This window comes from Vidua chalybeata, chromosome 15 (genome assembly GCF_026979565.1).
Source record: "Vidua chalybeata isolate OUT-0048 chromosome 15, bVidCha1 merged haplotype, whole genome shotgun sequence".
Classification (NCBI taxonomy): domain Eukaryota; kingdom Metazoa; phylum Chordata; class Aves; order Passeriformes; family Viduidae; genus Vidua; species Vidua chalybeata.
Genome location: NC_071544.1, coordinates 18,210,167 through 18,329,388, shown reverse-complemented (window position 1 = coordinate 18,329,388; position 119,222 = coordinate 18,210,167). Strand labels below are relative to the sequence as shown.

Here is a 119,222-nt window from a genome sequence, read left to right as displayed (position 1 = left end):
CTGGCCTGATTCTCTTATTCATTAAGGAGATTGAAGAACCCACCTTAACAGAGCAAAAAAGAAGTTGCTAAGTTACAGGAGCTGTCTGTGGCCGAGGCAGTGTCAGGCTTCCATAGGAACAGGTCTGGCACTGAGACTTCTCTGGGTGTACAGAGTGTCCTCCAGAGCACTCACTTTTGTGGAGCCTGTTCCTCTGCACGTCTGGAAGCAATGGCTCAGGGAGAGCAGCTCGAGGTTGGACTGAGCCTTGCGTGGTACCATGGGGGCCTGAAAGGGAGTTTTGCAGAAGAACTTGCAGGGTCAAAGGGAGGGACCAGGATGGGAACCCCATCGCTCTGGGGAGTTTTTAGCTCAGGTGGGGATGGGATGGAAAGTGTTTCAAAGAGCACAGCTGCCAGTGGCATCCCAGCAAGGACGGGCTTCCTCTGCAGACAGGGAGCACTTGCAGGTCTGCACAGTGAGGGTCACCCCGCACAAACCCACCAGAGAGAGCTCCAGAGGGACTGAGCTTTGGGCCAGTTGCTGAACTTCCTTCCAAGGAGAGGGAAGGGGAAGCATCTGGGGTCTGTGCATTGCTTCAGATTAGGTTAGGAGTGCTTTCTCTCTTCCTCTATAATTAAATCCAAGCAGAGCTTTGCTGGCTGCAGAGGGGTTCTTGGGCACGTCCTTGGCCTCAGGCGGTGGCACAGGTGGCTCCAGGGGCTGAGTAAGTGTTTGTGGGTGTTAGTCCCAGACCAAACCCCAAAGCCTTTGGCATTAGCAGAGCATTGTGGCCACATTAGAACACAAGAAGTGCTGAAGCTGTGCTGCAGCTCTGCTGTGCTGGATGACGGGGGCAGGACAAACAGCCTTGTCCAGCAGCAGCAGGTGGAAAGCTTATCAACTTAGTTTTGAATTTTTCAGGAAGCAGGGTTTTGATTTGAGATCCCAGGAAAACAGGTGGCCACTCTCTTGAGAGGGGCTTCCTTTACTCGCTTGTAGTGTACATGAATTATAGAATTTTTTAATTGTATCATTCACTGAAATGAAAATTGCAGTTCCTTGATCAGAACAAACTCTCCCCTTCCTGCCAGAGAGGATGGGAGCAATGGGGCAGTGCTTTCCACAGGTGGAACAGAACACTCAGCTGCCAGGCTTCTGGCTGTATTTGCTCCTAATTCTGGAAATACATCTAAATGCATCTAACGGGACTCTGCCACAAGAAGTTAATGAGGAACAAACATTAATTATTCATGCCCTGAAACAGTAGGTCTCCTAATGTTCTTGCTAATCAACAAGTGAAACAGCTGTATCTTCTCAGGGCAATCTTGGGGGGACAGAAGAACAACGCTGACACGTTGGACTGCCCCCAAAGTCTCACCCTCTAACTCAGTGAAGGGTGTTTTTTCCCAGCTCAGCAAAGGTGCCAGAAGTGTGGGAGCACGACCAGGAGCAGCACTTCTGCATCCTCACACCCTGCTGCTACAGCCAGGGGCACGGACAGGCTTGGCCAGGGGTGTCCCGGGAAGCACGGACAGAGGGAATGCGCAGTCTGCTCCCAAAGCCAGGGAGAGCTCGGGCTCTTTAAAGCCAGAGTTAGCTCCCTCTGGGCGCCGGCACCAGCAGCGGGGAGTGAGACTGCTCCAGGAGCCCCCCTCACTCCTCTGCGGCCCGCAGGTAACCCAAAGTCACGTGAAGCAGCTAAAGGGAAGAGTGGATGGAAGTGTTGTCTGCCAGAGCTTTCACCACGAGAGAGCACGCAGAGAGAGGTATGTGATGTTGAGTTGACTTCAAATAATTTTCGCATGAATTACTAAAGAAATGTATAATTTATCAGTGCTTAAATAAATCACTGGCAGGAGTGCTTTAAGGTTGCCGGCGCAGGACGGGCTATAATTAACTCCCACGTCACGGAGCGCAGGGCTGCTCCGGCAGCGCCCCGCGACACCGCCGAGGCACAAAAGGAATTCGGCTCCTAAAAATAAGATGAAGGACAGCAGAGCAGCCAAAGCCCCGAGCTGGGGGCGATGCTGGTGTCCTGTGGCCCCGGGCTCCTCCCCAGCCCCGCCGGTCCGGGCTGTCCCCGGGGTCCGGGGCAGGTTTGGGGCATCCCCGGAGCGGCCCCGGCAGCGCCCGGCCCGGGCTCCCGGCAGCGAGAGCCGACACGGCCTCGCCGAGCCCGGCTCCTGGAAAAGTGACCCCGAGGGACGCCCCCGTCCCCGAGCAGCCACAGCTGGCACCGCTGGGGGACCTGCTGCACGCACAGGGGTCACTGCTCCTGCCCGGGTCCCCTCCGGCCTTGGGCACTCGCCTGCACCCAGGCTGGAAGCACCGAGTGGCGACAGCCCCTGTCGTGGGCTCTGTATGGGCTGAAGTGTCTTGGCCAGGTAAAACGTATTTTTGAACTTCAAATCCAAGAGATGTTTCTGGTAAAAAACAAGTTTTCCATATGCCATGAAAAAGTAGTGAAAAAACCTTGATGTTTTTGTGGGAAAAAGGGGGAAGCTCCAGGTGAAGGAGGCACCTGGCAACACGGCACATGAGGCCTCACCTCACCCATCAGCCCTGCCTGGCTCCCTGCACCCAGCAGGGACCACCCTACCTGAGATTAGCACACAGCCATTGGAAACTGTCTGTGGAATGATCCTGGAGAGAAAGAAAGTGCTCTAGTTTATGAATTTAGGTTTTGATCATCACAGTTGTAAGTCTGTTGTGGAATAAAGTGGTGGAAGCACATGAAAACCTCCAGAGAAACACCAGACAAACTTATTTTTCCCTTCTGAAAGCCCCTTGTATCAGTGATCTCATCAGTAACCTGCTCCAGAGGACAGAACTGGGTCCCCTGTTTCCAGAGATGAGTTAAAATTAGATTGCCACCTTTGGGAACCCTCTCCAGAAGTTAGTGCTGTATTCCAGACAGCCTCGACTGGAGACAACAAAGAGATTCTTGGCCTGACAGTTACACCAACAATTTACCTTCATGTGACTGCTCCCTTCAAATAGTTCCTGTAGACATTTGCTTCCTTCCAAGGGGCTCCTGGCAGGATTGTGGCCCAGGGCTGTGGCAAGAGCTGTCCCACCCTGCTGAAGGCTGCTGCTGTGCTCAGGGAACGCTCAGATCACATTTGGAATGGCTGGGGGGAAAAAAATACATCCAAAGCCACACACACACACACACACAAATGCTACTCCCCTTCCAATTTTTTGTACACTCTTTTTCCAGGGAAAGGGTCTGGGACAGATTCCAAAGTTTAACTCTTGGCCCTTCAGCAAACTGAAGAGAAACAGGTTTTATATCACCCTGCAGCACCTGGACACAGCAGGTACAGGGAGGGGCTGCAGGAGGGAGTAACAGGAACTGGTGAAAGGGCCAAAGACCAAAAATAAAGGTAATAATAGAATACATTAGTTTTCACCCCAACCTACAAAGGAGCCAGAACTGGCAGGTGTGTCCTGCCAGGATTTGTATCCAACAGTCCAGACACTGCAAACCTGTAAGAGACTGGGAACCCACCCTGGACTGTACAACTTCCTCCAGCTCCTGTTGATCTCTGAGCCCCCCACAGCTGTCAAACAGCCCTTACTGGACCCCTCCCCAACCATTTACCTGTCTTTACGCATTCTCTTCCAGAGCACTGAGGCACTTGGAAGGTTTCTCTCTCAGCTCTGACCTAAACCAGACCTGCACACTTTACACACACATAAATCCCCCTTCACACACCCGCTTTCCCCCAAAGAAGTGATAATGCTCTTTTTCTGAGAGTTGTAATTTTTTGAATGGTTCTCCTTCCAATTTTTTCAGTTAGAATTTTGTCTTTTCTAAATCTTGAACCATTCCATACTACAACTTTATTGCAAAAAAGTCAACATGCATCTTAGAAATTTGGCTTGTAATCAATAAAACAAACATTACATATATGAATTTTAATGTGTAAACAATTAGAAATTCAACAATATCTGCTATTATCCTATTACACAAGTTCACAATCTGTAAAAACTATAGTACAAGGTTACTATACACCAAGAGGAGCTTTGTTCCTTTTCACATGATTTTGCTAAAGTGGTGCTTTCCTAAGCAGGTGCCTGGTTTCAGGTTTGAGGTGGTTTTGTTATTTTTGCTTAGGTTAATTCAGCACAGAAAGGGAGGGAATTCTCTGCAGTGACTTTCTTTCCCCATGCCCTCATCCTTCAGTGCCTGTCCCCCAGCTCAGGCTGGTACACTTGGCAGGGGCACACAGGTACCCCCGAGGGCTGTTTTGCCCACAGTACAGGTGAATTTCCCAGTAAAGCATCACCATGAAATGAACTCAGCTGTACTGGCCTGCTGCCTCTGCAAACACAGAAATCCAAGCCAAACCACCCCAAGACAGGCCCAGCATGCCCTAAAGTACAGGGGGCTCCATCAGCTTTGGCAAAAGGCAGGCCAGTTTCACACAGCTCCTCTCCTCCTCCCCCAGCCCCTGGCACAGCTGTGGCCCCTCTGCCCCCGGGTAGAGCCAGGCTGGGGGGCCCTGCCAGCCCTGCGGGCAGCAGCTGCCTTTGGGGTGGCACTTGGCACTCAGGCCAGCCTGCCAGGGGGACTGGGAGAGCAAACTGCAGTTGTGTGCAGCTCTCAGAGATGGCCCTCGCTCCCTTGGCCCTGGCCCTGCCACAAGTGCCACCCCAGTGTCACTTTAGAGCTAAAACCATATGAAAAGGAATCCATTCTGTGTGTGTCGAAGGCTACCGCAGTTTTTCTTACAGCTTAATTAATCCACTGTAATTTTCATTTTCCAAATACAAAAATACAACAATTCTTATTGAAATCTATACGCCGGTAATTTTAGTACACAAAAAAGCAAAATATTTACAAAATTATACAGTTTAAGAAAAAACTCTGTACAAAAAAATATATAAATCCTTTTGATCCCTCTCTCCTTTTTTAAGTTGTCAGGACTTGGACATGTTTGCTGCAATGGACTTCTCAAGAAACACACTGTGCCACAGACATTAAAACCCCTAGAGGTGATGGGAGAAGAGCAAGACATTCTTGTAAGTTCATGGGGTGGATTTCTCCTCCATTTCTTCATGCCTGGAATTTAGTCTCAGCATTAGCAGGACAGTCCTAATTCTAGGAAGAGGAGAGGTTTGGAAAGAGACAGAATACTGGAGACATTCCCTTCAGCTGACAAGAAACAGGACATTACACAAGTTGGATACCTCACCACAGCACAAGGGTAGAGTCAGCAGGGCTGTGACCCCAAAGGGTGCTCAGCACCTGCCCTGGCCACACCCAGAGCCACAGGCAAGTAAAGGGTTTGGTAGATGCTGTCCTTCAGTCAGGAATTACTGGGGCCTACACTGGCAATCGTTCAAGAAGAGTGCTGTGCATGGCCATGGTGCTGATTTTGTGTAGAAACGCACAAAAAACGTGTTGAGGAGTGGCCAGGGCAAGTGGGCAGTCAGGGAAGGTGCTGCTGGGTGCCCCACCACAAGCCAGAGAGCCCAGAGCCAGCCCAGCCCCTGGCTCAGCACACGCCCTGCTGGGTTACAGGGACAGCAGAGAGGCACTGAGAAGGGGACACGTCTGCAGAACTGCCCTGGCACACGAGGGAGAGCCACTGCACAGCCAGCCCTGAACAGCCTGGGGCACTGGAGCCTGGTTTGGGGCCAGGATAAGCAGGACACCCCAGTCCTGTGGGCTGAACCCAGCCTGCTCTGAACGCCACGGGGCTCTGCCTGGAACACAGCTGGGAACAGGGAGAGCAGAGTTGCTCCTGGCTGGTAGACAGGGGCCACGTCAGCTGCTTCTGAGGAAGACTGGAACTCCTTCCTTTCTTGCTCACAAATACTGAAATGCAATGAACAGCCTGACCTACACTGAGCCTTACACTGAAATGACAGAAGGAAATCAAGAAGGAGTGAAAATCCACTCCAGCGTGTGCTCCTGCTGATATTTTCTGTGAAGCAGAATTTGGAGAAACAGAGGGAACTGGACAATGTTATAACAATATCCTGTTAAATTGTTTCTTCCACCTCCTCTCACAAAAAGCAGCACAACATAGAGATAGTGTGGCTGTCACACATACAGAAGTAAATGATTTAGGAATCTAGCCACAAATAATTCCTACAACATGAGACTCCACAGGAAATAAAATGCTCCCTTTTTTCAACGAGCAAATGAGGCCAGTTTTTCTTTCATAATATTTAATGAAAGTTTGTCTTTTCCCCTAACCCCATAATATTGCTAAATAAAACCTGTAATATCTTTTCAATTATAAACTAACAAACCAATCACATTATAAAAAACCCAAAACAAGATAATACAGGTGACACAAAAAGAGGACAAGAAAATACTGATTTCCAACCCCCTCCCCCCTTTTTATCCTTCTTAAATAGAAAAAAATCACCACCCTGGTGAGCTTGATAATCCTGTAAGAAGTTCCTGGGCCTTTGGCTAGCTCAGTCTCACAGCTCTGTGTCCCAAATGTTTTCATACCAAACTGCTCATGGTAAATTTTGTGGTTTGAAAAGAAAGTAAAGCTCTTTTTGGCTCATCAACTTCCTTAAATAAACGCTTAAAAGATGTAGTTTGAACTATATTCCTAAAATTATACATTTCGAACATCAAGTTTCATCTTCTCCAAGAACGGGATTCATCCTCATCTTCATCATCATCATCATCATCTTCGTGCAAAAATAAATCTGAGGTTTCAGTCTCCTGGAGGAATTAAAAAAATGAACTTTCAGACACAAGTTCCAAGCTATGCCCAGGGACACATCCCAGCTCACAGCACCAGCTGTACTGGTATCTGGTGCAGGTGTTAGTGTCTCTCTCAAACTCACACAGTTACATCCAAACAGTTTTAGCAGAAGAACAGCAGCCTCATGTCAGGAAAGAGAGCACAGCTTCAGAGGAAGCAGGAATAACCACCACTCACCCTCTCCCAAACAAGGCTTCTGTTAAATGCCACAACAAAATAACCTTTAAAAGCTTAAGGTGTTAAGCAGAATTACAGGGAAGAACACACAACTTCTCCTAGAGTAGAGCACGAAGAGTGAGGAGTAAAAGGCTTTGCAGCCTGCACATACAGAACCTGAGGCTTGCTTACACCATTGACAAATTAACAGCCCATCCACAAAGTGTCTTTTCTTCCCCCATTTTCTCTGTTTTAAAATGTGGGAAATGTACCTGACTATTCAAAACCAGTTCAGTTCCTGGTTTGTAAAAACATCTTTTATGAAGTTTCTTCAGCACACAGGAAACTGCATCCTAAGAGCTCTCAGCTATTAGATTCCAGTAAGAATGATCAGGTTGTTAAGAGATTTCCATACCTCTTCCTTGGACTCCTCTTCCTCGACTTCTGTGGACACAGAAGGTACCTTGGGTTTGTGCCACGAGATCTGGAGCCGGCGGTCCTTGAACCGGGATCCCTGGTTAGCAGCCTGGGTCGTGTTGAGATGCACACATTTTCAGAGACAGGACCAAGCAAAGAACTTCTAACATCAGCAATAAGCCAGCCCACAGCATGTGGTGCAGAGTCATGTTTGAAGAGCTCAAATATATAAACCACAATCACGCACTTCAGTGCTGCAAGAGCAACTTCAGGCACACCCAAATCTGCCAAATCCTGCTCCTGCCCCGGCACTGTGAGAGGATGAGCAGAGCTCTGAACTGCCAGGGACGTGCAGCTTTATCAGGGAAAGCCCTGTGTCACTGCTCAGACCACCAGCAGGTACTTGCCCTTCAGCAGCACCAAGCACTATCAAGCTCAAACTGGGGGATCAAAGCCTCTGAAATTTTAAAATACAAAGGTAGACACAAGTACTTAAAAACTCTTATTTTAGATATGTGAAAAAATATATCCATGATTCTACTTACATTCTCAGCTTCTGAGCGGGACTTAAAAGTTACAACAACACTTAATGGGGAATCCTCTTCCTGAAGATCTTCGATATCTCCAAATTTCTGTGAGGAAAACTTCGTTAGGACTGGCAGTAATGCTCTCTTCCACTTCCATAATCGTGACATTGAAATCTGATTTTTTGGGCAGAAAAGTGAGAGCCAGAGGACTCCCAGCTGCATCAGCCATCACTATTGTAGCACTTGTATTTTTGGGCAAAAGCTCCGATTTATTGCTATGCTAAGATGAGCTTGATTTTATAGCAGTAAAGGAAACGTGTATTAATTTACAGGCCACACTTACAGAGAAGTGCTGTAACAATTCATCTTTTTCCTCTTCAACGAAGCCTCCCACGGTGAGGGCCTTGGGCCGATGATCCACCACCATGTGGTTCAGCATGCCCCGTCCTCTGCCCCCGCGGCCCCGGCCACGGCCCCTTCCTGGGGCTGCCACTGCCTTTCCTCGACCAACAGGCAAGATGCCTAAGCGGGCAGCCTGGGGAAAGAACACAGCCATGCCCCGGTGAGAGGACCTGGAACACCCAGCACTCACAAGCTCATTAACAGCAGCAGTGCAGACCAGCTCACCTCCACCTGTAACTGATTGAGCTTCTTCCGCAGCTCGGTTGTGTCCTCTCCAGAGGACAGTCTCTTATGGAAGTCCAGCTCTGCATCCAACAGTTCCTTCTGTGCCTGGCAGAACAAGAGGTGGGAAGAGAAAACAGAAGGAAAGGGCAGAACTGTAAGGCACAGTTGTAATGTTTTATTCCACTTCAGCAGTACATTCATGCAAATGATACAGAAAGATCAGGACACAATAGCCATACTTTTCTCTAAATTCAGTTTTGTTTTAATTGCCTCTGCATTTGTGTGGTCCCCTCCATTTTTTGAAGGACCCAGAATTCTCTGCTTTAGAACTGGAACAAACATGAATGAGCTACAAGCAAAACTAGGTCATGGAGCTCCTTCAACCATGGTTTGTTTGTCCATGGTTATCACTCACATTAAAATGCCACTTGCAAGTGTTTTGCTCTAATGCTGTTGCATTTTTAAGACATATAACTAGAAATAGTTACAAAAACCAAGCAGGCAAGTGTGTTGCACAATAAATACCTCTGTCTTGGACTTCAATTTGGATGGTGTGGAGGTTGTAGATGACGTTTTTAATTCATCCTTTAACTGAGATATTTTTCCTGTTAGTTCTTTTAAAGTCTTCATAATTTCTGCTCTCTCTTCTGGTTTCATGGCCTTGTTCTTCTCCAGCTTGGATATCAGCATCTATACAATAATAAAAGAACAGGAAGATGAAATTCCAGGAAAAACAGCCCTCAACAGACAGGTATGTACAAAATAAGACTGTATTTACTAGCCACATCCCAGACTTACCTTCTGGCATTCTATTTGTTTTTCTAACATCTCCTGCTTCTTTTTCCTCATATCTTGCTGGAGTTTCATTGCCTCCTATAAGAGGAGAAAATTCTTTCCATCAGTAAAAAGCAGTCTAGCATTGTATGTACTCAGAGATCATATATGTACTCATACAGATCATATTGTCCTCTTCAAGCTATGGAAGTGAAATCCACAACCAAAAGTACCGTCTGCAAAAAGCACAAGTATGAAGTGCAGCTGATTCAATAAATAAAAAATAAATAAAATCCTAATTTCCTGCTGTAAGGTACTTTACTAACGTTTTGCCCCTTTCAGACACCTCTTAAGAAACATACTGTGTGCACTGTCATGCAAGTGTCTCATACCTGCAGAGATTAAATCCAGAAAACCCCAAGCAAGTCCAGAAAACCCAACATGGCCAAGTGCATCAAGTAAGACAGCCCTAAAGGACACTCCACACATGATTACCCCAAGGTGTGTTTGCAAGACTGCCCCATAACAAGGACCAGCTCCACACCCACATATAAAGCTGCACAGGAGTGGTTGAGGTTTCAGGTGCCCATCAAACCTTGCATTTAAAGCACTTTGCTCCTTACACTGTCAGCCATCAAGCATTAAGTACCTGTTTTTTTTTAAGGGCTTCTTGCACATCATGAGGTTTAGATCCTGCACCAGACTTCAGAGTTGTCTTCAAGTTTGGAGAACTGTAAACCATTTTTGAGTGGCTTGTAGAAGTAGGAAATATCTGAAATAGTAAAAAACACACAGTAAAATATGGAATATTTCAAAGTGACTGTGATATACCAGCAGGGAACTTCAATAGATCATGTTCCCTGAAACCCCAACTCAGATGTCCAGATTTGTGCAAGGAGGCAGAAAGACCAAGGCAATTAAAACACATGGATAAAGACATCAGTCCGGTTAAAAGGATTTTTGAAAAAGATGCTCTTTCCTTCTCCACGACAGACTCCCTTTGCATCCCACATCCCACCAGGACACTGCTGAAGGTGATGATCTGCCCTTGCCTTAGTTTCAGCTCCACATTTGCAGCCCAACATCCCACTTTCTGATCAAGTAAGGCAGCAAAAGCCACTCCATGCTTCCTTTCTTAAAAGGACTTCCCCTTGGCCCAGAACACATGCTGCACCACGGTATCAGTGTGAATTGAACACTTATTGGCTTGAACTCCGGGTACAAATACTCTCTAAGCTTCTAGCACTGCTGTTAAAGCACAGCAAAAGCTCAAAAATTACTGGGAGAGCCATTACATTTGTCATCAAAAGGATGGTCTCACATACAGGTTGTCAGACTTGTTTGATATCAAACACTGCAAAAAATATTTTATGCTATTTACAACACTGATAGGGTTGTAGTTGATAGTTCCTGAAATCGTTGTCCCTATTCTATATAAACAGTTGATGAAACAAGGAAGAAGTGACTGACCATGGCTGCACGAAACATTACTGAAAAGGAACAGAACCAAGTGGAACAATTCACAAGTTCTCTCTGCTTGTTCCTTCCTGGCTGACAAGCTAAAGCTGTACCTGAGAGCACGACCATGGTCCACTCCCAACATACCTGAGACTCCTCCACCCCAGCCCCGGGCTGGCTGAGCTCAGGCTGGCTCCCACCCGCTGCTCCAAGGCGCCTTTTCACTGGGACTTTGTTAAGGACGTAGGCACCAGATGCAAGGGGTTTGTTCATCACCTGTGTATCCACAGATTTGAAAACATCAAGGTTAGACACTCTACTTCCCTGCAGCAGCAGCCACTTGGGCTCGCTGCTGAGCCCCTGGACAGCACGCACCTTGGCCAGGCTGCTGTGCACGGTGACGGCGGGCGGCGTGGCCAGGCCCTGCTGCTGCAGGTGCTGCAGGGCCTGCGGGGCGGGCGGCTGCTGCTGCTGCTGCAGCAACGGGGGCTGCTGCTCGCTCTCCCTGTGCCACAGCACCCGGATGAACCGATTGCTCAGCACTGCCTCCGTGCTGGAAATGGCCTTCCTCGCCTCCTCGTTGCTCAAGTACTGAATGAGAGCAGCTTCAGGATCGTTCTGAAAAGCCACCTAAAGCAAAAGTTCACAAATGCTTTATTTCTCAAGGAAGAAAACTTTTCAATCATTAGCAAACCCATCTACAAATGACGTGCAATGATGAGTTGAGCACCCAGAGTATTAACAGCTCAAAACACTGGTAAGACATTCTGTGTAATTAAATAAAAGTAGCTTTTGGCAAACTTTACATGTACTTGCAGCAAAGTCTATACACATTCAAATAAATAGATGAATGAATGAATAAGACTCCTCCACCATTAGCATCATGTATCCAGAGCACTGTGCAGTGCCCCTGGGTGTGTCTGGTACCACTGGTGCTGACCCAAAGGCTCTTTATCCCAGCCCCCCGAAGGACAAGTGCTGCCCGAGGGCGCACAGTGCAAAGCCTCACCACACCTTCAATGCAGCAGCATCTCAAAGTCTTGAATAAGCATCTTTTTCTCTGAAAATTACTATCACAGCAATAAAAATGTACCTTGCACTTTCTAGTGTAGTGATTGAGATAGTAAGTTTGAAATACATTATTTCATTAGAGAGATACAGAAAGCACCACAATATTTTTTGGGCTATGACAAAGTTATCAAGAAATACAGAGGTTTCCCAGGTATCTGTCTCTTATTTAGACCTCTAACTGAGGACTTGAAAGGCAACTGTTTTGTCTAGAAAAATAAATGGCTAGTAAATGTTATTTTAACTACTATTTTTAAAGTGTTTTTTCTGTTTTTTACAAGGCGAGCACACCTCTGAGTTGGAGCCAGTTCTATGATGCCAAGTGGTAACAAACTGAAGCAGATAAAGACTCTTCCGTAGCATCCTTGCCAAAATCCTGACCATCAAATACCATAAGACTGTCATATAAGACAAAGTGTCAGATCATATCTTTCAAAACTTATACACAAGTTGCTCAAAAACCTGAGTTGGTTTAGACACTGTTAAACCTGCCAGCCTTTCAAATGTAATTAGGCATCATGAAGGCAGAATATTTTACAGAATTAAGATAATAACACACAGTAGACCAAGAAAAGGTTTCTCTGAACTTGATTACCTTCTCTCCCAATTTGTCTTCACTAAGATTTCTCAAAGAAACTATGCAGTATTCAAGCAGGCTTCAGGGAAAATAAAATACCCACACACAGACATAAAACTGGACTGTTTTTTTACCTGAATGTTTACAATAGTTCCAAATTTGCTGAAGTGTTCGTTGAGCTGTGTAATATTGTTCAATTCTGGTGGAATTTTTCGAACTTCTAATTTTGTATTAGTATACTGATTCTTTTTCAAAAACCCTGGCTTATTCTGGTTGTTATTTACTTGCCTAGAGAAAAGGAGAACAGGAAGAGTTCAGATAAGTATATGTGTGCCTAAGTAAGGCAGCAAATGGTAACATACATCTAAATTGCATTTTTCCTCTAAAAAGTACACCCTCTAGCCACTAACAAAAGACAGCTTCCCCTGGCCCCATGTTTAGTCTCCAGATTATGACCCAACCACCCCAAATTACAGAGACTGGTGAATAGCAATGCTCACAGCATTGACAGCAATCGAGTACATTTAAATTAACATCTGTAGCTAACTCTTACTTTCCCAACCAGGGTTTCTTCAGTGGTGGACATTCCATGCTGCTTGGAGATCTCTTCCTGCTGTCTGGTTCCAGGACAACTCTAGTGACATTGCTGCTGTTATTTGTAATGGGAATGGGAGGTTCAGTTTGGATGATAATGTTAGCAGCTGGAGGGAAGGCAAAAAGGCCTGTTATTCCACCACACATGGAAAAGCTTTCACACAGCAAAACAGAACTGAGATTAAAAACATAAACATCAGGATGACTTTATCAAATTGGTCAGTTTTGTTTCCGAACAAAATCATTCAGATCACTCCCTAGCCTAGCTAAACATCCTGAGAGAAATACACATGGTCCAGCTGGGAGGGATGGGTTTTGACCTTTAAGGCTAGTACTAACTTGAAGAAACAAAGCTAAAACTTCATTTTTCAGGTACTAAAAATTCAGATTCTGCAGGAAAGGGAGAGAAAGAAAAAAGAAAAAAGAAAACCCCAAATCCCAACAAAACAGAAAAGGAAGAAAAGAGCCCATGGGTGGATCCCCAGGCTTTAGGTCAGAGCTCTGCAATGGGCAGGGGCTGAATTAAAAACCAGCTTGCCCTGTGTGAACCCTTGACAGCAAAAGCAACCAAGAACCCGTTCTTTCTGCTGCTATCCCACTGCCAGCCCTCCAGCCAGGTTTCAGCAACGAACTGTTAACTAAGCACTCTTTTAAGACACTACATTTAAAATTTGAAGCAAAGTCTACCAACACAAAGTTTGCTAGAAATTTATTTGCAACCTTTTCAAGATTATGCCCTTTGTGTTAGTCCCCTGTGAATGCCAAATATTCAACCCCTAAAAAGAAGTCTGAGTTATACAGTAATTTCTATGGCTTTTATATAAGCCAGGGCTCTGCTGGTTACACTGGTGAGAACAGAGACTGGGCATTTCTGGGCACGGCATCCTCACTTTGGAGGATGATCTGAGAGCAAACTTTTCATACCTGTGACAAAGACAGTAAAACATGTTGTGTGAGGCCCTACCACTGAGCACTCACCCCTGCCTTACCCCTGGGATGGGCTCTCAATTAGGCCCCAACCCTGCCTCTGTGACAGTCATTAAGATGCAAACAGCAACAGCAATTTCTACAAAAATATTTAACCATATTCCTTATGAGATGGGTATTGGAAGGAAGTATTAAAATTAAAAAAAAATCCTTATGATCTACTGAGAAATACTGAAGTAGAACAATAAAATCCAAAACTTAACATCTTTGGTTTTTTAGAATCAGGGCAGGAAAACACAAGGGAGAAAGAAAGTTTTGCTACTCCAACTAAATTTTGAAGAGCCTTGACCTGTGCCCTTCCCTAAAAGATGCTTTGTACACATCACCACTAAGAGACAGCAGCCACATCCATTCAGGCAGGGGCTAGGAATTATGTAAGTGCAGACTGGGATTCCCATTAGAATTGGAAATGATACCTGCGATGTTCATTTCAGAGAGAACACCTGGCTGACAGAGCATGAAGCACCAAAACATGCCATGGCAGCTCCCTTCTTCACTACCATCACAACAGCCAAGGCAAGGAGCTTCGATCATCACCTCTGTGCCCTCAGCTGACCAAAAGCAGTCTGCAGACTGTGCTGCTAAATCCATCTTTAGGCACCATTTTTCTTTCTAGGAGCTACCAGTACCTGGAAAATACCTTCACAGGCTTAAGAGGAATAAAACCCCAACCAACCAACAAAACCCCTGTAGCATTCCCAAGCAAGTGGTTATTTTTAATCAAAAAGGCTGCTTTGACTTTAATATGGGCACGTTAGCACTTTAAAAAGGTAAAAATGTCAAAAAAAAAGCTCTGAAACACTAGATCAGTGAGAAAAACGAGTGCTTTCAGCCTGAAAAGAGGGAAAAGTGTTGACGGTCTTGGACAAAAATAGCAACAGCAATGACCAGAACCCTTCCTACCTCGAGGGTTTGTATCCATCTCCCCAGATGTTAGGCCAATTAGATTTGGACGCTGCATTTGTGCTCTTGTAAAGAACTGCCGATACTGAGATCTACCAGCACTGGTAATACTAGGAGCTTCAGGGTTATAGCCATCTGGCTCATATGTATCTACAAAAAAAGGAGAGAAACGACAGAATTTTTCAAGTGAGTTTAAGACTCGGGGTTAATTTTCCTTTAAGGAAGTGCATGGATGTCCAAGAGTCAGAAGCTGTCTTGGATGAAGAGAAGAGAGGTCGTACAGCCAACCTGTGCAGCCATTGCAAACCCTCACCTGAATTCCAGGCCTAGCCTATCTGGACACATTCTCTTTTGGTTTTTATTCTGGTACTGCTTGTCCAAAGCACACAGGTCACAACACAGAGTACTGCTGATCCACTGCATGGAAAGTCCTGAGGTGTCTGTGTGACAGCGTGCACAGCATCTGGCCGTGTTTTAAGGGCAACAACACAGCCTTTGGTTTCAGCATTTATACTGTAGAGTCTAAGATGCAAAGAGATTTTCAGCCTTTGCTGCCCAACAGTCTGGCCCTCTTCAGAAAAGAATTTTAGGTGAAGAACATACTTAAATGATTTCAATCAAAGAAAGGTGAGAAATGAGGTAATGGAATCAATACTTACCTACTGAACTCTGTATGTAAGAGTGAGATCAGCTGCCTAGCTTAGGTAAGGTACTAATGATTATTTCCATTAGAAGTGGTCACTGCAAGAATACAAGATGATAATTGACTCCTATTGCTCCTCCAGCCCAAGGTCCAAATTGAGAATAACACATTTTCTAACTTTTTAAAGGAAAAGCTGTACAAGAACTAGAATGAATGAAGTCTGTGAAGAGCCTCCACAGGAACAAAACAAATGCCTGTACAAGGGAATCTGACAGACATGAATGCCTCCAAAATCTCAGTTCCTTATTCTGCAGCAAAAAAGACAACTCTACAGTTGAAAACAGATGCCCCACAATATCCACACTGATAGCAGAGCCTGACACTGTATAACAAGAACTTTCTCTAACCTCAAAGGAGCAGAACCACATGCTCCTCTTCCCTGATTTAGAACATGATTGACTGCAAGAGGGCAACTAGCAGCTGTTACCACAACAGTCCAAGAACAGGACATGAGAATCTCCACAGAGGTTCTGGAGAACAGAATTACTGTGAAGCCCTGTGAGCTCCGACAGGCAGAATCACCCATTAGAAGTTCTGGAGCTGAAAGGATCAGATGGTGACACCTGAACACACGACAGGACTTGGGGATAACTGAACAGATTACCTAATAAGAAATTTGAGTGTCTCAAGTTCTGAAAAGCACAGAAGTTACAAATAAAATGACATGGATCATGAACTGAACTAGATCCTCTCTTTGAATAAAATTCAGAATATTTATGTTAAAAAAACCCAGATGGGAATATTATGAAACACTGGCATTTAATTATCTTATTTTGGTAATATAGAACATGGGAATGCCATTAATCCTTTAATTATAAAAGAAATAAATTTTGTTGTATTTAAATTGAGCAATCTAGGACTTTCCAGATATTTTGCTATTTTCCCTCGTAAAAACATACTTTTAAAAATTTTGAGCTCTGTTAAGGAAGAGGGACGTGTCCAGTGAAAGGTAACAACTTTTAGAAAGCTAGAATCAGGGTGATTGTGGAAAAAGAAAAGAAAAAGCACTGATGTCTATGAAGACTGTACAGACTATTGTGACATATAGCTGGAAAAAAAAAAAGCTCTCATCTGTATTAGTCCAAACTGGAGAGTAATAAAGTCTAAGTTAAACAGCAATTACAGGTTTGCAGATCTATCTTTCACCTACTAAAGTCCTACTGAAAGGCTTGAAGATGAAAGGAACACTTCTCATGCAACAATCGGATTGCTGCGAGCACATGAAACCCAGAGCTCCCGACAGTGCTCCTCCTCAGACCAGGGCAGAGCACTGCTGCCATTCCATCCTGAATGGATGAGGGGCTGACCCAGGGAGAGGCATCAGACTTCTTTTTAGATTTGCATATATTGGAGGAAGACAGATCATCATTTCTAGTCACACATCAACAGAGAAAATTTAAAATGTTTCCATCAAAGAGATTTAAACCAAAAGGCATTTGCTTACGTTCTGACACTGTATAGAGCAGGTTCTGAGGCAGAGGAGGAGGCAGCCTTGTTCCCACGGGTGCAAGACTGGGCACGGCGCTCGTCCCCGGCTGGTCACGACTGTTTATCAAGCTGGACTGTGTTAAAGGTGGTCCTGCAACAACACCACAGAACCCATCACACACTGACAGCTCAAAGGCAAAACGTGCAAACAATTCAGTGCTCTGTTTATGCCTTGCTTTGAGCAAGGTCAGGGTTGTAAATATGTCCAATCCCACCTCAGTAACAGTAAATTGAGAAGCCTGTTCAGATAAGCTACTCTGATTCCAACCCCTTTTCTCTTTCCCAGGAGAGACAAAGCTTTAAGGGAAAAGGAAGAAGTGTCTTTTCTTCCCCAGTGGTTTGTTAGTGCTAGAGATGCCTTAACCACAGCAGCTCCTCCCTCAGCTCTACCATGGAGCCAAGGCTTGCTCAGAGCAAGAGATCGCTTCAGCAGCATCCAGATTGCAGTTCTGAAACAAGAACTGTGGGGCAAGAGGCATTCCCAGACAAGGAATTTCTCTAGCTGGTTGTGCTCTGGTTTCCCCATGTACCGTACAGACATTCCTACTAACTGTATGATCAAAAAGGACCCCAAGTGACACTACACAGCCCATCCTGAGCACTGTCTGCTCTCTCACAGCAAGTCAGTTCCACCTGCTAAAGGGCTCACACAAAGTTTAGGGTTAATCCTGTATCAAATTATTCCTCATCCCAAAATTGCTGATATTGGACACGTTTATCACAGCATTTATTTTGTCCCTGGAATAGACAGCACTGAAGCAGAGTAAGCATGCCCCTAATATGCTATTTCTTCAGAGAGTTTAGAAGATGCGGTAGGATAACACAAAAGGCTCAACATCTCAGATCACTGCTGAGCTAAGAAAGCTCTTACATGGCTCAATAATGTATTGCTTTCTAGCAGTAGATAATGTAGCACCAACACAAATCTTTATTAGAACCTCTAGGAGACTGAATCATAACATTTCTTGCATTACAGCAGGAAAAAACCTGGCTAGTAAGTGTCAGTGACCAATCCAATCACCACCAACTACCAGTGAGGTGAGCTGAAAGATCCCCAACTCCACTCCCCCACCCAATTTAATTCAGTTTGCAGTGCTAGGAACACCACGGTTTACCAGCTGAATATTCAGAATTCTTTGGGCACTGCTCTGAACAGTGCACTGTAGCAGAGGGGCTGCAGCTCTGGGCACTGCTCTGAACAGTGCACTGTAGCAGAGGGGCTGCAGCTCTGGGCACTGTAGCAGAGGGGCTGCAGCTCTGGGCACTGCTCTGAACAGTGCACTGTAGCAGAGGGGCTGCAGCTCTGGGCACTGCTCTGAACAGTGCACTGTAGCAGAGGGGCTGCAGCTCTGGGCACTGCTCTGAACAGTGCACTGTAGCAGAGGGGCTGCAGCTCTGGGCACTGCTCTGAACAGTGCACTGTAGCAGAGGGGCTGCAGCTCTGGGCACTGTAGCAGAGGGGCTGCAGCTCTGGGCACTGTAGCAGAGGGGCTGCAGCTGACCCCTGTGGCTGGGCTGCCGTGACTCACGTGGGACGGGCAGCACGACGGGCGGCGGGGGCTGCGGGTGGGGCTGCGGCACCGGCAGCCGCAGGCCGCGCACCGGCCCCGGCAGCGGCGGCAGCAGCAGCCCCGGCGGCGGCGGCAGCCCCGGCGGCGGCGGCGGGAACGGGATCATGCTGGGCAAGGAAACTTCATCTACCACTAAAGGATCGTTTCCGTGATCAAACTGGCAGAGATCACCAAGGACACAATAGCCTCGCTCTGCAAAACAGAAAACACATGCAGCAGCTCTCAGCGATTTATAACATTTCATGTTTTCACAGAATTTCTTACTAAAGAAAACATGCGTCCACTGATACGTTACTATATTGTAAGGTAAGGTTTCACAGAATACTTAAAATTAGAACAATCTTTCATAAAAGCATACAAATTTACATGCGTTCATCATAAAAGCTGTGGGAAAAAAAAGTCAGAAGTACTGCGGTTTATTTTAAACACACACACACTGCAATCTGCACCAGGACTGCCAGTGGTTGAGGTATTTGTCTAGCACACAGAGAACTGTGAAAAAAGTCCGTATGTTCTTATCCAGCAATTGCCACAGCATATGCAAACTGCTTGCAGTAAGACTAGTTATTTCTCCAGTACAATAAAGGGCATCTCTGCATCTGTTACATACAAGGTACACATCACAAGCCACTGCAGTGTGACTTGCTGCTCACATTTAGTGAATACCTAAAAAAAAAAAAAAAAAAAAAAAAAAAAAAAAAAAAAGGCACAAAAACATTGAAATAAGGCACGAAACTGAAAACTACGGAACAATTACCATCATAATCTTGACATCTTCTTTTAGGAGGGGGGTTTCTGCCAAATGAGCTGGGATTGCTGTGATTGTTGAAGAAATTTGACCAGCTCTCTGTGGTGCCTTCAAGGTGGTGCGCAGGTGCAACTACAGTTACAGCACTGGGAATAGCTTGTGCAGAGGAATACTGTTCAGAGGATTTACTGGGAGATGCAGACACTGGATTATATGAGCCTTCAACATCATTTTTTTCACTCTTGTATTTTGATCTCTCTCTCTCTCGGTGCTCTGTTTAAAAAAAAATAAAGCTGAGTACAGCCTTCATGTTTCGCTCTGTACATCAGAGCCATGAGCAAGAGATAATAACACATTCTCTGAAATACTCAGCATTCTGCACATTGAACTGTTCTTGAAGGAGCTTGGTCTTACCAATGGAGTAATAACTAAATATAATGTCAATAAGGGTTTAACTTCAGAAATACCCAAGTTTTCTCTGCAAAATGCATGTTCATTCCTCTACTACTGATTTCACTCTGGCTTACAGCTCTCTTTTAAAGGAGAAAGGGCAAAAGCCTGAAACAACAAACCTACCTCTGCCCTTAACTAACGAGGTCTCAAGGTGCGTGGAATGCTGTAATCTGTGCCACTTACTTTTCCGACAGACCTGAACTAGCCCTAAAAGAACAATCATATGGTAACCACCTGCAACTGCAAAGAAGCCTTCTCTAAAAAATACACAGCAACAAAACGAAAGAGGGAAACACTGCTTTGCAAAAAGTTCAGTCCTTAAGAGGAAAAAAAGAATAAAATCAACAGCTTTGTCAGAACACACAGCACAAAAATATGAGCTAGGGCTATCCACAGGAATACGCCTGTGGATAAATTAAGAGGTTAGCAAAGAAGAAAATAACCCCCTTAATTGTTCTACTCTGAAGAACAGCATCTTAATTAATAATTTCAAGAACACAAAGCTATCAGAATCTCCTCCACCTTCTCGAGGGCATCTCCTGCCTGCTAGATCATTCAGAATGTAGAAGTCACACGTGTCACTGCAATAGGATGTTCTCCTGAAGCAGCACCCTGGGTACTCACCACTCCTACTGCCATCCCGGTCTTTGCTGCGGCCCCTGCTGCGGCTGCGGCTCCGACTCAACCCTCTGCTCTTGCTCCGGCTTTTACTCCTGCCCCGGCGCCAGCCAGACTTCTCCCTGTACAAGTCACTCCTATCATAGTACCTGTCATAGTCCCTCCATTTCCCATCATCCCGCTTTTTCTCTCTGGTTCTAGGAAAGACAGATGTAGACCATGTCAGTGAAAAGAGAAACAAAATTGAAAAAGAAGCTTGCAACGTGGAAAGATACTGTTCACCCTTCCCATCCATTTGGGCAGTGAAACACTCCAGTCAGAATTTCACAAATTACACAGAGAAGTACAGAATCTTAAAGCCGATTCACTGGTCTGCAGAAAGCTGAGGCAGGAATTGGCAAGGTGACACAGTTATGATGCTCAAACCATAACAGGCTTTAGAAGTGATGCTGACACAGTGTGAACAACTGCCCCCAGAAACTACAGACCCAAAAAATGTTCTTCATTTATGTAACAAGGGAAACACCGGAACTGATGACATTCCTAAGAATTGTTATTTGAAGAATATTTGGCCTCTTTTGCAAGAGGCCAACTTCTTGTGGAGACTTCTCATGCACGTGATCAGCATATGCATGCACAACGTATCACAGTCAAAGGAAGGAGAAAATCCCTATTTTTCACAAAAATCACTACCTACAAGGTAAAAAAAACACAGCCAAAAATTGACAGCAAATACAGAAAAATTTCTTAACATTGTGGCTCAAAGCTAACCTTTGCTCACTGGAATCTGCACGGCTCCTCTGGGGACTGGAATACTTCTTCTTCCTGCTCTCCCGCTCTTCTTCAACAGACTCTTGAAAATTCTGTTTAACACACAACTACCAAACAAGGACGAGTATCACTTTTTAAAATTAAGAAAATGACACCAAAATGTCGTTCAAGTTAGAGACGGCAACCCAAAGAAAACAATACTCAAGTATTACTTGCCCAGAGTACTGCAGTACTACAAGTAAACAAGCACTAGAGTCCGTTGAAGAGTTTTGGTCTCAAAACCTCCTTTTTCTTCTGCAGAAGAGATGCTCCTAAATAAAACCACTTTGATGTTTTGTTTCTAAACAGGATTCATTAAGGACAAGCTCTCTCTCCACTCTACTTCCTTATTTAGCATAAGCAATTCCACAAGTGAGGTATTTCCTGAACCTTTAAACACAAAGCCTGCAGTCACCTCTCCAGGTAGGGAAGTCACTAGCTGACATTTTAAATAACTGCTTCAAGGCAAAAACCTGCTCCCATGGTGGAACTGGTCACGTTTCTTGCTGGCCTCCACCACAGCAGGTTCAGAAATCTGCCAGCTGTACCACTACTGCAAACCACTGACCCATTCTGCACTTCTGCTGCCATTTCATACTGATTATAAGTTACTGTAAATTTTGGTGGAAAAAGCTTACATGCACTTATTTTTAAAACACTTCTTTTTCCAATTGAAACCAAAAGGAATGCTTCCTGCATCCTTCTAGAACAGGATTATCTGGGGAGAACTGGCAGAAATACTCAAGACTTGGCTTGACAGGGCTCTGGAGAGCTCCACCTGCAGTCCTGCTCCCAGCACAAGGTGCATCACATGGATCCTGGGGTCCCCTCCATGTGATTCCACATGTGGTTTATTTTGTGGCCTCTGTGTGTAGGAATCACACTGAGCTTCATGACACATTGTGAAGGCCTTGCTGATGTCAAAATAACTAATTAATGTCCTGAATTCCATAATGTTGTCCCATAAAGCTGTCCTAGATATCTTCTTTTGCTTATTACCACTCCTCTCCAGCCCCTCAAATCTCCTCCTCTGCCCTCACCAGAGCACTGGTTAAGTCAACTGAAGGTAGTTCTGTGAGACTTTCTATAAACTGTGACAGTGCTTTGAGAACAGAGGGGAAAGCTCTTACAGTCAAAGTCTTGTTCAAATTATGAACTGCCATAAGCAAAGCTACTTCCATAAACTGTCATAACTCTGCATCACATCTGCAGGTAAAAAAGGACATCAGAGAAAAGGAAAAAAGTAAAAAGCAACTTTAAATTTAAACTGTTGATGAACCAGTCAGGTAAATAAGGACCTGCATTTGTTTGGGCTGACCTGGGTTTGGCTGACTGACAATTTCTGCAATTATTTGTCACCTTCTCTCAAAAATTTGATTGCTTTCAATTTTGCCAACAGAACTTAGAATCAAGGTAAAACTGGTGGCAAACAAACCCTGCCTGACTTTCCAAAGTAATTATTCCAGTACAGAGGCTGACATATTGCAATGATTTTAAGCACCACATAAAACATTTTAAGTAATTTTCATTCCTCACAGAGTATACAAAATTGGAAATGTTTTGGAATGTTTTTGCTGCCTCCTTCTCTCAAACCTTTCCAAATAATCATCCACTGGTATTACCAGAGCTGTGAATAGGATTTCTGAGTGCTTAATTGAAGGTAGACTCTACAAAGGGATGTAAAATGGTCTTGTCTGAATAGCCATCTTCCATGGTTCTTTGGACACAGAGATCTTTAGTCACAATAGAGTACATTTTTTGTCACATTTTGCCTCACAAATGTAGGACAGCTAATTTGAAAATAAAAGGCAGGCAGAATAAATAACATTACCTCCTCCTTGACTTCTTCTTTTTCTTGCCCTGCAGGCTTTGCCTCTGCCTTTGTGGGCTCAGCAGAAGGAAGGTAACTCTTGGTGTACAAACTTTCAAAAAGTTTATCTACAAACCCTGAAGTTTCTGAGGATACAGAACACAAGAAAATACTGTTACATATGCAATTAAGTGCATGCTTAATTTACCAGAGAAGACCCTGAAAACAGTCAGCCAGGTGGGCTGCTTGCAGCAGCAGCACCTCAGACTAATGAGCATTAGCTCCACTGAAGGAGCTGGAATTACATTTGTGGCACCTGAGGCTGTTCATTTAGAGAAAGAAATTCCTCAGGTATATCACAGACAGCAACAGAGACTTCTGCTGTTCTAAGGGGCAAACATGATTGGCACCTGTGATCAAGGAACAAGTCCACAGCTATCCACAAGTTCCATCAGCTACACTCAGCAGCCTCTTAAGGGCAATTTTTTATGAGAGTAAATAATTTTCAACACCCTCATCAGCAGTTCAACATCACAAGAAATGCACAGTAACCTTCCCAGTGAGTGTCAGACTTTCAGGTGTTTAAACCCTTGACTGTGAAGCAAACTGCCACATGTGAAGCTCCCAGCAATCTGAAGGATTAACATGGACCAGGTTTTCAAAAGTTACCAAACACCTGTCAGAGAAGCTTCTGGCAACACAACTGACACTTTAAATTAAATTGCTTTTCTGTAAGAACATTCCCTCCCACCCACTGTGAAAAGTCCAAGTTACATGACTTCATCTTATGATTATTATTTTTTTAATCACAAGATTCCTTCAAACTCTGTATGAAATATTGATGGCTACCAAGAAGGATTTTGAAGGCAGTAATGGTGCACCACCCTCCCTCCTCCCACCAAGAGCTGAAGCCCCCAGCCACCACACCTTTCTGCAGGAACACATCCAGCTGGTCAGCACAGAAAGCTTTCAGCTCCTTCTCAGGCTTGTCTTTCTTGACTAACGCCACGACATAGTTGGCCAAGGCTGAGGGGTCTGCGTCACATCTAGTGAGAGAGAGAGCTGTGCTTGGCTGCTGCACCATGGGGGCACAGTCACTGGGGAGCCCCAAGAGCTCCTGCAACCCCCCTGGGCTGCCGGGCTCACACCCAGCACCAGCACAGCTGCCCTGGGCCACGGAGCCAGCAAGGGGCTTCTTGCAACCACAGCCCAGTGCTTCAGTTGCCTTGTGAACCCCCAAGTACACCTGACAAAGGCGCCCATTCTCTGCTCCTCCTGAGCTCTGCTGAGGGAAAAGCACCTTTCTTTTGCCCACACAGACCCACTGCTGCTGAACCTCCCCCTGGCCCAGCAAGCACACCTCAAATGGCTCTACAGGCACAGCAGAGCACTGCACAAGGACTGAGAAGGATTAAACTGCGTTTAAAAATTAAAACATTGTTATAAAAGAGTTCAGAAGATGTCACAGCGGTCCATTTTCAATACACACACAGACACGTTCTGCACAGCTTCAGTGACTGTCCTGGTGTGCTGGGGTTTCCTCCTCGAGGATACTTCCATGCCATATTTTACAGTAACCTTTTAAGGCTGGTAGAATACCTAAAGGGCAGCAATTACTGACCCAGGTTCTCTCCTCACCCGTGTCTGGCCCACAAAGACCAGACTCACCAACTCTGTGCAGTGATACTTCACCACTAATCTTCAAACCGGATATTGCTTTAGATCTCATTATTCAGCTATTAGGAGCACCCTAGGTATGAAATAGAGTAACAGTGTGACTAAATTACAGCTCCTTGTTTGGCCTCTCAGAGTGTGCAGGTGCCAGATATCAGGTGGGGGCAGAAACCTAAAATACTCAAAAGACTTTTTTTTTTTTTTAATTAACATTTAAAGAGGAGATTTTGTATTTTCTGAGAACAGTAACTCTGGAAATAGAAAGAAAAATTCTGAAGTATATATACCTCAAAATAATCTCAAGTAAGAAAAAGATCCAGAAAACAAGCAAAAGGCAAAAAGCCAAGCAGAGGGCAACAGGTGACAGAAATAAAAATCCTCAATGAGCAGCAACCAAGTTGCTCTGCTCTCATATAGCCTCCAACAACATCTAACCTCCACTGAAAGCCAGGGTAAATGGAGCAATTAAGAACAAAGAAACCACAAATTGACAGATTTTACAATTCTTACACACACAGAGAAATAACCTATATGCGATGCACTCGCTGTGTGTGATGTACTGGGGCCCTCACCTACTGACTATAAATCTTCAATTTCAAATAGAGGAAACTATCCCTCACTTCACAACCATTTCCTTTCCTTCCTCCATATGTCAGTCCCTCCCAGGCACTCCCTCCCATCCCTTATGCAGTACAGGAGCACACAAGGTGAGTGCCCTCCTCCAGGCAAGCCAGCCTGTATTGTCACTCTAGTGCCACTACAGAGCCTGCGACTGTCAGGGCCCCCTGGCCAATTCCTTGATTTTCTGCCTCCTGTGCCACAGTGCAGCTCAAATGCCCAAGGAACGCTGGACACGGACTGGAGCTGGCAGGGAAAGTGAAGGAGCAGGAGTTGTGCTCCAGCCTAGAGACTTTCAGCATGGTTTGACCAAACACCAGAGAAACCCGTGATTGTAACAAGGGAAAAAGGAAGTTGTGAAGAACTTCCCAAAGCCTAACACTTAACGATGGCACCTGAACAGACCTAATTAAAACTCTTCCTATAGGCCTCGGTTGTACTTCATGGGAGACCTAAGCCTGGCCAGGCACTGCCAAGCAGCTTCCCCTGTGAGACCCACGGGCCCCTTGCTGTGCTGCACCACCAGCACCAGCTGTGGTCAGGCACTGCACAGCTTGGGAGCAGCACAAACCCAGCAGCCCTTTGCAGCCAGTTATCAGAACCCACAAAATGCACGACACCACCTGGATCCATGCTGACTGCATCCCAGTCCCACTCCCACTGCAAGCAGCAGCAGGATGCAAATGCAGAGTTCCCACAGTTTCCAGGTTATTCCTGGTTTTGTCAGCTCCTCCAGCAGCCTCTGGCTCTGCTCCGAGATGACAGAGCTGGGATTGAAGTCAACAGCACAGCTGGTGCACCAGTTGGGAGTACATAGAATCACAGAGATTGGAAAAGTGCTCCCAAACCACCAAATTCAACGTATCCCATCCTTGTCCCCAGCCCAGAGCAGCGAGTGCCACCTCCAGCCCTTCCTGGGACACTCCAGGGATGGGGATCCAAACCTCCCTGGGCAGTTCCAGGGCCTGAGCACCCTTTCCATGGGGAAATTCCTGCTGTTGTCCACCCTGAGCCTGCCCTGGCCCAGCCTGAGGCCGTTCCCTCTCCTCCTGTCCCTGTTCCCTGGAGCAGAGCCCGACCCCCCCGGCTGTCCCCTCCTGTCAGGAGCTGTGCAGAGCCGGAAGGGCCCCCCTGAGCCTCCTTTTCTCCAGGCTGAGCCCCCCCAGCTGCTGCTCATCAGACTTGTGCTCCAAACCCTTCTCCATCTCCGCTGCACGCTGTAGGACAGGAGGCCTCCGGCACGTCCCCGGGCCCGGGCTGTCCCGCACTCCGGGCGCGCCGGGCCCGGGCCGGGGGCAGGGCCGGAACGCCTCGGCCGGGCCCGGCCCGCGGGAAGCGCTGTCCGCCCGGCCCGCCAGGCCCGCCCGGCCCGCACGCCCGCACTCACATGGGCTCCAGCAGCTTGGCCAGCCAGGACTTGAGCGCGTCTACGCTCTCGATGATCATGGTGGCCCCGCGCCGCCCGCTCCCAGCTACACCGCCGCCATGGCCGCGACCTGCCCGGCACCGCCCGCAGCGCAGCCTGCTGGGCATGGCCGGGGCGGGGCCGCGCGCCACCACCAATCAGAAGGTGCCGCTCCGCGCTGCCAACCAATGGCAGCCGCCCAGAGCCCGAGCCGAGGGTCAGGGAGAACCAGCAAGTTCGGTAGAGCGAGCACATGAACCCGCGGCGACATCTTGGGGGGGGCGCTCTTAAAGGGACAGCGTGCCCACGGGCGCACCCCTCGGCCCGGCGCACCGGGCTCGCTGCCCCCTCCGCAGCCGGGACGAGCGGCCGTAGCGATCGCTCCTCTCGCTCTCCCTGCCGCCCTCCTTCTCTCCCCTCTCTTCACGCTGAAAAGGGCCCGGTGTCCCCGCGCCCGCTGCCTTGGTACGTTCTGGGCTCCCCCGCCCGCTGGCGCTGTTGGCACGGCCCGTGCGGATCCCGTCAGGCGCGGCAATATGGCGGTGAGTGCAGAGCGGGGCCGCGGCTCCGGCTCTGGGGCTCCTCGGCGCTCGTGCTGCTCCCTGGGGCTCCTCGCCGGCTCCTCGGGGTCACTCTTCGGCGCCGCGGTCTCCGGGAAGAGAGTCCCATAGCGGCGTGCACGGGGCCTTTGGCCGGCGGCTGCGGCCCCTTGGTGTAAAGGTCTTAGGAGTGTCTTGGTTTTGATGGGGAAAAACTAAATTCTCAACCTTTGTGAGTGCAGAATGCGTGTGTCCGTAATCCGTGTGTCCTTTAACAATTCCTGTGTGTTATATGGTGGAAGAATAAGATCCTTTAATACTTGCCATATGTTATGTAATAAAATAATGAGGGGAAGGGCTGCTGAACACTGATTTAATTAAAATCGCTTGGAATGCTTTACCTGGCGAACTCCGTGAACTACAGTTACACTTGTTACCTGCCCTCTTCGTGGCATAGGGAGTGCTGTGCCCGCTTTATGTACATCAAGAGGGGGATGCATCGCGTGGGTTTATGGAGAGTCTGGAATAAAACCAGAATTCTATGGGAGCTTTCACTTACGATTTGTATCCTCTTCTACCCCCCCAGTTCAGACATCTCTGAGTTTGTTCTTTATTGGCAAGATGGCCAGCGCGTGTGCGTAGCCTGGCTGCTGTAGTCCTTTGCTGTGGAAAGCGGTCGTTGGGCTTTCCTTGCAGACCCTGGGCCCGGTTTCGGAATGGATCTCGGGACACAGCCCCGCGGAGCCGCCTGTGCTGCCCTGCTGAGAGCTGGGGCAGTGCTGCCCTTACCCAGGGAGACCAGGGCTGTGATAGGCTACAGCTCTGGCCTTTCTTACCCTGTTCAGCCAGACTTCCCTTCCTTTCTCTGCTGAACAGGAGCGTAAAGGAACAGCCAAAGTGGATTTCCTGAAGAAGATTGAAAGAGAGGTCCAGCAGAAGTGGGAGCATGATCGAGTGTTTGAGATCAATGCTGCAGACAGGAAGGACCAGAGGAGGTATTGTTGTACTTGGTTTTTCACTGCTTGAAATGTTTTTTCATTGAAAATCTGGTGGAGGGAGAAAGTGGTCCCTTTCCAGTGAGCAGAATTCATGGCTCAGCTGCAGAGACTTGCTCGCCCGTTGCTGACGTTTCTGTAGCTGATGACATAAAGCAGCTGAGTACGTGTGTGGCTGAGTTCCAGCAGGATGAGAGAAGCTTTTTCATTCCCTGGCAGTGTCAGTACCCTCTGTGGGCTAAAACCAGGTTCTCTTTGTGCCTTGTGCTCTTTGAGGTGGACGAGGTTCCGCAGTGGGGTGCCTGAGCCCTCGCCCCTGGGCAGGTTTCCCTCGGAGGGAAGGTGTGTCCTGCTCTGCCTCACAGAGCACAGCAGTGCTGGGCTCCTGCTCTGGACCAGCCCCTTGTGCCTGTGTAGAAAGGGAGGAAGGCCCGGTCCTGGGGAGGCTGCGGGGACAGCGTGACCACCCTGTCACCACGGGCTGCAGCCCCAGCGGGGATGGGGCAGAGCTGCGGGGAGGAAGAGCCTTTCACAGGTGCACAGAGTGCTCTGCACCACTGGGGAAGGCCATATGACTCTCTTGCTTTTATTTCTGCCCCAGAGTAAACACTGAGAGACTTGTTTATCTTCTGGGAATGCAGGGTGTGCTTGGAAGCACGGTTCCTTTGGAATTGCTGGGATCCATGCTCCTCACAGGTGTGGAGAGCTGTCTGGGGGAGCAGCATTAGTCCTGTGGAAGGTCTTTGACTGGAAAAGCAGTGACCTTGGCAGTGTGAGGTTAATACTTGGTGTGTGGGAACGTCAGACTAAACCAAGATAATAGCTGAAGTGGTGTAACAGGTGTCAGATTCTTAAATCATAGCTTTTGCAGGCAAACAAATGACTTGGCCTTTATTCCTTCGTGTTAATGGATCGAGGGAGTGTGTTCAGGGAGGCATGAAGTAGAGTACAAGGCATGGAGTACAAAGGTAAAGGTAGAAATTCAGTGTCCTAAATGTAAATATTTTCTTAGCTGCTTTGAGAGCTCAGGTTCCAACAACATAATACATCTTTGAAAAACCCTGCAACAATATATCCCTGTGAAAGGTGTGATTGCTTGCAGTGTGCCCTTAAAATCTGAACTCACACAGTGGGAGATTAAATAAATTACTTTAAGCCTTTGCTGTAATTAATTTACAGGAGCAGGATTAGAATTTGTTACCTTTGGGAACATGCTGTATCTATTTCAATGTTTCTGTGTGATGTCAGTCCTTTGTGGGTTTTTTCTTTTGTGTTTATTTTTTAGGATGATAAAGCCTGTTAGTGTATCTTTAAGATCAAATACTTATGTTACTGGCAAGGAAAATATTTTAACATCACTGTGGGCTGATAATAGCTGAACATCCCAGTTACCTGTTTTGCTCGTGTGTTGTCTGATGGTCATTTACAAAGCTAATTATGTTTTAATTCTTTGACTTTCTCCTCAGCAAAGGGAAGTACTTTGTTACCTTTCCTTACCCCTACATGAATGGCCGCCTGCACCTGGGACACACGTTTTCCTTATCTAAATGTGAGGTAAAAATTCTCCTTTGCTGATACCTTTAAATACTATTCTAGAACAAATGCTGATTTTGTTGTTTAGTTTTGAGCTAATAGGATGCCATGTCAATTCCTTCATAGCTTTAGTGATGACTTATTAAACTTTCCTTTTTTCCCACATTTTCAGTAGAAATATTGCTAGCTGAAGGGAAATTCCATTAATGTAATTTTTAATCTGATGAAATGGGGCTGCAGTTGCTTCCCGTGTTTGTTCTTTGAAATAAGATTTTTAGGATATGCTGCTAAATGGCTCAAACTTCACGAGGGACCTGTCCCTTTTGTTTGTGGTTGCTGTGCTCTGTGACCTGTGTTGGGAGCAGGTTTTGGGGGCTGGGGGTAGGATTCCAGAGCAGCCCCTCTGCACCCGCAGGTCTCTGGTGGAACCAGCCTGGAAGCCCTGTGCAGCCGCAGGGGCAGGCCTGGAAACAAACTGGGTGTCACCTTCCTGCAGGGCTGCCCCCAGCTCTGTCAGCTGCCCGTGGCTGCGTTAGAGGAGTCAGAGCTGTGTTGGAGCAGGGCTCAGCCTGGGGCTGTTCCCAGGCTGGCTCAGCTGTTCCATTTTCCCTGTCTGTAGTTCGCAGTGGGGTACCAGAGGCTGAAGGGGAGGAGCTGCCTGTTTCCCTTTGGGCTGCACTGCACGGGGATGCCCATCAAGGTGAGAGTTCTGCTGTTGCTGGGGGGTTGTTTCTCATGGGGTTTTTATCCCTAAGGCTACTTGGAGCCTTGCTTACTGTCTATCCCCAACATCACATTAGTTTATTTAAAAACTCACCAAGACAATGTGATTTGGAACCTGAATTTGTAATAAACATGTGTTGTGCTTGAGCTGTAACATCACTTTAAAAGACAAAGAGCTGGAAAACTGAATTTTACCTCTTGGATGCTTTCCTTTGCAAGAAAATCCTTACAGTAAACTGCTTCCTGCCCTGGAAGGTGTTCTGGAAGTGGCAGGATCTCCTAGATCTTAATGCAAAGTCCAAAAAAAGTTTAAAGTGTGGAATGCAAAATGTTATCAGTAAAACCCACTCCTTGGCTGTGATTGTAGCCGGTGCCCTGGCTGACACACTCCCAATATCTCTGTTCAGGCTTGTGCAGATAAGCTGAAAAGAGAAGTGGAGTTGTATGGTTGCCCACCGGAATTTCCTGATGAGGAGGAGGAAGAGGAAGAAAATTCTGGTAAAAAAGAGGAAGAAATTATCATCAAAGACAAAGCAAAAGGCAAAAAGGTAAAGTTTAAACCAAACCTTCCTGGATGAGAGCTGTACTGTCAAAACTTTGGTGTGCCCATTGTAGCTTTTCCTCCTTTGGGCTCACAGAAACCTTGATACAAAGATTTTATTGTTTTTTCCAAGGCAGCTGAGTTACCTTTAGGGTGGACTTGAAAAAATGCATTAATGCATGGTTCCAGAGATACCATGTTAATGCATGAACCCTTATTGGTAAGCTAATACCCTGCCTAATAGTTTTCTGAGAAAAAAACAGATCAGATCCAGAGTAATACTCTCATTTTTAAAACTCTTTATTTATTTATTTTTTTAATCCATTTGTGGAACATTCATAAGCAGGTTTTAGGAAATAACCCTGCTTTCTCAGAGGTAAAGCAAGTGTATTCCTGCTGTTCTGGTTATTGTTTTTTAAATTGCTATCTAGCCAGTTCTCTCTAGATGGGCTCAGTAAAATCATCCAAACTATTTTCATTTACCATGTATTTAAATGAGATTTAGGATCTTGGGAGTATCCCAAGGCAAGGCAAAGAATCAAGTCTGGGAAAAGTTTAGAGATGCTCTGTATGTTGTTTATGCATGCTCAAGAGACTGTCCCACTGGAACTGCTGGGTTTGGGTTCTGGCTGTTCTACAGGACAGAAGGTGTGACCTTGCCTGGGTCACTGCTGGGCAGAGACAGGAAATTCTCAAGGGACAACAGCTGGGGAAAGTGCCATGAGCAAAGTTACAGCAGCAAAGGTTTTTGGTACAGGGGTGCAGGGCTATCCACCTTTCCGTGGTGCAAAAACCCATGGGTTTGAGCAGGGCCTCGACACCAGGCAGTTCCTTGCCAGGTTGTTCTGGCAGAGCCTCTGCAGGTGTTTTGGACGTTGGCGTGGAACAGTTGGGAGGAGGAGGGTTAGGGAATGAGCAGTGAATACAAGGTATGGTAGAATACACCCTGTATTGTACACCTCTGCAAATACAGGGTGTAGAATGGAAACGCTAACCAATTACCCTCACTGTTAGAGGGAGGATGTGAGAATATTTAGGAGTATTAACTTGTGTATCTGGAATCAGAAACCATAACATTAACAGAGGCAAATGCTCTTGTGACAAGACTGTGGGCTTCTTCCTAATCCCAATTGTTCTTTCAGAGCAAGGCTGCTGCCAAGACTGGCTCTTCCAAATACCAGTGGGGAATCATGAAGTCTTTGGGTCTGTCTGATGAAGAAGTGGTCAGTTTTTCTGAAGCTGAGCACTGGCTGGATTATTTCCCTCCCCTTGCTGTCCAGGATCTGAAGAGCATGGGATTGAAGGTGACTCTGGGTGACCCCAACCTCAGTTATGCAGACAGCTGTACCTGTATTGTTACTGTGTTGGTGAATGTGCTGCTTCTCCTTGAGATTTTCTGTGTAATACCAGCATAATTCCAGGAATGTTTTTGATATTTATGGAATTAGTAATGTAACATTTGAATGGTCTTGGGTGATAATTAAGTACTTTATTATATAGAGCTTGTACCCTGTACAGTGGACACAGCTGGAAATTAGTCCAATAAAGACATTATGGCCTGTGGGTCCCATGTGAGATAACTTGTTGGTAGTCAGTATTGACAGTACTTCTATTTGACATCACATCATTTTTCTTCCTAAAAGTACTTTTCCTGCTGACAACAGATTTTTGAAAATGAAGCGGAATAAAGATGATGAAACAAGGCAGTACTGAATTTCAGCTTGAATGGCTGGTTAAAACTACTACAAAACCTCTAAATTTCTCAGTCAGTGGAGGGACCTCGAGTCTTTGACATATCTGCTCTGAGAGAGCAGGCACAGATGTGTATTTAAGCTTACACCCTTTATGGTATATGTACTTGCATTGTCTTTTTGGAGAGAAAGCTCTTTTTATTTTTAAAATAATAGTTATGGTATAATGAGATTCCTTTCATTTCTTGATTGTGCTTGCTTACTGGAGCCTCTTGCCCATTTTTCAGGTGGACTGGAGGCGTTCCTTCATTACAACAAATGTCAATCCCTATTACGATTCCTTTGTGCGATGGCAGTTCCTTACACTAAAGGAAAGAAATAAGATTAAGTTTGGCAAACGGTAAGCTGCCACTCAGCTCTGAGTTTTTGGGAGTGTGGGAGCTCAGCTGTACCAGAGACAGAACCCTGTGACACATCTCTAGAGCGTGCTTTTAACTCACATGAAACCAGAATCTTTCCTTGCTGGTGCTCTGCCTGACACAGTGAAGTGTAGTTGTTGTGCCAGCAAAACATGTGAGATCTGTCTTCCAGGTTTAGTTTTCCCATGGGTACCAACTCCAGGCAAAAAAGGGTCAATTCTGAAAGCTCTTGTGAAAACTGAACAGTGGCACTGATGGAAAAGATCCACACAAAATTTGAAAATGCCATTAAGAGTTTTTTTTTTTTTTTTTTCCCAGAGAGCTATATTTTTTTTCCTTCTTGCTGTATACACTATTTTACTCACTGCTAAATGAAAATCTTTTTCTAGATATACAATTTATTCTCCTAAAGATGGACAGCCTTGCATGGATCATGACAGGCAAACAGGAGAGGTAATATTTTAACTTGACATTTTCATGCATTGCTTATGATCTTAAGTACTAAATGGCTCTCAGCTGTCAGTGCATGTGAAAATTGAATGAACTCTTCTCTTGAGCAGATTTGTCTGGAACTATGGATAGTATTTTCCGTTGTAGCTGGTTTCTGTGATTTTTTGGCAATCCCTGCCAGCAGCATCATTCCATTGTATTGTTATCTATTGAAACTAAACAAACGAGCTGTTGTTAACTTAGATGTTGCTGAGACAGTGTCTGTGACTGGTCAGTTTTTGGCTGTGGTATAACCTCTCTGCAGACTGCATTTTAGTGAACAGCCTTTCATATTAATGGAAATAGGATTTACTCTGAGGAAAGCATCAGTACCTTAAATAGTGTTTGGATTAGGTTCCTACAGAATAGGATTTATTTTCTTTCCTGCTCAAATGAGTTTCATTTATTGATTGTTGCATTGTTTGTGGGAATTGTAGGGTGTTGGGCCTCAAGAATACACGCTGATAAAAATGAAGGTGTTGGATCCTTACCCTGCAAAATTGAGGTAGGTCTTGAATTTTTAGTGGCAGATGGACTCTGTCTCCTGGCCAGAACTGACCATTGAATTAAACAGTCTGGTTTGCCTAATGCAGAATTTAATTTCACCTGGTTATTTCCATCACTTCAAAGACCTGGTCAGAATTTTGACCTGCTCTATTTGCTGCATCTGCGTGGACCTCAGGATGGAATTAAAAAAAAAAAAAAAAAAGGAAGGAAAATGGAAAACCCACAACGAATTAATGACCAACTTCTGTCTCAGGAATTGTTGCTTGGAAGTTGGTGTTAGTTTAAAAGCCTGTTCTGTATGAGCTGTAATGATTTTATTTTGGTAACTTATCCAATTCTTTTTTCCCCCCCAGTGGCTTGAGAGGAAAAAACATCTTCCTGGTGGCTGCCACGCTCAGGCCAGAGACCATGTTTGGCCAGACCAACTGCTGGCTGCGCCCGGACATGAAGTACATCGGCTTCGAGACGGGCAGCGGGGACATCTTCATCTGCACGCAGCGCGCTGCCCGGAACATGGCCTACCAGGGCTTCACCAAGGACAACGGCGTCGTGCCCGTGGTCAAGGAGCTGATGGGAGAGGTGAGCATCCTGCAGCGTGCTGGGCAGGCTCAGCTGCTCCTCCGGGGCTTAGAAAGGTGATGGTGCAATTCTAATTGTAAAGAAAATACAGGAGGTATTACAGAAATTTTGGAGTGCCGGAAATCTTTAGTGACAAACAGTGCAAACAACAGGCAGCTTCCTTGGCAGCCAAGCCAGAGCTGCTGTTGGGAGAATAACCTGGTGCACTTAGCTGGGGACAGATGCATTCCTATTCACTCACATCCAAACTATGTGATGTAAAGGATAGTGTTAAGTAACGTTTTTCTGCTTGCTGGGAAGAGTAAATGGAAAGGGAAGGGGAAAACTAACAGCTAGAAAGGGTTATGTGGAAAAGGCTTTTGTTGGTACTGACATTTCCAGTACATCTGTGTGAATGAAGCTTTCTTAGCTGGGTAGTGAATGTCAGTGGTTTTGGGGTTTGCTGTCCTTGCGTGCTTTGTGCAAGTGTCATCAGTGGTTTATTCATCCTGATACAAAGCACCTTCAGCTGTTTGCATCCCTTGATCTCCATTCACTACAACTTGTCGCCATCTTTCTTGATCTTGCTTTGAAGAATGAAGTAGAAAATATGTGTTTTTTTCCTTTGTTAGTAGACATGATGTGAATGCAAGCAAATTAGTGAGGTAGAAGACAGCTGCTACATCTTGACTGCCTCCTGTCAGTGTGTGAATATCTTGACAATATGCTTTCTTTGTTTAATGTCACTTTTGACACTTAGTGGTTTCCTAAGCCACTTCTGCCTCAATGCTGTTGTGCTTCAGATACTTGTAAGCAAACTGTCCTTCTGCTTCCTATGATTTCCCAATTCTACATACTTGTAGTTTAAGTTTCTTGGTATTTGGTATTTGACTTTTCTACCAATATATAACCTATATCCTGCCTCAAATAGTACCACACGTTTTCATATGTACTTCCTCCTTGTCTATCTGTATATAAAATGTATTTAATTTGTTTGTAATGTGTCAGGAAATTTTACAGAAAATTTTGAAGAATATCAGCCAGGAGAGCTTACTCTGCTAGGCTGAAAGCCCCTGATTTACTGTAATGCTGTTCCTTTGTCCTGCTCAGGAGATTCTTGGTGCTGCGCTTTCAGCACCCCTCACCACCTACAAGGTCATATACGCCCTGCCCATGCTCACCATCAAGGAGGACAAAGGTAATTCTGCAGCAGAGCCTGTTGGATGGGCACTGGCATTCACTATGTGGGGTCTAATCCTTTCATCTGTTTATCTTTTCCTTTGCCAAGGAACTGGAGTGGTGACAAGTGTTCCCTCTGACTCTCCAGATGACTTTGCAGCCCTGAGAGACTTGAAAAAGAAGCAGGTCAGTCTGTCAACTGAATTGTTTCTGTTTCCTTCCCCTAGAGAAGAGGGTCAAAAGTGAATATCCAGTGGGTAAAATGAAACTTGCTTGAATTGGCATTTTGCCATCTCTACCTTGAAATCAAGGCAGTTAAAAATTAATAAAGTTTAAACCAACTGGTCTAGGACAAATGGGGTTTTTTTCAGACTTCAGGTTTGAGTTTTGGATGAGAATCATGTAACTTGTGCTGCATGTTAAGGTAGAGAAGAGCACCAGTGAAACAGAAATGAATTCCTATTGTGGAAATGACTTTCAAAAATGAGATTGAGATTCTCTGTGAATTTCAAATGAGACTGAAAGTGATTGTTACTAACTGCAGGAGTACATCAGTGTCTGAACAGCTATCCCTGGCTACTGAATTTTTGCCCACTCATTTTAGGGTAGAGCAATATCAATTTTTCCCCTTTTAAAAAATGTAGACAATTATGGCAAAGAATCACCTGGAAATGAGATGAGGATTGAGCTCAGGTGTCAGAAATGGTGAGAAAGCAAGGAAGTGGCATTGTCTGATTTTAATAAAATGTTATGTACAAAAAAACACTATGAATGGATAAAAGCATCTAGAAGACTTCTTTATATTGCTTTTTTTTCTTCCAACTTTCAAGGCTTTGAGGGTGAAATATGGCATCAGAGATGAGATGGTCCTGCCATTTGAGCCGGTGAGTGCACCCACGTGTCCATCTACAGCACATAGGATGTTATGCTCACTGATGACAAACGAACCAGGAGCTGTGCCACCTCTTCCAGACTTTCTATTTAAAGTCCTTCTCAGCTAAAAGAGCTGAAAAACGTAAAGTTTTCATATTTTCCTGTAGTTACAGCATTTGGTCTGTCTAGGGTCGCAACCAAGATTTGTTCAATTCTGTACTTCAGAGAGAAAGGAAAGTATCAGTTTTTTATGGGAGTCATTGTTTTGGGAAATGGAATGCATCATTATCCTGATAACCTGTTGGTTGATTAAAACTTAGTGCCCTCATGGCCTGATTAGGAGGGTATCTGTTCAGTGCAAAAAGCTGAATCCCTCACTGTTAGCACAGCCTCGAGGCTGAGGCAGCTTTCCTGAGGAAATGCAGGTTACAGGTAAAGCCACCCCAGTGTTCTGCAGAACCCTTGGTTGCACACACCAGCTCCAGTCCTGGCACAGCTCCGTGGGGTGTCATGGCAGGGCACACACCTGGGCAGCTCAGGAGTCCCCCTGGGGGCTGCCAGAACTTCTGGGCAATGAGCGGAATTGCAGCAATCTGTTGTAAGCCCTGTGTAACTTGTGTTGGATGCTGTGAGTGTATGGAGTGAGCAGTGGGGTGCAGGAGGGGTTTGACAGCCCTCTGTTAATTCTCAGGTGCCCATCATTGAAATCCCAGGCTATGGCAGCCTTTGTGCCCCATTTGTCTGTGACGAGCTCAAAATCCAGAGCCAGAATGACAGAGAGAAGCTTGCAGAGGCCAAGGAGAGAGTGTACCTGAAAGGATTCTATGAGGGAGTAAGTAATACAAGATTTTGGTAAGTGGTTTCTTGGTGATTTTAACAAGGAGAAAAAAAAGGTAGGTAAAGAATTAAAAAAAAAAATCTCAAGAGGGACAGTGTCCTTTTTTCCCAAAAAAGTCCCAAAGGACTTTTCATTTAGACTCTTCCTGTAGTAAGGTTCTGCAGTTGAAGGAGTAATGTAGAATTGGAGAAAGTTTCCACTCACACAGTCCTGTGTGAGTGATCAAGTGATCACCTTCTGGGGAGCTGATTCATTTTGTTGCAAGTATGGATAGGGAAAATGATATGAAATGACAAGATGTTATTATTTGCAGGGTTTTTTTTTGTTTTGTTTTGTTTTGGGGGTTTTTGTTGTTGTTGTTTTGGTTTTTTTGTGTTTGTTTTGGTTTGTTTTGTTTTTTTTCTTTTTTTCTCCTGTCTTTACCTCAGTAGCTCACCATGTGCATTTCTCAGCTGTTCTTTTTAAGCAAACGATAGTTTTTATTTCTGACTCTTTGCAATCTGTCATCTGTGTGGATGCTGACATGTGTACAAAGTGTTTTTGGATAAAGATGACTGCACATAATGAAAAAAAAACAACTCTTATTATTTGCATGTCAAAGATGGCAGCACCTGCTACTTCCTTATATTGATTTGAACACCTCTGGCACCTATTTCTTGCTAAATTTTGAAAAAAATTGTCTCCTGTCACCCATCTTTACAGGTGATGTTGGTGGATGAATTCAAAGGACAAAAAGTTCAAGATGTCAAGAAACGCATTCAGAAGCTGATGTTGGATAAGGTATGTGCACATATGTGTGCACACAGCTACTTCTGAATTGTCTGCTTTGCCCTTTTCACAGGGCTGAGTCGCCAGAAAAGCCCCTGGTGTGGTTCTGCAGCCCTCACGGTGCTTTGGGTCGCTGCAGAGAGAGGGACCTGCTGTTCTTGGGCTGAGCAGCTTTATTAGAGTTCTCTTGTTCCCTGCCTTGTTCTGTCACCTTCCCTAGGACATGTTCTGGTGGTCCAGTTTATTCTTTAATATAGCTGGGAGGATACTGGAAGTGTAGGACCTGGACTGTCAAGTCTCTTTCAAGCCAGTGAAGGAGATGTGTGATGTGCAAATGCCCCCTTGCTGGGCTCCTGTTTCAGAGAGCAGTAAACAAGCAGTGATTGTGGTTTCCCTCTAATGAGACTCCCTGTTGAGGACTGGGGGTGAGAGAGGCTTCAGGCCATCATTCCCTTGTTGCTGTGGCATTGTTATGTCCAGATTATAATGCATCGGTACGGATGATGTGTGCAAGTAGATTTGAAGCTCAGCATCCTGTTTTTCTTTGCCTTTCCCCCTCCCTCTATCCCCCAGAGTTTTCTAGGAGCTGTTTCAATCAGGGGGTATAGTCAGTGGGGAATGTTTTGTGCTTATGTCCTTTTTTTCCTGTACAAAGTGCTGTGAGCTGGTACCTTAGAGAAGTACAGAGTTAAGCCTTGCCTCATTTTACCCAAGGGAATACTGAGGCAGAGAGCTTGGCAGTGGTGAGAGCTATGCAGTAAGTGCTATAAACCAAATTAGAATAGAGGGGATGCTTTTTAGTAAGTTGTCAGGATTTTAGTACTTTGCTAAGTACTTAAATCTCAGCTTTCATTGCCCTTTCAACTCTTAGGGTGAAGCCATGATTTATATGGAACCTGAGAAACAAGTTATATCGAGATCTGCTGATGAGTGTGTCGTGGCCCTTTGTGACCAGTGGTGAGTGAAACAAAGCTGCAGTTAAAAAGTTGCTCCAATTGTACACTACCTCTCGATTGCTTCATTACAATAAACCTCTCCTGACTGCAGGTATTTAGATTATGGTGAAGTGAGCTGGAAGAAACAGACATCAGAGTGCTTGCAACATCTGGAGACGTGAGTTATGAATGTGGCTGTAAAGGAGACTTTGCTTCTCTTGGTGGGGTCTGAGAGGGCTGAAGGCAGTAAGAGCTTCTTTCTTACAGGTTCTGTGAAGAGACTAGGAGAAATTTTGAAGCTACCTTAGGCTGGCTGCAAGAGCATGCGTGCTCCAGGACGTATGGCTTAGGTAGGCAAAACATTCCTTTCTCAGTTGATTCTTTTTAAGGATGGTACTCCTCGTTTCATTTGGAAGGCTTAAGTGCTATACAACATCCCCAGTGGTATAGAGAAGTGTGGGAACAACATTGTCCAACTTGTATCTTGGCCCAGCATCCCAGAGAAGGTGTGCTTTGTTGGGAGTGCATGGGGCTGGTAATACTTGCACTATTACAGGTAGTCTGTGCAGCATCTTAGTAGCTTTCTGCCTGGACTATTGATTTGAAAGGGACCTCAGAAGAGGGAGCTTATACCATTTCTTGAGTTTTCTCCTCAAATTCTGATTAGCCTTCATCTTGTGTGACATGGGACAGCTGCTAGATGTGCACTGTAACCCACAGCAGATGTTCTTGAGCTGAGCTGTGTCAGGAAATAGGTTGAAAATCAGCAAGTGTTTGCTCTTGAGTAAAATTTTCAAATGCATAGTTCAATTTTTCAACCAAATATTTTTTAAAAGCATAAGCATGAGTTCTAATGCATATATGTATGTTCATGAAAATCATCAGCTGCTCCTGTGTGCGTGTGGGTCGGGGTGGTGCTGGGGTGCCTGACACAGCCTTCCCTGCAGGGACCCGCTTGCCTTGGGATGAGCAGTGGCTGATCGAGTCTCTCTCTGACTCCACCATCTACATGGCCTACTACACTGTGGCTCACCTGCTGCAGGGGGGCAACCTGAGGGGCCAAGGAGAATCTCCCCTGGGCATCAGGTAAGGAGAGTGAACCATGAAGTTCTCTTGTTTAATTAGGTGTGCTTATCTCCTGAATTGCTCTGCAGAAAGATTTGCCAAGGAGGCCGAGTCTTTGCTTTTGTGTGTAAAAAGCGTCTTTATTAAACTTAACCTGCCATGAGCTGAGTTAGAACAGGTTTGCAGAGGGGCAGTAAGGAAAGAGAGGAGTGTGACAGGCAGTGAGAGAGAGTGGGAAAATGCTTCTCTGAAAGAACTGTGTGGAGAGCAAATCACCTTTTTCAATACTTGTTTGACTTGCCTTGAAATGGGCCTTGGCACATTGTTGGGTGATTGGTTTCAGTGGCTGCTTAGGTGTCTGCTTGCTGAGACTGCTGTGCACCACAATAAATTTTAGGCTCCAGTGTACAGAGGGAGTTGGATTTAGCTCTTGGTTTTTGTCACTGTCACTCTCCTGGAAGCTCAGAACCATCTTTTATCCACAACTTGTCTGTGGAAGTCTTCAGAGCAAGGGGGGGGAGGCATGTCACCTCTTGGTTGGAGTGGCTTTTGAAGTGTGGTAATAGGGGTCAGAGAGATGAGATAGTACAGCTCAGTCTGTACTATCTTACTGAAAAAACACTTCAGACTGTGCCTTGAATCATCTGCTCTAATTCTGTGTGGTTTATGGACTAATTTCTGGAGTAGCTTACATATTGGAATTGAAACTTTTCTTGCTATATGTTATAACTAATCTGAAAACCATTTCCAAAATATTCTGATTCTTACAGACAGAAATACCTCTTGAGACTGGGCAAGGCTGTCATTTGGGCTCAAACCTCTCTAATTACAGAGAAGCTATGCACGAGCTAGTCGTGTCAAAAAACAAGCTTTGAAGTGAGCATCCTGGGCCCTGAATTACAGATTTGATGTAATTAAGCATGTACAATTAGAGTGCTCTCCCATGCAAGTAGATAACATCTAGCAGCCTTGGAAAATGCTTTTTACTGACGCTTGCTCTGTGGCGTGAAGGAAAAGGGGGTTTATGGCCCATCCTTTCAGTCACCTTCAGTTAAAATGAATATGGCACCAAACACAAGCCCAGTCACAGCACAGGAATTTAAAAGCATAGAACAAGAACTGCCAGAACCAAACCAGCAAACCTGTGCCAGTAGGATTTATTCTGAACTGGTAGTATAGACCACTATCTGAGGTGTTCTTTTAATGTGTACTGGAAGTATTTGGGGTCCAGAATGCTTTTCCTCTCTGCATAGCAAAGGTCCAAGCCCCTTAGCAGGTGCTGACATGTGGCAAACTTTGGTTTGAAAGGATTTAATTTGGAATGCATGCAGTATGTGGTGCACTCTACTGAAGCTCTGAGAGCCAGGATTTAGAATCTCTGTAGAAACAAGAAGGATATGTGTCAATGCAGCCCAGTGGCCACAGAGCTGTGGGTATCAGTTGTATCTCATCAGTATTTTCCTTCAAAATTGTGGATCTTACCTCTGGTAATTGGTAAGATGTGTCTTGCAGTAAAAGTTAATTTTAAATTTTCATTCCATTTGAAGTTGGAAAATATTTGTGGTCTTTTCCATGAAGGAGGCAACCTTGAACTGTACAACAGTTCTCTCCTGTCCTGCTCTTTGACTTCTGGGAAGCCAGAAGGAATGGCTCCATGGGGCATACCAGTGGGGGGCTCTCAGTGTTCACTTAAGGTCACAGGTGGTGCTGAGTCCTGGGTGCTGACATTTGGAAAAGAAATCAGGTTTCCAGGATATTCAAGATTATGCTTTAATTATTAATCACTTTTTCTTTATGGGAGTCTTTATGTTTAATTGGGAAATCTCCAAGGGCAGTTTAAGCAGGGCATGGCTTGAGCAGTTCTGAATTTTGTTTCTGACGTTGGATTCACTCACCTGAACTCGGGCAAAGGCCCTGGGCACTCTGTCTGTGTTTGCTGATCATGTGGACTGTGCTGTGAGAATGGAGCCATGGGTTTAAGCTGCCTTACAGAAAGTGCTGTAGAATGTGAGGAGCTTTTACTGACTGTGCAATGTGGGACTGATTCTGTGCAGGGCGTATCAAATGAGCAAAGAGGTTTGGGATTACATCTTCTTCAAGACAGCTCCATTCCCTAAAACTGAGATTCCAAAAGAAAAGTTGGATAAGCTGAAGGAGGAGTTTGAGTTTTGGTATCCTGTGGATCTCAGAGTTTCTGGCAAAGATCTTGTTCCAAATCACCTGTCGTACTACCTCTACAATCATGTGGCCATGTGGTCAGAAAGGTGAGTTGGGATGTGATGCAGGTAAAGCTGGAGAGTTTGCAATTCTGTTACATGCTAATGGCCTTTGGACTGTACAACATTTAGAATTGTGTTGAAAATGTATTCCTTTATATTGCAGCTTTGATACAGTTGTCTATAATAGAAGTTGTTGAAATGGAAAATGCCATTATTCCCCCTGATTTATCTGCATTATCTCCTCCTATGGATTTCCCAGTGTTGAGTTGTATTCCTGCACTGGAATTTATTTGACTTTATTATTAAGTCACCTTAATTCCTTCTCAAGGATGGTTAAAAGAGCCATATATACTCCCATGGGCTGTGCAGGACTGGTTGAGAATCTTTGCCCGTTGCATGCTTTTATGGTGAAAATACTGTTTGCATTCCCTTGAATTTTGGTTTAGGGCTTGTATAAAACTGTATATAGGAAAAGTCTGTTTCTGATGTATAGTAAAGATGATTGTGGATAATTTAATATCTCCTTCCTTCATGGGTAGAAATGTAGACCCAGCACTGTTGTGTGCTCTTGGGCAGTGCCAATCACTGGCCTTTAAATTAAAAATACCTGAAGAGAGGAAGGGGACGTAAGTGAACTGTAATTGCAGGTGCACTGCTCCCTGCCTTGCGTTCCAGCAGTGATAATCCTTAGCCTTTATACTGTAGTTCTTTTCATCTTCAGAGATACTCCTTAATATATTTAAGACAACCCTTAGGTTTTTTTTTAAGATTCCACTCAAGGTGTTCATCTCAAACTGGAACATAAAATGTTTCTTCCTCTTTTGAAAATGAGAAAATGTATTTACTTGGCCAAAAGATTTCTATCTTGCCTTTGGACAGGGAAAAATGGCCAGTAGCTGTGAGAGCCAATGGACATCTGCTCCTCAATTCTGAAAAGGTACGGTGAGGTTTTGTGTGACATGGCTTTCGTGTTGTCAAAATAGGCATTTGCTAGGCAGACTGGAAACTTCTTCTTGGGATGTAAGCAGTGGAAATAGTGACATTTCTTCATTAGTGCCCTCCAGTTTTTCATTCATTAGAGGTAAAGACCTGCCTTGCCTGTGATTCTGTGTAGCACTTTGTCTTAAGTCAGCTCTTGTGTAGCACTTTCTCTTAAGTTTCACCAATTTAGTGAGGAGTTCAGTGTATTTCTGTTAAGTTCTAGGGTAATATAGCATATTTATTTATTTAAATAAAGTTTACCTTTTTAGAGCATTGGAGTAGGTGCAGCGAGCGGAAAGAGTTTGTGCCAATAGCTTGCTAATATGTGCAAGTTCTGACACTGAATTGAATTTAAAGTGCCTGAACCCAGGAATTAGGCATGGGAAACTGTCTGATATGAATAAAAAAACCCCAAAACAAGCCCTTCCACTCCCAAGTGGAGTTCTTCTTGAAAAATCAATACATGGTGATCTGAAGCTGCCAGTTTTAAGTACTATTTAAGTTTAATTTAGGGAATTTCTGGGATTATATTTTGTTGCTGAGTGCGTGCAGAGTTCAGTCTGCTTTTGCTGTGAGACCTCATTCAGATTTACCAAAGTGCTTTTTGCTGTGATTCATGAGAAAATTGTTTGCCCAAACCCTTGCTGGGTCTGTCTTGCTTATCCACCAACACAGGGGATGTGTGAGAAAACAAACACTCTTATCTTTCTTTCAGATGTCTAAATCGACAGGCAACTTCCTCACCCTCACTCAAGCTGTTGACAAGTTTTCTGCAGATGGTGAGTGCATTCTGACCTGCATCTGATTGACAATTATGCCAAAACTGTGAGTGTTTTGCTCTCAAAGGAGTTTATTGGAGTATCGAATGGCAATAATTCTGCACTTACCACCTGTTCTTGTTGAAAGCTGAACTCCACTTGGAAGATTAGGATGTGTGTTAGCACACCTGGTTCAGCCTGGAGCTGCTCCTGGGGCTGAGCTCTCCAGGAGCAGCTTGCTGGATCTCTCTGCATTCACTGTAGGGATCAGAACACAGGACATGCTGTTGGTGTGCATGGGGCGTGTACATATTTGTGCCCTGCGTATCCATGTGTGCCATGCTCCTCCCAATGCTCCTGTGTTTTGGGCAGGGGCCGTGCTGCTCTCCTGGTTCTGGTGTCTGTCTGGTCCCCTCCCAAGGAGGGCAGTGTTCCTCTCCCAGGGAAGTGCCTCCTTCGAGGCACCTCTGGCTGGCCAGGCAGTTTGTGACCTGGCTTTGCATTTGTTAACTCCAGCTGAGGTGAGCTGTCACAGGTGCAGGAGGCACAGCACCCCATGGGTATCGGCCAGCTCGTGGCCCCCAGCCCTGGCAGCTGATCCCCTTTTCTTCAGGCATGCGTTTGGCCTTGGCTGATGCTGGAGACACTGTTGAAGATGCCAACTTTGTGGAAGCCATGGCAGATGCTGGTATTCTTCGTCTCTACACGTGGGTGGAGTGGGTGAAGGAGATGATTGCAAACAGAGACAGCCTGAGGAGTGGCCCAGCCAGCACCTTCAATGACAGAGTCTTTGCCAGGTGTGGTATGAAGGTTAATAATACAGTTTGGACCAGGTTTTTCCTTGCAAGGAGGAATCCTGTAGTTATTTTTTTCTAAAGATTAATGAATTCCATAAAACAGAGCTCATTCCAGAACAGGTTATGGGGTTTGGCTGCATTGGTGATAGTTTGCCGTGTTGCCATTACATGGGACAGACTATGTGGTATTGATGTTGTCACTTTGCTTCCCTCCCCAGTGAGATGAATGCAGGCATAATGAAGACAGACCAAAATTATGAGAAGATGATGTTTAAGGAAGCTCTGAAAACTGGCTTCTTTGAGTTTCAGGTAGGAGGTGTAACAAAGTGACACCTGATATTTGTTACTTTGTGGATTTCTTTTGATCCTTCTGTCTCTGATCCTTAATCATACAGCTGAATTGGAATCAGAATTGTGTCAAGAAACAAGCATACTTCAAGGGAATAAATGTGGAATTGTAGAGCTTTACAAAGGTCCAGAGGAAAGCAAATGCAATTCTGCAAATAGTCCTGATATCTAATATAAGTAAGAAGGTGCTTTAAAAAAGACACTATTAAAAAGTATTGCCTTTCTTTATATCTTTTGTGATAAAGGACTCTTCATAAGAAATGCAGATAATGCATCAACAAAATTGTTTGGAAGCATAGTGCTTTTTGATATCCTCCATAAACCATGTCTCCAGAGTGTCTGCAGAGCCATGCTGCTCCATTTAATGAATTACACACTCTCCTTCATGTGGCTGCTTTGAGATACTCAGGAGTAGGGTTAAATAGGCTGAATTATGTGTAATGATAGATCATATTCATTGCCTTTTTCTTAGTTCTTATTAGTATCTGTATGTAAGTTATTTGGGGTGACGGCACCTGATACACAGCTGTGGATGTTTTTGTCTTTTATGCTTGTGCCAATAAACAGTTTTTTAAAGTACCACATAAATGCAAAAAATCCAGTGGCCAAGTGGCAGATTCATATGTGGGTGCTTCAGGAAAATACAGTTCTTAGAACTCAGTAGTGGATTATGAGAAGCTGCTCACGTTCTGAAGGCGTGTTGGAGCCCGCAGGTGTGTGTGTGACTCTGGTGTTTCTCCCTGGCAGCAGAGGGCTGATGGCTGTGTTGTTGTTCCAGGCAGCGAAAGACAAGTACCGGGAGCTGGCCATCGAGGGGATGCACAGGGAGCTGGTGTTCCAGTTCATCGAGGTGCAGACTCTGCTGCTGGCTCCCATCTGCCCCCACCTGTGTGAGCACATCTGGTCCCTGCTGGGGAAGGTACTGACATTTCAGTTCTGCCATTGATTCAGATCTGAGCTTTTATGGATTTCGGTAACACCCATGTCAGGCTTACAGATATTCGTGTACAACTAGAAAAGATGTGTCAGAATCCAAGGAGTCATACTGGCTCATTGTCCCTGGGACAGTGACTGCAGGGAGCTGGCCTGTTGCCATGATGATATGTGCAGCATTAATCCCAGTCACTATCATTGTCTGCTCACAGAGAGGTGATCTAACATTTAGTGCAACAATGCAATAGTCTTACACTTCTGAATAAAGCTTAGTTTTGATGTTTTTTAAGCCCTCTGCTTGTAGATGGCATTCCATAGGCATATGGTAGTTGTAATTGTATGTATAGTCCTGAACACACTTGCAGTGCTTCTTGTCTGTGTGCCCTCTCCTTTAGGGTGTTATGGGTAGGTGCTCACTGAGGTCCAAACTGCTTAAACTCTCATTTCCAATCAAGCTGTAATGGTTGGAAACCCACCAGCTACTGTGTGTTCACTCAGTGCATTCCTGTCTTGCTCTGCCCAAAGGCTGACTCCATCATGAGGGCCTCGTGGCCAGCAGCAGGGCCCGTGGATGAGGTGTTGATCCGCTCCTCTCAGTACCTGATGGAAGCAGCTCACGACCTCCGCCTCCGCCTCAAGAGCTACATGGCGCCTGTGAAGGGCAAGGTGAGGCTGCTCTGTTTGTGTGCACGTGTGATAATTCTCTATTGCCTAGGGACTCCTTCCTGATTTTTCTTTTATTTCCTCAGAAAAGTACAAAAGAGCCTTCCCAGAAGCCTTCTCACTGTACCATCTACGTGGCAAAGAGCTACCCACCCTGGCAGCACACCACCCTGTCCGTCCTGCGCAAGCACTTCCAGGTGCTCGTCCCCTCCTCTGCCCTCCAGCTGCTTGCCAGCTGTTTGGGGGCTCATCTGTAGAAAGTTTATAAGCTCTACCTTGTTACCAAATTATTTCAGTAGATTTTACAACTGTCCGGTAAATTTTGATGCTTAATGAAAATGTCCCAAGGACTGTCATTGATTTGACAGTTGCATGTCATTGGTTTTGACAATCTGAGTAAAAAACGTGCCTCTGCTCTGTTGTTTCTTCCAATTGTAAGTGGTTAGCTTTTAAATATTCTTTACAAGTATGTTTTTGAGGAAACATGGTTGACTGACAGACTACTGCTGCCTTACTCTGCAGGTGGGCTTAGAAGCTTTGTTCTAGTCTTTGAGTAAGTGTTTACCACTCAGCAGTGTCACAAGAAATTGCTGAAATGGAATAAGTCTGTCCTAAGAAGAAATATATTAAGAGAGCAGAAGGATCTATGCTTCTGACATGAGGAAACTGCTGAGAGTGGCCTTTGGGATCCTGATGAGGCATCCTCAGCTTGAACACACCAGGGTTGTAGCTGATAGATTTGGGAGTCCTGACTACTCTAGCTTGTGGCAATGAGATAAACCAACATTCCTCATGTGGAATTTGTTCTTGGGGCTATTCACCTTTGGGCATTGTACAGGCCTTTTTTCTGTATTAGTGTTAAATGCTGTTTGGGTTTCAGAAGGATGAGAAAACTTATCTGTGGAATCCATGATGCTGACAAACCTTGCTGGTATTTATGGGAAAGCAGGAAAGGTATATCATATTGAAAGGCAAGTTTTTCATGATAGCTGTTCTCTTTTATGCTTGTTCATCCCTGTTTTAGGTCAGTGGAGGTCAGCTGCCAGATAATAAAGTAATTGCCAGTGAGCTGAACACCTTGCCAGAGCTGAAGAAGTATATGAAGAAGGTGATGCCTTTTGTTGCCATGGTTAAGGTAAGTGTCAGAGGGACAGCTCTGGTACAGGAAAGGCTTTTGTGAATGCAGTGTCTCCCCTTTGCCCTTTGCTTGTGTGGCATCTTCAAGGGTTTGTTTATAAACATCTTTTACATCTCTAGAAGAACTACATAATAAAAACGTCTCTATGTGAATTAGCCCAGGTGAGCTCTGGATCTGGTTGAGGCTTGGTGCTTTCTGTGTTTTGTGGATGATACAATCTGTACTTCAAACATACCTGGACCCCTCTGTATTTGAAATGTATCCTATGTGACTTCTCCAGTTTTTCATGCTGAAATGAGTCAAGTGTTGCTTTGGAGACATAAAAACTGGAAGCTAAGAATAAGGGCAAGAGTTGAATGATTGCAGTATGTGTAAGGGAGGAAACAAGAGACTGTTCTGAGCCTTGAATGGAATTACAAATTTTGTGTATAATTCTTCTGTTTATCACTTAATATGCTGATAGTCCATTCTTTTCCCTGAGTCATGCTAGCCTATGAAAATCTTGGCTTCCATTTCTTTAAAGAAACTTTCTTGTGCTTGCTGTTGCAGATGAAAATTCAATACAACAACTAGGGAGAGCCAAGAAGCAAAGAATTAACATTTTTTTTTAAATAGGGGGTAGGGGTTGCAGTGTATGATTTAAAACCTTTTTAATAACTTTCCATGATCTGTAGAAATTGAGAGGGATTAGTAATGTAAAAAATCTTGAGTGTAAAAAAAGAAAAATTACTTTTTCTCCTTAAGCTTTAGCTTGATTTTTGAAATGCACATAATAATTACTTCTGTTTGTAAGCTTTTCATGTTTTCTGAGTGGAGCTGTTCTTTGCTGTCTCTGTGGGGTTGTTCTGATTGTTCATTTTCATGGGAACTTGGAAGCCTTCAGAGGAGCAGAGAGCACAGAGCAGTTCTGGAGCTTCCTGTGTAAGTTTGTAAGAACAGTAGGGATGTGTTAGATCCACTGATCCAGCTGGGAAAGGTCAGAAAAGCTCTCAGTCCTAAGAGTTAGGGCTGAAACATTGCTGTGTTTTGGTGTCTTTAGTCTGGCAGCAGTGAGTGATCCTGGGGCATGTGGGGAAGGAGCTGAGGCTTACCTCAAATCCATCTTTTTGTTTCCAAAGAGCAGCAGCCTATTTCCCACAGAGACACGGAAACACCTGAGCAGTGTCTTTCTCTGAAACCAATTATTCATCAGTTCTAGGGTACAAGAGGCATCTCTGTGCTTCCTACTCATCAGAGGAGGACTGAAATGTAGGAGCACCTCTTTGATTTACAAAGGGAAGCAGTTCCATGTTAAAAGGGAATCTTTTACATTAAACTGATGAGGAAACCAGGAAACCACAACCATGCTGAGGCTGACAAAGCAGAGCTTCAAAGGAGGCAGCTGGCTCAGCATGTGAGAGCCAGGCAGGGACAGATTAAACTCCAAAGAGGAAGTTCTGTTTTAGTTAAAAAAAAAAAATAATGTGGTTTTTATCCTGCCTTTAATACTGTGTCTCTTGTGACTGTTGCTGCTGGCTTTCTGGACTAATTAAGTTACTTTTATGTTAACTTACAAAGTGGTTGTTATTTCCCTGCAGAGCATGTGCAGGTGTTGTGGGCTTGTCCTTTATTTTAAACTGGGTCATAAGCCTGAGTTTCCTGCTGTGAAATACCACCGAAATGCTGACTGATTTTGTGAATTCTCAACCTGCACATTAAGTAGGGATTTAAATAACTGTGAATGTCAAACACCTTTTCAATTCTATATTAAAAATGTGTTCTAATTGTTCTTACTCTTCCCATCAGTGTCATCAGCTCCCTGTAGAAGAAGAAGCCCTGTTACAAGAAAATTATTGCTCCAGTGTTAATGTTGTGCCAGCAGAGAGCTCTTGGATTTACAAGCCTATTCTTTTCATGACTAATGTGGATAGTTTGCCATTTTGAAGCATCATTTTACTTGCAGCCTTTAGAGGGTTTTTTTAATACTTTTTCCCTCCCCCCCCCCACAGGAAAACTTGGAGAAAAATGGTTCTCGTGTTCTTGATCTCGAGCTGGAGTTTGATGAGCGTGCAGTGCTCATGGAGAACATTGTCTATTTGACAAATTCCCTGGAGGTTGGTACAGACTTGGCACCTGCTACTTGGCATTTATTGGGATAGCTGGAGCAGCAGCCTTCCCTAAGGCTCGAAGCCTCTTTACATTAACTTCTGGGTGTGCAATGCTCGAGCAACAGTTTTTTATCAGCTTTGTCTCCAAATAGATGCATATGGATCTGTTCAGTGTTGGCATGAGGTACAGGGGGAGGTGAGCACTACAAACACGGTCCCAGAAAGCAGGACTGGTTTTCTCTGCAGTACTGGGTGCAGCTGTGACAGTGGTGTCCACTGGCAATTTGAGGATACCTTTTTCTCTGAACCAGTCTGTATCTCACGTTTCCAGCTGAAGAAATGAGAAGGAGCTGCTTCAAGGCATTAGCAAGGCCAGTCAGTCCTTGGGCACCCGCACTGGCATGTTGGCTACAGCAGGCTGTCTTCCCTCTGCAAGGAGCAGGCTCTGGGCAGGGCTTTTCACACTGTGCTGTGTAAAAGGCATCCAGTCTGGTAGCAGTTGTGCTGCTTCATATGATGAGCAGAATTTAGTTTAAAAGGAACATGGTAATGAGGGGACAGCTCAGGCACATGGTGTTAAAAAACCCAAACCAAACAAAACCAAACAACCCCAACGCCAAAAGTCAAAATCAAAAGCAGCTGTTTTTTAAGAATTAGAAACTGTATCTATTACAGAGCTGGATGTAACCTGTGCCATATGAAACAAATGTGACTTTATTGGGCTTGTCCCATGTCAGAGCACAGCCGAGAGCAAGCAGCAACTTAAACTATCTGTAAATCTTCAAACCCCCTGACATGGGCGAGGGAGCAGTGTGTCCTCAGAACAGGGATACACTGCTGGGGACAGCCAGAGGGGCTGGGGAGTCTCTGGGGGTCCCTGTCCTTGGAGACGGACAGTGAGGTCTTGGGCAGTGAGGAGTGGCACCTTGGGCACCTCACACAGGGAGTAGATGACCCTCAGAGGTACCTTCCAAACAAGATTTTGTGGGTTCAGTTGTACTTTTGTTGCTTTATGGCACTGCAGGTTTGCCTTCCCCTTTCCTACATGAACAGCTGTTTGATGGGGCTGTAACCTCTGCTGTTCCCTCTAAAGCCATTAAAATCCTGCTTATTCCCTTCTTCCCCATTTTTTTCTTTTACAGCTGGATCACATTGAGGTAAAGTTTGCTTCTGAAGCAGAAGATAAAATCAAAGAAGACTGCTGTCCTGGAAAACCATTTTCTATATTCAGAACTGAGGTAATATCAGAAATTCAGATATTGAAAGTCTGAAAACTGAATTAAAAAACTTGAAACTTTACTTTTGTCTGGGTTTTTTTAAATATGCCATTTAAAAACTTTGATCAGACATGAAAGTTTACCATGTATGAATATTTCTAACTCTGAAAGTAAAAATGTCATTGATTTCCCTAAATATGTCTTAAACCCTTATTACACTTTGGGCTGCATTTTAGAGTTGGGCCAGTGCTGGTATCCAGCATGGCCAGGCAAGTTCTAAAGGGATTTTATCCCTCTGGAGGCTTCATTAGCAGCAGATGTTTGTTTGGTTCAGTTTCATGTTTCTCCTGTAGGTTCTCCTTTAAGGTCTGTATTGTTTCTCACAGCCTGGCGTGTCCGTGTTTCTGGTGAACCCTCAGCCCTCCAACGGCCACTTCTCCACAAAAATGGACATCAGGCAAGGGGACAACAGAGAGACCATCATCAGGCGCCTGATGAAGATGGACAGAGGGATCAAAGGTAGCCACCAGCACAGGTGTACAGCTGTGCCAGTGCTGAGGGGGTGCACACAGGGGTGTGACAGGGAAATGCCCTGTGTGTGCGGGATGTGTGCCAGCTCCTGGGGTGGAGCTTTGGGAATGTGAGATGAAACAGGACTCCCTCCCTGTCTTCCCAGGAGGTGCCAGTGTGCTGTTGGGCACAGGGCTGGAAGGCTGCACTTGCAGGAAGGTTTAGCTGAAGGTCCCAGGCTTCTTGGTCTGCTTAGCAGTCTTATTAGTCTGCCTTTTGATAGGGAATTGTATTGCAATCAACTCTCACCTTCCTCCCAGTCTCTGCAGTTCATTCCTCAGAAAATGAGGAATAACTGTTAAGTTACTCAGACCTGTCCTGAGCCAGATAAAGCAAATTCCTAATACCACATTCCAAGCAGATGCTTGTAACTGTGTAACCCCTGAAGGACATTGTTGTATTGGTGTAAACCTTAACATGACAGTTATTCCCATGAGAACGCATTTCCTTGGAGCAGGTGTGGAAGTTCCAAGAGTTCAGCATTGCTGTGGTTAACTCTGTGGGTGCTGTGGCCTGGGTACAGCTGCCATGGCCTGACCAGCTGCTCTCTCTGTGCAGATCTCTCTAAAGTGAAGCTGATGAGGTTTGATGATCCCGTGCTTGGGCCCCGCCGTGTTCCAGTCCTCGGCAAAGAGGAAGCAGGGAAAACTCCAATCCTGGAACAAGCCATCTTCCACATTGACCTGGCCCAGCGGCATGTCTGTGTCACTGAGAATGGCCTGACAAGGGACATTGGGGACACAATTGTTTACCTGGTTCATTGAACTGCCGTGTATCTGGTGAGAAGGTTCATGGAGGGACTTGGAAGCATCTCCATTAAACAAAGGGGAGAATTTGTTCTGTAAAAAAAAAAGCCCACCCAAACCAACCCGAGTTCACATGTGAGTTGCCCCTGCTCTTTTAAACAGGGATTTAATAAAATTATTTTCCTCTGGTGCTTTGGCTTCTCTTGAAAGGAAACAGTTACCCTGGAGACCCTTTCTTTCCAGCTGTGGGCAGGATCTTCAGGAACAAATTTGAATCCCATGCTTAGAATTCAGCTCCTTCCTCCAGGGAGCTGTGCTGCTTCTCAGCTGCATTCAGCTCCCTCCAAAGCTGATTCAGCCAAAGGCTTTAACTGAAGAGCCTGCTGCTGCCTGGGTGGGGCAGAGGGGTGGCCCTGGCAGGTGGGAGCTGGTGTGACACAAGGCAAGGAGCACGATGGTGTCACCTGTGCTGCCTCAAAGTCGTTCTGACACATTGCATGTCGAAGGTGTCATGGTTGTTTGTTCTCTCCTGGGTACTGCCTCAGGGTGCTTTTATTCCATTTCATACCCACGGTCAGGTGACCTCTCACCCAGGTCACCCCCCTCCCCTTGCCATCTGTTCCCAACAGGCAAAACCTGAAATAAGAAAGTGAAAATAAACATGCTTTCATGCAAAAAGTTTTAATGGTGCCACAGCAGCTCCCACAGGCTGGTGTCTCACATGGTGGGTGCCAAAGCTTTCCTGAGTCCCATTTTCCCCAGTGCCCCCCCAGTGCATGAGGAGCAGCAATCCACTTGGCCCCAATTAATTTAATTATCTACAGGCTACAGAGCTAAGCATTAGTGCTATAAACTTAGATGAATAAACTTCTGAAAACTTAAAATGTCTTTAAACCATTGCTTTTTTTTACAGAAATACAAAATAAATAGCTTGAGGATTAATATAAAACAGGAAACTAATATCTTCTTGTTTATTGACTTTTCCCCCAAATAGTACCTTAAATTGAAAAAACCTTTTAAAAAAATGAACTTCTCTTCATGGAAAAAATATTCAGCATCCCTGAATTTGTACAAGTGTCTCTGAACAATAAACTAAACATATTTTATTTATTCCTCCTACCCATCACCAACTAAGCAAAGGTTATACATCCTACTGTTTCTAAGATATATATGTAAAAATAGTAATTTATGATTTCTTACTGATGGTGACCTGGCTGTAACATTTCATTGGAGCATTCCCTGGGCCGGATGCAGAAAGCAGACAATGGAACTCCCTGCTTGGTCATGTAAAGGATTAGGGAACTTTTATTGACCCCTTCTGCCTGTGAGATCTATTTTGGCTGTAACTTTGGTGCAGATAGATCTTCTTCCCCCTTTTTTTACCCTTACAGTCCTGCTCAGCCTGACATGGGGGGTCCCTTGGGTGCTGTTCCCCAGGCACTTGGATCCATCAGCGCTTCCCATTGGGAACATGGACTAAGGGATCAGCCTGTGGAGCTCCCAAGGGCTTAGTGGACAGTTTGGGGTTCTAAACGCTGATCTCATGAATATTTGGAAGTTACTTTTTAAATGGGACAGATACTGAACTTCATGACAAAAAACTTGAAAAGTCTTGAGCTGTGATTACTCTTCAAACATGCTGTTTCACAGATTAACTGCACTGACTGTTGGGCAGTGAATAAACTCCTGAGAATGATAAAGGTGTGATTTTACACAGTTCCAGGCTGCTCTGGTGTTTCCAACTAAAACGTTTTGGAGCCAGTGTTTGCATTCTTAGTTCTCAGAGGGAGAGAGGGGCTGATGGACTGAGTGCAATTCTGTTCATTTCTGGGCGTGCTGGGATATGTGGATGTGTCTCGGTGACAGAGCCAGCTGCTTTCTGGTTCAGCTTTAAAAGGATGACAGGAGTCCTCAGCACAGAACCAGCACGTCTCCTCTGAGGCATTTAGCTGTCTCAGAGGTGGCATTGGTTGGACTCACTCTCATTTTTGCAGCTGCTGCCACCTTTTATACCTGGGCACAGAGCACGCTTTCAGCTTGTCGGGGTGTTTCTGCAGGAGCTGGAATACTGACAGGGAGCCCAGAGTGAGAACAGATCTGTGCCCTGGAGGTTGCTGTGCCACTGAAAATCCCCGCAGGCAGACCCAGCTTTCCTGCTCCACAAACAGGAAGTCTGGAAGAGGGAAGGCCCGGGGGTTGTGGTGTAGTGAATTGTTTTATCCATTCCCTTTGTGTGTTTTTAGGAAAAAAATGTCCTTCTCTGAGGAGTCTCCCATTGACCAGTGGAGTTTCTTCCCCGGGTCAGTATGCAGGTAGCCGAGGATGGGATTTCAGGGCAGTTTTGGAGGGAGCACAGCTCCTCCTGTCAGGAGAGGGCGGCTGGTGCCTGCAGCTGGGCTGGGAACTGCCAATGGATAAACCAGCGATGGAAACGAAGTATGAAAACCAAAATCTGCTGTGCAGAGGTTTGATGGAGAGCAGGCACAGCTGTGAGCCAGCAGAGCTCTGCTGCCTTCCCTGGGATTCACAGGAGAATGCTTGGACTGGGGCAAGCTGGAAGCCAGAGCTGGTGGTGCTGGGGCAGAGGGGGTCTGGGGCATGGTGAGCTCTGAGTTCTGCTCTCTGTCACACAGGCAGTGTTTCATGCATCTGAAACCCATGAATCCCACTTAAGGTATTTACAACAGACACATCTGGGTGGGTGGGTGGTGGGAAGGGGCTGGAAGGAGCTCATGGGCAGGAGGTAGCTGACAGGTGACCAGAGGAAAAGCAAGCAAGGAGGACAAGGGAGATTCAGTGCCCTCACTGCAGAGCCTGGGTGACTGCAGTGATGGCAAAGCCCCTCGCATTGGCTCTTTGCCCTCCAAATCACCTTTTAGGCTTCTGTGTTAAAATTCCTAGGCTAAAACCAATGAGAAAAGCAAGCAAGCAACCACCCTAATGAAAGATCGGAGTGACCCCCTCCCCTCAAAGGCAGCATGAACCATCAGCCAGGAGCTGACTGATTCTGATTTACGGTTTCTTTATCCTGAGGCAGGCAGGTAATGAGCCAGTGTTTGATCTCTGTGGGCTTTCCTGCAGCCCTGAGGAGATCAAAGCAAGTGTAACTCCTTCCGATACCTGCGCGCGTTCCTCCCGTGCCGCTGCTCCGGTGGTGCGGCGCGGGCAGCGGCCCGGGGAAGGTCCGGGAGATGTGCGGGCAGAGATGTGCGGCAGAGCCCGGCACATCTCGCCGTGCTCAGCAGCCCCGGGCCGGGGGTCCCTCAGAGGTGCCCGCAGCTCTCTGCGAGCCCCAGGCTCGCCGGCCGAGGGTGCCGGCGGTGCGGGAGCAGCGGCCCCCGCCCGGGGGAGGATGCAGGGCTGGGCGCCCGCCGGGAGCGAGGGAGAGGAGCAGGAGCGGGGAGGAAGGCCGGCGCGGGTTACCCGGTCAGTTTGCTGAGATGCTGCTGTAGCTCTTCTTGATGGGGAAGGTCAGCTGCCCCGAGAGGTCCAGCGACAGCGCCTTGGGGTGCAGCGCCCGGCGCGGGTGCAGGGGGCTGGAGCCCAGGCGCGGCGAGTACAGCACCAGCAGCTCGGGGCCCAGGCGGGGCTCGGCCAGGAGCCCCTCGGGCCCGGGCTCGGTCCTGCTGCGGGGCAGGCTCGGCGAGGGCTGCAGGCTGTGCCGCTTGGGCGGCGGCGGGCTGTGGTTCTGGAACCGCACCGTCTTCACTTGCTGCAGCGAGAAGGGGGCCAGGGTCAGGTGGGAACCGCAGACCCTGCCCGCCCTCCCCTGCCCCCTGCAGAACCGGGGAGATGCGCTGGGGGGGCGGCTGGATGCTGCGGGGTACAGCACGCCTGCAGGGAAGCCCAGGGCGATGTGCGGTTGGTGGCAGGGGGCAGAGAGCCCCAGGGAACAGCGCAGCAGCGCTGGCAGCTCCTGGAGACCGAGGAGAGCTGGTCTGAGAGCGGAGGCAGCACAGCACCTGCCCTCGCAGAGCCGTGGGCTCTCTCAGCTGATGCTGAGCTGCCTGGGAGCTCTGAGGTTGGCTGGGCTTTTGGGGGCGTGTGGAACGATTTGGGCACGTCTTTGGGTACTGTGGGAAAGGGAAGCTGTCACAAGGGCAATTTGCAGAATGATTTTACCTTTATGGAATTTCTCTCTGGCTGCCAGAAGGGAAAGAAATTCCCATTCCAAATGGCTCAGCCCAAGTGACACGAGAGAGATGGGGGAGTTCTGCAAAGCTCTGCCTGACACTAGTTCTGTGGCATTTGCTCCCAAACTCACAGATTCTTGTCCAATTTATGACCTCGGAAAAGTCTCGAGATTTGCTTGTGACTGAGCTTGGTGACAGGGACAGAGCCTCTGCAGCGTCCTGCCTTTCTTCAGGGCTTAATCTGAACGGCTGCCTCAGCAGCACCAATACCAAATTTCCTAAGGCATGTGTCAATCCCAGCGACTTCTATTGGAAGGAATGGGTGAGGATGGAGCAAAGCCCTGGCGGGATTTGGCCCTGGTTAGTTTTGGCTGACACTGCTGGTTCCGCTGGGATGCTCTGGGGCGTGGGCGGGTTCTGGCCGTACCTTCTCGGCGCTGTTGCGGGAGGTTTCTGGTTTCACCAGGATGGACGGCGGGGCTGAGGCAGGCGGCTTTGGAGCTGCCTCGCTCTTCACCGAGGGGTCTTTGGCGTCCAGGATCACCGAGCTGCACACGGAGGGGCTCCGGCTCTCCCCTCCCCTGACCAGCAGCGCCGGTGAAGCCTCATAGGAGGAGTTCGGCCTCGTTGTCTCGTCCACGCCGGCTCCGGGAGGGACGCTGTGTGGTGGGGAGCTGACGTGCGGGTAAAGCTGGAAGTGCTGAGGTCGCCCCGCAGCCGTGGGACGCCTGAGGGAGCCGGTGATCTGCACGGGGGTCCCCGCCTGTCCTGACCTCTGCAGGGATCCGTCTGGGGAGCAGGACCACGGAAAGGCATTTAGTCAAGAATCCAAAATGTGCAGAGCGAGCAGCGGTTACAGCCCTGCTCACAGCATGCCGTGGGGCTGCAGCTCCCGGGGATCACCCGTGCCCAGCCCTGTGCACCGGGACCGATTTCGGGTGTAAAAGCACTGACAGTGGCCCCTGCCAGGGCACTGCTGCCAGAGCTGGGAACACACCACTTGGCTCCCCAAATACTCTTGGAAGTGTATTACAAAACAGCGTGTATGGGATGAAGACAAACCTTGCAGCCTCCTTGTAAAGAACATAACCACCGAGCTCTACACAAAGCTTTGCAAGTTTTCCCATGCTGAGTCAGACCCCCTGGAATTCCCAAAGCAGCCAGGGTCGGGGCCAAGCAGGGCTGCGGGACCATTAAGCGCAGCAGCCGCTGTGCTCTGGGGGAATGCGTCCCCCCGTCCCTCCCAGAGCCCCCCGAGCACTTACTCCTCCTGGTGCTGCCGCGGCCGCGCCGCAGCGGGGCCGGTGCCAGCGCGCCCCGCCCGGGGGAAGGGACGGGCACGGGCAGCAGCAGCGGCCGCAGGGCCCGGCTCTGCCTCGGGCCGCTCTCGGACATGCTCCCCTGGGAGGACAGCGAGGAGGTCGACAGCGTCCATGAGGTGTACAGGGAAGGCATCTTCGAGTCGGAGAGACTAGATTTCCTGTTGGAAAAGAAGGGCGAGGGCTGCCGGGCGCCATCCCACCTGGCGAGGGACCCCTGGCCCCGGTCAGTGCTGGGGGCACCCTTGTCAGTACTGGGGGGAGGCCTTGCCATGGGTTCTCTGTGCAAACAAGAAGACCCCAAGTTCTACGTGTTGCCCCCTTCCCTCCCCACGTTTTTGTTTCACGTAAGAAAGCCCAGACCTGAAGAGGGGAGTGACGTAGTTGCTGGGGAAGAGGCCGACTCTGCCGGTGACGAGGGACATGCCCCGCAGCCACCCGTCCTGGTCCTTGCCGAAGACGCGGACCCCTTCTCCCTTCTGCAGCTCCAGCTCGTCTGGTCCATGAGCCGCGTAGGAGTGGAGAGCCACGCACCTGGGGAGAGAGGGTATGAGGGGAGGCAGAGCTGCCGGGCAGGGCGGCTGGAGCATCCCGGAGCTCCGGGGTCTAACCGTGCTGGGGAGGATGCTGCTGGCTGTGCCCGGAGCCTCTTCAGCCATCGAGCGTTCGGGTGCTGCCGTTTGTGGAGAGAACCCGCGGGGAGGAAACAGCCTGTTACCTCGGGCCAAAGGGGATATGAATAAAAGAAGAGCCAGCAGGAATGGAGAACAAAGCAGCTCAGGAGGGTGGTTTCTGTCCCAGCAGTGCCAGCCCAGGGTGACAAATGTTGGGGAGGAGGAAGCTGCTGCTCTGCACCTGGAGTGCTCCATCAGAAACACAGATCAGGGCCTGACAAGGCTCTGTCCTAAGGCAAAGCTCTTGAAAGAGCACAGTTATGGTGCCCTGTTCAAGATAGCATCAGGCAATTCTGCCTTTGAAACCAGAGGCCTTGGACCTGCTTGCCCAGAGCATGACCAGGAGGTGTTGGAGGCCCAGGGAAGAGCACCACTCTTGCCCTGCCTTCCTGCCTGCCTCCTTCTCCTTGACTGGAGCACAAGGACAGGAGGAGCGGCCTGGAGGCCATGGAGAATGGACAGAGCAGGAGGCAGGAGGAGGTACATGGCTCCACTCCAGGGTAGTGAGGAAATCAGACTAGAAATTAGTCTGAAATCCCTCCCTAGACCTCTCTTTTGTGATTCTGGGATTGGGACCAAGGGCTGAAGCTTTGTTCTTCTCTCTGACCCATGCGTGAGCACACAGCAATACAGCAGCAAAAGAAAATGGTGTATTTTTCAAAACTTTTCCCCATATAGTCTTTAAAGAACTTGAATTTGTCTCCAGTGTAACACATTTAATTGCAGTGTTGTTTTTTTCAAGGGGAAAGTGATCTGCTCCAAGAATCAATGAGTTACAGCCCAACACTCCAAGTATCAGGTGTTATTTACAAAACAAACAACAGGGCTACCCCAGAACTCTTAGAAGGTTCTCTCTCCCTGTTGTTCAGCACAAGCATCTGAAGGATTGACCTGCTGGGCCAGTGTGTGTGGGGGGCTGCTCCCTCGGGGCCTGGCACAGCCCAGCTGGGCTCCAGACTCTGCAGCAGCTCAGGCTGCTCAGGAGTCACCTCGAGGGGAGGCTCTGCAGCTGCTGGTCTGACACTGCATCTGTGCAAACCAGGCAGCTGGTGTGATGCTCTCACACCATCCTTCTGCAAATTCTTTTAAGGTCTTGGGAGTTCTCTTGTCCTTTGGATTATTTGTGTGCTGGAGTCTTGGCTGACTGATGATGGTGTGTGTGGGTCCCAACACAGCGCCGAGCTGTGGGTGCTGCTCCTGGGCACCAGCATTCCACAGCCTGGCCCTGCCCCAGGGGTGCTGAGTGCCGTGTAAACAGCGTGCTGTGATGCTGTTATTTTAGATGCCTTACTAAAGTGCCAGGGTGGTGAATCTTACCTTGATGTAATCACAGAGTGTTATCTGCAAATTTTAACTCTGTGAAAGTTTTCAGGAATTGGATTGTTCAAAACACCAGTGGCTGTGAAGGTTTCAGGATAAATAACTAGAGGCACTTAAGGAGTAATTAGTTTCTTTACACTTAAAAAAAAAATTAAATGTATTTTCGACAAACAGGCAGAACTGTTTCTCCACAGAAACTGCAGTGAGGCAGAAAGATGCACTCAGCTGTGGTGTCAGGTCTCTGCCAGCCCTGGCTTAGCCCAGCCAGGTACATTCCTACATGGATCTGCACTTGGATCCAAGCTGTGCTCTGGTCTGTCTGCACCTCCTGCCTGGCAGGAGCAAGCTCATGGTGAGGCTGCAGCAAATTCCCCCCCGTGCCCAAAGCATTTCAGTTCCCTTACTTACAGGTAGGCTGGCCCGTGGTGCTGCAGGTGGGGAAGGGTGACGATGGCTGCTGGGGGCCCCAGTGGTCCTGGTGTGGGGTAGTAAGAGGTACTGACCTGTGGGAGAAAGGAAGCAAAGAAAACAAAGTATTAATCTGGTTATCAGCTTCTTTCAGCCACTGGAGGAGCAGCTAACACTTGCCTGGCTTCGCCCACCCTTAAAGAACCACCAGAAACATTTCAGGAAATAGAAGAGTCTGGAGCATTTGACTTAGAAAAAGAACAGGCAGCAAGAGGAAGACTCAGAATCACAGAATCATTTAGGCTGGAAAAGACCTCCAGGATCATCGAGACCCTGTCACCAATGCCCACCTGGTCCTTTCCCCACTGGATTTTGCACCTGCAGAGTGGTACCAGCCAGCACAATGTTCCTTCCCTCCGGGCTCTCACAGGGGTTCCAGGGAGGAGCTGCAGCCCCGTTTCTGCTGCGGAGGTAACTGTGCCTTGGGCTGTGCAGGTGTTCTCTGCCAGGGCCACAGGGTGACTCCTTGTCCCTGCTGCGCCCTGAGGCCACGCTGGGCTGTTCCCACTCCCTGTCCTTCCTCATCCCCCAGCTGGGCTGATGATGGTGTCCCCCGAGGGGCTCTCTGAGGCGAGGTGTGCGCTCTTGGTGTCCTGGGCCAGGGTCTGCTGAGCATCCAGCCACGGCGTCCGACCCAGGGCCTGCCTGGGGGAGTTTCTGTTCTCCTTCCCAGTTTGGTTTTGTGTCCCTTGTGCTTGCTGGGCTCTGCGGGGTCCCAGCTACCAAACCTGTGGGTCTGTGCCACCTGGGCACACTCTGACTTGTCACTCTGGCTTCTGCCTTTGCCCTTCTGGCTAGCAGCGCTGCTAGCAGCACAGCAGCCCTGGGGTGGGAGCTGGAGCACACCGTGCTGCGCTGGCTGTGTGGAGGGAGGGTGGCAGCAGGGGAGGGCTGGGTGGTGGCAGCAGGCCACCTCGGGTGTCCTCGGGACACTCTTCTGCCGAGCTGTCCCTCGTGCCGAGCTGTCCCTTTTGCCGAGCTGTCCCTCGTGCCGAGCTGTCCCTTTTGCCGAGCTGTCCCTTTTGCCGAGCTGTCCCTCGTGCCGAGCTGTCCCTTTTGCCGAGCTGTCCCTTCTGCTGAGCTGTCCCTTCTGCCGAGCTGTCCCTTCTGCTGAGCTGTCCCTTCTGCCGAGCTGTCCCTCGTGCCGAGCTGTCCCTCCTGCAGCACAGAGCGTCCCCGGGGCGAGCTGCTGCCAGCAGCGGCTCCTTCCCGTCCGGACCCAGCCCTGCCCACGCTGCGAGGCGACACCGCGGCGGAGCCCCGGCCGTGCCCTGCTGTGCTCTGAGCCGCGGGGGCAGCGGCGCGGCTCTGTCGGGGACAGCGCTCCCAGCGCGGCAGGGCGGCGGCAGCCGCGTCCCGGGAAGCTCAGGGCAGCGGAATGTCGCCGCGCTTGGATGTGGCTGGCAGCTGCGCTCTCCAGCAACGACCACAGGATCTTTAATGATGCAAGCTGGGGCTTTAATCTCGTGTTCATTTCAAATCTAATTTCTAGTGGTCATGTCTGTAATGCGGTGCTGGGGCACTGGCTTGGCAAGGACCTAAGAAAAAAGAGAAGTGACTCACCCGCTCTGGTGCTCTCCAGTAAATTAAATTAATTAACACACCCCAGCAATTCCAGCTTCTGTCTCGGACCTGGAGTAGCAGGTCAGTTTCAAACCTTCTCTGCATTCCTCGTTTTCTAGTCCAGGCAGGATTGGACCAGGTGCTCATAAAGTTGACTGGAAATTATAATTCTGTTTTATTAATTACCATAATCAAAAAGCTTGGAATTTGGATATTTGGAGTTTCATTTTTCTGCATTGGAACAAAATGACAGCCTTTTGCTGGTTTTCCTGATGGAACTGTGTTGAAATGTCTCCTCCTGGGTGGAAAGCTCCATGTTTTTCATCTCTGTGCTCCCCTGTGCCTGGGAGCAGCCATCATTTAGAGCATCCTCAAAGCTGCCTTTGCATTTGCAAGATGCAGAGGGGAAAAAAGATTGGAAGGAATATTTTCGAGTCACGTATCACTGATTTTAGCATTCACTTTTGCTGATCTCCCGCGAGTACCTTGCAAGTCCTTGTAAGTACAAAGGGTTTAATTCCCTGCCTCTCCCAAAATCCCTCTCTCGCTCCATCTCCCTTCCTAGCGTGTCACCAGTGTGACCCGGCACTGCTGACATAGGCAAGTCCCTACTGGAGTGTCCTCGTGGGGAGGGAGGGAAGCCCTGCCCGTCCCACCATGGGGCTCTGGACACTGGGCCCTGCAAGGTCCCATCATTTACGGCACAGGAGAGCCAGGAGTGCTGGGGGCAGCTGTGGGGCAGCAGCTCCCTTCACCGAGCTGCAGGGCACAGCAGCAGCTCTGGGTCAGAGCCGGCCGGCGCTGCCGGCGCAGGGAATCAGCTCGGCTGTGACGGGAGGAGATTCCAGCGGCGGGGAGGGAGGGCGTGGGTGCCCCGCTGCCCTCGCCCCGCAGCCGCTTGCACAAGAGGCACATGCACAGGCACGGCCCCCGCAGCCCTGCAGACTGCTTCTGGCTCCAGCTGAGCCGGGCTTGGCAGCCGAGGGGAAGCGGGAGCCGGAGGAGGAGGCTGGGGCAGCGCTGGGAATTCCCTTTTATGGGCCGAGGTGAGTCCGACCTGCTCCTGGTGCTGGGAATGCCAGGCGGGCGGGTCCTGCGGTGGGAGCCCCAGAGCCCCGGCACAGCCCCTCTGCCCTGGCTTGTTCAGCTGCTGCTGGCTGTCCTGGCTGCAGCCCCCGCTCCCTCGGCCTCCCAGCCACCCTGGCAGCACCTGCCTGGGCTTCTGAAGGGATCTCAGCATTGCAGCTCAGTCACTGCAGCCCAAACCCAGAGATGGAGAAGGGAAGCTGCATCCTGTGCAGCCCCATAAATGGCACAGGCTGCCCTGCAAACCTCTGGGAGCAGCACTGCTGATTGGAAACAGGAGATTTCCAACCCTTCTAAGGCCAAACATGTCCCCTCTCTCCTTTCTGCTCTTGGCAGTAATTCACACGGAGACTTTTGGGTAAGATCCTTTTGGGGGTGTGAGACAGGATACAGCTTCAGTTGAATTATGGAACTCCTGTAGGGTTTCATCTCCCCTCTGTAACCCAGGATATCACATCCCAGCTCTCTGCAGGTCGGTGCCCAGGACAAAGTGCCTGCCAGGTGTTACTGCCTGGACACGCGCTGCCAGGGGCTGGGTGACTGCTCTAAAAAAGCTTGGAGCAACCTTCACTACAAAAGATGTCATATAAATGTAAAAAAAAAAAACTTTTTCTCTCACATCTGTGAAGATTCTGTGCTCAGATCTTTAGTCAGAGTGGGAAGAAGGAACGAGACTCTTCTGCCTCGAGTGGATGAATTCCAGGAGGTCGGTCTAGGTCTCCAGCTCAGCCCCGGGCTGAGTGTGCCTCAGGATGATCCCAGCTTTGGGCTGGGCTGCCTTACCTGCAGCGGGGTCCCGCAGGGGAGCTCGGCTTTCTCGCTGCTCTGGGTGGCCACGGTGGGGTTGCTGGAGCTGATGAGCACGGGGGAGCTGATCTGCAGCGCCGGGCGCTCGGCGGGCGCGTGCACCATGCGGTTCAGGGTGTTGAGGGCCGTGGTGATGGAGAACTGCCGCAGGCTCTTCCGCCTGGAGTCGGGCACCTTGGGGAAAGCCGCCGAGTCCGCGGCCTTGGCCTTGGCCGCCGCCGCGCGCAGGGACGCGCCCCTGGGCGGGGGGGACCAGTGGCCCTTGGTGGCCTGCAGGAGCTGCTGCGCGGGGCTGCTCGGCTGCAAGAGACAGCAGGAGACGCGATGGGGTTTCAGCAGGCACGCCCGGCACAGCCCTCGACTGCCCTGCTCCCCTTTCCCTCTGCCAGCAGAGCTGCAGGCAGGGTTCAGGTGGCCTTACAGGTTATCTGTAAAATCTTGGGGCTCTGTCATGTCTCTCATCTGGTGTCAGTGACAAACTCCGGGTGTAAAACTCCCCATTCAAAGCTGACAGCAAAATTAAACTTGGTTTTTAAAACTTGTGCTAAGACCTGAGGATGAGTGCTCCCCTGATACTCTCCTTGTCCAGAGCTTTGGCTGGCAGAGGTGCCGGGAGAGCTTTACTTAACAACTCTAACTCTGAATTAGAAGGGATGTTTGGACCCGTCGGCCTTTCCCCATCTGTGCTGGCACACGTGGGTGCATCTTGCAGCTGAGGGTATGGCATGGGCTCAGAGAGGCCCTCACTGATGGTGGCATTCCCAGCAGGATTGCATCCACCCAGTTCCATCTCTGTCAGCTTGAACATTCATGGCTTGATGCTGCTTCCATTGAAAAACTCCTGGCTTGTCAAGGACTGGGGCTGATGAGGGAGAGGCAGGCCCTGAGTTTGCTCACGGGCAGTGTTCACACAGTACTTCTCAGAAACTGCTGATCAGGGTGTTAGTAGCAAAGGGCATGTGGTGACAGAGTTTTTCACCACCGTGGGTGCCAGAGGAATTAATCATGATTTACTGCTGACATCAATGAATTGCAAAACTTGAGATTCTCACCCACTCATGGGAGGCAATGTGCTCGATGCCTGGGATGGACAGGGAGACCAGGGCAGGAGAGGTACAGGTGGTTCCCAGATGTTGGCATTTTACAACAGGGGTGTTTTTCTCATTTCCCCTCTCCAAAATAAGGTTTAAAGCCCACAGCATGTATGTAGGTACATACGTGCCATGGCCATCCTGTCATTTCTGTATATGAGCAAACTGGAAATGTTTTTCCGCCTATCTAAATCCCAGGAGACATGATAAAATGGGGCATAAACTGCGTGTCAGAGCCAAGAGAGCCTCGTGTCTCCCACAGTAGCCCTACCTTTGCCTTCTCTAGAATTAATTTCTAATTCCTTGGTGGCTGTATGTGTCCCTTAACTAACTTGTGTCTCTCAATGCTAGGCTTGAATAAGTCATTACTGAAGCTGAAATGATTTCATTAAATGAAAAGATATTTTAAAAAATATATTAGAGCTTCAAATAAGATGTTTTGCTTGTGTCCTCCTATAAAACAGCCACAAAGCAGAGCTTGCTGTAATTATGGGCATTACAAGCATTAATTTTATTTCTAGGAACTGGTGCCGGTGCCATATACACCCTGCATCTCAAGCTAAACTGCACAACACAATTAATGTCTAGACCGGTGCTGACAATACTCTGCCAGGGAGGGGTGGCTGGGAGGTCTCTGGAACCCGGGAGCGCCGGCCGCGACGCGCGGAGCTGGCGCCGGCCGCGGCCACCCGCGTCCCTCTCGGGGTGCTCTGTCACCCTGCGTGCCCCCGGGCCTTCGGAGGGGAGGGTGAACTGCTGGCAGCAGTGCCTGAGGGGGCTGGGGGACCCTCAGGCACCTGAGAGGAGCTCCCGGGGGGCTGGGGAGCGCGCCCGCCGGTGCCGGTGCTGCGGGTGGTACCTTCGGGAAGGTCGGGGCGTCCTTGCCCTCCGCCTTGTCCCGGCCCCGCGGGTCCAGGCTGTAGAGCGGGCGCGGCAGGGGCAGGTGCTTGATGACCTGCACGGAGCTGGCCGGGAAAACGCCGCTGATGCCGTTGAGCTCGCCCAGGTACCAGTTCTCGTCCAGCTGCCGCAGCAGCGCGATGGTGTCCCCCTTGTTGAAGCGCAGCTCCCCGGGGCTGTGCCCGCGGTAGGTGTACAGGGCCCTGGCTCGTGGCACCTGCGGGGATGAGAAACAGCCCCTGCAGTTTGTGCGACACAGACAGAGTTCCCCAAAAGCATTCGTAATTAATGAGAAAAAAATGCAGAGGTCTAAGGCTTAAGCATGCATTTATTAGGATTAACTACCCACATCCTTCCTTGATGGATTTTACTAATGAAGACAAGCTCCCAAATACTTATGCTAAGTTTGTATCAAGATGAAAAGCAGGCTGGACTTGTTTAAGAATATTAAGAAACAGTTAAGGCCCTAAACTAGTCTTCCCATGGGATCTTATTGCCTGCTCTAAGGGCTCCTCCAACATAATCTCTATTTTAGTGGCCCAGGTATTTCTATTTCAGAAGGAGTGGAGGTCGCAGCCATCACCCAGCCGAGCTGGTGGCTGTCACCTGCCAGGAGAACGGAGCAGAGCAGGGTGAGTGCAGGTTCTGTGCTCCCGTGGCTCCATCCCTGCTGTAACACGTGTGACTGTGGGTTTAATCCAGCCTTTTCCCGGGCTCCAGGAGGAGCTGGATTCCTGTTACCATCGCTGCAGTGTAATGTGGCATAGAGGAGACATGGCAAACCCAGAAGAAATGCAGGGACGTTGTGACTTTGACTGTCACCCAGATGGAAGGACCAGGTTCCCCTGAGCCAGCGGTGCTGTTCTGCTGAGCCCTGCCTGTCCCTGAGCTCTGCGGGGCTGCTGCGAGGGCAGCGAGGGCTCCCTGCAGCCCTGCACCTCAGGGGATAACCCAAACGCTGAGCTCCATCCTGGCCCCTTGGCTGGGGCCACAGCTGCCTGAGCTGCACGCTGGCAAGCTGGGATTGTCCCTAGCTCTGGAGCCTTGACCAGCTTGAAGCTGAAGTGCCAGTGCCCAGGGACAAGAGGCTGCTCTGCTGCTTCCTCACAGGGCTCCGCAGGTCTGGACTGTCCTTCTCCTCTCCTTAGAGCCTGCCAGGTGCTGCGGCGTGGTGAGGACAGTGCTCTGCAGTTTCTCCAAGCCACAGTCACCCCCTCCCACTCTTCTCACAGGAGACTTCAGTACGAGAGACACATTCCAGATTTCCTGCCTTTTTCTGTGCATTTCCCCAGATCCACCTGTGTCTGTGACCAGGGCTCAGGCAGGACTCCTGCAGAACTCCCTCTCTCTCAGCCACTTTTCAGAGGCCAGGAAGGTAGAAGCAAGAATCTCAACATTAGTTTCCAGAAGCGTGGAAAAGATCAAATTTCCCATGGAAATAGTTAAGTTTTTGGAAACAGGGCATCTTCCAGCATCCCCAAACCCTGATGCCTGGTAGGGAAAAGGAACCAAGAAGAGAAAAAATTCATGTACTGCTTTTACTTCAAAGTCTTTGAAATGGGAAGCAATTAGTTTAATGTTTAGTTCTAATTAAGTCATTCTTTCTCTTAATTTGTGCTCAGAGTAAACACATGTGCTTGGCTCAGTGACACCAACAGCACATTGCTGGGAGAAAGGAACTGGGGAAGGGGGGCTTGGGCCAGTGCTGCTCTCCATCAGAAAACCAGGGAGCACATCTGTGGGGGCCGTGGAGACTCCCTGCAAACACACACCTGGACAGGTGAGCTTTGCCGTGAGGAGAACAGACTGGGGGACAGCAGCTCTCCTTCAGAACCATGCTGGGACCACTGGGGTGAGGAGCACAGAGCTGGGACTGCCTCAGGAGCAACCAGAAAACAAATGGGACTTTCACAAAGGGCGAGAACAGGGCTTGGGAAGGAGGAGCAGCAACGTCTGGGATGTGAGGGAAGAGCAGGATACAGCAAAACATTAAAGGCAGCATGAACGAGTTATGGAAATATATTAAAAAGAAGAGAAACTCTGAAATGAAATGCATACCTGGTGCTAACTGGGAAAGGGAGCAAGCAACAGAGTGCTGAGAGTCTGGAATGTTCTTTCTTCAGCAGGCAAAGGGATGAGACAGCAGGGCAGACGGGGATAAATACCCAAAAGCCAGGTGGCACAGGTGTGTTTGTGGTGTTAGGTCTGGCTGAACACATCCCTCCACTTGCATGCACAGATGGTTGGATGAATGGGCTTTTTCTTCCTCTAACCACACTCACAACCTTCAGCTCTTCCCCTCCTCTTTAACCCTTTCCTCACACTTTTCTGCCCTTTCAAGTCTCCCAACCCAAGTCAGCTTTTTCCAGAGTCCATAGGTTTTGATATTTTCAATTTTTTAAAATAAATTCTGTTTGGCTTCTCAGATACTGAGCCAAAAATACCCCATCGATTTCCCAACTTTATTTAGGACACAAACTAAGCCTTTACCTACCCACAGGGAGCAACTAATGTGCCCTGTCACAAAATAAAGCGAGAAGCTGGCGATTTCAGAAAGACACGCAGAGTCCCTGTTTCACAGCGTGCTCAGAGGGTGCAGGAAAGAAGAGCTGACCCCGCAGTGACAGGCACGGTGCTGGAGCTGGGGGGGCCAGCAGAGCCCCTGGGGGTGGGCACCAGGGGCCAGCATCTCCCTCCTGCGGCTGCAGCTCCCTCGGAGCTGACCTGAGCCTGCCTCAGCCCGGGCTGGTTTCTGCCCACTCCCGGCTGTCCCAGATCCTCTGCAAGGGATCTGTTTTGCTTTATTTAAAGTAGGTTAATTGCAAAGGCAGAAACTGGGGTGTTAATTAAGCTGTGATAAAGACAAGGAGTGCCTGGAGGTGGCTGAGGGCAGAGGGAGAGGCTTTCCTGGGCCAGAGCGTGGCCCTGGCAGGGGGAGCAGGACCTGCTCTGTTCTGATGGAGCCTTCTCCCGTTAGCATGTCCAGCTGCTTTTAGTCAGTCCAAAGCAGCATTTCATTTCAGCAGGGCAGCAAAGTGTTCAGCCAAGGACTGCACACACAGTCCAGTCCCCCTGCACACTTGGCATCTGTCTGAGCAGAGAAAATACTGGGAGCAGCTCTGTGGAAAGCTCAGCTGAAGGCTGCTGAAAGTTTGTGTGCAGTTTGGCTGCTCAGCAGCAGAGAGAGAGAAACTACAGCAAAGAAACCAATCTTGGGGGTGCCTGTTACTTTTTTTGATGTTGCCTCATTTTTCCTGATTTTGCCCTCTGTTTTCTCCTCCATCATGCCTAAGTGAGACCCAGGAGCTGCTTCAGGCTCTCAGAGTGGCTGAGCCCCAGGTGCCCCTTGCCTTGGGGTGCCTGGAGAGAGTGTGGGGGAGCCCTGGGGAGAGAAGGCAGCAGGTAACACCAGGTGTGGAGCAGAACCCCCTTGCACCAGCACCATCTCTGGGGGAGATGCTTTTCTCTCCTTGGCCACTCTGCCAGCAGGGATGGTCATGGCAGATGCACTTCAACTCCTTGTCCCCATTCTCAGTGGATTTGAGGCCAATAAAGAGAAAAGATTTTATTTTTTTCACTATTTTTGTCATTTGGCATCAGTTGTGCTGGGCAGCCATCCAATGCCTTTGAGTCTCCCTCTGCACAAAACAAAGATTAAAAATACATATATGTTTATGAGGAAGCAGTGTGGGGCATCTCTTCCTAGCAGAGAAATGCACTCTGTGCTTATCTGAAATGAGCAGGTTATAGCTCCTCACGACTGGCAGCCCGGGACTCACGAACGACCCCTCCCCAGAGCATGGGAATTTACAGAAAGGGAAGGAGAAGCAGCGTGTGACACCGGCCGGGGAGGGGATCACGGGCAGCAAAGCCGGCAGCACAGGGAAGAGGAGAGGCTGCTGATGGAAGCTGGGAATGCCCCTACACCTTGTCCCAGGCAGCTCCCTTTAAAACCAGCCCGAGGAGCAGGGCGCTCCTCTGCATCCCCTGGATCCCCGGGGCAGCGTGAGCGAGGCCAGGAACGTGTCTGGGCTGGGGGCACTGCCCCTGCCCCCCTGCCCCGCACGGCTCAGTGACACACCGCTGGTGACACCGCTGGGACCCTCCTGAGCCCCTGCTCTGGCTTCACCAGCGCTGCCGGGGATGGACGTGTGGGACGGGCACCACGGGGATCCTGGGCACAGCTCCTTGCTCTGGCTGTCCCGGGCTGCTTCCTTCGGATTTACTGCCACTGCCTGACCCTGGACCTGGGCCCCAGAGCTCGGCACGTGTCCTGCTGGCTCCAGCAGCGGGGATGCTGCTGCCAGATGGATCAGGAATGGCCTCGGTTGGGCTTGCACGGGTGTTTTCCCAGCTTTGACTGTCCTAACTCCATGCAGGGAATGGCCTGGAGCAGCTTCCCCCTGTGCCTGTCCCGCTGAATGTCTCTGCAGTAAATCCCAAGGGACTGATCCCAGCCCGGGATCAGTCTGGGAGTTGCCCCACAGGGAGGATGTCTCGGACCTGTGCAGGAGACAGGAGAGCACTGGGCAGTGTGGATGTGTCCCCCTGAGGCAGCCAGTGACTCCAGGGCAGATCTGAGGGCACAGCCCGTGCTCCTCCTGAGCTGTGACTGACACCGAGCACGTGGAGCTGGGTGACATCCAAGCTGGCACCGAAGGACGTGCACACACCGGCTTTTTATAGAGATGATCAATAACATCTCCATCCCTTCTGATTTCTGAGAGCTGCCTCCAACATCCTGCCTCCACTGCCCATGTCTCCATGGCATGAATGAGCCCCATCGCCTGCTTGTGTGCTCAGCTAGCACAGTTCAGGGCTCTGCAGGATCCAGGTGGATGAAAAGAGCTATTTGAATGCAAATTAATTGCCATTACAATTCTGTTTTTCTGCATTTCGGCAGAGGAGATAACTTCAGCCTTGTCACAGAGAACAAAACCTTCAAAAGTGAACTTGTCATTTCAATCTCTTCACATAATTATATTCTGAGGATTCAGACAGTTGGGTGGTTTCTGCATTATTTCTTCCCTGAGGAGGATTGTTCCTGTCTTCTGAGCACACGTAGACTGTGTGCACCAGGGAGAACAAAGCCAATCCCTCCTGCTCACGTCAGCCCTGGAGCTGCCCCATTCCCTCCTGGGCCTGCCCAAATGGGAGGTCAGCACTGGCCATGGCTGATGCTGGGGGCCACCTGCTCCTGAGCCAGCTGGCCATCATGGGAAGATGCTGGAGATGTGAATTGTATGGATTTAGCTGGTTTTGTGCTGCTCCATCTGCACGGCTGCAGCTGCTGGGGCAATGGCAGAGGGACTGGGAGAACCTACCCCCTGTGCTCACTCACAGCGCTGGGGTACCACAGCGTCAAGGCTCGTGTCACTTCTGAGTGTGGCCTGGCTTTGGGATGCAAAGGTGACATGGAAAACGGGGGAAATGAGTAAAGAAAACACAGAGCAGCTTCTCTGATGGAGAGGATGAGAGACACTGAGGCAACACTGCCAGCACCCAGCCCCAGAGGAATGCCTGGCCACGTGCTGGTGGTGCCCCCACGGCTGCCCAGGAGGACACAGCTGGGTCAGGCTCCACTTTGCCTGTGTGAACCACGGGAGACAATCAGGAGGGCAGGAGGAATGCCCAGGGCTGGAGCTGAGCCTGAGTGTGCCGTGGCTCCTGGGTGCAGGGCACAGGGAGAGCAGGGCAGGTCTGTGAGAGGACAGGGAGGACGTGGCAGGGGCGTGCTGGGCATTGGGTCCCAGCGAGCTTGGGCTGCAGAGTGTGCACAAAACCCTCTCAGGCCTCTTGGCTGGCTGCTGCTCTATCAGATGAGCCCGTGCTGCCGTCAGCAGGCCCGGGCAGTGGCTCAGCTGTGTGTCATGGGTTTAGGCTGCACGGAAAACAAACTGTGTCAGCCCTCGGCGTGCCCAGTCATGATGCTCTGCCTCAGCAGCACTGTTCTCAGAAGAGGCTGTTTATTGTGCAGGGAGGAAACCTGCATCCTGCTCCATCCTGCTGCTCCTGAGCCCTCTCCCTGCTGTGTGACTACTCCCTCCCTGTGCTGGGAAAGGGAGCGCTGATGTGGCTCCTCAGCCAGCGCTGCCAGCCCTGGGAAACGTGGCCACCTCTGCCAGCAGGCACCGGGCCCGGACACGCTGCAGGCCGAGAGGTGCTGGCAGCAGGGGGAGCAGGGAGAGCTGTCCCGTCCCTCGGGACCCTGCTGCCTCCAGCCCCGGCACGCTGCAGGCTGCACGGCACGGTGCCTCCTCCCCACTCTTCCCTCCGGAGGGAAAACGACAAACTCAGGCCAGGACCAGCCCCGTGGAGCCAGGGACAGTGGCCAGCAGACAGCAGGATGTGAGAAGGGGGGACCCAGATTTTGGGGCTCCTGGCTGACCACGGCACTGTGCAGGTGAGCTCGCAGAGCAGCCCTGCTGTGCTATTCCTGACTCGCCATCTGAGCCTGACTCATTGCCTTGGAAACAAATTAAAACACTTTTATGTGTTTGCAGCTTGGTACCTAATTTTGTAAAACCAGGGAAACTGGCTCCTGCTGTTGGCCGTGGAGGTCTCTGGGTTTCCACAGCCAGAGGTACCTCCCAGGAGTGCCCTGTGCTGGCTCTGTTGCTCACACAGCTTTCGGGGTGTGCGTTGTCCATCGCCCTATGTTGACCTCACTCTCTTTGTAGTAGATAAAAGTGCTAAAACTGCATGCAGAGGGAGAAAACAGACCAATGACCAGCACAAGGTGCCAGCAGCACTGTGGGAGCAGCTCCTTGTCCTGCTAGAATGAGACGAACCCTGACGGGACCCGGCGGAGGAGGAGACTTGGGACAAAGCCTTCCTCCAGAAAGGCCGTAAGACCACTCAGAATTGTGCAGCCAAATGAAGCATCGCTGTGTCCAGCTGAGGGGCTCTGTGCCACATCCCCACCGACCCCAGCAGCTGCGAGGATGCTCTCGTGGGAAAGGAGCTGGCACCACCACCTCAGGCAGAGCCCGGGCCTGGGCAGCGCCCGCGGGTGCGTGACATCCCCAGAGTGCTTGGCCAGCCCGAGGGGATGGGACACGCGCTTTGAGGTCACTGCTCTGACTACACAGGAACTGCTGGGGGTTTGGGGAGGGTGGGAAGGGGGGTGGCCCACTGAGGGGGCCAGGAAACTCGCCTCTGCCAGGTGCAAACATGGAGTTTGCTTTGAACAAGACTTCAAGAAGCTCCAGCAATCCAAGTCCTGTCTGTCAAAGGCAGAAAGGAGTTGGAGATGATTCTGGAGGAGAAGAAAATACCAAGACGCAGGCACTATCTATAGACGTCCGTGTGAAGGTGGGACGTTGGAGTGCAGAGTATTTTTATCCCAATAGAGGTGTTATCTGTCTATCTCCCATGAAATGCTGGAAGGGGGTGTTGAGCACTCAGTTCATGCAAAGAGAAAATAGCCCAAGTCACAGTTAAATCTGCGTGGTCCGTGTTTTCCTAAGGCAAGCTGTCACACTCGGAACTTTTTTCCTCTGGCTCACTGTCCCATGTTTGTTGCATGACAAAGTTCAGCACCCAAGCAGCTGTTCAGTGCCTGGATGGAGTTTTTCCCTGTGCAGGGTGCAGCTGGGTCATCCTACCCCCCTGAAGAGGTGTGGGAGGTTCGTGCACACCTCAGCACTCACGGTCTGCTTGCTCACCAGCTGACGCTGGGGTGCAGCCAGGTGAGGAGGAGCTCCAGCACAAGCTGTAACCACACCTGGCACATGCCAGGGGCGGCTCCTAAGAGTTCAAAGGCTTCAGCGTGGCTTATTTATGCATACACCTCCCAGCAAGTCCCTTTATTCTTAAATTCCAGACAGTTTGTTATGTGGAGATTCTGAAAATCCAAAGTGCTCCCTGCACTGATGTTCAAGCTCTGGAGGCCTGGCCGAGGAGCAGCTGTGGGGCAGAGCAGGGGCTCGGGGCTGAGCAGGACTGGCACAGCCAGGCCGTGCTTACGGGTCCACGTGCACAAACCCAGCACGTGCCTACACCACGTTAGCTCGTAGGAAGTGGATGCAAAAGGGATTTAAATGCCAGCAAATAAATCGCTTGGGATGGGCTGTAATTAGAAAATTCCCTGTTTTCTAACAACTGGCTCTGGGAAATTCCTGACCGCAAAGCCAGGGCTGTATTTGTGCGAATCCAGCAGCTCCGTGGGGGCCTGCTGGCTCCTCCTGCTCAGAAGGAGACGAGCACTTGGCTTGCTGGGTGATGAGAGATTTGTTTTATTTTTTGCCTTCATGGATGCTCATGAGCATGAAGAGCAAAGAGCTGGCAAGGAAACATCTCTGCCGAGAGAGAAACTTTGATGAAACTTGTGATGTTCTCAGCTCCAGGGAGTAAAGGAAGTTTATTTATAGAACTGCCTTGGTAGAACCAAAGGCTGGCCCCTATCCTGGCTGGGTGGTGGCTCTGGCTGCAGAGCTGTGTGAGGCACGCCAGTTGTGTTTGCTTTGTAGCACAAGGTGGTGGATAGCACTGGGGTAATTAGCAGCCCTTGCAGATTGGGGCAGTCTGGTTTTGGGGAGCTGTGACCTTCTGCTGCAGCAGCACATGGACACTGCAATTCTGAGCACCCAGGGGAGAGCTGTGGTGGGTGAGCAGCACTGCAGGGCAGCTGCTCTCACTGTGATTCCTGACAAAAAGAATCTGCTCTGAGGTTCACAAGCATCTGGAGGTCTCTGCTCACCCAGATTCCTTCAGGTGAGCCTGGAATCAAGCATCCGTGGGGTAGGGTGATGACAAGTCACCCTCATCTTTGCACTGCATGGGCACTTTCAAATGTGTCCCTGCTGTGCTGGATGACATGCTGCTGTCACCAAGTGCCAGCTCAGGGGAAGCTCCAAATCCATTAACATCCCACTGGAGTACCCAAAGTAACGTCTGGGCCTGAATGCAGGTATTTAAAACCACTAAAACCAAAATGTGACTAATACGGTGCATTCTTCACCTTGCAGCAGAGGATTCCAAAGTGTTTTATAATTAAGTAACTAATTAAGTCTAAGAGTATTTCAGTGTAATGTGTTTTATATCCCTTCCCAGAGAGCCACAGGAGCTCAGAGGGCTGTCCCAGTGCCAGGGAGCCAGCCACAGCTCCCTCAGTGCTCACTGGCTCTGCTGATTTCCAGGAGTTTGGTCTTAAGTTGGTCTTAAAAGCTTTTGGGAGCTATGGATGGATGGATGTTGCCATTATATACCAGCAGCAAGTTCCTGCCTGTCCTGAGAACCAGTTAAAGAAACATGAAATGAATGAGAGAGAAAAAAGCCAGACCGGTGTATTTGTGCTCTTTTATCCAGGGCCAGGAGAGTCCAGTTGGAAAATCTACAACCTTCTCCTTGTCAGCTGGAATGCTGCTGGGGATGGCAGTGCCTGAAAGCTGTCACTGTTGGAGGGTTTGTCCCTTGCACGAGCGGCCCCAGCAGCTCCTGCAGCTCCCCTGGGGCTGGGGGCTCCCTCAGAGAGGGGCCCTGCGGAGGGAGCCCCTGGCAGCCCAGGGAGCTGCTCACTCTGCCCCTGGCCCTGTGCCCCTCCCGTGCTGCAGGCAGCAGAGTGCTCTGGGCTGGGCAGTGCCACCCGCCCTGTCCCTGGCTGGGCTGTGCCAGGCAGCGCTCCCGGGAAAGGGACACGGTGCCTCGGGCTCGGGCCTGCACAGCGGGAACGCCAGGGAGAGGAGCTCCCGAGGCACGCCTGGTTTTGGGGTCTGATCCATCCAGATCCCTCACCAACACCACAGAGATTCCCTGGGACACACGTGCCAGCTCATACCCACAGGACACATCAACCCCTGCACGGCTCCAGCGCGGGCACAACGCCTGCGCCGTGCCTGCCCGGACCCCACAGCTGCGTGCTCTGAGCAGCCTCTGGGGCTCAACAGCCCTGTCAGCCAAGCTTTGAGTGTTATTAAAAGGCTTTGGAGACATTGTACAGAGCAGTTCAGGTGAGAGAAATGGAACTCCAGGAATATAATGTGGGAAAGGTGAAGCCACAAGTCTCTGCCCTAAATTCCAACTCAGCCAAGCTCTTTTAACAGGTCTAGTATCCGGTCCTCATTATTCAAGAAACGCTTCTGTATTGTTAAAGAAAGTGATGGAAAGAACTTAGAATTTTAAAATTAGCCTAGTAAGTCATCCCTAGGTACAGTCATAAGTAAGTCAAATTTAATATCTTTAACTAATGAACTTCCAAGAACTTTGGACAGAACAACAGCAGCAGCACTGGGCACCCCCCTTCTTTTCCAGTGCGGGGAAACTGAGGTGCAGCCACGGAAAAGCCTTCTCCACCGCTAAAAGTTACAGCTCTGCAATCACTGACTTAATTGCTATCAGTCAAAAGCAGTGTATTGCCTGAAAGTCCAAGCACCTGAAATGCCCTCAAAAGCCAGGAAGCATCCGAAAACTCTGGGAGAAAAGACCTGCTGGGAAGATTTTGTAAGAAGAGCAGGCTGGCTTTGTCTTAGCCTGGGAGCCAATTTCTGCTGTGGTGAGCTTGAAACAGTCAAGTATCACATTGAAACAGCAGCCAAATTTGCACACAAAACACTCAGCCTCACTTCAAACACTCTGCAGTGCTGCTAACAGAGAAGGTTCCTGGCTCTGGGCACACAGCAGGAACCTTTCTGTGCTCATGGGCAGAGGAAAGAACTAAGAACCTCCTTACCCCCTCCATGTGGATCCGAGGATTCGTTGCCAGCCGGTGCTGGTGCAGCTGCAGCCCCCTGGGGACTCTCCTGATGGAGGCGGGGGAGGACAGGACCCCCGACCTCTGGACCGAGCCAAACCTGGTGACGTTTTGTCCACACCTGACTCCATCCAGGAGGCGAATGAGGAGCAGGTTGGAGGGCAGCTGCTCGATGCTGCCCAGGACGAGGGTCCTGCACTCGGGGCACCGGAGCTCCTTCTGGGATTTCAGGATCCTCTGCAGACAGGGCTTGCAGAAAGTGTGCTGGCACGGCAGCACCTTTGCTGTGGCATCGAGCTTTTCAAAGCACACGGGACACTCCAACAGGTCAAGGAGAGCCAAGTCATCCATCTTCAGTGCAGAGCCCCTTCAGGAGCGGAGCCGGGGCCATCCACTCCCCACATCCACCGGAGCCGCCTGAGATGCCTTCCTGCGAGAAGCAGAGCCTGGCTCAGGCAGCTATCCTGCACGGAGGGCGAGGAGGAGGGAGCGCGGAGCAGAGCTGCGCTGCTGGAGCGTGTAACGCAGCCACCTACATCCAGAGCTGCGCTCCCAGCCAATGTGCGAACGCACTCGCTGCGCCCGCAGCCCGCTTCGAAATGAGTCACTCCTGACTCAGCTGGAGCGAGGGGACGGCTCCGGGCTCCGGGCTGCGGCCGGGGCTGAGCACCGGAGCCCCAGGCCCGGGCAGAGGGTCCCGGAGCCGGGGCGGGGCAGCGGAGCGGGCCGGGCGCTGCCCCGACGCCGAGCGCAGGGCAGGCTGCAGCGCTCCTTGCTCCGCGCGGCAGTACTGACAGGGCAGGGAAAAATTCACCAGCTCAGGAGATGGGAGTCCCTGATAAACATCAGCCCCGGCCTGCCGGTGCTGGGCTCCGGCCGCGGCGCCGCTCGCTGCGCACACCCCTCGCACACCTACAGGCCGCCTGCGCCCGCAGGTAGCGCCGGCTCGGCTCTCCCTTGCCCGTTTCCACCGAGCTCCATAAAAAGTCCTTCAAACGCCACCGCTCGCCGGGGGTACCTGGCAGTGCCGCGGCTGGCTCCGCAGTGCCATCCTCGCCCGGTTTGGCTGCCTCAGCTCGCTGAATCAACCCCAAGCGATTATTCCTCCCACGGCCCGGAGCCGCCCAACCTGTTCGGCTCCCGGCTGCGGGGCTGCGGCCGGCGCTCGGCGGGCTCAAGCCCGGGCCTGCAGCGGCCGCGTGGCCCCGCAGCTCAGCCGCGATGTGCCCAGGGCACAGGGCAGCTCTGGCACCGGGGGCTGGCACGGGCCTGCTGCGGGAGCAGCGTGTGCCAGACCCGGTCCGGGCCCGGCTTCTGCGCCCGGTGCTCCAGACAGGCAGCGACCGCTGCCGCCTCGCGTTCCTGGGGAAGCTCCCCCGCCAGCGCCCGCCCTGCGGGACCGGGGACCGGGACAGCGCCAGCAGGGCCGGGCTGACCCTCTGCAGCCTTCTGGTGCCGGCCCCTGCGCTCCAGCAGCTCCCAGTGCTCCCAGCTCCAGGCAATGGGCTGCTGCCGGGGCAAAGGGGCCACAACTGGGTGCTGGGCATGGCCAGCATCTGCTCCCTGCCGGCAGGGTCCGTGTGCGAGCCCAGCCCAGCGAGACCTGAGTCCAGCACAGCCAGAGGGGTCCGAGGGGCCCCCTCCTGCCCCTCGAGGCACTGGCTTCGGCAAGGAAGGCCAGGGTCCATTCGGTACCTGTAATTTGCATTCCCTTTATCAGCTGAATTCCTATCTCGAGTCTGCCTGCTCACACATACTGATGGATTGCCTACAGAGAGCAGGAGGGGCAGTTAAGGCCCAAGACCAATTTCCTTACAAACCTTGCCGTGTTTCAGCCCTGTGTTTTCAACATAAGAGTACTACAAATATTAGAGAACAAGACTGTAAATCCAAAGATGTCTCAGATAACGCCATTAGGATGCAGCTGTCCCTGCCCTACTCTCAGGATTCTTCAGAAGTACAGTCTGGAAAGGCTTAATGTGTTTTTTCAAAAGTTCTCCCCCCCAGATCATGATTATGTCAAAACAAAATATGTCTGTATTTCTGTAATATAATGGTCATTTAGCTAAACTAAAATGTTGGCAAACATCTTCAGGATAATGCCAGGAACCAGTGACCTCACTCTGTTCCATCTCAAGTTTCCTTTTGCTTTGGTGCTGCTTTGCAGTCTGTCCTGTGGGCTGGTGGGGTGCACACTGGTTAATGAGTGATGCTGCAAGCAGCACCAGCTCATCTGCCAGCGCTTCGAAATGCGATGCCTGACATAAACTTTACTGAAAAAAAGGTGGTGGAGGTTGTTTTTCTTTTTTACATATTCTTCCCTATTTGTGCTCTGTGATTAGATTAGAAAGGAAACAGAACTGGGAAGTACCCTGCAGTGGGGAGGTGCTGGAGAAGAAGTCGAGTGGATGGTTCTTTGCATGCCGGCTCCTGCTCACCTCCAGCCAGATCTGTTTGGCAAATGCTCCTTCGGTTTTCCTGGTCTCTTAGGGCCCCTTGAGGGCCAGGCTGCATCAGCTGCACTCTCAGAGCATCGGGTGGGACCGAGGCTGTGCTGGGGGGATGCACAGCACAGTGCAGCGCACAGTTCCCGCTGAATTCCCACAGGAAACCACCGGCCCCAGCTGGAGTGCCTGGTCACCTCGCAGGCACCTCAGGAGGGGCCAGGCTGGGGAATCCAGCAGTGCTGAGCACACCTGGGGGGCCCAGGGGATCAGGGGGCTGGGGCTGCCTGAGGGTCTTCAGTGACGTGGGTGGTTGCAGGAAGCCCCCGTGCTCTCCATCCCTTGGGAATGCCACCAGGGATATGCTCTGGGCAAGCTCCCCTGAGCCTGGCAGTGACTCTGGCCCTGCCTGCATGCCTGGGGCACAGGGTACTGACACCCAGGGGGGTCAGGGCTTTTCCAACCCGCAGCTCCCGAGCTGCCAGGACAGCCAAGCGAGTCTCCAATCCAGGCTGCATTCTCTGGTTCTGTTGCAATACAGAAGCTCTCTGTGCTAACATTTATATTTATGCAACTTGTTAAGTCTTCAAAGCACTTCCCAAAAGCTAATCCATCTCTGGAATGCCCTCAGACTAAGCATCCCCCACTTCCCAGCTCCCATGGAGAAAACCAGGAGACGAGGCCACAGAGCATCTCAATGTCCAGTTTGGGATCAGGATGTGAGGCTTTCCTGGTTTTCCATTTCACACTCAGACCATTCCAAATTGAACTTTATTTTCTGTCACCGCCTCTCTTCCAACATGACTCTTCTTGGGGTTAAAAAATAAAGGCAGAGCTAGAAAGCTGCTCAGCCTTCCCTTTCATTTCAGCAGTGTCTGGTGCTGATGCTGTAATTAACTGAGGGCTGGATGCAGCGGGGTGCCTGCTCTGGAGGACGCTGCTCCGGGGCCGCAGGCGGTGCCGCTGCTGCAGAGGGCTCTGCCTGGGCATGGCCACTGATCCACAGGAGCCCTCTGCAGCTTCCCAGGGGATGGATGCCCGGTGCTGAAGGGATGGAACCGCTGAAAAAATGTGTTACGAGACTGGGTTACTCAAAGAGGTTTATCATGGAGCGGGAAATCGGGAGACAACGTTGAGAGCAATGTGCCCACCTTTGCTTCCACACCAAGTGGTTGCACACACGTCTCCCTCCAGGGCTTGCCTCTTTTGGCCTCCCCCAGCTCCATCACTGACTCAGGAAACAGCTCCAATGGATCCCAAAGCAGAGTGAAACAGCTTTGTCCTCATCATCCCACAGGAGCCGCAGGGCACTGGGCTGGGGTTCAGCGGCCACGGCAGCACTGCTGCAGCCAGGGCTGTGGTGCCATGAGAGGGCACAGCACAGCAGCACCTCCAGGGCGTATAAAAAGCCTCAGCCACTCTGCACCATGCAAGTGGATGCCACATGCCTCCTTTCTGGGGGAAGAGGGACCTTTCAGGCTGTTTTTAGCTCCTGGAGGGCAGGGAGAGGGGGTGCCTCTTACAAGCTGCTACAGATTATAGATCTGAGCTGGCAGCTCACCCTCCTACCCACCCACAAACACGGCGCCCAGTGCTGCTGCTGAAAGGGGCGGATGGCAGGGCCTGCCTGTGTCTCCAGACCCCAAGGGCCAGGGTGGGAGTGCCCTCCTGGCACGGATGGCCGGTCCTGTGGGCAGTGCCCGCCGGCCGTGGGCTCTGAAGGCACGGCGGTGCCGATGGCAGAACCCAGCACATTCAGTAAATAAGTTGTGCTTGCCTGTAGACATAATTAGGCCAGCGTGACTCTGCAGGGATGTGCAGAGTTTTGGGACCTGCAGCCAGCAGAGAAGGAGCCTCTCTAAAATTTACCATCTCTCAAACCAGCGCCTGGTGTCCTGTCCTGTCCTGTGCAGCCAGCGGCCACCACTGCCCCGCTCCCAGCGCCCGCCCGCAGCCCCAGGGGCACCACAGGGACAAGCCCTCGGGGACCTGCATGGTCCAGGCTTTCTTTTCCTTTTTTCCCCCTTCAGGAGGTACATACACTTCATCTGGAGGGTAGAAGCCAAACGCTGAGACCCCCCCAGGAGGGGTTAGAGGAGCTGAGGGTTGAATGCTGTGTTTGGCCATTACAGCCTTGTGCAGTCTGGCTGTTGGGCACTGTGAAGGCTTCAGCTGATTCTGAAGTAGCTGGAGCAGAGTGGTGCCTGTCCAGAAATAGAAAAGTATTTTTAAATTAAATTTATTCACTGATTTTCATGAAGACAGATTGTTGTGTGTTTGTTGAAGTGTCATTAGGAGTAGTTGGCGGTGGAACCAGGCTGAGCAACAGTGAGAGAGGATGGACGTGTCCTTCCTGTGACTGGTGTCACCCAGGCCACCTCCTTCTGCTCCTCCTCCTCTTCCTCCTCCTGCAGCCTGGTCCCTGCACCTGGCAGGAACGGAATGGGGCTGATTAAAGCTGACACCAGGCCTGTGGGGCAGACACAAAACCAGCTCTGATACCTCTGAGCTGCACGGCCCAGGGCTGGAGCTGCCCCACAGGGAGAGGGGGCAGTGGGCAGCCCCCCTGCTCTGCTGGGAGCTGAAGCTGCCCGTGAGCCCTGGCCCCTCAGCAGACAGTGCCCAGTGCCCCCCAGCAGCTCTGGGCTTTCTGGTACGCTCGTCCTTTTCCCCTGCAGTGCAGAGCAGAGCCATGGAACACCAAGCACAGCATCCTGCTTCTCTGGGATCTGCCCCACCAGTGCCGAACCTGCAGGGATGCAGTTTTAATTCTCCAAGACAAGAATTCAGGGTTTCCAAGTAGTGTGGACCTGAACACAGGCCTTCAGAAGCTGGTCTCTGTGTAGGTTTGACAGCAGGAAACATCAGGCTCCAGTTACCTGATTAAACACAGGGAAATGGCCCCGCTGCTTGCAAGGCTGCAGCACCTTCCTTGCTCCCAGGTGCTTCTGGCCACCAGTGAGTGCTGCAGCCAGGAGCAGGCTATAAATCCTGCTGCTCTGCAGCCCCCAGCTCTAGGAGAGCATGGTGCAGTACAAGAGGGGCAGCTTGGAGGGGTGAGCATTGACCAAGGCACTGCTGGGCTGCTGCTGCTTTACTGAGTGAGGGAGAGACTGGTTCAGCTGCTTGCTCTGGGCACGTTGTGACCCGGGGGCTCGCTTTGAGTTGGCTTCTCCCACGGCTCCTGCTGGCAGAGCAGAGCTGCCTGTGGGAGCAGGTCTGGGGAGCAGCACCAGGCTGCTCCTGAGCCCACGGAGAGCACACAGGGGGCTCGAGCCCTTCTGGTAGAGATCCCCTGTGCTGGCAGAGCAGTTTCCATGTCTGCAGGGCAGAGCAGTGCTCTCAGGGGCTCTCAGGGGCTCACTTCCATCACCAGCTGGGTTTATCCAGCAAGGTGCCATTTCCCTGTTCTGTGTGCTCCCTGGGTGGGCAGTGCCCTTGTGCCATGGCCAGTGCCTGGGCTGTTGCTTGCCCACTGCACAAGTGTTCTCCACTGTGTTCTCCTGGGCTCTGGTCCCAGGCTGTGCTGCTGCTCTCAGGAGGAGCCCGGGGAGAGCTGTGTCCATAGATAAAACTCAGCACCTGGGAATTTCCCTCTTTGAAGTTCTTTTTCCTGTTTTCTCTTTTGTTTCTTTGTGACTTCAGGATTTTTATGCTTACTTAAGTAGGTGCAGAGTAAGCTGGCTTTCATCACGGAGCCTGCCTGCTCTCCCCGAGGTGCTGGGCGTCCTCCACTCCTGCTGACTTCAGCCTCCAGGAATGTGCAGCGGGCCCTGCCTTCTGCCAGCACAGGGAAACCTTCTTAGCTTGGATTCCTGGAAAATGGAGTCCCGTGGGGGCTCACGGGGTGTGCACGTAGCTCTGTGTCTGTGCACCCTCATGACCTGTGAATCCAGCTCAGTGGAGCGTTAAAGCATCCAGAATTTTAAGTAACCTGTGACTTCAGCACTTTTGTGAAAACGGGAGGCTGAGCACAAAAGGAAACCCTGTCAGCCCCTCCACGAAGGCAGGTGATGCAGCGTGACATCGCTCCTTAGCTCAGATCTAATCAGGCTCTCGGGACTCCGAGGAGATGTTAGATGTTTGCATCAGAGGCTCCAGCCCTGAGCTCAGCCCGTCCCAGCCGTGCTGGCTGTGGCTGCTGTGTCCCCCCAGCACAGAGGTGCTCTGATGGCAGCTTCAGCCCTCTTGGAACAAGAATTTGGATACAGGAGGGATGTTTGGGAACGCCGGTGGTGGGGGCTGCTGATCCAGGGCTGACAGTGAGCAATCAGCTCCTGATTGCCAATGGCTGCAGGAGCTCAGAGCGAGTGAAAGAGCAGCTCGGGGGGAGTGGGACACCTAATAGTGTCCTAATAGAACCCCCAGCCCAGAGACTGGGGGTGCTGGGCTGTGCCCACCTTCCCTCCCTCTGCAGCAGCCGTGCAATCCCTTGGCTGTGGGAGCCAGGGCTGTGCTCTGACTGGGAGGGAAGAAGACTCCTGCTTCAGCTCCTTGGGTTTTTCACAGGATCTGTGCCTGCTCCTGCATTTCACAGCAGGAACGAGCCACCTGGCCAGTACTACAAGCACATTGATGTAAGTCCCTGGCAGAGGATGATGACGGCCAGAAATGCCAAAAGCAGTTGGTGTGGGTCAGGTTGCTTCCCCTGGAGACAGACTTTAGTGTCTCCTGATGTGAACATCAGAGTTTACACCTGAGCCAATCCTGCGGTTTTTCCATGATTTGGAAATAGTGGTGTTAGGGCTGCTTGTGCAGGTGCCACCACTGCAGCTCCTGTGTGCTGCTCTTTTGTGCCTGTTTTCTGCTAGAGACACTCAGCAAATTCAGTAGGAGCCAGAACACTGACCAGGCTGATTTTGGGGATTTTGTGTGTGGGGCGGTGCTGCATTAGGTACCTCTGAGGTCCCTCCCACCCTGGGGATTCCAAACCAAACCCTGAACAGGGCACAGCCAGCCCTGAGCACTGTATGACCTATCAGGTCTGGCTAGGGCAGCTCATATTTTAAAAATTCTACACCTTTTAAAAATGGTTCATTTAAAAAATGTGTTGTTTAATGTCCGATATAAGATTACAGATGTTCTGAGCTGCTGGCAGATATCAATTGGAGACAGCTGGAAGCAGACCTTTGTCTTGGCTCATGTGGACAGGTTTGTAAAAAAGAGTGTCAGCTGAGACTGTCACAGTGCTGCTGAATAGGAAACTTCTGAGCAGTAGTTAGCAGAATACTTGTATTTTTTGCGGTTCACTTCTAGCTGCAGATGTCAGTATCACCTGGCACCAGGAGTTTTGAAATCCAGGTGCAGGCTGCCAGGCCAGAGGGAGTGGTGGCTGTGCTGGCTGCCTGTGAATGCCCTCCCAGGCCTCGCTCTTTGTGTCACATGGAGTGTTGGGAGCCATCCTTGGTGTCCTGGCACTCGCCCGGGCGCTGCTGCGGAGGGAAGCCCGACGCCCATCCCCATCCTGCTCCCTGTGCAGGGAAGGAGGGCAGCAGGGCTTGCTCTGAGGAAGCACAACACAACACAACAAAGCATTTCCCAGCAAAACTTGCAGGTGGGAAAACGCCTTCAAAGTCCAGCTCCCCGTGGCTCCTCTTTCAGCCCTGCTTTGTACAGCCCCAGCTTTGCTGCAGTAGCTCCAGTGCAGCCTCGAGCTGCCCGGGGCAAGGGCTGGCTCTTTGTTCTGCAGAGCCTCCGGCTGCCCCATCCTCCCCTGCTGCGGGGCGAGGACAGGCCCCACGCTTGGAAGACAGATGTCATTAAAATGCAGTGGAACAGTCTGAAGTCAAATATAGCGCTGTGATGATCTAGGTCGTGCAACTTAATGATTTCACTGCTGAATGCCAAATTATTTTTGTTGCATTTTTAGCAAGGCTCGTGCGGGCTGTGGGAAACAAACCCCCGCTGGCCCCGGGAGCTGCGGGTCCGTGCGGGCGGCGGGGGCTCCTCCATCCCGCACCCTCCACTCCCCGCGCCGGGGCTCCTCCATCCCGCACCCTCCACTCCCCGTGCCGGGGCTCCTCCATCCCGCACCCTCCACTCCCCGCGCCGGGGCTCCTCCATCCCGCACCCTCCACTCCCCGCGCCGGGGCTCCTCCATCCCGCACCCTCCACTCCCCGTGCCGGGGCTCCTCCATCCCGCACCCCCCGCGCTGGGCCCCCGCCCCCGGGGTCACGGGTGTTGCTGGGGATGGCCTCATCAAACACCGCCCAGAAAGTCCCCGTTTGGATATTTAATGTGGGAGCACTGACCCGAGGTGCTCAGAACAGCCAACAAATGCAGAATGGCCGTTTGGGGAGCTTTTCTTTGCGGGAGTCAGCAGCGCACGGACATAACGAAGCGTGTGGCTCTGGGAGTGAGGGATGAGCAGCCCCCTCTGTGTCCCGGCCCGGGGTGACACGGGGAGCTGTGGCTGCAGGTCACGGGGCAGCAGGAGGCACGGGCTGGCCGTGCCCGGCTGAATCCTGCAGGGCAGGGGCTGTTGCACTCTGGGTCTGAGCTGTGGCAGCACCTGTGAATAACTGTACGGCCACCAGTGGCTTTGCTGGGCTCGCAGCGGTGCTCGTGCTCCGTGCTCTCATTGCTGCTTTGAACTGCCTCTCCTGTCTGATTGTTCCCTTAATCAAAAGGAAATGAACTCCACTTGAGGTATCTCGCAGCGCGATTTGCGTCAGATCAGGGCCGCCGGGGACCCTTTGGAAAGCAGCAGTTCTGAGGCTGGATGCAGCAGGGTTCACAGGGGAAGGGGTGGCTCAGGCTTCCCAAGGGACTGCAGCAAGAGGAGCGTGGCTCGTGCAAATCAGAGTTTTCGTACAAGGTGAGTGCTGCTGCATGAGGCGGGATGCAGCCTGGCAGCAGCACTGCAGGGGTGCTGTGGCGATGCCAAGGGCGGCTCCGGGGCTGTGCCTTCCCAGGCGTGTTCAGGCCTGTGCTCTTGGTGCAGGAAACATTTTTACATGTCCTTGTGCTGAGGTTTCCAGCAGCCCAAGGGACCCTCGGAGCGGTGTCTGTCGTGACAGAACCTGCTTGTGTGGCTGTTTGGCCGGTGGAAGGTCTGTGCAGTGGAATTATTAGCAGGCAGCTTCTAAAGTGTCATCCTAGGATTTCATTAACAAACTTTTAAAAGACATAATGAATTAACCCATTGAGAGCATTAGGCTTTAACAGTGCTGGGTTTGAATTGAAAGAAGTTAAATGAAGCTCTCTGCCTACATCCTGCCAAGGCAGTCCCCCTTGATGTGTAATGGTGGATACGTACTAAAATCTTAGAACTCAAAAAAAAAAAAAAAAAAAAAAAAAAGAGATTTTAACTCCTGTTGGGGACCTATGTGATTCAAGTAGGTGTTGGGAGATGTTTGTAGCCCAGTTACCTGTAGATGTGTTTTGTACCACACACACTCTTTATTTTACCCCTCGAAAGGTCAGAGGAGCTCGAGATGCCCAGGCAGGGATGGGCACAGGAGCCAAACCCTCTGTGACAGAGACCAGGCCAGTGAGGTACCAGCTTTGGGTGACGGCTGGGATCTCTGAGGAGGGGCTGTCCCGGGACATGCCTGGGGCTGATGGCTGCCTGGACATGGAGGTTTGGCAGTGCTGGGCAAAGGAAGCCCCTCAGCTGGGGCTGCATTGGTGACTGTCTCCTAAAAATGAAAACCAAACCCAGAATGGTCCAAAAGGCCCTAAAAGGCATCAAGAATTACAAATAGGGATTGAGCACTAATGAGAGAATATCTTAATTAGATCTCCCAACCTGTAGAGGAACACATTAAATTAAAATGAAACTGAGCTTTGTGCTCTCCGGGTTTCAGTATGAGAATAGGAGAGGAATAATTCACATTTGCAATTTGTGAGGCTGGATTGCTCTTTCTCTGACTTTGTCTTTTTAACTTTTTATCTTGTCAGAAAATTATGAAAATCTACTGGGATGATGTATTTGGGGTAGTTCTTAGCACGTGGCAGAAACATTTCCATGGTTTCAGAAACATGGCATTTAATCCTCTCCTTCCAGGTTAACTCCTTCCTTCCTGTGGTGTCCAGCTTGGCCCCCACTCACCAACCTGCTTTTGACTTCACTACCAGTGATATTTTCTCTTTGTGAATTTCTATCAATATTTAATGCAGTGGTGTCAGTTTTGCTGTAAGATGAGAGGAACTACTAGAAACCTTGAATTATACATCATGTGGCAGGGGGAGGCTGGAAGTGTTTTCTTTTGGACCCAAGGCTTTTGGAGCTGATCTCCGGGACCTGCAGTTTGAGCTCCCGGCGATGGACGAGCCCCAGAAGAAACTCAGCCAGCGGCACGAGGGACGGCCCCGCAAGGTGAGGTTCAAGATATCCTCGGCGTACAGCGGGCGGGTGCTGAAGCAGGTCTATGAGGACGGGCAGGAGCTCGAGCCCCCGGCCAAGGAGCACTCGCGGCGCTTCCTGCGCCACGGCTTCGAGCCAGGGGAGCACCTCTGCGGGCCCGGCGAGCTGCCCGAGAACAGGTTCTGCTGGCCCACGGCCCTGACCGCCCGCAGGATCAGCGTACTGCGAGAGGATCACACACACGGGCTCACGGGGAGCGCGCCCCTGCTCAGCGACTGCCGGCCCGGCGCCGGCCTCTGCAGGGTAAGTGCCGCCGGGGCTGCCCCGCCGCGGGCACCGGCTCCGGGCTCAGTCCTGCTCGCAGGAGCGTGCTGACAGGAGCCTCACACCGCAGCCCCATCCCCTAAAACTGTTTTGTCAGGCCGGGACTTGGAAAGGGTGCTTGTGAATCTCCAGCCGTTGCTCCAGGAATCCTGTGTGCTGAATATGCCACGCGTGGCAGGATCCTCAGGGTCTGCAGGAGGGAACAGCAGCTGCCAGCTGTGCTCCAGCTGTGCTCTGGCTTCTCCTGGTCCTGGTCTGCATTTGTCCATTGGGTAGAGCAAAAGAGAATGTTTCCATAGATACTGCTATCTGTACATGGGAGTCCTACTGCATCTAGATCAGTCAAATGTAAGGAGGCTGTTAAGTTAATTAGATATATTTAAAATATTAAAGTTGTGTGACTGGCAGGAAGCCAGTGCTGCCATCAGGGTACCAGGTGTCTGCGTCCTCTGGCAGCCAGAATTCATCTTTGGCTACTTTGACAATCCCAGCTTAGTTTCACTGGTTATTTTCTTAACATATAATTAATGCCACTGACGGAGAAGTGCTTCTCTAGTCCTTATAACGAGGCAGTACGTGCACAATATGTGTAAATACTTCTAATGGCCTTGATTTGAACACGTTGAAATCTGTTAATTCCTGGTGCTCATCAAAGCTGTGCGTGGGAAACCCAGATGGCTGACATTTGACCTGTTGACACACTGGACATGCAGTTTGCCCGAAAACATCAGGCCACGATGAATCTCTCCTGCCCAAAGACACTGCACTACTGTGATCTTATCCAGCCCGTTAATTTGTTTTGCATTCTTGGGTAGCTGCTCCTCTCCCTCCCCAGCGTCCCCAGCCACAGATACCTGGAGTAACCACGCTGTCCAGTAGCAGCTTGTGTTGCACCAACACGCACAGGGTGCTTGGAGACACCGTGTCTGTGTAACACACACGAGGCTCTCACCTTCTGCAGGTGGGCAGGACTTGTGCTCACCTGCCTCCCCCTCGTGCTTCTCCCCACAGGGAAGCAGGTGCCCCACTGCCAGGAGAGCAGCAGCCACCTCAGGGCAGCTGATGTGACTCAGGGCATTTTTTAGGAGAACATCTCCTTTTGCATGGCTTCTTGACACGGACACTTAGAGTGAAATATGAAGAGTGTGTAAAACAATAGGCCCCAGTAACTCCATATGGCACCCAGGGAGGAGGGACCAGGTCAGCAAAGTGCTGCTCTCAGGGAAATGTTTGACCAAGTTTAGCTTTAAAATGGCTAGGAAAAAAATAGAAATTTACCCAGTAGGGCTGTACCTCCACCAGTTTGCTGGATGCTCTGGGGGCGGTCAGGGGAGCTGGCCTGGTGGAAGGGATGCTCTTCTGGAAGCAGGGACCATCAGTGTTTGCAGAGTGAATTTATACTGGTGAGACACTGGCAACTTCCTTCTTCAGACTTCTCCAGTTGTAGATTTTGGCAAGATCATCATCTACACCAATAACCTGAAAATCATCCGTGCACCGATGGACCAGAAAGAGCTCATGAGAAGAATTGTCCAGACTGAGGGGATAAATGACTGGACGTTCATGTACCGGGAGAATAAAGAACAATTTAGTGGTGGCCATAAAAAAGATGTGGAGAATAAGGTCACTTACAACCAGTACATGCAGGTAAGAGAAAATGGAAAGTTCTTTTTCCCCTTAACCCTGGTCAAACCACCCGAGCCCCATCCACCTCTGTCTCTGGCTCCTAGCTAAGTTTGGATAAAAAGCACCACTCTGTTCCTGTTCCCTCAGGAGATAACGACCAACACTCTGTGAGATCCTGCTCTGGGACAGCACTGCTGGTTCCAGGTGCTCATGTCTCCCACTGATTTCTTCCCCTGGAGGTGGCTGGCATTTACAGAACTTGGCTGGGCTCCATCCCTTGTCACCCCTCCCAGTGGGATAAGAGCAGGCCAGAGGTTCTCCAGCCTGACAAGGCTAAACACAGCTGCTCTGTGGCTGAGACTGCTTCAGGCTAAAATTTTAGTATCAGCTGAAATAAGGTTGTGCCTCACATCTGCTTTCTCACGGGGGAGTCTTTGTTGGTCAGAATCCCAACTGGTCTGACCATGATTTGATCCCACAAAACCTAATGTTGTCATGTGGAGCTGATACAGTTTCATGGAACTGAGTCTGGCCTGTGGGTCACCATGGTCCTTCTGCTCCTGGGAATTTCAAGGTGGGATTTAAAGAGGCTGCCTGGCACAGTGGGAGAGAGGCAGGCACAAAGGACTGCTCAAAAGAAAGCGTGCATGATGAGGGATTTGGGGAGAGAGGGCAAGGAGCCATCCCTGAAGAAATGAAGCATGGCTCAAACCTGAGGCTACAGAGTGGAAATGGTGTGATAAGAAATGACAGGAGGATGGGTGGAGTTGTGCAGAGGAGAAAGAGGAGTTTGGAGTATTGTGTTATAAACCCAGTGACATTAACTTCTCATTTTCTAGTAGCTGCCACAAATTGTCCCGAAGCATGTGGAAGCCTTTTTGTCCGAGTCCTTGCTGTGGAGAAGTGATTGTCATAGGCAGAGTGGTGTGTCAGGAGCAGCTGTGATGGCAGAGACTGGGAGAGAGAATTTCCCTCTTTCAAGAATGCTCCGGACTTGGGTATCTCGCACGCACTAACAAATTCTTTCCTGCTGTCTGCTCCAGGAGGGCCATGCTGAGCACGGCTGTTCCCAGTGCAAAGGCTCCGGCTGTGCTCCCTGCTCACTGTGCCACGGCAGCAAGTTCTCGATGCTGGCAAACAGATTCCGGGAGTCCTACCGGGCGCTGCGGTGTCCGGCGTGCGACGAGAGCGGGCTGCAGCCGTGCCGGGTGTGCGCTGCCTGAGCACACGGGGCACAGGGCCCCCGGCGGCGGGGACAGGCGGTCAGCAAAGGGAAAGGCGCGGTGTCCACATCTCACTGCCAGGGTGAAGCCGCTCCTCTGCCCCCAGGCTGCCCCGTGCGCCGGCCCAGCCCTGGAGCCGGGCCCGGCAGGGGGAGCGAGTCCCTGACCCCAGTCCCGGACCCCAGCTGCATCCCTGACCCACAGGAACGTTCGGCATCCCGAGCTAAAGCACCCGTGTCAATGTCCCTGCAGCCGATCTCGGCCAGACGGAGCCTGTGCTGGCACTGTCCCTCCCCTGGGTGCTCCAGCAGCAGGAGAGGGGCAGCCCGGGTCAGGTGCAGCCCGGGTCAGGTGTGCAGGCAGTGCCCGCGCAGGTGTGCAGGCAGTGCCCGGGTCAGGTGTGCAGGCAGTGCCCGCGCAGGTGTGCAGGCAGTGCCTGGGTCAGGTGTGCAGGCAGTGCCCGCGCAGGTGTGCAGGCAGTGCCCGTGCAGGTGTGCAGGCAGTGCCTGGGTCAGGTGTGCAGGCAGTGCCCGTGCAGGTGTGCAGGCAGTGCCTGGGTCAGGTGTGCAGGCAGTGCCTGGGTCAGGTGTGCAGGCAGTGCCCGCGCAGGTGTGCAGGCAGTGCCCGTGCAGGTGTGCAGGCAGTGCCTGGGTCAGGTGTGCAGGCAGTGCCCGTGCAGGTGTGCAGGCAGTGCCCGCGCAGGTGTGCAGGCAGTGCCCGTGCAGGTGTGCACTCGGTACCAGGGCAGCTGCAGGCAGTACTGGGACCAGCCTGTCCTGGGGCAGGGGCACACTCAGTGCTGGTCCCAGTGCAGGTGCCCAGGGGTGCTGGTACCAGCGCATTCCAGCCCAGCTCTGGGCTCCCTTTGTCCCAGCAGTGCCTCTCTGGGTTTAATTTGCTGGACACCAACAATGGCACTGCTGCTGCTGTTCTCTCTCTGTGCCCTGCAGGTCACAAGCGTTTCCCGAGGTTTTGCTGATCTGACACCTGCTTCAGAGACACAGGGATTCCTTTGGGATCTGGTTTATGGGGGGAATTGAAAACCCTTCCCAAACCTGGAGGTATAAAAAATGTATGTGAATTTATTATTCTAAATAGAAGTTATTAAGTTTTAGCCTCCCTACAAGGAAGGGCTGAATTAAAACTCCCCTGAATGCTGCTCAGCACTTCTTGGGACCAGGCTGAGGGTGAGCAGGACAGTTCTTGCTTAATACTAATCCCGTGTTGTAATCTGCAGCAGGTAAACTCTAATTAGTGAGATGAAGCAACGATGGGGATCCTTTGCAGGCTGCCACTGGTGCACAGAGCACAGGGGCTGTGCTGTGAGAGCCTGGGGCAAACAGGGAAAGTGGTAGTTTTTTCTCTAGAGCATTACCTTATTACTTTTTATATTCAGGAGTGATGTCAGAGCAGCCTCAACTCCCCTATTACCTCTGAGACCCTGAGGAGCTAGAGGCTGCTCACATGTGCTTCACGCTGAGGCCGCAGGCCCAGGCAGGGTAATTTATGGCCAAGTTTCTCTTTTCCTGTCGGAGGTTACAAGGTTTCTCTGCAATACTGGAATGATTCAAAACAGTACTGTTCTAGCTCCTATACTTCCACGTGTCTTCTGCTGAAATTGTGCTGTGGATACTGAGGGCTTCTTTTTGAAAAAGTGCATCAATCTACGGGAGAGGCTTGATCGGCTTCATTCATCACATCAGTATCTGCAATGTCAAAAAATGTTGTCCTTGGGGTATCACTGAGGGCAGGTGAGACTTCCCAAATCAGAAATTGCTGTCAGGCAGATCCCTTCCCTCAAATATGACCTGTTTGATCTCAGTTTGTTGGGCTTGCTGGAGAGTTTGCTGACCTAAGATAAGAAAAAAATAACCAGGCAAAATTGCCTGATAGTGTTTACAATAAAACTAGACACAAATATGCACTTATAAAACCAATATTTATTGTTCTTTGGTAATTATAATGTTTCCCAACCACTGTCACTCCTCCTGGCTGTGTCAGCTGTTCCCATCATGTGGATATGTCACAGGGGAGATGCCTGCAGCCAGGAGCTGAGCTCTGCCCTTGCTCAGTCCTATCCCAGGGGTTCCAGTGTCCTGGGGAGTGTGGACCAAGCAGAGCAGGGATTTGCTTCCCCAGCTTCCAGGGTACTCCTTTTGTTTTTGGTAATTCGCTGACTTGATTTACCCAATAAATGCTCTTATTTCACATGGCAAAAGTTTGAACTTTCCTACAGCATCCTGGTGAACTGACTGCTGAGGCAATGGGCTACTGGTCACATGCTGCTGGTTATTTCTGCTGCGTTCAGAGCCCCCCATCCCTCCCTCCATCCCCTCTGGGCTGGTGGCACCGTGGGGAGGGTACAAGCTGAGCCCAGCACTGCCCTGCTCCAGCCTGGTTCTGTCACAGCTCCTGGTTCTGCCCTGCTCCAGCCTGGTTCTGTCACAGCTCCTGGTTCTGCCCTGCTCCAGCCTGGTTCTGTCACCAGCTCCTGGTTCTGCCCTGCTCCAGCCTGGTTCTGTCACCAGCTCCTGGTTCTGCCCTGCTCCAGCCTGGTTCTGTCACAGCTCCTGGTTCTGCCCTGCTCCAGCCTGGTTCTGCCACCAGCTCAGCAGCACAAATCTGGCTCTGGCCATGGCCCAGCCCTGGTGGGCAGAGCTGAGGCACCCGCTGGCCTTGGGCAGTGCCACCCTGACCTGCCCGTGCAGCCTGGCTCCTGCTGCCATCCCGGGAGCTGGACAGTAAGTTCTGCTGGGTGGCCTTTTATCAAAAATTGTCAGGTCTTTACAAACTGGATTACTTTATGGCTCAGGGTAGGAGTGGAAGATGACGTGTTGCGCTTCAGCTGAAAAATAACGAGTTTTTCCTGTTTGCTGAAAGCCTGGAAAGATGACATTGGACTTGCTGAACTCACCAGGCTTCTGCATGTGATCTCAGCAGGGTCAACTGAAGTGTCTCTGATGGGAATGGTGGATGAAATACAGGAATCTCTAAAAAATGGGGTTTTGGTTTAATTGAGCACCTATTATTTTTCTGGCATTTAATGGCTCAGTAATAGAGTGGTGGTGTGCCCTGTGGTGGTGTGTGTGCCCTGTACCAAAACCCAAACTGTCCTGTATGTGATATTCTTTTAAAAAGGAAAAACCCAATTATCCCTGTAACTACCAGGACTTTGAACAGTAAATACAGGCAAAGATGCTTACTCTGGAGTCTATTTCTCATGTTTTTTGTCAACTTTCTACAACTGTTCTTGTTTTGTCTTGGAACAGGAGCACACGAAAAGGCATTTAAGGGTTTCTCTAAAGAAAAAACAAACCCAAGAGCAAAAAAGCAACTATTTCTTCCCTTGCCCTGCTGCAGAACTCCAGAGCCGTGTCTCTGGCAGACTCCTTCACTAACTGTTGTTGGCTGCCACACCATGGCGAGCCGATGGATGTGCTCCGAAAGGTGTAGGAAAACTTGGAGCAAACTGGGAAAAGAGAAGTCAGGGCCACGTCTTGCTGACTTTCTTGAGTGCTTGGCAGTTCAAGGTGAAAGGAGAAGCAGAGTTAGTGCTCTTTGTTGTGAAGGGTTTGAGCCAAAGCCGAAGTGCAAAGGGAATTGCTTCCCGAGTTCCTGGTCCGTGTGGACCGTTAGGGTTAGGGTTAGGGTTAGGGAAGGGCGGCTGGGGCTGAGCGTGAGGCTGACAGCAGCAGCAGGGAGGCTAACAGCAGAGCTGGAGGTCAATAATCCCTGTTTGTACGTGGCAGCAGCATTGCAGGGCTCCAGAACGCAGGAGCACTGAAGAGGTGATTCCCAGAGTTACCAATAAATGCCTTGGTTAAAGTTGACTTGAGGGCTCCTGCCCTGCTTCTCTCTGTTGTGACTCCGCAGGTGGAGCCTTGGAATGTTGCTGTGCTGCAAATCAGGGTGGGAAGGTGTGACCAGACAAGCTCTCAGAGAGACCAGAGCCAAAGCTGTTGGGGTTCTTCAAGGCCATGTTAGTGCCAAGACATCTCCTGGCCCGCAGAAATCCCACGTGTGGCCTCAGCTGGGGGATTTTGTGTATCAGCTGCAACTTGTGGTCCATGGGGATGGAGCACAGAGGTCTCTTGGACAGTGGAAAGCAGATTTGGGATTTTTTGGGTGGCCTTTAATTGATTGCAGGGGTCGTTTGAAAGTGAGTCCATGACCTGGGAACAAAGCACTTAGTTCAAATGGGATTAATTGATCTGTATTTGAAATATGCACATCCATATGTGAAAGGGTTTTGTATTTATCAATCTTTATCACAGTGACTAATCTATGCAGTGGGTTTTTAATTTACATTTATTCACAGCCACCACCCTTCCAAAGCAGAAAACAAGTGGAGGAATCTGGAAAGCTTTAGCTGAATTTGCAATATCACTGCCTTATTTCCCTGCAGTTAAGAAAGAAAGAATGGGAATATTTATGAATTTAAACATTCTTATTTTTGCAAGTCTTTGAGGCTGTTGTTCTGATTTATGTGGGCTACATTTGATCTGCATGTAAACCCAGCCCCTCATTGCTTTGAAATCTTTTGATTTTATACAAACTGCTCTTGTGAGCTGCAGTGAGTCTCTGTGCTGCAGAACTCCGTGCAGCCCAGCGCTTCCCCTGCAACAACTTCAGAGAAACGCCGCTGGCACCTGCTGGAAAGGACGGCACACGTTCCAGCCAGCAAAGGTACGTGGGGTCTGAACTCCCTGGATTCGGAATAATGGCCAAAGTGACCCATTCCCATTGGTGGTGCTAGTGGAGAACAGTCCATGCATCTGCTGGATGATGGGCGAGAGCACAGAAATTGTTGCTGTAGTTTTATTTGCTGGGTTTTTGCAAGTGGGGAAGGGCCGGTTCCACTTGGAACAATGCGAGGGATGGTCCTGGAACCACTGGGACCCCCATGCTGAGGTGCTGAGGGATTCTGGAAACACTTGAAGCCAACAGTGGGGTGGGAAAAATAATTTGGACCTATGGATGGGTTACAGGCAAAGTCAGTTTTGTGGTTGCAAAAAACTGTCAGTGTGATGGAGGAGAAAAGTCCTTGAAATAAGCAAATCATTCTGGAAAGAAATTGATTACAGGAGCACATCAACGATTTTAAGAGAAGCGTGCACACTGTGGGGATACCTGTCCCTGTTTCCCAGGCTTTGGCAGTCTGAGGGATGGCGTGTGGGGCTGGGGATCCCTGAGCCGGGGGGTGTCTCTCTCTCCTGGGGTCTCTCCCAGGTCTCTCTCCCGGCTGTCACTGTCGGGGGGGTGTCTCTGTCCCGGTGTCACCCCCGGGTCTCTCCCGGGTCTCTCCCGGTCTCTCTCCCGGGTCTCTCCCGGGTCTCTCCCGGGTCTCTCCCGGTCTCTCTCCCGGTCTCTCCCGGGTCTCTCTCCCGGTCTCTCTCCCGGGTCTCTCCCAGTGTCACTCCCGGGTCTCTCCCGGTCTCTCTCCCGGGTCTCTCCCGGTGTCACTCCCGGGTCTCTCTCCCGGGTCTCTCCCGGGTCTCTCTCCCGGTCTCTCCCGGGTCTCTCCCGGTCTCTCTCCCGGGTCTCTCCCGGGTCTCTCCCGGTCTCTCCCGGGTCTCTCCTGGTCTCTCCCGGTCTCTCCCGGGTCTCTCTCCCGGTCTCTCTCCCGGGTCTCTCCCGGTGTCACTCCCGGGTCTCTCTCCCGGGTCTCTCCCGGGTCTCTCTCCCGGTCTCTCCCGGTCTCTCCCGGGTCTCTCCCGGTGTCTCTCCCGGGTCTCTCTCCCGGGTCTCTCCCGGGTCTCTCTCCCGGGTCTCTCCCGGGTCTCTCCCGGGTCTCTCTCCCGGTCTCTCCCGGTCTCTCCCGGGTCTCTCCCGGTGTCTCTCCCGGGTCTCTCCCGGGTCTCTCTCCCGGGTCTCTCCCGGGTCTCTCCCGGTCTCTCCCGGTCTCTCCCGGGTCTCTCTCCCGGTCTCTCTCCCGGGTCTCTCCCGGTGTCACTCCCGGGTCTCTCTCCCGGGTCTCTCCCGGGTCTCTCTCCCGGTCTCTCCCGGTCTCTCCCGGGTCTCTCCCGGGTCTCTCTCCCGGGTCTCTCCCGGTCTCTCCCGGGTCTCTCTCGGTGTCACTCCCGGGTCTCTCCCGGGTCTCTCCCGGGTCTCTCCCGGGTCTCTCTCCCGGTCTCTCCCGGTCTCTCTCCCGGGTCTCTCCCGGGTCTCTCCCGGGTCTCTCCCGGGTCTCTCCCGGGTCCCCGTGCGGGGACAGGCCGGGACCCCCGCGGGTGCTGCGGGACGGCCACACGGTGGCGCCACTGCCCGGGAGGTGCCGGGGAATAGAGGGGGACAGGGGGACAGAGAGACGGGGACACGGGGACAGGGGGACAGAGGGACAGGGGGACAGGGGGACAGAGGGACAGGGGGACAGAGAGACGGGGGACATGGGGACAGGGGGACACGGGGACACCGGGGACAGGGGGACAGAGAGACGGGGGACAGGGGGACAGGGGGACAGGGGGACAGAGGGACAGGGGGACAGAGGGACACGGGGACACCGGGGACAGCGGGACAGAGAGACAGGGGGACAGGGGGACAGGGGGACAGAGAGACGGGGGACAGGGGGACAGGGGGACAGGGGGACAGAGGGACAGGGGGACAGGGGGACACGGGGACACCGGGGACAGCGGGACAGAGAGACAGGGGGACAGAGGGACAGGGGGACACGGGGACACCGGGGACAGGGGGACAGAGGGACAGGGGGACAGAGGGACAGGGGGACACGGGGACACCGGGGACAGGGGGACAGAGAGACAGGGGACACGGGGACAGCGGGACAGAGAGACAGGGGACACGGGGACAGGGGGACAGAGAGACGGGGGACAGGGGGACAGAGGGACACTGGGACACCGGGGATAGCGGGAGCAGCAGCACGGGCGGACACGGGGACACCGGGGACAGGGGGACAGAGGGACAGAGGGACACGGGGACACCGGGGACAGCGGGACAGAGAGACAGGGGGACACGGGGACACCGGGGACAGGGGGACAGGGGGACAGAGGGACAGGGGGACACGGGGACACCGGGGACAGGGGGACAGGGGGACAGAGGGACAGGGGGACACAGGGACACCGGGGACAGGGGGACAGAGAGACAGAGGGACACGGGGACACCGGGGACAGGGGGACACAGAGACAGGGGGACACGGGGGCACCGGGGACAGCGGGAGCAGCAGCACGGGGGGACAGCGGCGTGCGGAGGGCCGGGGGCCGGGCCGGGGTCAGCGCGGCCCGGGGGCTCTCAGGCTGCCCGAGCTCCCCGGTCCTGCCCGTGCCCGGCGAGCGTCACCGGCCGGGGGACGCGGCTGTGCTGCCTCCGGAGCTCCCGGGTCGCAGTCCATCCCATCCCCCCCGGGGGACGGGACATTGCAGGGCTGTGCCTGGCTGGACAGCCGGGTTCTGGGGCTCTTCTCCTCTCCCAGTCATTATTACATCTGCTTGCAGACTTGTAACGTTATTTCTTTCACAGTTACGGGTAGGAAATAGAGTCTACTTCTGTTTAAATACTGGGTAATAGAACCTACTATTTAGTGAAAGATTTATGTAAATGGCTCTTTGTTTCACACGATTGGGCCTCGGAGAGTGCAAGTTACATCGATAATGTAATTATGCCACTACTGCCATTTCTAAGCAGCACGCAGTGGAGAAGCCTCCGACTTTGGTATAGAACAGGCATTGAAAACCTCATGCTTTTTAAATCAACTTGTATTCTGCAGCAGGAAAAGCAGAAGAGCTTTTGAGCAGTTTTTTTCTGGAGGTGTCAACCTTTTTAGCTCAGAAGACAAGATTCCTTTTACATCAGAATTTTGTTATATTAGACTTTTGGAGCACCTGTGATTGCACATCATAATTGTACTACATCACTGTGTTAGCCTTAAAATGCTATTTCCCTGCCTTTCCTAAAGCTTTGTGTTTTCTTTCAGACCAGGCTGATGGCAGTACTTGTTTAGCCTGGCACTCGTATTAGTATGGAAGTCACAGTAATGTTCTGGTATTATCTGAGGTCACTAAATTATCTTGTGCTTTACAATGCAGTTTGTCATCCAGCTGAATGTTGATTGCCTTTTGCAACGGGGAGTCAGGTCCCTTCTGTCTCATTCCTAGCCAGAGTTTTGTAACCTCCCAGCCAGAGTGTTCTTCCTCAGAAGTCCTGCTCTGTGCACGCTTTTCTTACACAGCAGGGTGCCCTCCAGCAGCTGTACCATGTCTAGGATGTATTAACAGTTGTGGCACCACGTGGGAAACAAGTGCCGTAGGACCCGGCGGGAAAACAACCCACTTTCTTCCTCCTACAGGAACTGCAATCAAATACTAATTTTGGATGAAATACCAGCTCTCAGGCATTATATTTTTAGTCCCCAATGTTTTAATCCCCAGAGTTTTAGCCCCTAAATTCTTTGCCGTGCATTTAGAGATGCCTTTTGGTCTGGTGGTGGTTTCTCGTGCCAGGTTTGTGCCGTTTGTGGTGAGCTGTTAGCGAGGGTGCCGAGAGCCCCACGGCAGTGCTGCCCTTCCCTGCAGGTCAGGGACTGCTCTTCCCGAGAGCGCTCCTCTGCTCTCTGCTCGTGGAGATGCTTCCTGTTACCCACATGATGTGCTTGCCCCAGTTCAGAAACCGAAGCCAATGAAGTTTTGTTTCCCAGATCCCACAGATGCAGCTGTTCGAGAAGGTGCTCCATGATCCCAGAGAATTCTCTCCCCTGGGCTGCCTGCCAGCTGGCTGCTCCTCCGGGAGCGTTCTGTTCTTGATCTGGGTCATTAAATATTAAAAGGCAAAGTGATTCCAAAAGCCAGTCGTTTTTTAAGAAGTACTAAATAACTGTAATTTGTTTCCTAATAGATAGTTTTGTCCTTGTCACTGAGTCCAGCTCAATAGGAAAAAAGTGTGTGATGAGGCAGGACTGCTCTGTAAATCCCTTGCACAGCGTGCTCGCCTGGAGAGAGAGCCTGGGAGCAGCAGCTGGCGTGGGGGCAGCATGAAACTAAAGCCCAGTCTCTGTGCTGGGCTGGTCCCTGTCCCCTGAGCTTTTCTCGCCCCAGTCATTGCCCACGCAGTGCTGCCAGGGGCAGGGGTCTCTGGGGGTCCTGCCAGCCCCTGCCCGGGCTCTGGGAGGGGTCCTGTCCCCACAGAGCCTGGCACTGGCCCTGCTGCAGTGCCCGGGCACAGCAGGGCTGTGGGTGCCGTGCTTGGCACACACTCTGAGCTGTGTGAGGGGCCTGGCTGGCACTGCTGGGTACAGGTGGGCACAGGGCCCGGGCCAGCCCCGTTACAGCCCGCTGGAAAAGCAGCAGCACCCCTGGGTTATGCTTAAAAAAAGAAAAGAAATCTTCCTCCCTAAGTGCTCTGTAATTTGTACAAGCATTTCTGCTTGTACATTTGCTGTGCTGTAAAGTCTTCCAGTTCTTTGTTTTTATTTAAAAAATGGTAATATATGCTGCTGTGACTCTTCCCTTCTGATTTTCTTCTCTCATCAGGTTTGCATTTGGGGATTACTTACTGGAGACTTGCAATGTGCCAGAATGTAATTCCTGAAATTGTAAGAAAGGTAATTTAGTCAAGTTGTAAAACCTCTGTGCTTTGCTGGGGTTTGTCTTGTTTCAAAGGATCCCATTTCCTCAGATGGCTTTTTTTAAGAATTAGAGAAGCTGCTGTTAAAGAGAGGTCTGAGCCCTCTCCCTGCTGCCTGGTCCCGTGGTGGGCTGTGCTGCCTTGCAGGCAGCTGCTTGAAATTGGCTCCTCTGATCCTTCCTGGGGCTCCTTGGCTGTCAGTGGCAGGATGGGAAGCGTGAAGGTGAGGTGACCTGCAGGGTCTGGGCAGTCTGCCTGGGCACTGAGCAGCTCCCCAGGCCTTGGAGTGTTTGTGTGGCCCTTGGTGGTGGCTGAGGAAGCCGAGTGCTCTCGTTTGTGATAATCCGGCCGATGCGCCCTCCAGAACCCTCAGTCCTGCCTCTGAGGCCAGTAATACTCTCAAATACTGAGAACTAATTCTATATCTATTTTTTTTTCTGTTTGTTTGTTTAAAGCTATATTTCTTCCATTCCCCAGATCAGGTTTTTAAGCTAACCCTAACCTGACATCTGCTTGGAAAAAGAATCTTGACTTAGTACGCAGAAAAGAAAAACCACTCTGCAAACTCATGGTCTGGCTTGGACACAGGATGTGTCCTCTGCAAGTGAGGAGTCTGTGAGACTGGGAGGGAGCTGGGAGCACCCAGCCTGGGGAGTGCTGGGCACTGGGCAGCCCCTGTGCCTGCTCAGGGCTGCTGCTGCAGGCCAGGCCCTCAGAAATGGCTTTTTGTTGCTTTTTAAATGCTTGGAGTGGGAGGGATTTGAATTTCTTGGGCCCTAGAATGCATTTGGAGCAGCAGCTGTAGGTGTCCTGTAGCTCTCCTCTGGCTTGTTCACACATGAGGTCGGGTTCTTTGGCCAGAGCACAAATAATTGCTGGAAATTAATTTTCTGTGCTGCTCTGCAGCCAGAGCAGGCTGCCTGCTGCTCTGCACAGCAGGCGAGGCAGAGCCTCTGCTTTGTTCTGTGTCTACCAGCAGATGCTTGGACAGAAGTTTAAAAATTATCAGCTCCCTCCTGCTTGCCAGCCCTTGGCATGGAGCGTGCTCCTTCCCAAACCATTTCCTTTCCTTTCCTTTCCTCTCTGGGTGTCTGCTGTGCCCAGAGGAGTGAGCTGCCATGGGGCTTGGCCTGGAGATCATGCCTTGTGCAGAGGGGAACATAGAAATGTCTGGATGCACATTTATGCCAGGATCAGAGTGGGATTTCTGATTCCTGTAGCTTTGAAATGAGCAGGTATGTGATACATGTGACTGTCCTTAAAAAAAGATTTCTTTCCAGCTGATGTCAACCCCATTAATTCCTACTTTGTTCTGGTGTCTCTTGTAATTCGTCGCTGCTTCTGCCTGCTGCTGTTCCCTGGGAAGCGTGGCAGGGCTGTCCAGCAAGGTCCACGTGACTTCAGAAAGCTCTGAGGGTGTTTAAGAAAAAACCCAGGAACTTCAGAAAAAAATAAATCCCTCGTGGCTCAGGCATTTTTGAAAGCCCACATTGGGATGCTGGACACATTCCTCTGGCTTTTTAAACCGCTTTCTTTCAGCAGTTTTCTGGGACCCTCTGTCCTCTCTGGGGCTTCAGAGCTGCATTGCAGCGATGAGTGTTGGGCCAGTTGTTGTACAGACTCTGAATCCTGCAGCTGGTCACTCGCTCTGCCCCGTGTTCGAGTGCTCCAGTCGGGCAGGTCACTGTCCTGTGTGCTGTCATTGTCCCTGTGTGCTGTCACTGTCCCGTGTGCTGTCTGTCCTGTGTGCTGTCACTGTCCCTGTGTGCTGTCACTGTCCTGTGTGCTGTCTGTCCCGTGTGCTGTCACCGTCCCGTGTGCTGTCTGTCCCGTGTGCTGTCACCATCCCGTGTGCTGTCACCGTCCCTGTGTGCTGTCACCGTCCCTGTGTGCTGTCACTGTCCTGTGTGCTGTCACTGTCCTGTGTGCTGTCACCGTCCCTGTGTGCTGTCACTGTCCCTGTGTGCTGTCTGTCCCGTGTGCTGTCTGTCCTGTGTGCTGTCACTGTCCTGTGCGCTGTCACCGTCCCTGTGTGCTGTCACTGTCCTGTGTGCTGTCACTGTCCTGTGTGCTGTCACCGTCCCTGTGTGCTGTCACCATCCCGTGTGCTGTCTGTCCTGTGTGCTGTCTGTCCCTGTGTGCTGTCACCATCCCGTGTGCTGTCACTGTCCTGTGTGCTGTCACTGTCCCTGCTCCTGGGGCTCTGTGCCCGGCTCTGCCCGCTCCTGGGGCTCTGTGCCCGGCTCTGCCCGTTCCTGGGGCTCTGTGCCCGGCTCTGCCCGTTCCTGGGGCTCTGTGCCCGGCTCTGCCCGGCTCTGCCTGTTCCTGGGGCTCTGTGCCCGGCTCTGCCCGGCTCTGCCCGTTCCTGGGGCTCTGTGCCCGGCTCTGCCCTCTCCTGGGGCTCTGTGCCCGGCTCTGCCCGCTCCTGGGGCTCTGTGCCCGGCTCTGCCCGCTCCTGGGGCTCTGTGCCCGGCTCTGCCCGGCTCTGCCCGCTCCTGGGGCTCTGTGCCCGGCTCTGCCCGGCTCTGCCCGCTCCTGGGGCTCTGTGCCCGGCTCTGCCCTCTCCTCGGGGCCGTGCTCCGGGCAGCTGCCGGGCTCGGTACCTGCCGGGGGACGGTGCCGATGGGAATCCCGAGTGCCTCAGCTCTCTCGGGTTAGAACGGGGCTGCCTTCATTTGCAGACCAATGCACTGAAGGAAGCAAACCGCTAATCCAGTCCCTGCAAGGAGCAGAGGCTTTGGCGTCGGGCAGATCCTCATCCGTGGGCGTGGGTGAGTTTATCCAGTGTAAGATTGACAGTCACATCCTTTATTATTTTCAGCTAGAGAACTGCAAATCAGGGAGGGGACACTGCAACCTTTCTGCTGTCCCTGATACAACTGGGGCAATTGAAGTGACACTTGCTTGGTCCCAAACAGTCCATTTAACCACAGCATAGTTCTTCCTCTTAGTGGCAGGTGCTGTTTTGTCCTAAATAAATGTGAATGTGGTGCTGCCAACTGCTCCATATTCTAGCAAAGAATTCTTCTGCTTCCAAGCAGGGCATATAAATGTCTGGAAATACCTAATAGCAAGTAGACATTCCCATAAATAAACGATAAGCTGTGGAAAAGGCACGGTGAGGCATATCTGTACATCTGGAGGCCAGGAAGCACCGGTGTTACTGCCTTGGCTGAACTGCCACTGTCCCAGTGTTCCCCTGCACTGCTGTGGGGATGCAGCCTGGGAGGGCTCCGGGGCTCCTGGCTGCAATATCCAACCAGTTTGTGTCCTGCCAGCTGCTCCCCTCTGCTTGCAGGTGGCTGTGTTTGGGTGAGGGACAATTTCTGGAGTAATGCACCTGTGTTTGCCCTAAACACGTGCGCTGTGTTAGTACAAGCTCACCTGGGCAGGTCCATGGTGCCAGGGAGGGATCTGGGAAGAGCTTTCAGCACCAAACTGAAGGGAAGGTCAGTGGCCAAACTCTGCTGTCACTGCCTGGATTTGTGCTGAAGTTGTGTACTGGCAAATTCCTCTGTGTGTGGGCAGGTGATATCTGTCTTTCTGCAGTGGAGAATTGCGTGCAACCCGAATTTTTGGTGTCATTTGATGTCCCTCAGTGTTTTGGTTTGACTGCTTTCCCGCTCCTCCCTGGGAACCTTCCTTCACTTTTCATCTTGTGTGCCTCCTTTGCCATCAGAGTTCCTTTGCTGCCCAGCGCTCCCCTCGTTTCCCTGGGAGCCTCGCAGCACGCAGGGCCCAGCGTGAGATGCCTCCCTGGTGGGGAGAGCTGCACGTGCTTCAGGAGCAGGACTTGTGAGCTGGAGCTGGGAATTAAAGTGCTCTCCCACACAAAGCTCCCTCTTTTGAAGAGCTTTGCATTGGATGTAACTTTTAATTTGGCTTTGAAAGCCAGGCAGGCTTTGGAAACTCTCCCTGACACTATCTGAACAAGGATATTGCTAGACTTTTTATACAAAAGACACTTTAATTAAACTCCCATCATGAAAACAATTAGACCAAATTTGCAGTACTTAACTAGTCAATAATTTAGTAGTTGGAGCTCATTAATAGACTTCTCCCTGTGCCTGTGCTGTGCTGCTGTGGCCCTGCCAGGGGATCAATCCGGGGTCAATATCTTCCCTGAGCCTCCCTCTTCTGTGCCCTGCACCGGTGCCACTGAGGGCTGGATGAATGAAAGAGCTCCTGGCAGAGCAGCTGGGTGTGGAGGTTTTGTGCTGCTGTCCCTCCGGGGTCAGGGAGCTGCTCCCGGGGTGTCCCAGCTCCCGGGGTGTCCCAGCTCCCGGGGTGTCCCAGCTCCCGGGGTGTCCCAGCTCTCGGGGTGTCCCAGCTCTCGGGGTGTCCCAGCTCTCGGGGTGTCCCCTCTCAGCCGTGGCCCCTCTGGGGACAGCCCTGCTGGGCCGTGCTGGCCCTGCAGGGGACACCACAGCCCCTCCTGGGTGTTCCTCTGTCTCCTTGTGTTTGCCTTTGGGGTTGTCATGCAAAATATGTGAAGAGATGAATCCCCTGCTCAGGGATTGAACCCCAACTTTCTAAGGCAGAGTTTACCCAGTATTTGCTAAGTAGGCAGAAAAAGGAAAGGGTGCTCTGCTCTGTCCCTGTTTCTTAGGACAGGCTTCTCACAGACAGGAGCTGTGTGTTGGAAACTCACACAGTCACTTTTGGAAACAAGGTGTGATGAAGGTAAGTAATTTATTACTTCAATTTCTTCCCTGAATTAGATTCTATTTTTTTTTCAAATCACCAGATTATCTGTGCTCAAAATTAAATTGATGTTTTGAGTCCTGATTCTTTACATCTTTTAATTGATGAAAAAAATGTTTGACCCTTTCTTTTGTCTACAGAGAATAAGCAGAACAGAAATGGATTTACTTTTATTATGGTAATCGTTTTGTTTCAAATACATTTTAGAACAGGGCATGTATAACTGTATCAGTTTCTGTAATTCATTCTCATTCCTGATTTCCCCCAGGCATTGAGGCACTTCTTCTTCCTAATGCCTCGTTGTACGAGCTAATACTGTAATAACAATTTGTGGTTCTACAGCACCTTTACACCGAAATAGTCAAAAGTAGGCCCTGGGAATTTATATCATGTCACGCATCTTTCTCCAGCCGTTAGAGGCTTTTGCAGCTGGATGCATTCACAGCAGCCCCAGTCACTTCCCCTCCAGCAGTTCTGGCACTCCAGTCGTTGTGTCTCAGTCAGAATTATGAGCAGGGATAAAAGCTCTGCAGTGGAGCATCCCGAGGGAGCCAGCATTCCCGGGCCTTTGGTTCCAGGGAACCTGTCCTGCTGACAAACCAGGCCTGGCAGCCACTCCTGCAGCGTGCCCTGCACATGGGGGTCGCTGCAAGCCCTGCTCCCCGGAACTTTGGCCTTTGAAGAGACCTGGGGGCTCAGCTCTTGCTGTGCAGACCCTAAATGTCTGTGGGGACCATGTGGTTAGTTCTGATGAAGTTTGGCTTGGTTTGGCTTGGCTTGGTTTGGCTTGGTTTGGCTTGGCTTGGCTTGGTTTGGTTTGGTTTGGCTTGGCTTGGCTTGGTTTGGTTTGGTTTGGTTTGGTTTGGTTTGGCTTGGCTTGGCTTGGTTTGGTTTGGTTTGGTTTGGTTTGGATTGGCTTGGTTTGGTTTGGTTTGGTTTGGTTTGGTTTGGTTGGTTTGGTTTGGTTTGGTTTGGTTTGGTTTGGTTTGGTTTGGCTTGGCTTGGCTTGGTTTGGCTTGGCTTGGCTTGGTTTGGCTTGGCTTGGCTTGGTTTGGTTTGGTTTGGTTTGGTTTGGCTTGGTTTGGTTTGGTTTGGTTTGGTTGGTTGGTTTGGTTTGGTTTGGCTTGGTTTGGTTTGGTTTGGTTTGGTTTGGTTGGTTTGGTTTGGTTTGGTTTGGTTTGGTTTGGTTTGGTTTGGCTTGGCTTGGCTTGGTTTGGCTTGGCTTGGTTTGGTTTGGCTTGGTTTGGTTTGGCTTGGTTTGGCTTGGCTTGGCTTGGCTTGGCTTGGTTTGGCTTGGCTTGGCTTGGTTTGGCTTGGCTTGGCTTGGTTTGGTTTGGTTTGGTTTGGTTTGGCTTGGTTTGGCTTGGTTTGGTTGGTTTGGTTTGGTTTGGTTTGGCTTGGTTTGGTTTGGCTTGGTTTGGCTTGGTTTGGTTTGGCTTGGTTTGGCTTGGTTTGGTTTGGTTTGGCTTGGTTTGGTTTGGTTTGGTTTGGTTTGGCTTGGTTTGGTTTGGTTTGGCTTGGCTTGGTTTGGTTTGGTTTGGTTTGGCTTGGCTTGGCTTGGCTTGGCTTGGCTTGGCTTGGTTTGGTTTGGTTTGGTTTGGTTTGGCTTGGTTTGGCTTGGTTTGGTTTGGTTTGGTTTGGTTTGGTTTGGTTTGGCTTGGTTTGGTTTGGCTTGGTTTGGCTTGGTTTGGTTTGGTTTGGTTTGGCTTGGTTAGGTTTGGTTTGGTTTGGCTTGGTTTGGTTTGGTTTGGTTTGGTTTGGTTTGGCTTGGCTTGGTTTGGTTTGGTTTGGCTTGGTTTGGTTTGGTTTGGCTTGGTTTGGCTTGGTTTGGTTGGTTTGCTGTTTAAGTGGCTGCAGCAGTGTCCTGTCTGTTTTCCCACAGAGGTGGCAGCGGTCGGAGCCCTGAGCCTGGCAGCAGCCGTGCTCCCCGTGGACACTGCTGTGGTCCCTGCAGACAGTTCTGCGGTCTCTGGATATTGCCATGGGTATTGCCTGCCTCTCTCTGCTGCTGCAGGGCCCGATGGCCCCAGCCTCTTGTTGGTGCTTCTGCAGCTGCTGTGGGAGTCTGTGCCCTGAGCTGCTGATGGAAATGTGCTCTGTTTCCATGGCTGGTTGTTGATCTGTTTGGTTTCTGTAGCCCCGAGATCTTTGTGTGAGGCTCTAAGGGGCAGAAGGAGCAGTGGCTGCTGTCAGTGTGCGCGGTGAGCGGGCGGGGACACGCCTGGTGGCAGCAGGGCCATGGTCAGACACGGGTGACACTGCCCACGGTGTCCCCACGGGGCTGCAGGGACCCTCACAGCTGTGGCTGTGCCTGCAGGTCTGCGAGAGAGGGAAGCACAGGCACAGCAGGCCTGGTAAGGTGCGTGTCCCTGTGACCCCTGTCCCTCAGGCAGCAGCTGGCCCTGGGCACCCCCTGCTCCTGAGCTGCTCCAGAGGGATCCTTCCCTGGGCACCCCCTGCTCCTGAGAGCTGCTCCAGAGGGATCCCGAGCTGCTCCAGAGGGATCCTTCCCTGGGCACCCCCTGCTCCCGGGCTGCTCCAGTGGGATCCTTCCCTGGGCACCCCCTGCTCCTGAGCTGCTCCAGAGGGATCCTTCCCTGGGCACCCCCTGCTCCTGAGAGCTGCTCCAGAGGGATCCCGAGCTGCTCCAGTGGGATCCTTCCCTGGGCACCCCCTGCTCCTGAGAGCTGCTCCAGAGGGATCCTGAGCTGCTCCAGTGGGATCCTGAGCTGCTCCAGTGGGATCCTTCCCTGGGCACCCCCTGCTCCTGAGAGCTGCTCCAGAGGGATCCCGAGCTGCTCCAGAGGGATCCTTCCCTGGGCACCCCCTGCTCCCGGGCTGCTCCAGAGGGATCCTTCCCTGGGCACCCCCTGCTCCTGAGCTGCTCCAGAGGGATCCCGAGCTGCTCCAGAGGGATCCTTCCCTGGGCACCCCCTGCTCCTGAGCTGCTCCAGAGGGATCCTGAGCTGCTCCAGTGGGATCCCGAGCTGCTCCAGAGGGATCCTGAGCTGCTCCAGAGGGATCCTGAGCTGCTCCAGAGGGATCCCGAGCTGCTCCAGAGGGATCCTGAGCTGCTCCAGAGGGATCCCGAGCTGCTCCAGAGGGATCCCGAGCTGCTCCAGAGGGATCCCGAGCTGCTCCAGAGGGATCCTGAGCTGCTCCAGAGGGATCAGAAGCTGCTCCATAGGGATCCTTCCCTGGCTCTGAGGCACACATCACCCAAAGGCACTCAGCGGATGTTTAAAGTTTTGGAGAGCGCCCTGCAAGAGCGGCAGCGATTGACAAACGCTCCCCTGGCCTCCGCTCACCCCTCCTGCCCACCTGCCCTGCCCTGCTGCCCCTGGCCAGCAGCCCTGCCTCCCTCGCACCGGGAGGGACCGGCTGGGACAGGAGGAGCTGCTTGCCCAGCCCGGCCCTGCTTGCCCAGCCCGGCCCTGCTTGCCCAGCCCGGCCCTGCTTGCCCAGCCCAGCCCTGCTTGCCCAGCCCGGCCCTGCTTGCCCAGCCCGGCCCTGCTTGCCCAGCCCGGCCCTGCCCCCCGAGCCCAGCCCTGCTTGCCCAGCCCGGCCCTGCTTGCCCAGCCCGGCCCTGCTTGCCCAGCCCGGCCCTGCTCCCTCCTTATCTCCCTGATCCTGACAGCACTACACCCTGGAGAGCTCCGGGGAGATAAGGGAGTCAGGGCTCAGCGGGAAGCAGAAGAGAGAGGGGCAGGAACTGGAGTGGGGATGAGCTGCATGACGAGCAGGAGAAAATACTGCATGAATATTAAATGTTGTGCATGGCTATGATAAAGCTCTTCCCTTTACACAGTCCAGATTAAATATCTGTATTTTATAGAAAGAGAGGGAAAAGTTATGCTTCATAAAAATCTTCAAGGACACCAAAGGCACTGATTTATTTAATCATTATTTTTGTAACTGAGACATGAGCCTATTCTGTGAGTAGGGTGGGGATTTTTTAATGCCTAATGGACTGCCAGTGCCATTTCACAACTCCTCGTATTTGTCACATTTCTCTTATTTTATTCCAACTTGAATAAAAATATATGAGAAAAAGTTCTGCCTCACTTTGGTTTTTTTTGGTATAAGTCATAGTGCATTTGGGTGGAAATGACAGCATTTATATTTATTTTTTATTACTTGTTCAGAAAAGGTGCTAATGAATGATGTGCACCCACATTATTGGCAAAGACTTCCTTTGTGAATAATTAGTGCGTCTGAGCAGAAACGTCAGTAAACGCCAGCAGAGCCCAGTGTGGATGCACTGGTGAGAGCATCACTTCTCCTGAGAGGGTAACGGCGGCTCTGGGCTCTGCAGGCACAGTCCGGGCAGTTTCCAGCCAGGACGGGTGGTGCTGGCCCCGTAAGCCAGGGCCGTGTGTGGAAGTTTTTAAAACTTTATTAACACGTGGCTCAATGAACTTGTCCATGTGCAAGGCAGGCGCTCCCTGCCAGGGTGGGGCAGGCCAGGCGAGAAGTCGTGAGAGCAGTTCTGAGCCAAGGCAAGGCCACGCAATAAAGAATCCTTTTGTAGTAGGAAACTTCTGCTATGTTGATACATTATTTATCCCCTGTGAGTGCTCCCACGTTTCTACCATTTTCACTCGGTTTCCTTTTCAAGCTCCTTTTGCTTGACTTGAACACATGGAGGTGGCAACTGACTGCAGGATGTGGTGTTTGTGAAGTCTGAGCTCCAATAATCAATGTTGAACTGAACAACGCTTAGTCCTGGTTACAAGAAGAAGGAAAGGTGTTGGGTGCTCTGTCCAGAGAGCACAAAGCGCTCTGCTGGCCCGGGGCCGGGCCCTGGGCACTGCTGCTGTGGTGATGAGGGTGCTCCGTGCCCCATCGCCTTCCCTGCGGCCACTCCAGGCTGCTGCTGCTGGCCCTGTGCCCCCTTCACCCCGAGCTGAAAGCCCCCAGGGCTCGGGGAGGTGTGGGGTGTGTTCCAGGTGTGGCACTGGAGCACTGTGCTCCTGTCCCTGTCACCTGGGAGTCAGTCCAGCTCCTGGCAGGTATTCCAGCTCCAACGGGGCTGCTCAGAGAGCCAGTGCTGCTGGGAGCTCCGAGCCTGCTGGTTTTGTTTCCCTCGTGGTCCTGCCACCCTGGACAGCGCGTCCCTGGGGGCTCGGTGACAAGGCGGCCCTGGAGCCGTTCCTGCACTGGGGACCAGGTGAGTGGGGTGAGGACATGGCTGGCAGGATGGCTCTGCAGGAGCTGAGTGCCTCCTTCAGGGCTCTGCCCCACGGCCTGCCCGTCAGGGAGGCTTTTAGCTGCAGCTGTGGAGCGCAGAGTTTAATGGGCAGGTGAGGTTTGCTCTGCACTGCAAGCGCATCCTCGCCCTCTGAGCAGTGTAAATTTAGCCTGGCCTCCCGGGGCTGAGATCTGTGTCTGAACTTTACTTGAAAGGAATATATTGATCAGGCTTTGATTTAGTTGTTCCTTGCTGAAAAGACACCAGGTAATGACTTTACCTGCCCTTTCCTATTTTATTCCCTTAATGGAGTCCCCTCCTTCCCCTTTTCCTCCTGAAGACCATTCTGCCTGAAGTCTGCAGCACTGTGAGGAGAAGTAGAAGAGCAAGCAGCTGTCACAGTGCCAGGTGACCCACCCCGTGGGAAACCGCCCTGGCACACCTGTGAGCCTTCACTGTGTCAGCCAGAGCTTGCTCCTGCAAACGGGGGCATGGCCAGGTGGGACTGATGGGCTCAGGTGCCTGCTGGTAGCCTTCAGAGCTGTGCTGGTGCTGCACAGGTGTGTTGGTGCTGCACAGGTGTGTTGGTGCTGCACAGGTGTGTGTTGGTGCTGCACAGGTGTGTTGGTGCTGTGCCAGGTGATGCAGGCTGTGGCAGGTGCCACCCCCAGGGCAGGACATCCCTGGACTGTCACAGCCCTGGCTGTGCTGTGTTTGTGGCAGGTGTGACCTCGGTGGCAGGTGTGGCCTGTGCAGGTGTGCTCCGTGCAGGTGTGATTTCAGTGGCAGGTATGCCCCATACAGGTATGCCCTGTGCAGGTGTGCCCTGTCCAGGTGTGCCCTGTGCAGGTGTGCCCTGAGCAGGTGCGATTTCGGTGGCAGGTATGGCCCATGCAGGTGTGCCCTGTGCAGGTGTGCCCTGTGCAGGTGTGCCCCGTGCAGGTGTGCCCCATACAGGTGTGCCCGGAGCAGGTATGCCCCATGCAGGTGTGCCCCGTGCAGGTGTGCCCTGCGCAGGTGTGCCCTGTGCAGGTGCGATTTCGGTGGCAGGTATGGCCCATGCAGGTGTGCCCTGTGCAGGTGTGCCCTGTGCAGGTGTGCCCCGTGCAGGTGTGCCCTGTGCAGGTGTGCCCCATACAGGTGTGCCCGGAGCAGGTATGCCCCATGCAGGTGTGCCCCGTGCAGGTGTGCCCTGTGCAGGTGTGCCCTGTGCAGGTGTGCCCTGAGCAGGTGTGCCCCGTGCAGGTGTGCCCCGTGCAGGTGTGCCCTATGCAGGTGTGATTTCAGTGGCAGGTATGCCCCATACAGGTGCGCCCCATGCAGGTGTGCCCCATACAGGTGTGCCCCATGCAGGTGTGATTTCAGTGGCAGGTGTGCCCCATACAGGTGTGCCCCATACAGGTGTGCCCCGTGCAGGTGTGCCCCGTGCAGGTGTGCCCTGTGCAGGTGTGATTTCAGTGGCAGGTGCGCCCCATACAGGTGTGCCCCATACAGGTGTGCCCTGTGCAGGTGTGATTTCAGTGGCAGGTGCGCCCCATACAGGTGTGCCCCATACAGGTGTGCCCTGTGCAGGTGTGCCCCGTGCAGGTGTGCCCTGAGCAGGTGTGCCCCGTGCAGGTGTGCCCTGTGCAGGTGTGCCCTATGCAGGTGTGATTTCAGTGGCAGGTGCGCCCCATACAGGTGTGCCCTGTGCAGGTGTGCCCCATACAGGTGTGCCCCATGCAGGTGTGCCCCATAGAGGTGTGCCCCATGCAGGTGTGATTTCAGTGGCAGGTATGCCCCATACAGGTGTGCCCTGAGCAGGTGTGCCCCGTGCAGGTGTGCCCTGTGCAGGTGTGCCCTATGCAGGTGTGATTTCAGTGGCAGGTGCGCCCCATACAGGTGTGCCCTGTGCAGGTGTGCCCCATACAGGTGTGCCCCATGCAGGTGTGCCCCATAGAGGTGTGCCCCATGCAGGTGTGATTTCAGTGGCAGGTATGCCCCATACAGGTGTGCCCTGAGCAGGTGTGCCCCGTGCAGGTGTGCCCTGTGCAGGTGTGCCCTATGCAGGTGTGATTTCAGTGGCAGGTGCGCCCCATACAGGTGTGCCCCATACAGGTATGCCCCATACAGGTGTGCCCCATACAGGTGCACCCCATACAGGTGTGCCCCATACAGGTGTGCCCCGTGCAGGTGTGCCCCATACAGGTGTGATTTCAGTGGCAGGTGTGCCCCGTGCAGCCCCAGCAGGTCGGCAGGAAACGGGCCCGTTTCCTACGGGCACAGCAGACACAACGCTTCCCTTCACACTCCTTGCTTTGGTTGGTGCTTGTGAATTGGGGCTCTGAATGCTGAGCAGTAAATATTTACGAAATGTAATGGCCAAGACTAAACACATTCATTAGCATATTTATTCTTATTGAGTTCTGCTTTGTGTGCCTGAGGAAATGATCAAATTGCTTCCATTTGAGCTGCTATGTGTAATTTTAGTCTGGCATTTTTAGTTTCACATCACTCTGGATTTTGGAATTAGAGTGAGGAAGCATTTGTATCTGCCCCCAGCCCCAAAGTAAGTTTAGGAATAGCAGAAGTTCAGTAAATCCATCCTCTTCTCCAGAGCCCAAGTTACCCATCTGCTTGGAGCCAGGAACAGGAGGGGAGCACGGGAGAGACCGGGACAAAGGCAGGGAGCCGGGAATGAGGGAAGGGAGCCGGGAATGTGGGAAGGGAGCCAGGAATGAGGGAAGGGAGCCGGGAATGAGGGAAGGGAGCCGGGAATGAGGGAAGGGAGCTGGGAATGAGGGAAGGGAGCCGGGAATGTGGGAAGGGAGCCGGGAATGAGGGAAGGGAGCTGGGAATGCGGGCAGGGAGCTGGGAATGAGGGAAGGGAGCCGGGAATGAGGGAAGGGAGCCGGGAATGTGGGAAGGGAGCTGGGAATGAGGGAAGGGAGCCGGGAATGTGGGAAGGGAGCCAGGAATGAGGGAAGGGAGCCGGGAATGAGGGAAGGGAGCTGGGAATGCGGGCAGGGAGCTGGGAATGAGAGAAGGGAGCTGGGAATGAGGGAAGGGAGCTGGGAATGCAGGCAGGGCTCTGGGAATGAGGGAAGGGAGCTGGGAATGCAGGCAGGGAGCTGGGAATGAAAGAAGGGAGCTGGGAATGAGGGAAGGGAGCCGGGAACGTGGGCAGGGAGCTGGGAATGTGGGCAGGGCTCTGGGAATATGGGCAGGGAGCTGGGAATGAGAGAAGGGAGCCGGGAATGCGGGCAGGGCTCTGGGAATACTGGCAGAGCTCTGGGACTGCCCCAGCCCATCCCCGGGCTCCCTGGCCAGGGAAGCAGCTCCGGCTGCTCCAGTTCTGCTCTGCTGGAGGTCTCTGAGCTCCGTGTCCTGTGCTGGAGCCGAGGTCACCCCGCTGCCCAGGGTGTCCCCGTTGCCCGGGTGCCGAGGAGCTCCCGGTGGAGCAGCAGTGGTGGCCTGCAGGGTCTGAGGGACACCGTGGCACGGTGTCCCACCCCCAGCACTGCTGGGCCCGGTCACTGCACCCACCTCGGTTTTCTTTTATTAAAGCTGTAATAAAGTTCTCAGCAGGAACTCACTCACCTTTGGCTTTTTCTCTGTATGTTCCTGCCGTTGCATACTGGCATATCCAGATAAAGATGAACACTGGGAAATGAACGGACCAGGTCTGGTGCCCTCCTCTCTGGAGCATTTTTCCCCTCAGCTCTTCACTCCCCTTCTCCAGGGGCCCATGGAAGGTGCCTCCTCTGTTTGGTGTAACATCACAGAGGGGTATGAAGCATGCCCCCCGGCTGGGTGGGCCAGGGCTGTGGGTGCCCGGTGCCCGTCCCTGTGCCAGGGGCAGCGCTGCTCGCCCAGCGCCGCGGCACGCCTGCCGCTGCAGCAGCGCTCGGAGCAGCTGGCTCCCAGGAAAACAGCTTCCCTAGGAACAGGTTTCTGCTGTGGGCATTTAACTGCACCAAACCCAGCGTCACAACGCGAGGAGCTGCTTTGGTGAAGCTCCAGGATGGGATGTGGGGGGGGAGCTCTGGGAACTGGGAGCAGAGGGCAACAGAGGGTGTGAAAATAACCACACAAAAATCACCGTGCAGGAAAGGCAGCTGGATCACAAGAGGGACAGAGGAGCAGGGAGGAACCAGCACTCGGGTGAGGGGCCGGTGTGGCCGCAGTGGGTGGGACACAGAGGTGACCACGACCTGTCCGAGGCCGAGCCCGGCCGGTGCTGTGGAGTTCTGCTGCTCCCAGCAAGGCACTGCTGGAAGTTTGCCCTCCTCAGCCCTGCTGCTCATTTGCACCCTGGCAGCAGCTGACAGCTCCGAATACACCAATTAATGCAGTTCAGGGTAGCTGTGCCGTGATCTAAACCCATCATTTAAACTCCTTGTTCCCAGCTTTCAGCTCTGCGTGATTTTTTTGCTGCGTTTATTTGTTGTTTTGTAAATCGTTTCCTGTCTGTCTCACTAATGGGACAAACATTCCAGTAGGAGTGGCAGGATTTGGGGCATTACCTGCTTAAATATTTATCAGCTGCTGGGTTTGAAGCAGTGCCGGGGCCCTGGGGAGCTGCGGTTCCTGTTCCCTTTGCAGCCAGGAGCCCCCGGGGCTGGTAGCCCGGGACGTGCGGCTGCTGGCCAGAGGGACGGCAGGAGCCCCCGGGGCTGGTAGCCCGGGACGTGCGGCTGCTGGCCAGGGGACGGCAGGAGCCCCCGGGGCTGGTAGCCCGGGACGTGCGGCTGCTGGCCAGGGGACGGCAGGGTCCGGCCCCGGGGCTGGTAGCCCGGGACATGCGGCTGCTGGCCAGGGGACGGCCAGGAGCCCCCGGGGCTGGTAGCCCGGGACGTGCGGCTGCTGGCCAGGGGACGGCAGGAGCCCCCGGGGCTGGTAGCCCGGGACGTGCGGCTGCTGGCCAGGGGACGGCAGGAGCCCCCGGGGCTGGTAGCCCGGGACATGCGGCTGCTGGCCAGAGGGACGGCAGGAGCCCCCGGGGCTGGTAGCCCGGGACATGCGGCTGCTGGCCGGGGGACGGCAGGGTCCGGCCCCGGGGCTGGTAGCCCGGGACGTGCGGCTGCTGGCCAGAGGGACGGCAGGAGCCCCCGGGGCTGCCTGGTGCTCTCCCTCGGCCAGGACACCCCTGGGTGCCCGCGGTCACTCTCTGGGCTGTCCAAATCAAACTTCACACAGCGTTTGTATTTCTGGGTCTCTCGCCTTGGGGCTATTTACACAGTCAGATCTTTCTGCTGATTGTGACTGAAGCTTTGTTTTGTTTTGATTCCCAGGGAATAAAGTGCTCACCTGAGCTCCCGGCTGGAAGCTGGCTTGGCCCGGAGCCCGAACCAGCTGTGGGCAGGAGCTGGGCAAGGCAAGAGGCCAGTTAAGCCAGGACACTCTCTGTCCATCTGATGCCGTCGAGCTGTTGTTTGCACTGACTGAAGCTCCAGAGTGCCCGGATAAAGGGCCTGGCAGCCCAGCCTGGATCTCCTGCACTCTTTGGAACTCGGGTTCTAGAGGTGCTGAACGTGTGGTGGACAGTACTGGGGGGTGGAATGAGTCAGTCTTTAAGGGCCCTTCCAACCACTCTGATTCTATGACAGTGTTTTCCTTCCTAATAAAAGTCGTACTTTTGAAGGAAATAAAGTCTGCCCAAGAGTGGATCCTTTCAAAGGGAAAATAATTCCCTTTGCTCCCAAGATCCTTAGGCAGGGCTGGGAGAAGGGAGTTGTGGCTGGGAGGCAGGATGTGTCCAGAGCTGAGCACTGGAAAACTCCCACGTTGGCTGCTGCCTTGCAAACAGAAGATGGAGAGAACATTTGTGACATTTGGAGGGACATTGCTGCCATCTCGGGTCAGCCACCCTGGCTTTGGGACAGCACACACTACATTTCACTGTTTTTTTTTAACTGCCAGACACTATTCATGTGAAACAGAAATTGTTCCAAATGCCAGGAATCGGCTTTCCTTCATGCAGGATCAAATGTTTTGTTCTTCAAGGGCACGGGCAGGTCCCCCCTGACAGGGGTCAGCCCTGTGCCTGCAGCCTCTGCAGGGTGTGCTGGGTGCCTCTGGGGTGGGGGTGTTGCCTTCCTCACCTGGGGCTCTGTCCCTGCACTGCTCCTGCAGCCACGGCTTTGAGAAAAGGTTTATGGACCAGAGCCGGGGGCTGGGCACGGGCTCTGAGCACAGACTTCCAGTGGTGACTTCTCTGTAAATTCCTTCATGCTTCTTCTTCTCTTCCTTTGCCTTTGGCTCTCATTTGCTTTAACCATCAGCAGAGGCACAGCCTGGGCCCCTCTGGCACCTCAGCCTGTGCAGATGATGCTGAGGCTGTGAAAGTGCCAGGGTTTTATACGAGTTTCCCATTGACACCACGGGAAAGACCTTGCAACCCAAGTGCTCTGCCTTGATTGATTCCTTCTCATTACAGCCCTGAATTATTTGCAGAGGGAAATGACAAGGCTTTATTTTCTCATGGTGCTTTATCTTTCTACAAAATGCATCCAGTGAAGCTGCTAATGGAAAAGCTTTTAGCCCGGGGCGGAGGGTGATCTGTGTCCGTGCGGGTGAGGTGTGGCGGTGCTGCTGCGGTGCTCGGGGCTGCAGCAGCCTGCTGCCACCTTCACAGCTGTCCCCAGGGCACCGGGAGATGGACCAGGCAGCCCAAAGTGACTGGCACAGCAGTGAGGATGAACTGTTTGCTTCAGAAATTGAAGAGAACAGAAAAGACAAGCTTATTTCCCTGCCCCAGAGGCAGGGATGCTTCACGGCGTGTCCTGGTTTCACCAGTGGGTTCCAGACAGCCCAGTCAGCTGGAGGGATGGTGCTGGCTGTGCTCCATGGCAAAACAAAAAACACATTCCCAGGGGCATGGGAGGAATTATCGGGCAAAACTTTCCCTTCCCAGCCAGGCAGAGCACAGAGGAGCTGGGATGGGGCACTTCCAGGTGCACCCTGCGCCAGCAATGCTTCTCCTCCTGTTACATCTTGCTGGGTTTTACTTTTTAAGCCTGCAGCATTTTCTCATGATGAAAAAGCGGGCTGGCTGGGCATGTGGGGAGAGAGATGCAGCTCTGAGGAAAAAGATAAGGAGCTTCTGCAAATATTTATGTACAGAAAATCGAAGGAATGGTAATGAACCTCATTTCCAGGGGAGTTGGATGTGTTTGTGTGGCTGGAGCAGGTGCAGGAAGGGGCAGCTGCTCCCCACGGACTCAGCTGGTTTAGGGGGTACCCAGTGGCATGTCTGGAGGTGAGGGGAGAGGGTTTGGGGCTGTTCCCCCCCGGTGCAGGTCCCAGGCTCCCAGGGAAGCCCTGGTGCTGCGCGGTTGTTTGCCCTCGGGGTGATGCTCTCAGGCGCCTCTGCCGTGGCCATCAGCACCTCCCGGTGCCTGCCCACCGCCCCGATTTAATCCTCTGCAGGGGGCTGGGCTGCCAGGGGCCAGTGCTCCCTGCTCCTTCCCCACTCCTGGCCTGGCAGGAGGGTGCAGGGCCCGGGGCTCTGCTCGCCCACCCCCCCGGGGCTCCGGGCAGCCCCCAGCACGAGGTAGGAGCCCCTGCTCTGGGACCCGGCTGGGCAGGGCTGGGCAGGGCTGGGCAGGGCTGGGCAGGGCTGGACAGGTTTTCTGGCCACTGCCAGGGGGTGTGGGCACAGGGGAGGAAGGGCCGTGTCCCTCCCTGTCCTGGGGAAGGGACAGGGAAGGATGAGGGTGTCTTCAGGTGGCCTTGCAGCCCTCTGGGGCTGGGCTGGGGGGGGCTCCAGGAGCAGGCAGGGCTCCCTGAAAGCCAGGGGCCCACAGATGGATTTCATGCTTTAAGATGACCCTGAGCCCATTTTCACCCACGGTGTAAATTTGTTCCCTTCAGTGTTTCTACTAAAAGGTGCAAATATCTGGGAAATTCCATATTGTGCAGTGACCTACTTTACAGCTTTTTTTTTTTAATGTACTGGGAAAACTGCCAGAAAGTCAAGTCTTAATTTTTCTGAGGCTGGGCATTTGCTGCTGCTGGAGCAGGCAGGAGCAGCAGTGGGGGGTGGATGTGCAGCCTGAGCGTGGTGTCCCCTGGGGAGCCAGGAGTGCAGCAGCCTTGGCTGCCTGGAGCCTGCCTGGCTTCCCAAGCAGCTCCTGCTAATAAAACTCAAACTTTTCACTGCTGCTCCCTGAAGCCTGTGTTTGGCACCTCGGTGCCAATGGCCCTGGGGGTGTAGGGGTGCTGTCCCTGTGCCCATCCATCCGTCCTGAGCTGGCCATCACCTCCAGGCTGGCTCTCCTCTCTGGTCACTGCAGGGTTTTGACCACTTAGAAGCAGAAACAAGTTGGGCTCATCAGCATTAATTTTTCCTGGGTGCATATGGTTATTTGTGTTTAGAAGGAAGGAAAAGAATTCAACTGAACATGGCAAGGACTCAGAGTTGTTTTCCATAGCCATCTTTGAGTCCTCCTGGAGACATAAACAAGGAGTGGGAAGAGGCTGAGGGGCTGCAGTTCCAATTAGGGGCCATCTGCTCAGTTCATGGGCTGCAGGTGATTTGTACAAAACACTCACAGAGCTGTGGATGCCTCAGCTGGCTGGGGAGGGAAGGAGGTCAGTGCTTACCTGAGATATGCCTGTTATTGGCCGTGCTGCTCACTGTTTCTGCAAGGCATCATTTAAAAACGATTTTTCTGAATTGCACCATCTGGAGGGAGGAAGAAAATCGATGAAGTATTTACATGAGGCTGGGCCCTCTTCCCACCTCGGGGTCCTGCCATTCTCGGGTGAGAGCTGGGGCAGGAGTAAGGGCTGTGGGAAAGCAGGAGCCCAGGCTGGGCTGTGCCAGCTGCTCTGCAGCTCGGTCTGAGCAGCAGTCTTGGCTTCTTCCAGTTGTACCTTAGACAGTTACTGACCCTTCCTCAGCTCCTTTGTGATCACTTACTACCCTGACTGTGTTCAGTGGCTTTTTCAGACAAATGAGGTTCAAGACCTTCCTCCC

The 119,222-nt window shown here is 51.1% G+C and overlaps 4 protein-coding genes across 8 annotated transcripts; 2 read left to right on the top strand and 2 right to left on the bottom strand.

The window, feature by feature from the left end:
- Positions 1 to 3,852: 3,852 nt before the first annotated feature.
- RBM27 (RNA binding motif protein 27) lies at positions 3,853 to 26,801 on the bottom strand. Of its 3 annotated transcripts, XM_053956650.1 has the most exons (22): positions 26,691 to 26,801; positions 23,939 to 24,057; positions 23,033 to 23,157; positions 21,163 to 21,269; positions 20,398 to 20,588; positions 19,897 to 19,980; positions 19,330 to 19,593; positions 18,531 to 18,764; positions 16,958 to 17,092; positions 14,811 to 14,960; positions 12,880 to 13,027; positions 12,461 to 12,614; positions 11,057 to 11,311; positions 10,829 to 10,957; positions 9,873 to 9,995; positions 9,248 to 9,322; positions 8,975 to 9,139; positions 8,450 to 8,554; positions 8,166 to 8,357; positions 7,841 to 7,927; positions 7,294 to 7,404; positions 3,853 to 6,679 (listed from the first exon to the last, which is right to left on the bottom strand). In XM_053956650.1, the coding sequence occupies exons 1-22, from the start codon at positions 26,747 to 26,749 to the stop codon at positions 6,593 to 6,595; spliced, it is 3,099 nt and encodes a 1,032-aa protein (XP_053812625.1). In that variant the 5' UTR covers positions 26,750 to 26,801; the 3' UTR covers positions 3,853 to 6,592. The 3 variants fall into 3 exon arrangements, with proteins under 3 accessions (XP_053812625.1, XP_053812627.1, XP_053812626.1); XM_053956652.1 differs by lacking the exon at positions 14,811 to 14,960; XM_053956651.1 differs by lacking the exon at positions 19,897 to 19,980.
- A 254-nt stretch (positions 26,802 to 27,055) lies between these two features.
- Positions 27,056 to 53,007, top strand: LARS1 (leucyl-tRNA synthetase 1). Of its 3 annotated transcripts, none has more exons than XM_053956427.1 (32): positions 27,056 to 27,250; positions 28,124 to 28,242; positions 29,709 to 29,796; positions 30,395 to 30,475; positions 30,906 to 31,046; positions 32,182 to 32,343; positions 33,018 to 33,130; positions 33,539 to 33,602; positions 34,076 to 34,143; positions 34,499 to 34,724; positions 35,814 to 35,901; positions 35,992 to 36,068; positions 36,713 to 36,766; positions 37,447 to 37,587; positions 38,296 to 38,373; positions 39,233 to 39,318; positions 39,409 to 39,474; positions 39,564 to 39,646; positions 40,244 to 40,382; positions 42,416 to 42,625; positions 43,460 to 43,517; positions 44,277 to 44,340; positions 44,933 to 45,116; positions 45,335 to 45,425; positions 46,243 to 46,383; positions 46,923 to 47,063; positions 47,147 to 47,257; positions 48,085 to 48,195; positions 50,187 to 50,291; positions 51,428 to 51,523; positions 51,889 to 52,021; positions 52,631 to 53,007. In XM_053956427.1, exons 1-32 carry the CDS (start codon positions 27,245 to 27,247, stop codon positions 52,834 to 52,836), a joined length of 3,531 nt encoding a protein of 1,176 aa, XP_053812402.1. In that variant the 5' UTR covers positions 27,056 to 27,244; the 3' UTR covers positions 52,837 to 53,007. The 3 variants fall into 3 exon arrangements, with proteins under 3 accessions (XP_053812402.1, XP_053812404.1, XP_053812403.1); XM_053956429.1 differs by lacking the exon at positions 27,056 to 27,250 and adding an exon at positions 27,313 to 27,428; XM_053956428.1 differs by lacking the exon at positions 27,056 to 27,250 and adding an exon at positions 27,403 to 27,479.
- Positions 53,008 to 53,483: 476 nt separating this feature from the next.
- SH3RF2 (SH3 domain containing ring finger 2) lies at positions 53,484 to 77,391 on the bottom strand. Its single transcript, XM_053956430.1, has 8 exons — positions 76,849 to 77,391; positions 66,139 to 66,396; positions 64,165 to 64,488; positions 60,673 to 60,767; positions 58,634 to 58,804; positions 58,217 to 58,431; positions 57,379 to 57,740; positions 53,484 to 56,530 (listed from the first exon to the last, which is right to left on the bottom strand). Exons 1-8 carry the CDS (start codon positions 77,218 to 77,220, stop codon positions 56,246 to 56,248), a joined length of 2,082 nt encoding a protein of 693 aa, XP_053812405.1. The 5' UTR covers positions 77,221 to 77,391; the 3' UTR covers positions 53,484 to 56,245.
- A 10,189-nt stretch (positions 77,392 to 87,580) lies between these two features.
- GRXCR2 (glutaredoxin and cysteine rich domain containing 2) lies at positions 87,581 to 90,795 on the top strand. Its single transcript, XM_053957002.1, has 3 exons — positions 87,581 to 87,925; positions 89,378 to 89,593; positions 90,616 to 90,795. Exons 1-3 carry the CDS (start codon positions 87,581 to 87,583, stop codon positions 90,793 to 90,795), a joined length of 741 nt encoding a protein of 246 aa, XP_053812977.1.
- The last annotated feature ends 28,427 nt before the right edge of the window (positions 90,796 to 119,222 follow it).

Coding starts and splice junctions, on each gene's coding strand:
- RBM27 (XM_053956650.1), bottom strand. CDS start 26,749: ATGATCATCGAGAGCGTAGACGCGCTCAAGTCCTGGCTGGCCAAGCTG. Junction 9,996..10,828: donor CTGGGGTGGAGGAGTCTCAG/GTATGTTGGGAG, acceptor TTACTATTTCAG/ATATTTCCTACTTCTACAAG. Junction 7,928..8,165: donor AATTGTTACAGCACTTCTCT/GTAAGTGTGGCC, acceptor TTTTCCTCACAG/AAATTTGGAGATATCGAAGA.
- LARS1 (XM_053956427.1), top strand. Junction 34,725..35,813: donor TCAAGGAGCTGATGGGAGAG/GTGAGCATCCTG, acceptor TGTCCTGCTCAG/GAGATTCTTGGTGCTGCGCT. Junction 38,374..39,232: donor AGAAGCTGATGTTGGATAAG/GTATGTGCACAT, acceptor TTCAACTCTTAG/GGTGAAGCCATGATTTATAT.
- SH3RF2 (XM_053956430.1), bottom strand. CDS start 77,220: ATGGATGACTTGGCTCTCCTTGACCTGTTGGAGTGTCCCGTGTGCTTT. Junction 58,805..60,672: donor CACCACGGGCCAGCCTACCT/GTAAGTAAGGGA, acceptor CTCTCTCCCCAG/GTGCGTGGCTCTCCACTCCT. Junction 57,741..58,216: donor CCGCGGCAGCACCAGGAGGA/GTAAGTGCTCGG, acceptor CCTGCTCCCCAG/ACGGATCCCTGCAGAGGTCA.
- GRXCR2 (XM_053957002.1), top strand. CDS start 87,581: ATGGACGAGCCCCAGAAGAAACTCAGCCAGCGGCACGAGGGACGGCCC. Junction 87,926..89,377: donor CCGGCGCCGGCCTCTGCAGG/GTAAGTGCCGCC, acceptor TTCCTTCTTCAG/ACTTCTCCAGTTGTAGATTT. Junction 89,594..90,615: donor CTTACAACCAGTACATGCAG/GTAAGAGAAAAT, acceptor TGTCTGCTCCAG/GAGGGCCATGCTGAGCACGG.